Source organism: Pinus tabuliformis, chromosome 7 (genome assembly GCF_031772625.1).
Source record: "Pinus tabuliformis cultivar Carrire ecotype Pingquan chromosome 7, CPIR1, whole genome shotgun sequence".
NCBI classification, from domain to species: Eukaryota; Viridiplantae; Streptophyta; class Pinopsida; order Pinales; family Pinaceae; genus Pinus; species Pinus tabuliformis.
In genome coordinates, this window is record NC_142293.1 from 1839443263 (window position 1) to 1839587441 (window position 144179).

At 37.6% G+C, this 144179-nt stretch overlaps 1 protein-coding gene across 1 annotated transcript; it reads left to right on the plus strand.

Annotated features, from left to right (window-relative positions):
- The first annotated feature begins 11563 nt into the window (after window positions 1–11563).
- On the plus strand, window positions 11564–74797 carry LINC1 (little nuclei1). Its single transcript, XM_089460566.1, has 8 exons — window positions 11564–12232; window positions 14148–14357; window positions 17090–17343; window positions 19184–19454; window positions 19547–19630; window positions 19950–22132; window positions 22216–22501; window positions 74059–74797. Exons 1-8 carry the CDS (start codon window positions 11921–11923, stop codon window positions 74239–74241), a joined length of 3783 nt encoding a protein of 1260 aa, XP_089316692.1. The 5' UTR covers window positions 11564–11920; the 3' UTR covers window positions 74242–74797.
- Window positions 74798–144179: the final 69382 nt, after the last annotated feature.

Below are 144179 nucleotides of genomic sequence, written 5' to 3' on the forward strand. Positions count from 1 at the left end.
ATATAATAGAAATACATATAAACTCACTTAACTTTACCTTTCCGCCACCTTGCACATTTTCTAAGGCTCACTTTTTTCACGTTCATCCTCCACCGTTGATTTCACTCCATCAGATCAACGACTGTTGCGTCGTATCACCACTTAAACCCATTCATCTGCCGGAACTCAAATCACTTAACTCGCGTTGATAAACTTCTCAGGTCCGCTCTTTCCCAAGCCTTATCGGCTTCAATCTCCGTCGTTGATCTTACCATTTAATCCGACGGTTGTTGGCTCCCTCGATCGACAAAACTAATCGGTGATCCTCCACCATTGATCAAAGCACACTTGATCCAACGGTTAACATTGATATCGGACAGAGATCTTGCGCGACGTTTACCCACCCGATAAAGTGGTTTTCTCTCTCCACCGAGTGCTACGTGTCAGTCGATTAATGGAATCACTTAAAATTTCTAAAGACCGCTTACCACCTTTTCTTCACCTGATAAAGAGCTTCGCTGATAAAACTGCCTCTTTTCCTTAACTATCGCACGAGCTTATTAGCGCGCGATGACCGTTAGATCTACGGATCTGTCGATCGGACGCTCCATATCTACTCCTCCTTCCGCGAACACTTGACTTAATCTTCGTCGTTTATCTCTTTTACTTTATGTTGCGTGACTTAATCTTGGTCGCCCATCGCCTTCAACCTCGTTTGTTGATCTTATAGATCCGCCGACTTATGTGCATCGTCACTTCATTTCTTCGTCCTTCCTCTACTTCGTTTTTATGCCATTTCTTAGTGCTTCTGTGGTTTCGGGTTTTACTTCAGGGTTTTAGTATTTAGTTGTCCTACAACACAACTCCCTCTTGATTTAACTCTGCATGCTCTTAACACAGTCACTCCTGAATCTCAACTGTGATTCTTCGAATGGATTCAAGCAATCCAATACAATCCTTCATATCACTTCTTCTCTGTGTTCTGCTCGAACTCTACCTACAACCTCTGTTACACAAAATTTACTCTAGTTCACACACAGATTATAACTAAATTACTCCATACACACACATAAACTTAGAATCGAGTTGTTTGTATTAATAGACAAGTATTTACACATGAACTCTCTCCTTGGCATTATCTTCAGTATCAGTGGCCTGTGTTTTCCTAACTACCTGTAAGCTTACAATCAAACCTCTAACTCACAACCTCTACCTAGCTAACCAACTAACTATGTAACTTGACTAACTATTTTCTATGCCTTTTAGGCTTACATTTATACAAAAGGATTCTATAACCAATTCCTGGTTTAGATCCATAAATTTCTCAACAAAATCCTAAAATCTCAACTTTATCCCTAAGGATCCTCTTTAATCCACAAATCATGAAACCAACTTCTAATCTAGGATTTACAACTGATTCTCAATTCTTTCAACTATCATAAATCTCTCATGTTCTCCAACTTTCGAGAACATTTACAAATATGCCTCACAATACTTAATTAGTTCCTATTCTCATTAAAATCACTCAAAAGCCTAAGTAATTACATTAACTTTAACACTTAGGAAACCAACTTCCTTAAAACACAAGACCCCCTATGTCTACTAAAATACAATGGTTTTTCTTAAGCTGAATGCTCCTACATCATATACTTAAGCTTTGAAGGAAGTAAATATTATATTTACCATTAATTACTTATCACTATAATAAACAAATCTTTGCATAACAAATGGATAGGAATATGATGTAAATAAATATATTTGCCAAGAGTTACTTCTCACCATTATTACATGGTGCTCTACAACCCAATATGACATAGATGTTGTAAAATGTTATGTAATATAATGTTATGTTGACTCACTCAAATTATTTAAAATAAAGTTAAAATAAAAATAAGATTAAAAAATAGTTATTATTAAGATAAATTTGGGTTAGTCATTTGATGTGTCTACTTATGGTGTTTTACACGCCTATGGTATTTGTCACGATGAAACCTTTTTAAAGGCTTGAGGAAATCTATTATGGAATGCAATAGTACTAGCTTAGACGCATCTTAATTCTGTACTTGATCCCTTTTGGCACAAATCCAGATTTTTTATGGATTTAGACCGGTTTATGTTTTTCTCATCATTTATATAAAAATACAACTATAAATGTATAGACTTACTAGTGGTCATTACCCACCAAAATTTATGCAAAGTCATGTAACTAAAAAAACAATTAATTTATCCACTTCACATATCAATTTAATAATTTCTTTCTAAAACAAAACTATAAGATTTCATTTACATATTAACAAATATTAATTTAACTCATTGTAAATTATATTTTTTATACACTTTTTTCTCCTTAACCTAATTTTTTAAACTTAAATTAGAGAAACTCAACCATCTTAACACTTGTTACATATAATAATTACATACCATACACCTATTATTAAAACTATATATAATACACTATTTAATTTTCAAATAGAATTAAACACTATTTAATAATTTTTATAACTTCCCCAATCCTATATTTGTATTGGGATTCACTACCCTCTAACTAAATCCCTCCTTAATCGTAGAACATATAAAATACATTTCTCGAAATAATATCTTGGAGAATATACCCTTGGGTATTCTTAAAATATAAGTTTTATTACTTGGAGAATATACCCTTGGGTATTCTTAAAATATAAGTTTTATTGTTTCATAAGAATAATTGATGATGGAGTGCTTGACCCGTTAAAGGAAGCCGGTAATATGGTAGGTGGATGTTGGTTGTAATGTATGTGTTTTGGAAATGTTGTTGGACACTGATTTTATCAATATTTGGTTTACAGATATTGTGGATCATTTGTAATATATACAATTTATAATTTAGTGAATGAATATTATATAAATATATGGTTTAAAAGTATTTATATTATATATAATATAAAAGTAATTTAATATTATAACAAATAATTATTTGTTTATTATAAATTTGATAGAAATTTATAGTTTTAAGAAATTTACAATAACAGAAATTTATTATTTCATTAGATAACGTTTTAAGAGTTGATTTAGCTTATTAAAAATTTAATAATATATTTTTATATTTCGAAGGAAGTTTATTATAAAATTAGATAATTAATATTTATCGTGTGTAAAGAAGGATTTATATATATAAAATAAATGTTTATATTTCAATAAATTTAATATTTCTCGTGCTTGATATCTTTATGTTTAAGATGGATGTAATTTGTTTTAATGATATTGTATTTTGTTATTTTATTTTTATTTATATACTTGCTTTATTTATATATATTGTAAGGTAATTTTGTAAGAAATATTATATTTTCTGATTATAAGACTATTAAAAATGTAGCAAATGTTTTAAATATAAACATGTTTTTCTTATGATTTTAGTTGTGTGGATCACAAAACCATGTATTTGAAGTTTTTCATAAATTCTACACAAGTCTACATCATTAAAAATTTTACACAAGTTTTATAAAAAAGCTTTTAATACTATTAAAAAGCGCCTTTCAATACAACCAAGTCTTATAGTTTGCTTATTTGCATATTTAAAATTGAACTAGTAATCATAACTAAGCCTTATAGCTTGCTTATTTGCATAGTTAAAAATGAACTAATAATCTTAATTGATCTAATTCACATTTAGTTTCAATTATTTGTTTATTTTTTTAAATTCATAAAATACTTCCCCACAATTCATTAATAATAGTTTGGATAAACCATTCACCTTTTTAATGAATACCTAATTCTAAAGAGCAAGAGAGTCAAATTTATAACCTCTTCTTAAAGAGAGTCAAATTTATAACCTCCTTCTTTAAAATAAAATAAATATATTTAGCATCCAAACTAATTTAATTATTTTTTAAAGTTTCTTAACTTCAATTATTTATTTGTACCACAAAGAAATTAAATCTTACTAAATGATAACAAGTCTAATATGCAACGTTACCACTTAGTACCTGTCTCTTATGCAAAAAGTAATTGATAACATAAGTATACAAATTCACCTCATGCCCATGCATAAAGATCTTAATTTTTTTTTATTAAACTTATGATTTGCAAGGTTCCATTTGTAAGCGACATTATAATAGTTTAGATCTTCTTCAACTTTTGAATTTAGGTTTCTACTTTAGAATATTAAAACAAATAAAATTGTTAAAGTTTTTAAGTAAGGAGATTTTTATAGTTGAATTCACAAAGTTAAGATTCAGTAAGTGTTTAGTTAAAACAATGAAATTTCTATTTTGCATTAAAATCATTTATAACAAAAATTTACACAACAAATGACATCAATTGACTTTTGTTTGTTGTCTATATTCTTAAATAACTAATGCATCTACAAATGCTTATAAGTCTTTACCTTGAGAATTTGATATTTCAAGGCCTTATATGACTCCTACACAAATTGCCCATAAAATCAAGCTAACTGTTAAAGGTAGGTAAAAATGTTTGAAGGAAAAATATTTAATATCATAAAATCAAGTTAGCTATTAAAGGTAGGTAAAAATGTTTGAAAGAAAACTATTATATAATATTAAATGAACACATAATTAATTATGAAAATGCATGTTGACTTAGGGGCATACCAAAGAGCTATAAAGATTTATAATGGAGGGGACATTGTTTTTTCTTATCAATACATTATATTATTTTGAAATATGTTGTTAGTAAAGGAATAGTTAAGTTTTAGGCATTTTATATTTTTATGAAAAAACAATAGAAAAATATTTATAATTATTGAGAGACTTTAAGTTATTAATAGATTAGATAAGCAATAAATGTAAAATTGAGACTATAATATTAGTTCCAATTAGAAATCAATTTATGAAAATAAAAAGCAATTTCGATTATATATATATAATTCAGCGCAAAGGTTGATCATCTATTTAAAGAAGTTGTATTAATGTAGGAAGGGACTCAAATGTAGAAAGAGTTTAGAAGAAACTTAGATTGCATTTTCAAAAATATTTAATATAGGAAGTGATAGAAAATCACAAATGTGTTTGTTGGATTTTTTTGTAATTGTTGCAATAGTATTGGAGTCCTAGTAGTAAGACTTTAAAGAGATTTTGTTAAAGATTTCCCATTATAACTTAGGAATATTTTATTTAAGTAGTGACAAAATATGTTTTTTTTTATATTAAGTAGATTATATATGTTAATATTATATATAAAAGTGAATCTATATAAAGTAATTTCACATTATATATATATATACACACAAAAAAAATATCATAAAATCAAATGTGTGTGTGTATATATATATACATTTGATTTTATGATTTTTTTTGTGTGTATGTTTTATATATATATATATAAACACACGAAAAAATTCATAAAATCAAATGTGACTGTTAATTTTTTTTAAAAACTTGAGGAAATTTTGTAAATTATTTTCAAAAGTTACACATTGATTAAAAGTCAAACACGAGTTTGACACGTTTGTTTTTTTTTTTTTAATCAAAGAAAAAATCGAACTTTTTATAACAAAATAAAAAGTTACATAGTATATGCCGAAGCATTCAGTTTGTTGTATGATTTGAAAATCATAGAGCTCTACAGGAAGTGACTACCCATCCTGTCCAAAACCATGAGTAAAAAGATAGCCCACTGTTCTGAAAACGTGGACCTCCTCGTATCGAGGAAAACAGCCCCCGTCTCCAGCTCAAGCAAAACAGTTTATAATAGTTTTAACATAAAGTCTGAGCATCTCCATGGAAAGGTAAAAACAATGCATCTACTTCCCGGGTCTCCTCATCGAGGAAAACAACCCAAACAGGAAGTAGAAACATAAGTCAAGCAACAACTGAGAATAGTTAATATAATAAACAGCTACAAAAAGATAAACATCATGATAACAGCTGTAAACAAAATCAGGCTTTGCAGAGCTTGAAGAGTCCAAAGTGAAAATTGACTATGAGTAAGGAGGCTGATCCGACACATGGATCTCTCCTTGGTCCTCCTCCACTATTCTCCAACAGCCCATATCTTGTTGCAGACCCTCTTTAGAAAGTCTGTCTGCTGTATCATTGTGTTCCCTGTAGATGTGGCAGAGAGAAAGGACATTAAAGGAATGCTTTAACTGTTGTGTCTCTTCTAATAAAGGTAATAAGATATAGTTTTGACATCTGTTTTGCCCATTGAACCATTTAATAACATTCATAGAGTCCCCAAAGATCTGAATTGTGAAGATGTTCCTGTGAATAAGCCAACATAAAATCAATTTTAGAGCAGACAACTCAGCAAAATTATTTGTACCAGTGCCTAGACCCACAGAGGCTTTCAGGCACTGGTTTTGGTTTATATGAATAACCAACCCTGCTCCTATTCTGTTGTTCTAGGATGCCCCATCGAAGTAAGCCCATGGAATACCGTCCTTAATTTGTTCCTCACTAACTTGTCTGGCAATCTTCTCAGCAACAAGTTTGGGAATATTTGTGTAAATAGAAGTACATTGAATTGCAATAGCCTCAAAAGGGGTGTCCTTATCCAAAAAAATGCTCCTATTCCTGGCTATCTAGATGCCCCATGCGATGATGGGAGGTAAATTCCGCAAGTTCCCCTCCGGGTATAGATGCCACCAATTATGCCAAACATCTGAAAATATTTCCCCTTCCCAGACTACATTCTTCTGGATGAGCTTCCCAACCTCCTGCCACACTCTTTTAACAACAGGACAATCTATAAATAGATGCCTAATTGTTTCAGAATCATTTTTACAAAGCGGGCATCTCCCCGGTCCTGACTTATATTTGGCTTGAAGGATGTCCCATGTTGGAACATTTTGCTTGATAATACACCAGAAGAAAAGTCTGGCTTTGGCAGGACATTTTAGCTTCCACAAGTGCTTGGCCCACCATTCCGGATTCCCCCATCCTTCGTTGACATAAGGAATTTATACCCAAATTTTGGGGAATAGGACCCAGATTCTGCATGGGCCCATACTAGTTGATCCGGTCTATCTCTCAATCTCACATTTGACTTGGAAAGTTCTAAGGTATAGGCCTTCCAATCATTCCAACATTGGGGCAGAAGATCCAGCTCCTCTCCTGAAAGCCACACTTGGCCCCAGATTGTTGAGTGACTATGTTTCTCTATCTGATTGAGGAAATAAATTCCTTTGGAGTCGAGATGCCTGATAAGGTCCGAGGATAAAGCAAACGAGTTTGACACACTTATTTAGAAATGAAATTTTCATAAATATTGAGATTTGATATGTATAATGTTTTTCATAAATATTGAGATTTGATATGTATAATGTTTTTCATAAATATTGAGATTTAATGTATATACTATTATAGCACTTAGTGGCATATAATGGATTTTTATTTTTGACAAACTCTATTTATAACACCATAAAATTAGTCATTTCATCTATATGAGCTACTAAAAAATAAAAATTCAAATTTCAAAAATTAATTTTTATTTTAAAAATATTCACTTTAATAATTATTTTTTTCAAAACTTTAATTGACTTTATAAAATCTTTGTAAAATTTTGAAAACTAAATAAAAAATCAAAACATTGTGACTATAAAATGATTAGAGTATAACCTACCCTAAGTAAATATAATAAACAACATTATCTTTAACGACTTTCATTAATCTTTTTCTTTATAATCCCAAATAATTAATTATTAATTATTTCATTACCTAATAATAAATAATTATTCAAAATCTCTCACATGTTTTTAAAAGAAAATGCTTCCTCACACCATAGAGGAGTAGAGGAGTGTGCAGCACAAAAGCCCCAAATATGACCTTATTATGTAAGTCAAACTAAATTGGCACACTATCCTATCATATATCATATAATAAAATAAATGTTCATAAAACTCCACATGGCAAAAGCAGAAACTAGATAAAGTAAGGACCATTACAAAAATATGTGTGCACAAACTTCGATAAGATAAGAGTGAAGTGATTAGCACGATTAGGTTGGACCATCATGATTCTTGAGGGTGGGTCCCAATGGGTCATTCTCATCAATAACAATATTCTTCGACAACGGCTTCTTCTTCAAGTTAGTAAAGTGTATGAAATTCATTATTTCAAGATTTAGATGGTCCTGGTGTTAAACTAGCTATGCTTACAATTCTTTTTTTAAACAGTTATAATCCAATTAACATGATATGATAATGGGTCATGCTCATCCATAGTGATACTCTTTGACAATTTGACAATTTCTTGTTCTTCAAGATAACAAGGGTCCGTAAGTATAAGAAATTTGTTATTTTAAGGTTGTTGTAGGTAAAATAATTATATTTTTATAAATGGTTTTCAGGGGAAGGGCATTTCTGCTGAATAAGCAACATATACATTATATACAATCATCTGTACATTTGAATTGAGACAAACATCTGTTGCGTGCAGGCAACTCAGTAATTCGACGGAGCGGCGATACAAAATGGTACATATGCTGTAGAGCAGCGCTTGTTTTTATATTTTTGTGAATAGTAAATTATTAAATATAATGTTTAACTATGTATTGATTTTTTTTTTTTTTAAATTATATTGAATTGATAATTTTTTAGAGTAATTTGATGAAAGCTCAAGACTAAATCTAGTAGCTATTACTATAATACCAAAGAGTATATCCAACAAATTGTAAGCCAAATATACTAGGAATTTATGGCTTAGCAAGAGTTGAGACTCCACGAGGGAGACTCCTACTCCTTGAGCCTCATCACAATATGCCAAAAATGTCCTCCCTCAAAGTTTATTGAGTTTTTTTACCATCAAAATACATAATAAACAAATAATATATAACTTTTTGCCTTTGAAATTAAGTAAACCCACTTCTCAAATAAAAAAACCAATATAGCAACAACTTGTAAGGAACCAATTCTCATGAAGCAAACAACATCCTACCTAGTTATATATAATCCGTTTCATTTTACTAATGTCTTTTTTTTTTGTAAGTTTGGTAGGACTACATCTTCATCATGTCCAACATCTCACCTTGATCGGTGGGATAGCACAAGATTTGAACCCAAGACTTTTAGTTCGGTGAGACTTCATTTCCACGACCATTGTCAATTGAGCTACCCCAAGCAGACTACTAATGTCTAATTTAATGTAAATACTAATTTTCATATAATTATTAAAATATTTTTAAGATAAAATAGAATTGTTTATTCTTGTAGTTTTGGTGTCATTTTGAAATATTGGTCGAAATAATGAATGCATTTAAAAAGATTATGAAAAAATGATTCCATGCATTTACAAAGATTATGAAAAAAATGATTGCATCCATAAGTTGAGGTGAGCTCCCATATCCTTCAAATTTAGTAAGTTGAGAGGTGGTTAAGAGGTAAGATTTATACTCTTCTCTTTTAGTTTGGCACTAGTTTGGGTCCCCAATGAGGCATTTAACTTATTGTGATGATGTTAGAAGAGTAGGCATCCCCTAGGAGTGGAACCCCCGTAAGTGCATGCTACACTTGTATTTGTCACACTAGACCTTAAAGAGGACTTATTGATGCTATCTTGTTGAGATCACAACAATAGTCTAATTGCTGTTCTTTTTTGGGCAATTTATATATATATATATATATATATATATATATGAAATTTGACATGAATTTCTTGAAAACTCAGGTTTCAATGATGTAATCTACATAAATTGTGTGCCTTAGACTTTTTTCATGTGTAAAATCCATTATACAATCAAAAACACATTTTAAACAACTTAAATTCACAATCTTGCCAAAAATTGTATCACCAAATTCTAATGAAATAGGGAAAAAATTTCTAATAATTAGATTGCTTTGAGATCACATGTTATTTGCTCCAAAAAGCATAATTTTGAGCCTAACCACCCGTCTACCTAGTAAAAACATAATTAGACTCAAACGTATGTTTTTAGAGCAAATAACATGTGATTTTGACAAAATGACATCTATAAATCCCTTTTAATGCTTAAAACAACCAATAAAAATGTAATAACATCTTTCAAAATGTTTGAACTCTTACCAAATTATATAAGTTATCTCGTTAATAATAACTTATAAATTATTAATATGAATAGAAGTTTATAGGGAAAGCTCAATAATTCTAATTATAAATCATTTTCTTACTTTCATTTAAAAAAAATAATATCGAGAAAAATAACAATGAAAATGACTAGAGAATCCTAGTGTCGAGTCATTTTGAGAATTGATTTTTTTTTTCAATTTTTGTGTAAATTTTTGTACTTTTTTGTTCAATTTTTTTTTACATATAACATCTTTACAGAGAAAGAACTTTGTTGTGCTCAGGCAAAATACCAAAAAAATAAGCTATCCCAAATATCAAAACAAACTAACTGTACCAATATCCCCTGGGCATATTTTGATGGGTCGGCACAGAACACTGGATGTGGGGGTGGGGCAGTACTACACATTAATGAATTGTATTATTTCAAGCTCAAATTAGGATTAGGGAGAGGCACAAACAATTATGTTGAACTAAATTGCCTCAGATACCTTCTTATTTTTGCTCTTGAACAAAATTGCCACATAATTTAGATCTTTGGGGACTCAAAGCTTGTTATTAATTGGATCAACTCTGCATATCATTGTCACATGCACACACTCAGGGGTTTACTGGATGAAGTCATATCATTAAAATCACAATTTGATTTTATTGTATGCTCTCATATATACAGGGAAAGGAATCAGGTCGTTGATTTTCTTTCCAAAGAGGCCGCGCAACAACATAGGGGGAGTGGTTGATTCAAGAATTCCGAGATTAGGAATTCTATCAGCTTTTTCACTGGCCATATATTGAACTGAATGGGTTTATATCTGAATGATCAATCATGATCATTCATCAATTCTGCAGTATTTTTTTTTTTAAGATTTCTATGCACTATTTAAGCAACGATGATTTTTATATATATAAATATTATGTCTTTTATTGTAAATATTAAACTATATGTCACTGTACTAAATAAATAATTTACTTCATTATCAATAAATTTTACATTCTCACATGGTGATGATACAACCTGTAATTTTCTTATTCACTAATAAATAAAATTTTTGAATTTAAATACCAATACATTAAAATTTATAAATCTGACCTATACCACTCAATAATGCCTTTAAAAACACCTTTAAAAACTGCAAAGTTTGAGATGTAATTAGGTGCTTAGTAATTCCAACAAAAGAAACATTTCCATTAAAGATTGACCTTAGTATAGTAAAAAAAATCTAATCCAAAACCAAAAGAATAAAAAAACATAAGCTGTTTAAACAAGTTTTTATAAGGAGTCATTTTGAAAACCTACCAGTTCCTTTATACCTAAATAATAAAAACAAAAGAAAAAGCAATCTAAGGAATTTCCATCGTAACGACCAAAAGAAGATAATGTTATCAAAAATAAATAAAATAATCCATCTGGTGTAAAATAAAAAAATAAGCTAATTTAATCCAAACGGCCATATGCAATCCTATTATATGAGACTGTCATTTCATTTAATTTCGATGAATTTCGCCTTCATTTCATATATACGTATACGGACGGTGTCTGCTTCAACGACAGATAAATAAATAACGAGCTCCCTCCAATCCTAACACGCCACCTGGAAAAAATCAGTCAGCTGTTTTAAAGAAGCCGAGGCGGAAAAGGAGGAAGCTTTGCAGCTCACGGCTCTCGAGGGTTATGCAAAGTCAGGAACAGACAGCAAGGGTATCTTTCATTTCATTTCATTTCACTTCACTGCGCTGGGGATCGAACTCTGAACCCAAAAGACGGTCAAATTCTTGTATGCTCTGAGGAAAAAATGGCGGATTCCGCTCGCAACGCAGTAGCTACTGTCTGAGATTCTGGGTGAGACTCGAGCTCTGTACAGGCAAGAAGCGAGAAGGCGAGAGGTTTCTTAGGGTTTGCATGTGACCGTGCGGGTTTTTCGTTGTTTTGGGTACTCAGGTGGTTTTATTCTGGTTAGGATAAGATGCTGACCCCCAAGAGGAGGGGCTGGACTGGATGGTCTCCCAAGACGCCTCCTCCTCCTCCAGCCGAAGACATGGCAGGTTCGAGTCACGTCGCGACGCCCGCGGCCACAGCAGGCGGGAACAGTGGAGGTAGGGCTTTAGTGGAGGCTCCACCGCGGAATTTGCTGGACAATAATGGCGAAATCGTGGCTACACGAGGCGAGCCCGAGATCTGGAGGCGTTTCAAGGAGGCCGGATCTCTGGACGAGGAATCCCTCGAGAAAAAAGATCGGGCCGCTTTGGTTGTGCACGTTACCAAACTCGAAGCCGAGGTCGGTCTCTCTCTTTTAATTAAATCCTCTCTTGGCCTCTGCAGTGCCCTGAAACTGATTCTAACATGATATGTAAATTAAAACGTTTTATAAAAAGTAAAACCCCGCTATTTTTTTCTTCTAAAACCCTCTTTTTGATTATGCCTGAGATTTGTACATATAACTGGATATGAAATTTATCTTACAATTAACTGTAATATTGTTATGAATAGAGTCGGCGGGAGTTAAACCCATGACCTGTGAACCTCTGCAATAAACCCTCTCTTTTATAGCAAGCAACGCCTTTACTTGTATCTACTCTCTTGTAAAAATGAAATAAAGGGTTTTTTTTTCGAGTAGAGCATGTGAGAATTGAACCCACGACCTGCCAACCTCTGCAGTTAACCCTGTCTTTCATAGCAAGAAACACCATTTTTTGTGATTGACCTGCCCTTAAAATTAGAACACCGTTTTCGAGTGAAGTCCGTGGGAATTAAAACGCGACTGTACGAACTTCTGCATCAAAACCGGTCTTTCAGAGCAGGCGTCTTTTATCTCTCTAATTTCCTAGTGTTCTATCGTAGCTTGCTAAGCTACGAGAGTACTTACGCCGACACGTGTGGAATTATCTTGAAAACTTTGAAATCCCAAGAAAATGATGTTCTGATGCCCATTTGCCATATTTATGTGTGAATTCCTTCTCTGTGGTAGAGTCGACTTATTTTCGCTCGAATAAAAGGCTTACGATGCGTGTGTAACTATTTTGACAAGTTAAAATCCCAAGAAAACGATGTTATGCTGTACATTTACCATATTATGTAAATCTTTTTGTCACCCTCGTCTTTTGTTTTGGTTAAGGATATCCAAATGTAAAAGGTCCTGAGTACTAACCAGCAAGTGCTATTGTTGTAAGTTTAGGGTTCTATGTGTTTGCCTTGTAATAAGCATGTCTATCTGGATTCTGGAGTCATTGTTTCTTTTTTTATCCCCCAGAAAATGCCCGAGAAAAATCAAATTGAAATCCTGAGATAGTGCATATCAATGCTAAAGAATCCATGATGCCAAATTGGTGGCGTCCTTAAATTTATCCATGTCTTCTGGGTAGGCATATTACAAATTTACAATAATAACAGTTGGGTTGTATCTGTAGGGTTAGTTGCCATATTTTTATATCATTGTCTGATCTGTTTTTAGATTTCAAACTCTGAAATGGAAGTGAAATTGTTGTATGTAAATTAAAGCTTCATGACAGTGTACATAAATACTGCAACACAGAATTTCTTGGTTCTCACAAATAATTTACCATTTTGACTGTTTCCATGTTCTTGGGTTAGACATCGTTGAGTAATCATGTCATACCACTGAGGGAAGGTGCTATGACACTAAAATGGAAATATTTAAAAAAAACTGTTATTGTAGTTTTTCTATGTCAAGATAATATCTATGTATAGATGGCTTTAATGTTTTTGTAATGGTGGTTTTTTAGTTCACCACTTGCTTGGGCTAGTTTATTTTCAACCACTGATTCCCCTGGAGTCAAGATGACTTCTGGCAGCTATTGTGATTTGGGAGTAAACTCTCATCTCAAAAATAAGGTGGCATCTCCCTACTGATGCCTTCAAAATTTACTTGAAATTGAAGATGCAGGTTTCTTCACAATTTGCGTATTTAACTGATTTTTAGCTGGAGTAAAAATGGATATTCTAAGAGAATTTAGAACTTAGGGGCAGGTTTGGACACAGTCTTCTCAACTTTGTGTTGGTGTGGGTTACTTGTTTTAACTGGCTGAAATTAGAGGTCTCTAAAACTCTTACAACATTCTTTAAATATTTTTATTGATTTTGGAAATTATGCTGCGGAAATTGTTGTTTTATGTGTTTCCCACATGGTTTCAATTTGTTTATTATGATTTATTAATTGTTTTTTAATTGTGCAGCTTTATGACTACCAATATAACATGGGGCTTCTTCTAATTGAGCGCAAAGAATGGGCATCTAAGTATGAACAAATGAAAGTTGCCATAGCTGAAGCTAAAGAAAATTTGAAGAGAGAACAATCTGCTCACTTAATTGCTATATCAGAAGCTGAAAAACGGGAAGAAAGTTTGAAAAAGGCTTTAGGAGTCGAGAAACAATGTGTTATGGATGTAAGGATCCTATTTACCTGTATCTCATGGTTTTGTATCGGGCCTCAATTTGGTTCGATCATTACTCACACCCCTAATTTGTTCACATGTTAACCGCATTGTTATAAGAATGATGAGGTAAAAAGGTTGGGGTATTATGGTGATTTGTTACATTTCAAAACCCTAAAGTTTGATAGGAAAATATCTGTTGTAACAGGCCTTCTGACTTGTATTATAATGGTCAGGAACCTTTTTATTATACATCATTTGTAGGCTTACAGAATTATAAGTTGAAATTTTGCGGGCTTGCGAGCAATTCAGTCTTGTCATGCCTTTTTCGATGGAACACATCTGAGCAGTAGCAGTTTATTGTTGTGCACTATTTGTGAGTATCTAAAATAATGATAAGAATCTTTTGTGGCCCTTTTAGGCAAATCAATTTTCCCTCCCTTTTGTGTTGCATGTATAAGCTATAAAAGGTTACTGTTTGTTTACCATATGTTTCATGTAAGCAGTGAAATACTGTCCAGGATTATTACTACACCAGATTTAGCCCCGGTGCAACTTTTAGGACTCAGCGCTTAGTATAGCATAGTTATGTTGTTACCCATTTAATCATGGCACATGAACAACACAAAGTCAATCAACAAAGGTAATTCGGATTAAAATAATAACAAACGAGGGGATGCATAGCAAAAGATAATCTAGTCCAAACAAAGGCAATAATATGAAACACAGACTGTGAAAAGAGTCTTGCCTGCAAGCATATTTATAACGGAAATGTAATGATCTAAATTTTTATTAGAAATGAAGATGAAATTGATAATTGTTGGTAGAACCTTACACTCTACTATTATGGGATCACCTGGGGAACCTTTTGGAAGCCTAGACCCAGATCTCTAGGCATTCTCTAATACTGACGGATCTAGCTAAACTTCTCTAGGAAGTCCACAATCTATTACATATTTTCTCAAACAACTGTACTGATTGTTAATGTGTGAATCTGTTGAGCCTCATTGTTCCAGCTGTTTAGAATATGATCCCATACAATACTATGCTTACCAACTCCCTGAAACATTTCTATCATAAATGACACAGAATTTTGGACTTAATATTGAGATCAGGGAAAGGTTTACAGATGTCTGCTTTAAACATGTGAATGCTTTTATCGGGAATGATGAATTATAGGATGTAGTGAGATGTACGTAGTTGCTTATAAGGCCATCTATACTGTATGATTTGTAGAAATTTTGTCACTTGCACATGGAATGCTATAATATAGAAATTTAATTTTATGTTCCTTGGATGAGAAATACAAGGGCTCTGGTACGTGAAACAAAATCTGCTCTTTTGACTATATAAAAATATTAATACAGGACACCCTCTCCTTTTGCCCTTATATTTTAATGAGATTTTTTTTCTGGTTATTCTTGTTGCACAGCCAGAGCATAGGCAACATAAAGTTTGGAAGGTGTTGGTGTCCCCAAAAATCATGACTTCCATCTTTAAGCCTGTGCATGTCAAACTGGCTAGTTGGGGATTTCCACCTTTGGACATGATTGTGTTGTTACCTTGAGTAATTAAATCAAGCATTCCCATTTTCAAATGTACGGCTTTAACATTTTTCTTATGCATCTACCTTTTGTTCACATAATTTTTGTGTCAAATACAAAAAATTACAATTGAAATGTCATATTCCCCTAAGGTTAAATATGTTGTATGCTCATTATAAATCACGATAACATGGCAATGGCTGTGTTCTGCTCTGTTAATCTTGGAGTCGTTGATCCTTTTGTTGGCAGTAGGCTATTTGGTCATGTAGCCTTCATCTCAATAAGCATACCCTTTTAGATGAAGTCCAAAATAGTCAGAGAACACTTCACTGCTCTGTTAATCTTGGAGTCGTTGATCCTTTTGTTGGCAGTAGGCTATTTGGTCATGTAGCCTTCATCTCAATAAGCATACCCTTTTAGATGAAGTCCAAAATAGTCAGAGAACACTTCATGCAAATGTGGCCTGTGGTTTCTGTAGCATTTACATAATAAATTTGTAAGATATTGCTAATCAGTATGATGAGTGTGCAATTCCTGAAGAATTTGAAATTAACCTTTTGAACAAACAAAAACTATGACGTTAACAGTGGAAAAGCATCCCTTTGTCGGTTAAAATAGTGCGAATGTTTAAAACATGAAGTGTACCAAAAATTTGTCCACTTATGAGTTCTTCTCTAATGGCTGACCTTGGATTCATTGATTACTAAATTTGTAAGCATCATATTGTTTACCATTTTCATCATCAAATAATGTGATAAGATTTTAATGTTCAATTTGATATTCTTGTCAATGCCTAATAAATTCTTAGATAGGCTTTTGAAGAAAAACCCAGTAAAGTAAGAATTTAAGAACTTTTCTGTGGAATAGAACTAATTATAAAACTATATATAAAAGTGAACATTTCAAGAGAAAGTGGAGTGAACCAAAGTGTTTTGTGAACCAAAGTGTTTTCTTTCCCCAGCTTTACCCTAATTTCCAATGTCTTTTCCATCCTCAGTTCTTCCTTAAATTTTTATAAATGCTCGACTGAGGGAAAGATTACAATGGTAGGAAATAACTCTTAATCTGCATGTGGCCACAGATTAAGCTTTACCAAGCCTGGCAAAATAGCTAAGTAATATCTATCTATGCTCACATTGTTTAGGAGAATATATCTACTGACCAAATATGTCTACTGACCTCTATGTTCATCTGTTTCAGCTTGAAAATGCTTTACATGAGATGCGTGCAGAAATGGCTGAACTAAAGTTCACATCTGAGAATAAGTTGGCACAAGCTCGTGAGTTTGCGGCAAGTACGGAAGAAAAGGCTCTTGCAGCAGAGTCAAAGTTGCATGCAGCTGAAGCCTTGCAAGCAGAAGTTAGCCGGAAACTTGCAGAGATGGAAAGAAAAGGGCAGGATATAGAAGCACTTGAAAGGACTGTTCAAAGAGAGAGGCAATCCTTCATGTCAGAGTATGTAATAGCAGTACATTGATTGCCAATTTCTGTTAAATCATATCTCTGTAGATTTACTAATAATTTCAATATAACACTGTTGCTTTTGTCTGATCCATGTTTAGATTAGTGATGTCATAGATCAGATCTCTTGTTTTTCCTCCGGGAATGCAGTCTGTCCATGAATATATAGAGGTGGAGCGCTTTGCTGAGTAGGATCTACTCATTGCTATGTTTTTTGCTGTTCTTTTTGTTGAGAAATCTAGGGGCAGCAATATAGAATGATTTCTCTTCTTGATAACTGTTTGTGATGTATTTTTACTTAAATTAATTGGCTTCTTCTTTCTCTTGATTATTATTAGTGTTTTTTTCATCAAACAGCTACCAAACCATAAAGAACAATAAGACAAAGGAAACAAGATATAGGTGATCAACCAGGGCCAAAACCTCTCCAACTCTGAGAGGAAAACCCACAAGAATTCTTTTTCTTATAGAACCTTCAATTGACGAATTCCAAGACCTAGACCCTTGACGAAGAACTCCTCCAAGACTAGTCAACTTTGCCTCTTTCCCAATTCAAAATAGTTGCTCCTTGCTTGTCTTCAACTTTGACCTTCAAACAACTTGACTGCAACTTTGACTTGACTTTCTGCAATTTCGGCTTATCTGCAACTTCTACAACTTCTCAGTCTTTGCTTCAGAAACCCTAGGCCACATGTGAGAGAGGAAATAGAGAGATCTGCCTTATTTTCTCTTTGTTAGATCTCCTTGTTCTTCCTAGGGAACTCGGTTCTCAAAACTCCAATACTTTAACACCAATCTTTAATACTTTGATGGCACTGCAACTCGGCTTCCCTGCAACATATTGAAGCCCTAATTTTCTTCGCACGTGTGGAGAGAAGTCACCCAAAACTACTCCAAAAATCTTGACCTTCTTTTCTTCCTGCGTCCTCTTCTACTTCGCACTTTTTCTTCTTCTTGTGATCAAACTCTGATGGTGAAGTGTGTCTCCAAGAATGAGGCTGGATGCCCTATATATAGGCTTCCAGTCACTTGATATTAGGCCGACTTGTCCCCCGTCTTAGTCTGGCTTGTTTCTTGTGTAGGCCGACTTGATTGATAGCACTTGATGTGGCCTTGGAGGGTTCCTGACTTAAATAACTTCTTTTACAATATGTAACATGCCCAAAATGGGTCTTTCATACATGACAATGACTTGTAGACTCAATGACAAACCCTAAGAGCTCACAATGGGAGCTTGATCTAAAACCAAATTCCCTTGAGCCTGAAACCCATGCCTCAAGATTAACAATAATTTACTTTTCTCATTACATCAAATATAAAATTATGACTACATATGTCATTATGAAGACTGAAATTTTTGGGTTTGTTAAGATTTATCTTTGCTTCATCCACTTTTTTTAGATTTTTTTTCAGCTTGTTGAATATGTTTTTGAAACTTGGTATATCTATTTAGGATGTTTTCATGTTTTTGGGGTTGATTATTATTTAATTACCGTGAGTCTTGTCAGGTTGTTGGTTTTATATGTTTTTGCCAAGGGAAATCTTACGAAGAAACCCAAGGGATGCTTTCCCACATTATCCTAGTAATCCCAGCTACGTAGGCTAGTGCGCCTCACCTAGGGGTGATAACCTGGCACTTGCTGGCATGGAACTAGTCAAATGCCCAGTAACATTGATGATAAGTAGTTGAGCAAACCCCTTGGGCTAGTTAGTCTGTATATTTAGCAATGTTTGTACATGCCTAAAAATCATCTTGGGTTTGATGCAATTGTATATTTAGCAATTATTTAAAATGTAAACAGATGTCTAATTATATTATCCATATTTTTTTCAGACATGATGCTTTTGAATCCGAACTTTCTCTTGAGAGGCAGAATCTACTAGAATGGGAGAAAAAGATGCAGGAAGGCCAAGAAAGGTTGATAGAAGGACAGAGGTTACTGAATCAAAGGGAAGAATATATAAATAAGAGAGATGAGGCCATGAAACAGATTGAAAAGGAATTGGCTGATGCCAAAATGCAGATTGAAAAGCATCAAGCAACCTTAAAAGAGAAAGAGGCTGACATCAGTGTGAGGATGGCTGCTTTAGCTGCTAGAGAAGAGGTGTGTTTTGCAGATTTCCTATCATTCGTAACAATTAGAATTATGAACTTACACTCACTATGTCAATGGTGACTCGTTCCTCCCTTGTGCAGGATTTTGCTAAAAGAGAAACTGTTATTAAGGAGAAAGAAGAAGAGCTGCACGCCTTACAAGAAAAACTTGTCAGTATGGAGAATGTGAGTTTCTCCTAAAAAAGATCAGTGTGTTGAAATGTACTGTGTGTGGATGATTTATTAAATTGGAAATTTATTTTAAGCATTGTAACATCATGCATGTATTGTATTCTGACGTGAAATAAGATTAATAGGAGAATGCTTTAACTTGCTTACTGTTAATCAACGCAAGCACTTTGTCCAGGATCCGGCAGCTCCCATTCCTTATTCTTACTTGGTATCATGCTCTGTATTGTAATTATCTTATGATTTCACTGTTCAGATACTGTTTTCTTTTATTAATTCTTGATGGGATTCCATAATAATCTTGCTGTTATTGCAGGAGGAGATCCAAAAGCTCATTGAAGATCACAAGGCTACACTAGAAGCAAGGAAAACTGAGTTTGAAGCTGAGATTGAACAGAAGAAAATGTTAGTGGAAGAGGAGTTGGAAAAGAAAAGAAGTGACATTGAGTTGATGGAGGCTAACATCAATCGCAAGGAGGAAAAGATTAGTAAAAGGGAGCAACAACTGGAAAAGAAAGCTGAAAAGGTTAAAGAAAAGGAGAAAGAGGTTGATGCAAGGTCAAAATCTTTGAAAGAAAGAGAGAAGACTTATAAAAATGAGGAAAAACAAATTGAGACAGAGAAGAAAAAGCTGGAAGCAGAAAGAGAGGATATTAATAATGAAAAGCAAGAGCTTCAAAAGCTTAGGATCATTCTCAAAGAAGAAAAACAACAAATCCTTAATGCACAGGAAAATCTCAAGGTTACAGAAAAAGAGAGAAATGAATTGCTAAAACTTCAAACTGAATTAAAAGAAGAGATTGAAAATTACAGGTCTCGGAAGCAGCAAGTAGAAAATGAAGCAGAAGAGTTAAGACTAGAAAGGGAGAAGTTTGAGAGAGAGTGGGAAATTCTTGATGAGAAAAGAGAACAAGCAAGAAAGGAATCAGCACAGGTTGATGAAGACAGGAAGAGAATATCAAAATGGGTTCAAGATGAAGAAGAAAGATTAAAACAAGAGAAACGTGCACTTAGGGAACATATTCAGAGCGATTCAGATGCTCTTAATCTTGAAAAAGAGGCTTTTAAGAGTAGCATGGAGCATGAACGAGCTGAGTGGTTTGAGAATGTTCGGCGAGAGAGAGCAGATCTTCTTCGAGATATTGAGCTTCAAAGAAGTGAACTGGAGAACAGCATAGAGAAGAGAAAAGAAGAGATTGAGAGGTTGTTGCATGAAAAGGAGGTTGAGTTTCAGAAAGAGAAAGAAAGAGAAGTGCAGCATATTTGTGAACAACGGGAAGTAGCACGCAAAGAAATGGAAGAGATGAAGGTGGAGAGACGCAAGCTTGAGAAGGAGAGACAAGAAATTTCAGAGAGTCGGGAACATGCAGAGAAAGAGTGGACTGGGATAAAAAATGATATACAAGAGCTCCAAGTTCAAAGGGAGAAACTTAAGGAACAACGACAATCTTTATGCAAAGAAAGAGAAGAAGTTTTAAGATTGTTTGATCAGCTTAAGAAATTGAAAATGGAGTTAAATGTGACAGAAGATCATTTAAAACAAATTGCAGATAAAGATGGGAGTCATTCTCCCAGGCCTGCAGATGCTTTGGGCTTTTCTCATCAGGCACTAGGACAAAATATTTTTGGGACACCAGTAGATACATCTTTGAAGGTCAATCCTGAACCCTCTTCTGGAAGGACGGATGCAAGTTCTTCGAAAACTAGTCGTCTGTCATGGTTGCAGAAATGTGCTTCAAAGATTTTTAACCAGTCGCCTTCGCCAGGAAAAGTGGGTGATTCTACTGTTGGGAACGAAGAAACTGAGAGATCACATTCACCGGCTCTTGAAGTTGTTCTTGGTGCAGAGGTTGAAAGAATGACACACGAAAACATTGTTGGAGAAAAGGTTGAACATGGGTCTTCGGCTGATGTACAGAATGATGGTTTCACAGTTGAAGCTGCACAAGGTAACAGACAAGGGCCTGGAAAAGTTAAGCCCAGGCCTGTTGTAAACTTTGACAGTTCTTTGCCATCGCCCTCTGCTGGAAATGGGCATAAGTCGAAGGATAAAGCAAAAATTAGAGTTTTCAGAAGAACTCGTTCTATGAAGGCTGTTGTAGAGGAAGCCAAGGGGATTCTGGAAACTCCCTTAGACATGGAGAAGAATGAGTCCGAAGATGGACAAGAACAAGAACAAAATGATGCTGCAGTTACAGCGAATAGTGAGGACCTAGGGAAAGAGTCAGAAAAGGATAAAAGTGATACTGCTAAGGAAATTGACGAAAGCAAGGAGGAATCACTTGCCAGCGATAAAAAACCTTCTCAGTCTGGAAAGAAGAGGCGGCGCAAGGTTTCATCTAGAGCCACAAGTGCTCAAGATGCAGAAGATGCTGATGTTCAGTCTGAGCTCACATCTGGACAGCGCAGGAAAAAGAGGCAGCGTGACAATGCTAATGGTGCTAACTCAGGGGTAGGAACTCCTGGAGGGAAGCGGTATAATTTAAGACGCTCCACCATGTACGTATACTAAGTTGGTCTTCTCAGATTTCTTAAATATTTAAAATAAATAAATAAATATCTCTCGTTGTCTGCACGTGCAGTGCAAGTACAATTGCCGCTCAAGCAGTATCTCTGGATGATAAGGACAAGGACCTTACAACCCAAGAGGAAGAAGACTCCAGAGGGGTCCAGGAAAACCCACTTGATCATGTCACTGAGGATAACCAGGAAGCTTCTTCTGATGAACCTGCAAGGGCGCCTTCTGCTGGAGAGAGAGATACGAATATCCTCCCTGCAGAGGATCAGGATCCCCAAAGTTTCCAGGAAAATGGTTTGGGCGATGCGGGTAATGATCTGCGGGAGGTTTACTCCCATGAACTTATAAAGGTATGTTCTTTGGTCATGTATATGAATTTTGAAAGGCTTGCTGTTCTTGTCTTCTCGAGTATTTCTTAGGTTTAGTAATCCTAGCATCAAAAAGAGGATTTTTTACAAGCTCTTTGATGGGATATATCAGCTGTTCTCCCATCAAAGAGTTTTGTATGTCATTTATTCCCTGTTTTATTCTCTATGATTTATACATGATATGCATATGTACATTCATCAAGACATAAATGCAAACCATCAATATTGACTCCTACATGTTCATTATTGATGTCTTTATATTTCTATTCTCATAGAGGAACAGTAAATGCAACTTTGGATGCCAGTGAGGACTGAGTTGAAAGATGACTTAACAGCAAGGGATTGTCAAGGACATGGCCATTCAAAATATATTATTATAAATCTAGTGTAAAAAGATGACTTAAAAGTATGGATTTTTTTAAGTTATAGCATATAATTATGAACATATTTCATGGCCATTCAAAAATATATTATTATAAATCTAGTTTTGAAAGATGACTTAAAAGTATGGAATTTTTAAAGTTATAGCATATAATTATAAACATATTACTTGAGGTGCAATGGTATTTCATCCAATGTTGCATGAAGCGGGGATGTATTTTTGGCAGTGAAGTGTTGGAAGTGTGATTTTCCACAAATCTTCGGAGGTGAAGCATCTCAGAAGTGTCTAATATATATATCTATATATATCTTTTTTTGCATTTATATAAAAAAACATCCAAAATACCAATCTAGTTGCCAGAAGATATGAAAACATACATATTTTCACATAAATTGAGATAGATATGGTATCCATAGTATATCAATGATTAATTATTTGAGCATCAACTATCTAGATTCTAGCAATTACAAATAGACATCAAGATTTTAAGCATATTACAGATAATAGAAAGAAAACAGAAAATAAATGTGCCTGAAGGTATGTCTATGTGTTTGTGAGCATTTGTATGTTTGAAATTGAAATTTAATTGATTCCTACAAATGACCAATATAGGGTCAATGGGACTTGAAATTACAGATAGCATTAATAGTCAAATTGGGGGGTGGGGTGGGCTGTCGGAGAGAGAGAAATGAAACAAAATGAAATTATATTATTGTGTGCTAGTCAATTGTGACTAGAACATCTCAATAGGACTAGAAAATACAACATACCAAAATAACAAAGGGCATTTCCAAAGAGTACAATGGAAATACCTAAATCATCCTCAACCTTGGCCTTCCTTTCGCTAAACTCACCCCTAAGTCACCTTGGGCTCCACTTAAATCACAAGTTAAGAAAAAAAAAAAGTCCTGCAGAACCGTGCGCGTGCTTTTCGAAACTCTGTGGGAAGTGTGGCATAACAGTGAGGGAAGCGTGGTGGAATTTTGTTGGCATCGAGGTTCGACATGTAGAATTGCCGAAACCGTCATGGTTCCCATAGGTACATGATCTATGATTTTGCATGAGAAGCCTGGTTCCATTTGTAGTTCGGTCACAAATTTGCACGGTTAGCGGTTCCGACCTATGATTTGTGCGGGGTGGGGGGGGTTCTTGCAACAATGATTTCATATGAGCTAATGATTTGCTTAATCATTGTGTAACTAAACCTAGTTTCATGGTCTTTAATATCCACGCCAATTTCTAATTATCTATACACATAGGCTTAGACATGAGTACAAATATACTAGGATAGTCAAGTGGTTACAAAATAACAATGTTGCACCAAGTTTTCATTACACGGGGACATGAGTAAGTGGGGATTTACACCTAGTAATTCTCAAAAGATAACGCCTAAATTTAAGGCAATGGCAAGGTGTGTTGTGCTATAACATAGGGGACACACTTCATGCTTTTGTTACTTGAATAATAGAGAGTAATATTTGAATACCAAACCATTTTTTCCTCAAAAATACCATGTCAATGAGTAGCGTTGAAATCATTATTATGTCTGTGGAATGGAAGACGAGAGGGGGCATGGAGTCCATGGCTGCCAAGAGAGGGGTTAACTTCATCTTGTAAAATCTAGTGTTGCTATGGAAATGCTCCGCTCTCACAAGTAGCTTTCTCTCTGTTAGATCCCTTCATTTGATTTCATACTCTATGACCTTCCCCTGGCAAAGGTTCTTCCTTCTCACCTCTAGGATCTCCTCATTTTCAAATATTAAATTGCGATATCATGTCTTGGAGGGATCTTTGTTCGAGTATTTTGCTTTTTTTAATCTATGGCTAGCCATTAGAGTGGGGTAGACCCCTTATTTTAATCTCATTATACTCTTTGATTTGCTTGTTGCAATGGTTCTTCATTGTCACCTCAAAGATGTAGACTTCTTCCTCAATTAGATTGTAATCTCCATAGGGGTCTTTGTTTGACTATCGATTTTGTTCCCCATCTTTTTTAAAGAAGGGACATGTTAGGAATCACCTTGTGTCAGGCCAAGGAATGACTCTTGAATGAGACTTGACCAAAAAAGAGGGTCCACCAACTTCTCCAAATAGAAGCAATGCAAGAGTATGATGCACTCATAGAGAATAGAACATAGAAGTTGGTGGACCCTTCTCCCACAAGCATTCTCTGGCAAGGTGTGTTGTGCTATAACATAGGGGACACACTTCATGCTTTTGTTACTTGAATAATAGAGAGTAATATTTGAATACCAAACCATTTTTTTCTCAAAAATACCATGTCAATGAGTAGCGTTGAAATCATTATTATGTCTGTGGAATGGAAGACGAGAGGGGGCATGGAGTCCATGGCTGCCAAGAGAGGGGTTAACTTCATCTTGTAAAATCTAGTGTTGCTATGGAAATGCTCCGCTTTCACAAGTAGCTTTCTCTCTATTAGATCCCTTCATTTGATTTCATACTCTATGACCTTCCCCTGGCAAAGGTTCTTCCTTCTCACCTCCAGGATCTCCTCATTTTCAAATATTAGATTGCGATATCATGTCTTGGAGGGATCTTTGTTCGAGTATTTTGCTTTTTTTAATCTATGGCTAGCCATTAGAGTGGGGTAGACCCCTTATTTTAATCTCATTATACTCTTTGATTTGCTTGTTGCAATGGTTCTTCATTGTCACCTCAAAGATGTAGACTTCTTCCTCAATTAGATTGTAATCTCCATAGGGGTCTTTGTTTGACTATCGATTTTGTTCCCCATCTTTTTTAAAGAAGGGACATGTTAGGAATCACCTTGTGTCAGGGCAAGGAATGACTCTTGAACGAGACTTGACCAGAAAAGAGGGTCCACCAACTTCTCCAAATAGAAGCAATGCAAGAGTATGATGCACTCATAGAGAATAGAACATAGAAGTTGGTGGACCCTTCTCCCATAAGCATTCTCTGGCACGACTTGCCTTCATAAAACTGGCTCTCCAAATCCCAGTGCTTCCCTCTTCTGCACTGCTTCTGCGCTATTTTCCACACATGTGACTCGAAACTGCCTTTGATGAAGTCGTTCTGCCTCCAGCTGTTGAGGAAATTGTCTCTTCGGCCTTCTGGAACCTCTGCTTGGCATTTGGAACTAAGAATGATTTTTCTCACCAGCAAATCGATCTGACTTCCTGAAGCTACTGCACAGAGCCTCTGCGCTGCCTCTTTGGGATAACTCGGGCCTCTTGTTGTCGCCTCTTCGGATATGGAAATCTTTCCTCCAGACTCACTATCTCTACCCCTCTCACATTGCTTCGATCTCTAGCTCTCTTTTCGACCACTAACTGTTACTACTCTAGAAATCCATTTTCTCAGAAATCGAACCTCTCAAGTGCTTTCTCCATCTCCACATTGATCTTCTCTTATAATCCTCTGTTGGAGCACCAACGACCAAGATTAAAACATAATGGATCGTCTTTGGATTGATTCGTGTGAGTTTCTTGATTATTCGCACCTCGACTTAAATAATTTTGATTAATTAAACATATTCCCTTAGTTTAGACTTTAGGAAATATGTAAAAACTAGTTAATAATCTAATAAGCCATTTCTAGGTGGAATTTCCATAAATGATTTCCGAGTTTTGGAGATCTCATGTATTCTAGCATCTCCACCAAATTTCGTGGCTAGAACACATCCATTTCTACAAAAACTAACACCTCTTCCTAAAATCCTTTTCCTATCCTCCAAACTTCCTTGGGCACTAGCTTGTAAGGATTCAAGATAGTGATAATATGTATGATAAAGTGCCTTGACAAAGGTTGTGAGAGGAATTTCCATCTTAACTCTAGTGGCTTCTACGTGATGCATGATGGCTCAAATCTCTGAGGCTAGGGCCAAGGTGTCATCGTTCTTTAACTCTAGGTTGAAGAGTTTAATCATCAACTAAACTACTTCCAATTCTGAGTTTGAGTTATATAAGCCTTATAACTTCATCAATGCATCATAAGCATTTGCAATTAGAATAATATGATGAATCACCTCTTCACTTACAAAGGCAACAATCAATGCATAAGATTTGTTGTCCTTATTCTCCCAAATGGTTAGATCCTTATTTGAAATGTGCTTAACGGGTGCATTATCCTCTTCACCTTCACAAATCCCCTTCCATAAGTCATTAAAAATGAGGGTGTGCTTGATCTCTTTGGATCATTCTTTATAGTTCTACTTTCCAGTCAGCACATCACTTACAGAAGCTAAGTCACCGGATTCGTCCTAAACCCCCTACGAATCCCGAATCCAGTGAATCCGACACGATTCGGTTCAGATTCGTGTCCAAATCATATGACATGTCGTGTCCGTTTCCGACATGTCAAATCCAAGGTCGTGTCACGATTTTCAAAAGCATGTCGTGATTTTGGGACACATGTCCTGTTTCCAGGACTCGCTAAGCTCAGTGCGGGAAAGAAAAGGGCGTGTTTGCTCATTAATATTTTCATTTGGCAAGTGATTTGTGCTGTTGGCAAGTGATTTGTGCTGTTGCAGCAAGGAGTAGAGCATTTTGGCAGCTTCATGATCAAGTGTAGGCCCTAGTATTGATATGCTATTCATGGTAATGTTAAATTCTTAAAGTAAAAGTGACATTCTCCTTAATCTTCATTTTCATCCTTTTACTTAAGTTTTTAACATTACCATGAAATGACTCGGGATGTTTGAGAGTAGTTCCGGCCTCATTGGATTTCATATGGAGAAAGTAGAATTTTAGATTTCATTCAAAATCCAGCAGACTTATCAGTTTTTCAGGATTTTAGGATTGTGGGATTGCAATGTTTCCATTGAATTTTGTCATGTATTAGGGTATGGAACTCGTATTTAATCAAGAGCGCCAAACCAAGAGCTTCTGAATATGTCGCTCCCGCTCCTCGCTTTCGCTCCCCCTCCCCGCTTTCGCTCCCCCTCCCAAGTAACACTGTTCCTGATGATATGGGTCTGGACACCACTGTTGAGTTGGCATTGGCCAACATGGATCTCAATGATCCAGTGCTAGAGCCTGTTAGATTTGATGACTTAGAGGGGTCAACCTCCATACCAGCAAATGCAGAGGCGACTATGGATACAGGGGAGGAGGAGGATGCAGAGGAGAGCAGTGGGGACCATGATGATGGGGACAGTGATGCTGATTCTGATGTTGATTGATGCCTTGAGGCTTGTATACCTGTAGTTGTTTTATATTTTCTATTTCTATTTGCCATTGGCATTGCACCAACACTACCTATGTAACACATTTTGATTTGATGACTTAATGAGAAAACTACAATTGTCAGTGTGTTTATCTTACTATCTTGTAGTTGTAAGTTGTCTTTCAGTTATGAATTATGAATCATGATTTAAATTTTTAATAGATTTATCATTTATGTGACCAGTACCATTGACATTTATTTGAATTTTGTATGTACTATGCATGCTAATAGCTATAGATGAAGTTCTATGTTTGAAATCAATAAATTTGTATCATTAATTAAAATTTGTGTAAGAAGTATGATAATATCTAATTTTTAATATATATATATATATATATATATTTAAATATATATATATATATATATATATATATATATATATATATATATATTTAATAAAATAACATATAACGTGTCCTAACGTGTCCTGTTCCGAGGGGTCAACGTGTCCGAATCCGACACCACGAATCTCGAATCGTACATGTCAGGTGACTTAGCTTACAATGGTGATGAGAGAATGCATCTTTAAAGAAATTGTAAACTAGGTTTGAATAGGTTCAAGAATAAGACCAAGATAGTAGAGATGGTAAGAAAGGATTAACACAAACTCAATTGCATGAAGAAATAAGTCTATGATGCATTTAGCAAGGACTGAGCAAAAAGATTAACTATGGATGACAATAATGATACCAAGGAAGGAAGTGTTCAAAGGAACAATAAACAAATTTTACGGACTTATTGTCAGAGTAGTAAGCATGGTTTTTGGATCAGTCATATGCTCATTGAATAGTCATGTACTTCACTGCACAGTTATAGCCTCATATACCAAGTTTGCTGACATATTTCCCTGTCATTTTCCTTTAGGCTTGATAAAAAAGATGCGAATCACTATCAGGGTAAGTAAGCCAACTAGTTGCGTGTTCAAAGCAAAGGGGAGAGTAGAGTTGAAAGGAGAAGAAACAATAACATTTCAATGCCACTTACTCTCTTCAACTCTCACTCTCACTGTCTCAACTCTCGGGGCACTAACACTCTCAGGTTGTCTAAAAATGCTCTTGCACTTATGCTCTCTCAATAATATCAGGGTTCTATTTTCGATAGCCCCTAAAGTAGATGCAGGCGAGGTTTATAACATTTGGGAGAGCACATTTTGTACCAACAAGAGAGAGCACAAAGTGCAACATAAAGGGATGATTGAAGCAGAGTGTAGAATGAGCATTGAACAAAGGAAACTAGGGTGAAGAGTAACGCCATGGCATTGCCGAATAACGCTAGAAAATGAATAGTTGAGCATTGAGTAGAGGAAATTGGCATGGAGAGAGGAATTTTTCAAGCCAAAACATTAAATTTGATAGGTCGAGCGAATGACAGCGGTGAGTTCCACTGAGTGGGGTAGAGGTGCCTAAACTTGGCTCTGATACCATGTTAGTCCAAGGTATGATTCCTGAATGTTAATCTGCATTAATGTAAACATGATTGTATAACATGAGGAGGTGTGACATTTGGGATTCATATTCCAAGGTCTCTTTCTACTCTATCTCTTCAATTTTCCTTAATTTACATATTTATAAAATTCTCATGCAATCCCTGAGGATTAGGTGTCTAACACCTTGTTTGGAATATCTGTCATGCATCTTGTGTCAACCACTTTGTGTGCACACTTTATGACTGATGGAACTTTGTTTGAAGCTTCTGCTCAACTTTTTGATGGAGAGTTGCTTGTTTGTAGGATTACGATAGAACAAAACCCATATCCAATCACAAACTATCTTTTGGGGTAATTTTGATCAACTTGTTTTTGTGCTTTGTTTGCTGCCATGTATAGTTCTTTTATTATGTGTATAGTTCTTTTATTATGTTGAATATATTTTACATTTTTTGGATTGTGTTAGCTATTGTAGGGAACAACATTTTGAATCGCTGAATCCTTAGGGGACGTGAGATCACCGCTATATAATTTTTTAGAGGTGGTCATTCTTGTGGTAGAGTGATATTTAGTGTATATCTTGATGTTGACATATTGGCTTGGGATACTTGTTCCCTCATTGTATTTGTGTTGGGAGGTGACATTTTTGATAGAAAAGCCCCTTCCACATTTGTTGCCATTTGAAGCCTCAAGAATTCATATTTTTGAACTAAGGTCACTTGCGCCCATACATTACCTTATTTGCTTGCAATCACCAAAAGATGTTGGTTAACCCTGATATTATTGCCATCTCAAGGTTGACCACATCACGTGTTGCCACTAGTCTTCCCCTACTTCTAACTTGTTTAATGTCATATAGCATATGTTTTTTTAATTGCTAATGATCCCTTAGTATATTGCGCAAATACCTTTGTGGGGTTGGTAATGGCATCAAATCTTTGCTCATTTGTTGCCTTACTATCCCTTTTGATTGTTTCCCACATTCTGTTCATGTTTTGGGTATGTGTGTCTAGTTTGTTAGTTTTGAAAGGGACTTGCAACAAGGGTTATAGTTATCGAGTTTATTTTTTTTCATGCTTTTAGGATCTTAACTTAAACCTGAAAATTTGAAATTTGTTCACAATTTCTAATTAATTAAGCGTAAAATTTGAAGCAATTGTGAAACTTGAAATCCATAAATGAGAAATATGAATCATAAAAGAGTAACTAAAATAGTTTTTCTAATCTTTATAATCTTTTAAATATGAAACACAAAAATTTGAAAGTTGTTTCCCTACTTCCAAACATTAGAAATTGTAGAAAACGACAGAGACAAACAATTTTAACCCTAAGTAACCTCCAAATGACATAGATATGATGAATTTCTTCATGTTTTGAGTCAAATGACAGGTTGCTAAGGCACACAATTTATCTCTTCCATGAAGTTTCAATGCCTCCAAGTGTACATAATAGCAAGGACAATAACCACCAACAAAAGTTTAGGCTTTGATGCATAGTGGCAAGGACAAAAGTGTTCAACAAAGTCCATTTTGATGGTTAGGGTCCAATGTCATAGTCCAATATTGTCATTGTCTATCTTTTTTATCCACAAGCATTAGCATGATCCTTTTGTCAACAAAATGTTAGTGTCCAATAATGGGAAGTGGTCTTTACCTCAACGTCATGCATGGACATAGTTTATAAGTCTTTTAGCCTTGTAGCTAATGTAAGTGAAAAGTACAAGTCGACATCTGTGATTGTGTCTATAAAGGTTTATTTTAGGGTTTGGAGGGTTAGGCCTTTAGTGTGCTTTTATTGTTTTTGTGATTTCCTCATAAAACAACTAGATTGTTCAAAGTAAGTGTTCTCTAATGTATTGTTCCATGGAGCACCTACCCCACTGAAAGGAAGACATCATGTCTTAGTAGTTTTGGGAGCATGCATTCTACCATTGGTAATACATTCTCATGTAAAATTTCTTTTTAATCTTCAATGCCTTGCCATGATGGTATTGTAGGAGGGTTCACTTTGTAGACTTCAAGGAGATCTTTGTATTCCTCCTTTGGGGTTGTTCTCTAAAGCATTGTTCCTTGGAGCACACCCCACCTTCCCCTACCCAAACCAAAAAAAAGTACCACCAAAAGGAAGTACTTGTGTCTTAGTAGTTTTGGGACACATATTCTACCCGTGGTGATACATTCTCAAGTAACAATGCTTTTTTACCTTCAATGTCTTGCTGTGGTGGTGTTGTAGGAGGACTCACTTTGTTCCTTTAATTATCATTTAAGATGTCCACCAATTCATGGGGAGACTAGTTTTCTTCGCAACCAACCCGTGGATCTAACCCAATATTGTAGGATCCTACCCTCCCCCCCTAAAAGGATCTTGAGGCGAATTCACATCCCAAACAGATCTGCCACTGATCCTCAGGTGGAATCGCCAATTTGAAGATCAGAGTCGTGGTTCTGCCTCTTTTTTGCGGTTCATAGAAAAATGAAATTGTGGTACCTCGATCCGCGGTTTTGGAACAGATCATCCATAGATTAGCCGCAGATCGCGAGCGGATCTATAGGAGAAAGGCAGACAATTCTGTAGACTTGGTATTTTTCATTGTTTTTGGACTTGACTTGGATCGTCGACCTGCTATGTGAGGAATTATGCTTCCCAAGTACTCCCAAGGTGCCCCTTTGATGATGCTCCTGAGATGCTTCCTAGATGCTCCCTAATGGTAATGTTAAATTCTTAAAAGTAAAAGCACATTCTCTTTATCTTTCATTTTCATCCCTAAATTTTTAACATTGCCATGAAATGACTTAGGATGTTTGAGAGTGGTTCCAACCTTATCAGAGTTCATATGGAGAAAATAGAATTTCTATCCTATTCAAATTCAACAGAGGTAACAATTTTCAATATTTTAGGATCAATGGGATTGTGGCATTTCATTACATTATATCATGTATGAGGGTATGTGAGTGGCATTTAATCAAGAGCGTTGAGCCCTGTATGTACCCTAGTGTTGGTGGTGTGGATTAATGAACTCCTTTGTCATGGCCTTAGCAAAAATGTATGCTTCACTTAAGTCAAAATGATTGATCAAGCATGTTAAGTTTTCTCTACGATATTATAAGGCTTGGATTAGGCTATTTCATCAAAATTGGGCAATGTTGACTAATATCACTAGAGAATCAAAGTAGAGGCAACATTCCCTGGTATCTTTGAGAGTTATCCCAAAGACCACTAGCTTGGTCTATTCTCTCATTGACATTTTTAGAGTTCTTGGTCATTTGTGATCATTGATTTAATACTTATTGTTGGAAACACTGAGAGGGGGGGTGTTGGAAATTCTGAGAAGGGGTTGCATCAGTGTTTCTTAACAATTAGTAACTTATTAATCTTTTAAGAGCATTAGGTTAATTTTCAGTGGTGATTCACATTAAGCAATATCAATAAACAATAAACAACACCATTCAATAATGCACAGTAATAAAGGCAGTAGACATAAAGATATTTAGTTGGAAACCCTTCTGGGAGAAAAACCACTGAACGCTTTTTAATATTTGTCTTTAGAAGATTTACATCAAGTTTTCAGGTCCAACTGAAGGAGGCTCTATCCCCTTGATTTATAGGCTCCAACATGTAGGATGCTCCAACACTTTGTTTACCAATTGCAACTTGGAGGATGCTTCAATGCCATAGATCTTAGGCTCGAACTTGACAGATGCTACAACACCTTGTGTACTAGATGCAACTAGATGAACGCTCCAACTGCCTATTATGCAAGGGTACAACTTGCCCAAGCACCACCTTGCAACCCTAACAACCGACAGAGAACGTTTAACAATTTTCCGACTGGATCCACCCATTCTGTGAATCAATACAAAGAAATTGCAATATAAGAGAATTGCAACACAAACCCTGTCAATAAAATCTGCCTTTGTACATCAAACTCCAATTGTCAATATCAACCACTTCTATCTCTGCACATCGAACCCTAGATTCACAACTATAACCAACATTGCTCATCGTATGAATAAATCTGTAAATAACTCAAGCAGAGGTATGTCCAATCATTAGCACAATAATTTACACTGTATTTTCTCTGGCATCACAAACTTGTAATATTGTCATTGCTTAGATTGTTTTCTTGTGCCCACGAGCACAAACCTAGATTTTTTGAATCCGACCTATGCTCGACAGTATGTTATATCCTTTGACGAGCTTGGGAGCATAGGATGCTTAAACAATATGTTGCAACAAAACCCTAGCCGCTCAATGTCATCAACCACTGCAGCTGCTTATGATCTTAATGCTTTTATTGGTTCTTAATTTGCGTCAATAACACTGCTTCAAAAATTCATGTCAAGCCATGTAGTAAACTAAGAATTTTACAAATTGCCCAACGTCTTCTAGTTACCAATTTGGAACCAAAAAACTATATATGATCATATTTGGAACCAAAATAACTAGATATGTCATATTAATGTCCAAACACATATCTCAATAGATGGCATGGTTCGCTTCAGAGTAGTGCCTTAATTCACCATCGAAACTTTACCAATTTTCGAAGCAGAAATACCAAAAATTTTTAGAAGTAAAAGAGCCACACATGACTAGTCATTCGACTTTGCGCTATTCTTCCATGAAAACAAGTCCGAGCTTCAATTGTTTGGAAGGTTGTTTGATCTGCCAAGAATTTGTCGGAGTAATGCCCTAAGGAGGGCTGAGACAACAAATGTAATCCAAAACAAAATTAACATCAAAATCAAATTGAATTCCTGTAATGGATTCCTAGAAGGTACGAAGTTGTCAATATATTTAAGGTCACATGTAGGCTGCAAATAATAAAGAAAGAATGCCCTAGACCGCCCTGTTTGGAGACCAAAAATTATGATTGTGTTGTGCACTAAACGCAGGTATGTAGTGTGCGTTTTAAATTTTAATCACTTGTTCCTTCAAAAGGGCAACTCCTAAATGGCAAAAACTGTGCTCAAATGCTTTTGCCAAAAGGGATTGCGGCTTAACCCTAAAAAAAAACTGAAACTTCAATCTGCAAAGAATTGTGCCCAACGTAAACAAAAAGAAAATGCCATAGAATTCCCCAACAAAATCTAAACCAGAAAGGACCTTAACTTTAAATCTTCACTCTCTTAGAAGGACGAGGTCATTTTAGAACAAGTGTCACAAGATTATTGCAATTTTATGCATACATTTGGAGGAAGGTTACATGGGATTTTATATATTTCCATAGGAGTGAGAGGGGCTTCTAATAGAAGACTACTGGAGAGACTTAGGAAGGTAAATGTATTTAATTTGATTTTCTTTAAAATTTAAGGTAGGCCCACAACCCTTTTAGAATTAGCTTATAGTGTTCTTAGAAACCAAGATCTCTTGAAACAAACATAAAATAATTTTTAAGGCCCTTCAAGAGATAAGTTAATCCTTAAATTTAGGGAAGGCCCAAGGCGCTTGATGCAAATTAATGTGCTAACTATGGGAGGATTGCCAGATCAACGTCTTATGGGGTTTTTGCCCCCAAACTGTGGTCTTCAACTTCAAACACAAATATCTCACAAACCGAGAAGTCTCTCTAGATGTGCCACATACCACCAAAACCAACTCGACGAGTAGAATCCAATGGTGAGGATATCCAAGGCAAATTCAATGATCCGCTTCTTCAAAAAACCTTCAAGAAGCACAAGGTATGTTCATCACCCAATGAATCCAAACCCTTAAGCTAGCCATTCTTCAATGGGGCTTCAAACTTGATGTAATCTAAACAAATATAAGAGTGTTCATTAATGAATGTTGGTATCAATGACAATACCATTCAATGGGGGGGTGCATTAGTATTTCTTTCAATTGTTATATTATGCTAGTTAAGAATTTTCACATATAAGAAGCACTACTAATACCAAAAGAAAAACAAGCTTTATTATTGAGAATAATAGTGAGGACTCCATTACTCTTTTACAAATTCTAGCTCCAACCTCCAACCTTTACAAACACTTCAATTCTACAAGGCACCAACCTTGAACGAGGACACCAATCCTCTTAAGCAAATCCAAACACCAACTTGGTCTATGTGAGGACACCAAGCCTCTTATGCTCAAACCTTTTACAACTACTTCAAATATAGTTCAAAACACTGATTAAAACTCCCCCAAGATAGTTCCAAGGTACTGCTTCAAGGTGGCTTCAAGAACTGCTCCAAAGTGGTTTCAAGGCTACTCCAAGATGGATTCAAGAGGTTGCTCCAAAGTTAAGAATAGTGAGGACTCCTTTACTCTTTTACAAATTCTGGCTCCAACTTCCAACCTTTACAAACACTTCAATTCTACAAGGCACCAACCTTGAATGAGGACACCAATCCTTTTAAGCAAATCCAAACACCAACCTGGTCTATGTGAGGACACCAAGCCTCTTATGCTCAAACCTTTTACAACTACTTCAAATATAGTTCAAAATACTAATTAAAACCCTCCCAAGATAGTTCCAAGGTACTGCTTCAAGGTGGCTTCAAGAACTACTCCGAAGTGGTTTCAAGGCTACCCCAAGATGGATTCAAGAGGTTGCTCCAAAGTGGCTTCAGGAGGCTGCTTTAAAATGTCTCCAAGAACTGCTCCAGAGACTTCCCAAGGTAACTCAAAAATAATCTTCAAGGACTGCTCCAAACTTAACTCCAACAATGATCTCAATATTAGCTCCAAAATGGCTTTCAAGATACTTCAAAATTGATCAAAAACAATTGCAAAATAGCTTCAAGGATTGCTTCAAGATGTCTTCAAAAATGCCACATCAAAATGTTTACAAGGACAACTTCAAGTCAACTTTAGATATACATGTTAAAGTCCTCTTCAACACTCTGAGATTTGGCCGAGAGAGACTCCAATAAGGTCGAAAATATGCTCTGATCGGAGTTCAGATTCTGTGATTGTGTATATTTGAACCATGCCGAATTCTGTGCCAAGGTAAGGCCGAATCACAAGGTCAATTTCTATACCAAAAGGGGGCTGAGTTTGGAAAATTAGGCCGAATTTCAGAGTCGAATTAGGGCTAAGACTATGCAAGAATAAGCCGAAGCTCATGGTCGAATTAGGGCTAAATCTGTGCTAGAATTGGTTAAGTTCTGTCCTTCAACGATAGCTCTAAAGGTGCTCCAAACACTAATCAAAATATCCTCCAAGACACCATGGTCAAAGACAGAAATGGAAACCAAAAATGTCTTCTTTAATCTGCTTTTAGGTTCATGAGGTATGCACCATTTCTCTTGCTTCCACAGGTCCAAATATTTCTTGTGCTTGCTTGAGCGAGTTGTAGACCGAATGGAGGAGAAGGTTCATGCATTTATACAAGACGGGTCATCGACAACATGGTCGACTTGTCCTCAAGTAGGCTGACTAGACTAGGGGCAAGATAAGTGGTTTTTGTCTTGAAAATTTAATTTCTCCTTAATGGAGAGGAGTTAGGGGGCATGCAATACCTTGTTGGAAAGGGCTTAAAGTAATCTTTAAGCCTATGCCATTGTTTTCTTAAGTTGGACAACCTTAATTCATCTTTTATTAGAGACAATACCTCCCCACACTCAAACATACTCTTCTTTGTATGTCTTCATCCATGAACAAGGTCAATTAAGCTAGATTAGCTAGAGAGAATTAGCTAGCCACTAGCTTAGGCTTTGGCCATTGCTTAGAATCAATGACAACATCTCAACAATTATGTTTTTAGTGAGTGTTATAGATGGGTTTCATGCTTCTTTTCCCCTTATATTTATTTGTACTTGACTTCTTTCTTTCTTTTTAGGTTTTTCAAGTTATTAGCTTGTATTTTTGGGCCTGTTGAGGAGTCACATTTGCACTTCCTTCGCTATTATTGATGTCTAGAAATGATTGTTTTGGTCCATTTTTCCGTGTGTGACTTGTTCAACATGCTCTCAAAATTTATGGATAAAATGTCTAATAGGAAGAATATTCCTTCTTTTCTTTTGTTGTCAATGAAGAAAATTCTTTAAATTGCATAATTGTAGTAGCTAATTCTTAATGTCCTCCAACCATTCAGGGCTGCGGGGGAGCAATGCCCCCCAAATCTGCTCCCGAAGCAATCCTGGGAGTGCGATCCCGAAATTCCCTCCAGAAAATTCTTTAATGGCATAATTGTAGTAGCTAATTCTTAATATCCTCCAATCAAGGTAATTCAGGGCTGCGGGGGAGCGACCCACCCCCTCTGAATTTGCTCCTGAAGCAACGCCGAGAGTGCGCTCCCTGCCAATTCAGGAGTGATAAAGGGAACTATTGAAGATCGGAAACAAGAATTTTGGAGTGGGGCAACCTAATATTCAAGCCTATGGCCTTATTATAGATATGCAATTTATGGTAATGTTAAATTCTTAAAGTAAAGGGATGAAAATGAAAGATATCCTTTTACTTAATTTTTTAACATGACTTAAGATGTTTGAGAGTGGTTCTGACTGCATTGGATTTCATATGGAGAAAGTAGAATTTTAGATCTTGCTCAAAGTCTAATAGACTTATCAGTTTTTTAGGATTGGGGGGATTGCAATGTTTCATTGGATTTTGTCATGTACTAGCGTATGGAATTCATATTTAATCAAGAGCACCAAGCCCTCTATGTACCTTGACGTTAGTGACATTGGTTGTCGAATTCCTCTATCACGACCCTGCTAAAGATGTACCCATCACTCAAACAAAATATTGACTTGACATGCTACGTTTTTTCTATCTTATGTTAATGCTTCGAGGGTGATATTATTGACAAAGATCCCATGTTAGGCAATGATTTTAATGATATGTAGTTATTTGTTGTAGCATGATTTTTTTGGATGCTAGAGGCCATCTAGAGCCTGTTAGTTGATGTATTTTCGGTTCAGAGATGGATTTCACTTGATGGTATTTTGGTTATGTGCACCCTTGCATGCTATATAAATGAGAACTTGTAATTTGTGGACTGGTGGTTGTTGAAGATTATTACTACGAGACGAATGATGTTATACGGTTTAATCCATGTTTTTATGTTTTTTATCACTAATTCATCATTCTACATGCTTTTGTTGACATATATGCATCAATATATATAAAAAATAAATATTATATAAAATTCGCTCTCGACCCGGGAGCTTTTGAAAATGTCACTCTCTGCTCCCAATCCCAAAGCAGCCTTTGAGGTAATTAGCTTGGGGTCTTTCCTGAAGTAGGCATGGAGAAGGCCTATGGTGGATTCGACTTGGATTTTTCTTTTAGGAATTCTGCCCCATCCCTAGAGAAGAAAGAAGGAAAAAGAAAAAAACTTCAACACTATGTCCTAAGATTTAGAGGGCTGTCACAAATCACAAATCCTTTGAAACCGTTTTATAAGCTGAGGGATTTGATAGTGATCTCTTCTATTACCTTACCAGTGTATTCTAATAGTTAACTAATGAATTGGCTTTCTTGCCACACAATCTAGACATGTTAAAGAGGAATTTAGGCAACCAATTATGTTTTTTTTTCTAAAATCTAGGATAATCGGTAACTGGTGAGAGTTATCCTGAACAGACCCAGGATCATATCTAACTGGCTGCCAAGGCAACCAATTATGTTACTATCTATAATGAGTTCATCCAAAAGGACATCAATGATTGAATTGTAAATTTATCTTGGATTCTTTGATTGTTCAAAGCTCAGAATTCAGGATGCATGTGCCAAGTTCCTTCTTTATTGAGCATCATGATGATAGGTGACAAATAAGTGTTGATACTAGGGTGGATGACACAAGAAGTAGCAACTCCTAAATTATCTTTTCTATATCATTTTCTTTGGGCAAATGGATGGAATTCTAGTGTACACTAGGTGGGAAGCTATCTGGTATGAGCAAAATAGAATGATCATTCTCACCTCAGGAGGGTGGTAGTCCTTGGGGGAGATTCAAGGACAAATTGGTGTTTGGGCAAGACTAGTTGCATGTCTAGATGAATGGACTGAGAATGCGTCTCAAAAGCTTTAATGACATGGAATTGACCCACAATGGTTGAATGCCCCTTTTTAGGAAGCTTTTCCTTATGGGGTGGGGATTGGTGATCTTGAGAGAGGCGGTTGTAATTCCTTAAAAGTGTAGCTCTATCCCTTGTGCTTGAAACTTGTGTGTCACTTGCAGAAATCCATGGTGATGGTGGATAATGTTCGTAACCATTTAGCAGTCAATGCAATGTCACAACCACCCATTTCAACAGCAAACATGTGGGTTTCCAGGGAACAATCACCAGTTTGAAGTCTTGCATTTTCACAACAAATGCCAGATTTAATAGAACCTCCGTTAGCAATCATGATTTGGAAGTTGTTCACAACATAGATGTACCAGTGGGTTTCCTGGGCTACGTGTTGATGAACAAAGTTATGGGTGTTACTGTTGCTAATTAACACTATGTCTTTTTGATGTTTGACGCAGCCAATCAATTTGAGGGTTTTGAGGTTCGACATCTTGTTGATTAGACGAGGGAATGTGTTCAACAGATGAATGACGAAGGACTTATGTGGTCATATCGTCAGCTTCATCATCAGAAATGCCCTTTGAAATTATCATGAATAGCTTTTTCTTCTTATATTTATGAGCGGGTAAATATTTCTCATGAGAATTGTAGCGGAGACCTTTAAGTTGCCATTCAGAAATTTTAGCTTGGGTTAGAGGTGGAGAAGATTGAGGGGCATTTGTTGTTGTTGTCGGGGCCGGGGGGTGGGGGGGGGGGTGGTGGGGGGTGACGATGCAGAATAGTACGATGGGATGATAAATAAATGGGGTCCTTGTTATCTGAGAATTCACCACCTGTTGAGATTTCTGTGTTCTTCAAGAGGCTTCCAAACCAATTTGTAAGATGAGTGATTAAGGTCTGTGTACTATCTCTTCTTTCAGACCACTGATAAAGCTTTACTTGAAAAAAGTATCGGACAAGCTGAAAGTGCAGATTGCCAGTTGCTCAAAAGCTCAGATAAAATCTTTTTCAATTGTGCCAGATAATTCAATCTTGGTCAGTTTTCTGAAATAATGAGTGAGTGTCTGTTTCGTAGTGTAGGTAGAGGTCTAAGTCAAATTGTGTCAATGTAATATAACCACTTCTGGCATTCTTTATTAGCAAAATAGAAGATTCAGAGCAAAAAATGACTGAATGTAGCAAGTTTTGAAGCAGAAATAGGCAATCATGGTAGAACCAGGATACCGCAAATAGCAGTATCTTTAGTGATTAATGCAATTTTGAGTTGCCTCTTCATGGGGGCAACTTCTCATTGAGCAGCGTTCGAATCACAATACACTAGACAAGATGTCCGATTAACTTGCTTCTACTTCATTTTGTAGTTTCTATCTAACCTTCTAAGAACTTTCTAGCATGTGGAACATTCAAGTGAACCTTATTACAATTTATTGTTTTCACACTATATCTAGTACATGTGTCTTATTTAATCGAGATGACCTCAATACATAGCAACCTTCTTATCTACTCAAGAGGGGAGGGTTGGATCCTAACAGATTTGACAATGATCTCTTTTGTTTGCTATATAATATATTTTAGCAGTCAACTATAAATTGGTTATTTCGCTCCACATTCTAAAGATGTTTGAGGAATTTAGGTGACCAATTATGTAGCTGTTGGTAAGTAGTTTTTTACATATGACAGCTTATTGGTGTGTGAAATGACGATGAATGAAGCTATGATTTTGGTGCAAGCTTTGTTGATCTATTGTAAGTCCTGAAGGTGGTGTGCAAGATTATGTAAGACTCAAGATTTTGTTTGTCCAGTTTGGGCATGAATTAGCAATTGTCATTGCAAATAGAATTAAAATGCTAGAAGAAGAAGGGGGAGTAGGCTATGTTGGAGTTCTCCTCTTTGCCAGGCTTGTTAGTTCCTGTAGCATCGGAGGTGTTCTAGTCTTGAAACTTTGTGGAGAGGCTAAAACACAAGAGTTCTCCATAACCCAGAAATCGTTTCTGGAAATTCCATTTAGAAGTGTCTCAATTAGATTATTAGTTTATTTTTAAATATTTCCCAAGTCTAAAATTAGGAAAATGGGTTAATTAATCAATATTAATAGAGAAAAATGCGAATTATCTAGAAACTCATACAGATCGACTAGGAAATAATCTTAGCCCTTGATTAAGTTTTAATCTTGGCTGTTGGAGTCCCAACAGAAGATTATAAGAGGGTAGATGAAGAACACACACTAGAGATCAATTTCCTTGGGCAGTTTGATTTCTATAGAGAGCAACAGCAGTTTCCAGAAGAGTTCGAACCAGAGAAGCGAAGCAAAGACAGAGGGGCATAGACAGTGAGGGTGAAGGAAGTTTTTCTAGGTCTGGTGAGTACTTTGCAGAGGGGCAAAGATCGCCACAGAGAGGTTGCTCAAGGGCTGCACAGGAGCCTCTAGGAGGCAGTTCGATTTTTCTAGAGAGAAGCTGGTTTTCAGTTCCAGAGGACAGTGGAATTTTCCAATATGCTGGAGAGACAGTTTCCCAGTCAGCAGTAGGTAAGAGTCCGTAAGACCACTTGTTTGGCAGCTGATTCAGGCAGAGCGTGGAAGGGACTGCCCTAGGATGACGGAGGCCTGCGCATAGATGGTTGGACGACTAGTTATTCAGTAGCAGTCATAGCCCAAATTGCTTGTGGCGTGAGGAAAAATTTATTTCTAGATTCTTGGCATTATTTTCTCTCCCAGATTGGCAGTTTTCGGCACTAACATTGTACTGAGATTATTTCACTGTTCCTTAATAATTAAAACTGGTTTTCCCAAGTTTAGTCTTTTCAGGGACATTTGTCCAAAAATAGCTGTGTCAAATTTATTGTGTGTGAGCTAGTATTTCTCAGATTCCAGTTTATCTTCCACATAATTTAATTTGGTGAAAATTGCAGTTGTTAATTATTCGTTGTTTGTGTGGGCAAATAAACTTTTAATTAATTCACAGTTAGAAGAATAATTTCTAGTTGCTGCAATAGAGTTGAAATTTTCACAAGGCCTGCCAATTAAATGACTGCTATCCTTTCCTGCAGTAGGTCAAGAAAAATTTAAATGTCTGGTGGCTTGCTCAACTTGGCCTTTGAATCTAACAGGTTGCCTTTCTGTGTTCTGATCCATTCTTTTGATTGAGACCGACTTGTCTAGTCAGTTTCAATGTTCATTGCAGAGCTATGATGGTGTGACTCCACACACAGTCCAGGCCTGAGAGGCAAGAATGTCCCTTAAGGTGCTTTTCTTCCATTAGTCTTTCGAGACTTTTTTCCCTTTGTAATTAGTGGACATTAATAGATAATTTTATTCACCTAAACTTTAGTTCGTATCTTGTAGATGCTCCATGCATTCAGAATAAGATAAAAGAGTTTGGCTAACATTTTCTCTGGCTACTTGTGGCCTTCCAAGAAGGGACATGCGAAGGTATATGAGGCATGTGCCTCGATAATGATTCATTGTCCCTATGATATGGGAAATTTAAGATTATGCATCCTGCATGGCTTTCAACTATAAAGAAAGTTGAAAGGCATTAGCATATCTTTTTGTCTTCACATAGCAGTTAGAGAAGTATTCTATTCTTCAATTACTTTAATAATGATTTGCATTGAGCTATTTCTAATTTTGTAGTAACTGCCCTATAGCAATAGCCTTTAGAGGTATATTGGCCTCGAAGCTTTACAATTATAGCTTGGCCAAAGGTGGTGTCCCTATGTATAGAAGGTTGACAAAGTAGAATGGAGATGTCCATCCACTGATCCTTGGAAAAGGTAGAAGCCTAAAACATCAATGATTTTTTTTTGTCTATCTGTGGACATTAGTAAATCATCTATCTATCTATCTATCTATCTAGCATCAGGGCTTGCTTGAGATTTAGGGTATTACTTAAATAAGGATGAAGCTTATTGGTATGATTCTTTGTCTGGTCTTTCATGGTTTGGCAGATTGAATCAATTTCTTTGATGCCTTGGCTTCGAGGATCAGGCTAAGATTTTTGAACAAGTGTTGAAAATTGGCAGCTAAGGGATGAATTTCCTTGAATAAAATTTCATTTCCGACTATTCTAGAGTGACTTTCTAAATATAGAAAGTCATGTCTATCTTTGCAACGGTCAACCATGACTTTCCAAAATTAGTAAGTTAGCTTGCCTCAATTGATAATCATTTATAGATGTTGTAAAATCACTTAACTTATTCTTAATTAATATAAATTGTTTAATTTTAAATTTAATCATCAATATTATTATTATTATCACGTATGATACTATAATATTATCTAAAGAGGACTTACATGTCGCCTCTCCTACTTGGCACTCAATCATGCACTTCTTATCTCTCTCCTTGATGGCAAATCGAACTCTCTCATTCAATGATACATTACTGATTACTCTCTCTCTTTCTCTCTTAATAGATTCATTCCTCTCTCTATTTAATGTTCTTATGCACCTCTTACAATCTCTTTCACACTTTAATGACTTGCAATAAAAAGATTTCTCTTAGACCTCTTTAATGCATACGTTACACTTCTTAATGGCTCAAATTACTAAGGCATGCATTCTCCTTTATGGCACAAGTCACTAAGGCATGCATTCTCCTTCTTTATGGCACAAGTCACTAAGGCATGCATACTCCCTGTTGATGGCATGAGTTACTAAAGCAAGCATAGCTCCTTTATGGCATAAGGTACTCTCCTATTTTGATATATGTAACTTCTCCTCAAGGCATGGGAGTTACTCCATGAATTCGACCTCTTTGCTATTCCTATATATTTGTGCCTCTCATCCTCTCTACTACTCACTTGTGCATTTTGAGAAAGGAGAGTACGAACTTGAGAAAGAGAGAACTAGAGAGACTAGAGAAGAATTGAGAGTGAGAGAGAGAGAGAGAGAGAGAGTCTTGAAGAGTAAGAGCAAAACTTCATGAGCCAAAGTAATTCAGTGTTTGTATCAGCTACTGCTATCAGAGATCCTTTTCAGATTTGGGCGAACTTTTTCCTCATATTAAATTCTGTATCTCTGCTGAACATTTGATTTCTAAAAAAGAAGAATCTGGTTGGGTTTTCCCCTGTGGGTTTTGCCATGGTCATTGGACCTAAACTCACTGTGTCTTATTGAGTTCTTGGCTGTCTTCTATTGTGTATGGTTTATGTTCTATCTACAATTGCTTAACTAATATTGCAGATTAAATAAGTTATTGGATCAAGTAATTGTAACAGCATAGAACATCAGAATTTCAACAAGAAGAAATCAGGGCTAAGAATTTCCTCAACCCAACGGCTTTGAGGTAAGTTCAAGTCCACTGGCAATGGGTAAGTCAAAAGGAAAATTTCATATGTGAGCTTTAGCACACAGCTTCAGTGTAAAGCTCAAACTTGAGTGAGATGGAACTGTCAATTGCCCTGTACTTTGTCCCGTCTGTGTAGCAGTGGAGGATGATTTTGACTTGGAGCTGTCTTTGGGCAAATTCAAATGGTTCTCTTTTCTAGAATGTTTTGATTTAAATATGTTAGTGATTGATTTTATTGGCAGAAGACTTTAAGTAGGGGATTCCCCTGTTCACAAAGTTAGGAGAACATGAAAGTCTGGTTGTATGGTAATTGTACGCTAATCATTTATGCTGAAATATGCCACCTTTCTTTTTTCATGATCAATTCCTTAGTGTACACAGTTTGGTAGGTAAGAAATATAGCCTACTTCCAGTCTATCGCTATCTTTTCACGTAGAGAAAAGAGAGTGTGAGTAAAGGCAAAGAGATCTGTTAATTTTGGGAGAGTGCCAATCTTTTTAACCGAGGTCTTTACCCAATGTTTCTATGTGGATTATTTTTTAGCATAGTCTGTATGGATGTGGTACAAGTTCCTATAAATGGGCTCTACCTAATAGGAGGCTTTCCCACAAATACAATAATTGCTCCCTTTACCAGCATGGGGTCCCATGTCAAGTATGGGAGGATATCTCTTAATTTGGCCTCGTCAGATGAATTGAAAGAACTAATTGCAGAGTTTCCTATCACAGCTGAGTTGGAGCCATAAAACAATTATGTAGTGATCTAGTCATCTAGTCCCAACTAAATTATATTGGATTGTTTTCTTAATGAATTGAAAAGAGTCACGACTCACAAAGATCTATACAGTATTGTATCTGTAACTACTACAGTGGTAATATAAAAATTGTTCAAGAGAGAAACCATTCTGCTTGGACCTGGAACATAGGTCACTCAGGTTTATGGCCTGAATTCTCTTATGGTGGATATCAGAGTATTCCTGGGACTAGGTGAGACTTCAGAGTTTCTCATTGTTCAGATATGGATAATTTGAATAGAAATAAGTATTTATAAGGGAAAGTGCTGGATGATTATATGATGGGTTGATGAATTGAATCTTCTTCCTGTGGTTGGATGGATGTGGATTCATATCAGAGAAATTCTGTGGAAAGACGAAAGATCTGGATGAGGAAGTAGGGCATGTTACCAAATGCCTGGGCATGAAATGTTCTCAGTTATTGAACTCAACTTCAATCAGAAGGCGGTTTCACATGTGGGATGCAAAGACAAAGAGTATCTACTCAGTTTTGACCAGGCAGTCTGGCTTTGGGCCCTCGGAATTTTAATTGAACACTAGTTTCAGAGAACAGCCTTCAAAGTTGTTATAGACATGCCTTTCCTTCGCCTGCCTTGATGGTAAGTCAATTCTTTAGTATGTCTGTAAATTATCGAAGTTTATAGTCGGGTAGTTTTAAATTCGAAGGATATTTCTTTTCCCAGACAACGAAATAAAGATTAACAAGTTTTAATGATGCACAAATAGAAGCTCTTTTGACATCAGGGTTTTTGTAATATTTTTCATCTTTAAGTGTCAAGAGAAAAATTTCAATGGAAGGGATAGGGAGACAATTGCAATTGCATCTTGCTATAATTTAAAGCCCTCAGCTGCTATGGAGCTGCTGGATGGCATCATCATCTGTTCCCCTTGTATGTGCAGGGATTGGATGTAATTGTTTAGGATTCCTTTGGGACAACTTCTGGTCATCTCTCATTAACTCTGGATGGAAACAGATTGTAGCACTTATATATATGAACTGATAATAATTATTTTTGAATAAGATGAATGAATGGATTAACACTAGTTTCAGAGAACAGCCTTCAAAGTTGTTATAGACATGCCTTTCTTTCGCCTGCCTTGATGGTAAGTCAATTCTTTAGTATGTCTGTAAATTATCGAAGTTTATAGTCGGGTAGTTTTAAATTCGAAGGATATTTCTTTTCCCAGACAACGAAATAAAGATTAACAAGTTTTAATGATGCACAAATAGAAGCTCTTTTGACATCAGGGTTTTCGTAATATTTTTCATCTTCAAGTGTCAAGAGAAAAATTTCAATGGAAGGGATAGGGAGACAATTGCAATTGCATCTTGCTATAATTTAAAGCCCTCAGCTGCTATGGAGCTGCTGGATGGCATCATCATCTCTTCCCCTTGCATGTGCAGGGATTGGATGTAATCGTTTAGGATTCCTTTGGGACAACTTCTGGTCATCTCTCATTAACTCTGGATGGAAACAGATTGTAGCACTTATATATATGAACTGATAATAATTATTTTTGAATAAGATGAATGAATGAATTAAAAAGTCACTTCGAGTGTATGCTATATAGAAGTGACTGGTCATGAGTGGGGGGTTTGCTATGCACCCTCTATTAACAAATTATTTATGATTTTTATTTGTAACATTGCCACCCCCTTTTAAATTTCTTTGTGCTCATAACAACTGTGATGCGTGTATTGTTGGGGATTTTTATTTTTATTTTATTTTTTTCTCCATGACGAATCTTCATCTCTAAGTTTCCTCCATTTGATAAGATATTCTTTGGTGATTCTGGAACGTAATACTTTTTCCTTGGTAGCAAGAACACCTCTTGGTTCTAAAATAATTCTTCCTTCATCATCAAACTGGAGAAATTTTGTTTAACAGGTTGGGTTTGTCTCAACACCTTCTTGAGGCAAGACATATGGAAGATATTATGGATGCAATAGTTGTTGTTGGATGGTGTTGTCATTGATGTCAACCCACAGGTTTGACTGGGTTTGACATTGACTAAAACACTAGTCATTGATGTCAAATGAACAATGAACACTTCTTATAATTGTCTAGATTACATCAAGTTAAGGCTACATTGTTGGATGGTTGAAAAACCAGGTCCTAGGGTTTGGGTTCATTGCACTGAGGATGTACCTCGACCTTGTCCAGGGTTTTTAAAGGGTCAATACACTGCGTTTGACTTGGAGATCCATGTCATGGATTCTCCTTGACGTGATCTTTTTGTTGATATATGGTATGCCACACAAGTCCTCTTGGTTTGAGAAATATTCACATTTGAAGTTGAAGACCCAACTTTGTGGGCTAAAACTCCAAAGGGTTGTGACATGTCACCTTATCACTAAAATTTAGTTCACATACGGTTGTCAATATTTGACAATAATTCTTTTCACAATCTCATTGTGTATAAGTTGAACTTCAAGAACCAAAGGAAATAAACCAATCATTGACTTCACAACTAGGTAGGACCATATGCACTAAGCCAATCATTGACCTGAAAGTTTTGTAGAGGTCAAGAAAAATATGTTATAATAATAATAATTAAGTATTCCAAAATAATTAAAGATCCTAAAGTTTCCTCCAACGTTCATTTGTGAAGCTCTTCTTTAGCACACACATAGGCCTATAAAATAATGGCTTATACCTCACCTCAATACACAACTTCAATGAATAATCTCAAGACAATCCTTTCTGAAAATTTCGGTGATTTGAGGTAGAAGAGATTCAGACTAGAGCAATATCTCAACTTCAAGGTAAGTCCTTTTTAATGTATTTATGTTTCGTACTAGTTAGGACTCACGACTAGGGCTAGGCCGCATGCTTATTCTTTTGTGCAAGACTAGCGAAGGCCAGTTAGGTTTGAAGTCTATCCTTTTTGGCATCATAATTTTTGTGTTTTGATATTTGGTATCACATGTTTTTAGATAGAAGTAGGTTTACTGTTATATGCATTCACCCTCAACTAGGGCACAAAATCTAGGCCAGTGAAGTTCTAAATTCAGCCCTCTTTCTTGAAGAATATATATTCATTATTTGTGCAATGGATATTGTTGTTGCACAAAGTGTCTAGGCACTGCGACAACGCTCAAAGTAAGGGCTGACGTGAGTAGGGATTAGAGTGACAACCCTTACTCTGAGCGTTGTCGCGGTGCCTGGACACTTTGTACGACAACATATTCCATTTGTTATGTAGATCAAGGACTTAGTTTGCAACCATAGCACCATTGGAAGATCACATCAGGTCAAGCGAAAACTATTACTTTAGTCAAGCTTAGAAAAAAAATAGTCATTAAGAGCTTTGTCTCATAGTACTTGGAACCTCTATTTTGGTCTTACTACAACATCATTACATGAGTAGAAGGTTGGCATCCCAAGCATCGGTTGAAGTCTCAAGAACAATCCTTAAGCCATTCAAAGTTAATAATAATAATCTAAGACTTGGCAAGAACCCTAATTACTTGCTCTATGAATAGAACTCTCTCAAGATTTAACAACTAATCTATTACAAGAGAATACGAAGTTCGATGTTGAAATAACTCGGTGACAATGTTCAAATTTTCCTGAATCCTATAAGCAGTGAAGTTTTAAGACCACATTTCAAAGTTAAAGGTACAATTACACTTCATTAAACAAAAATTGCAATTGTTAAGTGTTATGAAGAAAGAGAGTAAGGGTTTCTTGAGTGAGCAACAATATTGTTATAATCATTGTTAAATGAAAATCTATAGTGTGGAAGTTTACCTTTGGAAACTAAACAAAAAAGAGATATCACTAGGATTGACCCATTACCTACAACAAAATACTCTTGGTACCATCTTTACTAGCAATTTTGTAATGCTTATTGAAGGAAACACTTTGGAAGGAAGGACATTTGCAATGGCTATGATCAACATTCGCTACAGGTGGATCAAGTGCAGTGGCATACCATTAAAACAATCATTGTTGCCTTCAACAACGGTAAAACTAGACAATGAGACAAAGAGCAGTTAGAATATTCTTAGACATTATCCTACAGGTAGTTTGACAAGGACTTTAGCAGTAACTTGAGAGTATGATGATAGTGATATGACTATATGTGATGCGGCTACAAGTGACACATTGACATTGATATAATATTTTGACCTTGACTTGACATATTAGTAAGATAATTACATGACTTTGACATGATCTATAGACTTTACCCATATATTGGAACAATGAGTTTACACTTAGAGTTGACAAGTGTCTTGACTTTGATTTTGCTTGATTGTGACACGATATGATAGTGATGCATTACTATGGACTTTACATATTGAAGGGACTTATTGATATGACACTTTTAACGTAGAAAATACCTTGAATTGATTGCACTTATCCTTATGATAAGCTAACAACACTTGATGTTAGTAGTAACATTAAATATAAAATATCTCGGTGACTTTTCTAGGAAAACAAGTGACATACAAGTACTGCAGTAGTACCATCATTTGATGTGACTATAGTTCTTGAAGACTTGACCTTAGATATGACATGATGATTTAACTTTGACTTGACATACATTGTGATGACCTAGGATGCAGGCTAAGTGTCTTGTAGTGATGACCTAAAGGATTGTACAATATTAGTTGTAGAATAACACAATGGCAATATGTATTTGAATGCAATATCATCTTGATGTACAACATATTGACGTAAAGATGGATAGTAGGGTTTGACCAACTGAGCAACAATGTTTAGACATATGTTGGTAGCTCTTTGTGGACAGAGTTTGAGAGCATTAAAGGCAGGTCATAGGGATGACTCGATGCACTTGAGTTTATGCCATCATTTGATAACAGTGCTAGAAGATCGCAACAATATGAGCAGTTTGGTACAGTGAAGCGAAGTGATGTTGATTGCTTATGATCTCTTGATGCTTATTCATTTAGAAGCAGTATAGTGCAGTAAGAATGATGTGTAGTTGAGCAGTGACAGTGGTGTGCAGGTGAGCAGTGGCGGTGTTCTGCAGTGGTCAGTGATGTGCAGTGATTGTTTAGTGGGTTGATTTGGCAATGGTCAGTTGAGAAGTTTTGTACAAGAAGATTTGACATGATATTTGTATTGAGCATAGAAGCGTAGTCTTCTATACAACTTTCGTATATTGATTTAGAGCACATAGGGATCGAGTTTGAAAATTGTGAAACGTGGTTCACCGACTCTTCAGTGTGGTAGGGTGGTGCATAACAAGTGATTGGAGTCACCTTCAGGTTCTGGCTTGAGAGCACTTTAGCGTGGCAAGGTGGTGCTAGGGCAGGTTGTAGCCTGCATAGGGAGTTGTGGTGTCCTTTCAGTTGGGGCTGATAAATTACAGGGTGAGGAAGCATCCTTCTGACAACAATTGGTAAATAGAGTGTTGGGGCACTTGTCAGGTTGTTTGGCTCGACTCATAGGGCGTTGGGGTGTCCTTCTGGTTACAACAAGTTATTAGGGTTTAGTAGCGTCCTTCAAGTTGTAGCTTGTCAAGCATCCTCTTTTAGTTGCGGCTGAAAATTTGATGTAATTACTTTTCTTTTAAAGAGGCGAAGAAGACAATTACTAATGAAGCGTTCTGTGGTTTTTGACCCGAAGGGGGTTTTCCACCTAAAAATCTGTGTCTTATTTTATATTTCTACATTGTTATATGGTGTTGCCTACTGTTGATTATTGTTTATGATTATTTGAAGAAGAACAACAATAATAACTGAAGATTAACTAATGGTCTGAAAAGGATTAATAAAGTATTATTGTAAGAAAGACTAATTCCCTTCCCCTCTCAGTATTTCCAACAATTGTCTGGTAACTTCAATCCATAGGCCACTTCACTAATTTCTTTGTTGATTTGAAAAAGGCCCATAGAATTTTGGAGCCAATTTGTTACTTATTACTTGAGGGATATTGATTTGTAAGGTTGGAGCTTACAAACACTGAATAACCATCTTCAAAGTTTCTTTCTGATCTGTGAATGGTCAACTTCTTGTTTCATTCTATCACAAGTTGTAGCCATATTTTCTTTTAATATTGGGATGATCTTTTGCTCTTCGTCGAGTTGATTCTTTACTGCTTGGACCTAAGTGTTAATGAGTGTAAATTCCTTCCATTTGGGTGGTTCATAACCATACAAAGCCTAGAAGAGAGTCATTTTGGCGGATGTGTGGCAGGTAGACTTATACCACCATTTAGCTAAATGCAACCATTGGGATCACTTGTTTTGTCTTTCTGTCACAAAACAACAGAGGTAAGTTTCCAAGCATTTATTTACAATTTCTATTTGGTCATCTGTTTGCAGATGGTAAACTGAACTCATATCAAAGATTCAGGATCTTTGGTATATTCAACTCGAATTTCATCTAACCAATTAGAAATCACCACTATTGTTGCACATGATATTTCATCATCCCTCTGTGAGAACACATCGACAATTACGTTGTCCTTCCCTTTGTTTGTGTTGTATTTCCATATCAAAAGTGGAATCTTTTTCCATCCATTTTTGTTGTTGATATTTTGTGTAGTATTGAGAGGTATTCTCATATGCTAATGGATGTCCAAGGTTTGGGTTTGGAAATATCAAAAGATAAAATTTTTATTTGTTGTGGGTTCATGTAGGCCCCAAATTGACAAGTCGACCCCAATGTAAGGGGTGTGACCCTTATTCAAAAAGGGCACCCATTTGATAACTATAAATAAATATCAAGACAACCATTTTGATCATCCATCCATGAACCAATGATCTGATTTGAAGCAGCGTAATGTGGGAACAAGAAGGAAGGTCGAGTTTACCAAAGTTGACCGAAATTTGATCTTTGAAGGAGTTTTGACTAGCATTGACCTTGGTTGAGTTTGACCTTTGACTGTAGGAGGCTGAGTTAACTGTAGACTCTAGCCACAAGTTTGAATGTTGACAGTTGTCCTTATTCTGCCAATTTGACTACCACTGATCATTGCTGACTTTTTTGTTTTTCAAGGTTTTGAACAATTGATCAGTTTTGAATTCTTAACTAGGTTTGACTGGTATCTGGACTTGGTTATGACACAAATTTCTAGATCTTTCTTGGAATTATAAATTTTGTTGAAGAACATATTCTCCTATAGAAGAAATGTTGCTAGGTTTTTCCCCCAAGTGGGTTTTCCCAAGGTAAAATATGCTTTGTTTCTATTGTGCTTAGCTGTCTCTTATTGATCCTACTGACATTATTGCATTGTTGTTGAGTTTTTTGTGTAATTACTTACTGATACATGTAACATGGAAGTAATTTTCAAGATTAGAAAATAATATTCTACTATATACGTAGAAATTTCAACAATTTGGTGGATAATGTCTTTTGTTGTAATAAAAATTGAAAACTGTTGTGATATGTGTGTACTGAGAATTTACTTCCTAAGAGGTATTGTAGCCACATGCTAGTGCAAGGATAATAGTGAGCATCTCTTTATCATGTGGTGATCACTTTAAACTTTCCCTTTTGTTGAGTTTTCGACTCTCAAAAGCTATTGGGTGGTTGTTTTGCATTAATATTGCACCTATTCCAACCCTAAAACATCATTTTCGACCACAGAGGGTTGTGTGAAATCCCATGTTGCTAACACAAGTTTAGAGACCATAACCTTTTTCAATACCTCAAAACATTCTTCTGCTTGGTTATACCATTGGAAGGAATTTTTCTTCAACAAGTTTGATACTCTTGTTGCTATTTGAGCATAATTCTTCATGACCCTTCTGTAATAACCTGTTAATCATAGGAATCCTCTTAGTTTTGACATGTTATTTGGTCTTGTCCATTACATGATTGCTTTGATTTTGCTGGAATCCACCGTAACTCCTTACTTGGGATATGACAAGGCTAAGGTATTTTGCTTCTTCCTTACCAAAAGTTGATTTTGACATTTGTTGAAATGTGTAGCTTGGGAGATACTTTTACAACGCCTAGGGTATTGGGTTTGTAAGGAGTTGACCCAAAAATATGTGGTTTTGTGGGCAATGTACGCAAGCAGTAGGTTTTGTACCCAAACTTGTCGGCACAAGACCAAGGTGAAAAATGATAGCTTAATCATTGGATGCATGAGGGGCACCCTTGATGGACTATGGAGCCCCTGGTATTTGGAGTGGCGAATGATGAATGAAAGGAATTTTTGTCTCATGATTGTCTAAGTTTGAAATGGAAGGCTGAGTTTAGCCCAGGAAAGAGGACACTGCCTCTATGATACTCGACCCTCAAGTAGGTTTGTTCAGCGCATGTTTTTGAGGTCTCTTCGGTGCCAAGTTCGTGCCTTAGTTAGGGCTATTTCTGTGGATACTCAACCCATGTGTTTTTGTCTTGATTTCTGTGTCAATTGAGCTTTGGTTCTGTTTTGAAGTGAAGGGTCGAGACCTTGAAAGAAGTGACTATATTGAAATGCGTCTCTGTGATTGGGGTCGTTGGTTTGTACACAAGATTTGTGCACGTTTTGAACACTAGTGAGGCCAAAATTTGTCTTGAGAGTGAGCAGAAGTGTGAGTGGTTGGACAAAGAAGAGGGGTGATGTGATTTGTAGATAGGGGGGTGAACGAGGAGTAGGGATCAAGGAGAAGAAAGAAGTGTTATGTTGGATTGGTTGAAGTCTGTTGAGTTGCCCTAGTTGAGTCATCCTATAAGATTTTAAGAGATTGTGTGAGGGTTGTGCAAGAAGCCCCAAGTACAGTGATATAGGAGTGTCTTGACATTGTTGGAGGGAATGTTTGGTGCCCTAAGCATTGTCAATTTGGAATGGCAAAAGGGCAGTTAGAGGGCTGCTTTTAGATGCCCTAGCTTCATAGTTTCTGGAGCAGCAAGAAGTCTGCAAGTGGGCAGCTTGAGAAGACCCTATGAACAATGTTTAAGGAGCAACTAGACATTGTTAGAGGGCAACCTAAGTTCAATGTCATTGGAGTAGTAGTGCCATTGATAGAGTTAGCTTGGTCAACTGAAGATCAAAGCAATTATGGAGTAGCAAAAGTATTTCTGAGCAATAATACAGGGTAGAAAAGGAACTGCCAGGTGTTCAAGGTACGTGGACTGAAAGGGCTGGTGTGAATGTTCATTTTGAAGTAAGTTAAGTGTGTTTTGTTCAAGGGAAGTTTGATAGTCATAAGTTGTTGGCATCAAGCCCTAGTTTTTTTCTTGATCCCTGGTATGAGAGCGTTATGTTTGTTGTATCAAAGTTGTAATATAACAAGTTTTGGGTTGTGAAAAATGATTGTGTATTACATTGATTCTCTGTTGTACATTTTCTGATGTGCAAAGTGCTTGGTGTTGTGGCATTTTAGTGTGTTTGTGATTATGTTTTAGACATAGACTTGAGTTTGAAGTGCCAAGGAAAAATTAGCAATATTTTTGCAATATAACTTATTTTCCTTTAGGAGCAAAAGTACTTGCTCCAAATTCTTAAAGTGTTCCTTCCATGTATTGCCTTAGATAGGGATGTCATGAAAAAAGACCCCTACAAACTTTCTTAGGTACGGTTTAAATAGTTCATTCATACTTGCCTGGAAGGGGTAGGGCCATTGGTTAACTTGAACGACATTGGCTTGATTTTGTAGTGACTTTTGTGAGTTAGAAGTTAGCCTTTGTCACATCTTCTAGCCTTACTTGGATGATACACTGACTTGAGATGAGAAATATTTTACTTTGTGGAGTACGTTCAACATTTCATCTATAAATGGAACATGGAACTTATTTTTTATAGTTATCTTGGTTAGGCCATGATAATCTATTCATAGTCTGAAAGATTCATTGTTTATTTTTTCTTTTGTTGGAACCAACACTACTAGGGTTGCATATGCCTTTTTGTAATAACTCCACATCATAATAGATCTTGAATTAATCTTTCTATTTTTGTTTTATGGTGCTGAGGATATTGATATGGTTTGATATTCACCAGCGTTGAGTCTGGTTTAACCTTAATTATATGTTCTATGATCTATTGTTCTTTTCGGAGGCAACTTCATAGGTAAGTCTTGGAATACTTTGTTAGATTATGGATTAATGCTTTAATCTTTGGATGTTGAGAATGTGATATTTTTGGTGCTACTATCTCCATTTGATGGCACTGTATGATGTAAACTAGTGCCCCCTTTTTGAATTAATTTCTTGATTTGTTGCGATGATACAATTTGATTTTGTGGTGGTTGGAATCAAAACAATTTATACTCTTCCTTCCCATTAGAATTTATAAATTGTTTATGTTGATTTGCATAGTAGTTCCCTAGTGTGTGCATCCATTGAATTCCCAACACGATGTCTACTCTCCAAACGGAAATGTGTTGAGTCTTGTTAGGATATTGCAACACATAGGAAATAATTAAGTATAACTTGGTCTAGTGTAGAGTTAGGTAAAGTGTGTTTTTTTACTATGTACTTTTGTAACTTACAATTCGACGGTCATGATATGTTCTAGACATGAAGTGATCTGATGGTTCATTCTCTCCTCGGTATTACCGACACTTGATCCGTGGCTCAACACCCGATTGGTCCATGGTCTCTATTTAAAGAGTATGGAGGATCATTTGTAGGGTAACTGTTTATTAGAGAAGCTTATGTAAATTTTCATTCTTTTATTAATAAATTTTCGGAAGTGGCCACGTTGGCTCAGGCCGTGTACTGTTTCCCTTTTTGAGGGTTTTAACCATGTCAAGAATACTGGTGTATTGATCTGTGATCTGTTTGTGAGCGATGTCCTTTGGTGTTTTGTCTGCGGAACTTACCTTGTAAATTCCTACATGTTATCAGAGCTATGTGAGGGCCGCATTTGTTGGTGATCTAAATTTGGAGCCAGTACAACTGCATCTGACTGTCGTTTCCTAGATCTACTATTTCTGACTGCTTTTGGGCCGAGAGGAATGCTCTATTCTTTTAGGAGCATCTGTTATAGTGAGGAACCCCTTTTGTTTCATGCGAGAAGGTTTTCGGTAGGCCTAGCTACGTCATTTTTAAGATCTGGAGGTATACAGTCTTTATTTACAGTTCTAGGTATTCAACTCTCCGTTTTTTTAGTACCGGATCTATACCTTTCATTTCTGCGTATGCTCTTTGCCTTGCGACTTTGTGCGCTCTGGGCAAATCAGAAACAGGAAGGAAGGATTTTTCTTGGAAAATTAGAAACATTGAGGAAAATATTTAGTTTCCGGTCAAAGCTAACTTCAAGCCGTAAGTTTTCTTTTTGTATGTCTGTGTTGGGTTTTGTGGTTTTTGTTTTGTAGGCAAAAAAGAGCTTTTTCCAGTAAGCACGCACTCCAAAGCTTTAGTGACTAAAAAAACCCCCACCCCCCCTTCTTCTTTTCCAAAAATTACTAACATTTTAAACTAGCTCACTTGGTCCAAAGTTACTTTATGAGAATAGAGGTCTTGAGTTCAAGTCTTTCTTTCTGTTGAGTTACTTTTTCAAAAAGCACATGTAACTTATGTTTTAAAGTTACTTTATGTAAAAATGTTCTCACTCATTATAAAAAGTGAGTCACTTATAATTCTAAAGTCTCTTCATTTTTTATTTAAGTTACAATTTAGTGGGTAGCTCATAAAGTACCATTGTAAAGTGACTTTCACTTATTTATAAAAGTGAGTCACATAAAATCTTTTTTTTTTTTTTTAATAAGTGAGCTAATTAGATTAAGTTTGGAAAGGGGGTGGGGGTTTTTTTTTAAATATAAAATTATCATTCATTTCCGCACATTCACACACTTCGTCCACATCTTCAACAACTTTTCTTCAAAAAACACAACTTTTTCATTCGGACGCTGTTTTTAGAGCCTTTTTTTTGAATCAGCCAAATTTTTCGAGATCTTTACATTGGAACACTTAGTTTCAGCATCTACAACTTCAGTTTCGGTTAAAATGGAAAGTCCATGCCAAGTTATTCTTGACAGCGCCAACTACTTCCAATGGTGGTCCTACATTGTGGATTTACTTAGAAGTAAAGGTCTTTACAGAATAGCCTCAGGGTAAGAAACCAAACCTCAAGATGAAGATAAGGTAGCCAAATGGGAAAATAGGGAAGATCAAGCACGTGGGTTGATAGAGATGTCTATTTCTCCATATTTTCTTCGAAGTAAAGGTCTTAATAGAATAGCCTTGGGCCAAGAAACCAAACCTCAAGATGAAGATAAGGCAGCCAAATGGGAAAAGAGGGAAGATCAAGCATGTGGGTTGATAGGGATGTCTATTTCTCTAGACATTAGATTCCATATCGCAAAACTTGATACTCCTAATGAAGCAGTGAAACAACTCACTAAAGTTTTTCGAATTAAAAATGAAATTAAAGCCCATAATCTCGAAAATGAGTTGCTTACATTGGACCCTAATAATTTTTCTTTCATTGAAGATTTTTTGTCCAAGTTCAAGACCCTTAGACTTCTCTTGGAAGGTGTTAAGGTTAAGAAAGAAGATGGTAGCTTTATCTATTCCATTCTTACTATGTTGGGACCAGCCTACTCTGTGTTTGTTTCCACCTTCCATTCTACTAGAGAAGCCTTTATTTCTCAAGGACAAGACTACAAGTCCCCCTCTTTTGATGCCTTTTGTGATTCTTTAGTAAGAGAACAAGAAAAACTCTTATATCTTGGTCTTCTTAATCTTGGAAACTCTTCTAAAAAAGCCTTAGCCGCTCAACAACCACCAAATTCAAAGAATTCTAAGAAGCTCTGTACTAAAAAGAATGGTCCTAAACCAAACAGGGGTCCTAAGCCATTTCTGTCTCGAAATGAAAAATCATTTCAACGAAATGATACAACAAATAAAAACAAAGGGAAGAATACTGATAGACATTGCCACTTTTGTAATCGAGATGGCCACTTAGAATCCAAATGCTTTAACAAGATGGAAACCTTGGAAGCAACAATGAAGAAGCATAACATCCATTTGGAACACTCTTCAACTTCAACTTCAACTTCAGGAATAACACTTTCAGCATGTGGTTGTCAAGTATCTCGATCTGGTTATGCACTAAATGTATCTTCTTCTTCTCATTGTCATGAGTGGCTCATTGATTCTGGAGCTGCTTGTCACATGGCCAAAAACAAAGCCATGTTTTCTTCTTTAAATGATTGTAACACCAAAAATATATATGTTGGTGATGATAGATCTCTTAATGTTGTAGGCACTAGCACTGTTCATCTAGACAATGGTCAATTTAATGATGTATTATGTGTTTTAACCTTATCTTGCAACCTTCTATCTGTATATCAGATAACTCATTCAAGTGAAGGTAAAATCGTTGAATTTTCACATCACGATGTTGTAATTAAGGACCTCAGAGATCCTTGACAGATCTTAGCTACTGGTATTGCTGATGATTCTACAAGGTTGTATAAGTTTAATAACTTTGGGTCATCAAATCTTCCCTCGTTATTTGTTGCTCATAATGATGAAGTGAGTAAACTTTGGCATGAGCGATTTGGTCACTTAAACCATCGCTCCCTTCATAATCTATGTAAAGAAAATATGTTGACAGGTCTTTCAATGGTATCTCACAGAGATGGTGTTTGTTCCGAATGTGTACTCGAAAAACATCATCGAGATAGTTTTGAAAAATGTGCCTCTTGGCACGCCTCAACCCCTTTACAGCATGTGCATAGTGGTTTATGTGGCCGACTTCCCGTTGTTTCATTCTCTGGCTACAAGTATTTCTTAACTTTCATTGATGATTTCTCTAGGCGCACTTGGGTATACTTCTTAAAACTCAAGAGTGAAGTAGTTACATGTTCTTGGCCTTTAAGGCCTTTGTTGAAAAACAATCTGGCAGAGAATATGTTAACAACAAATTCATCAACTTTTGCCTTGAGAATGGAATTCAAATGCAACATACTGTTCCATATACTCCACAACAAAATGGTGTCGCTGAAAGAAAGAATCACACCTTAAAGGAAATGGCGAATTGTATGCTTCAATCTAAAGGACTTAATCTTAATTTTTTGGCAGCAACAATTAACTGTGCAAATTACATAGTAAATCGCACTTTACTAAGGTTTTAAAGAATATCACTCCAGAAGAAGCATGGAGCTCAATTAAGCCAGATGTAAGTCACTCTCGTGTTTTTGGAAGTGAAGCATGGGCCCATATTCCAGATGAGAAACATAAAGCTTTAGAACCTAAGATTGAAAAATGTATTTTTGTTGGATATTCTGAAGATGTCAAAGGATATAGACTTATTCCACTTAAGTCCAAAAATGTTATCATTAGAAGAGATGTAAATTTTGCTGAAAATATATCATCCTACGAGCCTAGTTTGGCGGATGTACCACCTCTCTCTATCCCTTTTACTTCTGAAAATATTTCTTCTTCAGATGATGATAACGAGGATGACAATCCTCCCCCACTTTATTAGGATCCTCCTTCAGCTCCTTAGCTTCCAAAATGGGTCCGTGCTACTTGGGATGCTGCAGGTGCTCTTGTCGGTGATCCTACAGATCAGCGACGTACACGTTCTCAGTTCGATAGAGCCTCTTCTTTACTGGCTCAACCTTCAGCGAATTATGACCTTGACACCTTTGCAGAAGCTTCAGGCCATCCAGATTGGGGCGCAGCTATGAATGAAGAATATCGTTCATTACTGGCAAATGATACATGTTCCTCTTCCAAAGGGACGAAAGCTTGTTAGATGCAAATGGGTTTACAGAACCAAGTATGGACCAGATGGGAAAGTTGATAAACATAAAGCTCGTCTTGTTGCTAAGGGTTTTTCACAAGTTGAGGGCATTAACTATACTAAAACCTTCTCTCCTGTTGCCAAAATGAACTCTATCCACCTTGTTCTTTCCCTCGCTGCCTCTTTCAAATGGGAAGTCCAATCAGATGGACGTTAAATCTGCCTTCTTGCATGGGGACTTGCATGAATCAATCTATATGGAACAACCTACTGTCTTTATACAAACAGACTCCAGCCTTGTATGTCGGCTTAAGAAATCCCTTTATGGTCTCAAGCAAGCCCCTCAGGGTTGGTATGCCAAAATGGATAGTTTTTTTTTAGAAACTGGCTTTTTTAGGTGTCATTCTGACAAAACTGTCTACACCAAGAAAGTGGGCAAGTCTCTTATCATTCTTGTTCTTTATGTTGATGATCTTATCCTTACTGGTAGTGATCCCAACCTTATAAACCATGTGAAGTCCAACCTTAAAAAGAAGTTTTAAATGACAAACTTAGCACACTTGCATTATTTTCTTGTTCTTCAAGTCTTGCAATCCAAGGAAGGTATTTCCCTTTCCCAGTCCAAGTAAGCCAGTGCCTTCTCCCTTTTAGTCTGGAGCCAAACTTTCAATGACTTGTACTTCCCTTGAAGTTGATGCTACCTTATACCGTCAACTTGTAGGAAAACTTTTGTATTTGACTCATAGTCGTCCTGGTCTTTCCTTTGCTGTTGGCCTTATTGCTTGGTTTATGCAAAACCCACATGAAAGTCATTGGAAATGAGTTAAAAGAATACTTCGTTATGTTTGAGGTACAGTTCAGTTTGGGATTCATTACAGTGCAGAAGCATCTCCTCTATTGGTTGGTTTCAGTGATTTTGATTGGGCTGGAGACCGTGATGATCAAAAGTCTATTGCAGGTTATGTGTTCACTCTTGGTTCAGGACCTATTACATGGGCTTGCAAGAAACAAAGTGCCATTTCTCTTTCTTGAGTAGAAGTAGAGTATCATGGTGCAGTAGAAGCTAATAAGGAAACCCTGTGGCTTCGTCAGATCCTATCAGAGTTTGGCTTTCAGCAACAATATCGGACTACACTTTGGTGTGATAATCAAAGTGCCATTCAACTATGCAAAGATCTAGTTCGACATCAACACAACTAACACATTGAACTGCACATGCACTTCATCAGAAAGCTCATTCATGACCATGCTCTTGCAGTGCAATATTGTTCAACAGATGATCAAGTTGCAGACATCTTTACAAAGGCTTTCATAGAGGCGAAGTTTACTAAACTTCAATTTATGGTTGGAGTTCAGGAAGTTGTCACTAAGGGGGGATAGGCTCTAATGCCTCCTTCCTTCTCCTATTGTGTTATATTTGTACATCTTTCAATACTATCCCAAGTTGTTCTCAAGGGGGGATGTTAGGATATTGTGACACAAGGAAATAGTTAAGTATAACTTTGTCTAGTGTAGAGTTAGGTAAAGTGTGTTTCTTTACTATGTACTTTTGTAACTTACAATCCGACGGTCATGATATGTTCTAGACATGAAGTGATCCGACGGTTCAATCTCTCATCGGTTTTATTGACACTTGATCCGTGGCTTAACACCCGATTGGTCCATGATCTTTATTTAAGGAGCATGGAGGGTCATTTGTAGGGTAACCGTTCATAAGAGAAGCTTATGTAAAATTTCATTTTTTATTAATAAATTGCTTGCAGTGGCTGCTTTGGCTCAGGTCGTGGATTGTTTTCCTCTTTGAGGGTTTTAACCACATCAAGAATACTGGTGTATTGTTTTGTGTTCTGTTTGTGAGTGGTGTCTTTTGGTGTTTTGTCCGAGGAACTTACCCTGTAAATTCCTACAAATCTTGATTCGAATTCGTAATCTTTTAATTGTAGCTTGACTTTGTGACCTTTCTGAACTACAATTGTTTTGCCATTTGTGATCATCACTGTTATATTTCTGGCAACATACACATAGATTTGGTCTTTTTTCAACATTTATATCTATGAAGTGATGGGTGATTCCTGTATCTATAAATATTTCGATGCCTATTTCTATTGTTGAAACTAGAGATATTTTGGGCATGGCATTCCTAATCTACTGTATTTGGAATATTGTCTTCCTCCTAACATTCTCCTTCAAGTCACTGCTAGATGAGCTAGGTTCCATTTGAGCATCGCATGTATATAGTTTTTTATTATTGTGTATGTTCCTGGGTACTTATTTGTCTCCACTATATTTGCATTTGTTTACCCATTTCTTGTTCAAATTTGGGTACCAGAGGACAAGTGGTTTCCTAAGGCTTTGATCTTTGGCCTAGGCATAAGTGTCCAAATTTATTTATACTTTTCTCCTAAAGTGACTTTATAAGTGGTAAAGTCAATTTAATTTAAAAGTGACCTTATAAGTGGTAGTTACATTCTAATTTAAAAGTGACTTTATAGGCGGTAAAATTACATTCTAATTTAAAGGTGACTATTAAATTCAATGAAGAATTAGAAAGTGAAAAAGTGACTATGAAAATAAAATGCTAAGTGGGTCTTTATTTAAGTGGGTGGGCTAAAAAATAAAAAGTGAGAATTTAATGCACATTTATTCTCATTCTTAGATCTAAATGAATCTTAGCCATTAGATCCTTAGGGTAACCCAAAAGGTCATTTAGAGAGTAAAAGGAGAAAAGAAGTGAAGAGATCAATTCATTCTTTCATGAGCATTTGAGAGAAAGAGAAGAGACAACGAGGAGAAAATTTTTGAGCAGTGGGGAAGTGAGCGGGTAAAATGCATTTCAACAAATCTGGGCAACAACATATATTGGCATGCATCCCAAGTCAAAATCGTACAGCAAGAGAGAAGCACAAAAATCGAGGAAGAGGGATAACACAGAAATCGAGGAAGAGAGACATCAATAAGGGCACACATTTCGAGGCAGATTTGGGGAATTTTGAGACAACCATACTGCTGAAATCTGTACGGTCCGTACAACGCATACACTTTTTTGGCATGTTTTTCGAGGCATATAGTACAACATTTATCGTTGTTTTAGCTGGAATTTTTTTGCTTTGGTTGTTTGCTGATTGGCACAATTTTCGAGGCGGAGTGCAAGCACAAAAATCGAGATAAGTTATAATTTGTGGTTGCTGGAATTTTTACTGTGTATTTCAGTTTCTCTGTAAAAGCATTTTCAGAAATAAAGAAGAGCTCTCAAATTGGTTTTCCCCAAGAGTTGTAGGGTGTTTTTCCAGGGTCACATTGACCAAAAATCACTGTGTTATTTTTTTTGTGTGGCTATCATAATTTTGCTATGTTTCATTTCTGCAATTTCAACAGTTGTGAAATTTCTAAATTTGTGTTTTCAGAAAAATATTGTCATTTCCAGATTTTAGAATTTTTATCATGCTTGTATTTAAAACTAAATACTTGGAGTGATCAGGAAAATTGATAACCGAAGTGGGGGTTGAAATTTCTTCATGGTATCAGAGGTTGGTTCACTGAAAAGTGAAAATTACAACAAACTGATTTTTACACAGAAAACAAAAACCTTTACCACAGATTTGAAAATTTTAGTTTGGTAGGAGAGTGAGAGATGTCTTTGAGTTTGAGAGTGAAACAACTACAGTGCATGGAAGGAGAGAATCCAGAGTAACTTTGAGGAAGTAGAAGTCTGAGGCAGTATGGTAAATACCACACAGAACCCAGTGGTAGTACTTGCTGACCCTGTACAGGTTGCAGAGTTTAACAAAAAGAATGCCAAGGAAAAAAGATTGATTCTGGAAGGTATCAAAGACCATGGCATTCCTCATGTGAGAGGAAAGACTTATGCACATGAGATGTGGACAGCGTTGACCAGTGTTTACCAGAGCTCAAATGAAAATAGAAAAATGGTCCTAAAGGAGAAATTGAAGGCCATTAAAATGGCTAAGACTGATAGTGCTACAACATACCTCACAAAGATCACTTCAGTGAGAGATGAGTTGGCAACCGTAGGTGAGATCATTGCACACATTGAGTTGGTGAGGATTGCTTTGAATGGTCTTCCCAAGACTTGGGAGAATTTTGTGGATGGCATTGTTGCACGGGAAAACCTTCCTGATTGGGAGAGTTTGTGGGATGATTGCATTCAAAATGAGATTTAAAAAAAAAAAAAACTATCTCAAGGCAGCCAAACAGGTGGAGGAGGATGACAATGTGGCATTGTTAGCAAGAGGCAAGAAGAGTAGAGCAAAGAAGCAAGCTTCCAACAGTGGAGGCAAAGGCAAAGGTAAAGGCAAGCAACAAAACAAGCAGAAAGACTATTCCAAAGTCAAATGTTCCTTGTCAAAAGTTGACACTATGCTGTTGTGTGTCTGGAGAAGAAGAACAAGAAAGGGAAATACAAACCCATGGCAACTTCTGCAGAGATAGAGAGCTTCTCTGGGAGCTTTGATTGAGAGTTTGGGTTTATAGCTGGTGAGCCACTAGTGTAGGATCACCTGCCATACAGGTTCAAAGGGAGTGTGCATCCACCGCTACTGGCAGAGTATCTTCTAGCATTTGGTATGTTGACAATGGCGCTTCCCACCACATGACAGGAGTTAAAAAGTACTTCTCTGAGCTTTCAAAGGGTGATACTGATATGATATGAAGGTATTACTTGGTGATGACAACATTGTTAGAGCAGTCGGTGTGGGGACATTGACATTAGATAGGGGACCCAAACCTCCTTTGAAAGTGTTAGATGTTCTATATGTGCCTGGAATGAAGAAGAACTTGATAACCGTCTCAGCACTTGAGGACATAGGGTATGATGTGTTGTTCAGGAGAGGGCGGGTGCTTATATATCCTAGGGGAACTCCAGCTTCTTTAGCTAGAGATATTGGTGTGCGCTATGCCAAGGTGTACAAGTTCTCATTCCAACCCTTGATGGCATTGAGTAGCAGCACCCGAGATAGGAACGATAACAGATCTAGCAGTTCAGAGTTGTGTGAGATTTGGCACTGCAGGATGGGGCACTTGTATCATGGGGCCTTGAGCACATTGCGGGAGATCACCACTGGTGTGCAAGATTTCAGTTCTGATCACCTTGATGTATGCAGAGGCTGTGCTATGGGGAAGTTTGCCAGATCCCCTTTTCCTAGCAGTGACAGCAGAGCGACCGAGATCCTTCACTTGATTCATACTGATGTGAGTGGTCGGATGTCTCATGTACCCTTCAGTGGCTATGAGTACTATGTTTTATTCATTTATGACCACTCCAAGAAGACCTGGATTTATTTCTTGAAGACAGAGTGAGGTCTTCAAGCGGTTTCAAGAGTTTGAAGCTCTTGTGGAGACCTAGACAGGTAGGAAGATCAAGGTGCTCATGTTGGACAATGGAGGGGAGTATACCCTTGGTGAGTTTGTTGACTTTTGTGATGACGCAGGCATTAGGAGGGAGTTCATAGTTCCTTAAAACCCCCAGCAGAATGGGGTTGCATAGAGGAAGAACAAATCCATTGTAGGGGCTGCCAAAGACATGCTTCATGATCAGGGGTTACCTTTATTTTTGTGGGCAGAGGCCTGCAACATTGCTGTGTACTTGTAGAACACGAGTCCACATCGTGCCTTGGGGAACGTGACTCCGAAGGAGGTTTTTTCTGGGAAGAAGCCTGATGTTGGACACTTTCGTATCTTTGGGTGCCTTACATATTCCTATGTTCCCAAGGAGAACATGACCAAGCTAGAGCCCACTGAAGACAAGGGCATCTTTGTGGGTTATATCGAGACCTCAAAAACTTATCGGATTTATATTCCTGCGCAGAGGAAAGTGGTTGTCAGGTGGGATGTGAAGTTCGAGGAGGAGAGAGCTTTCATGAGGTCAAGAGAGTTAGAGTATCCAGAGTCACTAGACCCTTAGGAGCAACTGAAGCAGTCACATGGATCAAGAGGTACATCAATTATAGTGTCAGGTCCATCAGTGAACAGTGGCCCTTAGAGTCAGGTGGGTGGTTCTTCGGGCAACATGTAGGGCAGTCTGTAGGGCAGTTCATAGGGTAGTCCACTAATGGACAGTTCGCATGGTACTTCGGCATCTACAGGCAAAGATTCAGGCATGAAGTCAGTTGGCAAGCCTTCAGGAGTTCAGGGTTCTGATGATGATGAGGAGTCTTTCACTCCGGTGGGAGAAGTATGCTCAGGGAAGAGGAAGGCCACATCAGTTGCTGGGCCAAAGAGAGAGGTTAGAGAGAGTAAACCACCTGAGCGGTTCTGTAGTTACACGGCATTGGTAACAAGCATTGTTGATTCAGAGCCTTCTAGTTATGAGGAGGCAACCAACCAACAGGTCTGGAGAGAGGCCATGATGGAGGAGTATTCTTCTATTATGAAAAACAATGTTTGGGAGGTAGTGCCGAGGCTTGAAGGAAAATCAGTTGTTACTTCCAGATGGCTCTACAAGATAAAGCATGCTGTAGATGGCAACATCGAGAAGTTCAAGGCCTAAATTGTGGCGAGAGGGTTCTCATAGGTAGAGGGAGTTGACTATGAGGAGACCTTCGTTCCCATAGCTTGGTATACATCTATTCTCTCCATTATATCGATTGCAGCAGAGATGGGTTGGAAGATCCACTAGATGGATTTGAAGACCACATTTCTCAATGGCTTCATTTAAGAGGAGGTTTATATTGAGCAGCCGTAGGGCTTTGAGGTGCATGGGAAGGAGTCCCATGTATACAGATTGAAAAAATGCACTCTATGGCCTGAAGCAAGCTCCTAGAGCTTGGTACTCGAGAATTGATACATACTTGCAATAGTTGGGTTTCACAAAGAGTGAGGCTGATCCGAACCTATACTTCATTGTGGTGGGTGAGGAGCCACTCATTCTGGTGTTGTATGTTGATGACTTGATTATCACTGCTGCAAAGAGACTCATTGAGGGCTGCAAGAGAGATCTTGCTTCAGAGTTTGAGATGAAGGATATTGGCTTGATGCATTATTTTTTGGGATTGGAGGTGTGGCAAGAGGAGGGGCATTTCTACATGGGACAAGGGAAGTACATTGTGGATATTCTTAGCAGATTTCACATGGAGCACTGCAAACCCATATCTACACCTATGATCACTAATTGGAAGAAGATTCACGCTTTTGATTCCGAGTTGGTGGATCCTACTCTATACAGACATTTGATTGGTTGTTTGATGTATTTGGTTAACACTCGACCAGATATATGTTTTGCAGTTAACACTATGAGTCAGTTCATGTGTGAGCCCAGGAGTGTGCACTCGGTGGTTGCAAAACACATTCTTCGTTACTTGCAAGGGACTGTGGATTTTGGTCTGGATTATAGACATGGTGATGGAATGAGGCTGGCAGGGTACATGGATTCAGATTTGGCAGGTTGTGCTTCAGATAGGAAGAGTATTTCCAGGTGCTGTTTTGGGTTGGGTTTGGCAGTTTGTCGTGGATCAACTGAAAACAATAGCCAATTGCATTGAACTCAGCTGGGGCAAAGTATATGGTTGCTAGTTTGGCTAGTTGTGAAGCCATATGTCTTCATAAGATTTTGTTTGGTCTATTTGGTCAAGGCATTGAGACCTTCAGTAACACGGAGAATCTAGTTTTTCATGATAGGTCAAAGCATATTGAGATCAAGTATCACTTCATTAGAGACTATGTCCAAAAGGGAGATGTCAAGCTTGAGTATAGGTAGCAGACATTTTTACCAAAGCCTTACCACGGGGCAAACATGTCTACTTTAGAGACAAGATGAGAGTGGTGAGGAACACTTTCCTCGGTAAGAGGGAGTGTTAAAATTTCGGTACCCGAGGACAAGTGGTTCTCTAAGGCTTTGATCTTTGGCCTAGGGAAAAATGTCCAAATTTATTTTTACTTTTCTCTTAAAGTAACTTTATAAGTGGTAAAGTCAATTTAATTTAAAAGTGGCTTTATAAGTGGTAAAGTTACATTCTAATTTAAAAGTGACTTTATAAGTGGTAAAGTTATATTCTAATATAAATGTGACTTTATTAAAGTCAATGAAAAATTAGAAAGTGAAAAAGTGACTATGGAAATAAAAGGCTAAGTGGGTCTTTATTTAAGTGGGTGAGTTAAAAAATAGAAAGTGAGAATTAAATGCACATTTATTCTCATCCCTAGATCTAAATGAATCTCAACGATTAGATAGATCTTAGGGTAACCCAAAAGGTCATTTAGAGAGTAAAAGGAGAAGAGAAGTGAAGAGATCAATTCATTCTTTCATGAGCATTTGAGAGAAAGAGAAGAGAGAGCAAGGAGAAAATTTTTGAGCAGTGAGGAAGTGAAGGAGAGCAGGAAGAAGACATTTCAGCAAATCTGGGCAGCAACATTTTTTGGCTCGCATCCCAAGTCAAAACCGTACAACATGAGAAAGAAACAAAAATTGAGGAAGAGGGACAACAACAAGGTCACACATTTCGAGGCAGATTTGGGCACAAAATTCGAGACAACGATACTGCCGAAATTGGTACGGTTTGTATAGTCTGTACAAGTTTTGGTCACGTTTTTCGATGCAGGCTGTACAACATTTAATGCTGCTTTATTGCCGGAAAAGTTTTGTTTTGGTTGTTTGCTGATTGGCACGATTTTCGAGATGGGGTGCAAGCACAAAAATCGAGATAAGTTGTAATTTGTGGTTGCTGGACTTTTCACTGTGTATTTCCGTTTCTTTGTAAAAGCATTTTCAGAAGTAAAGAAGAGCTCTCAAACTGGTTTTCCCCAAGAGGATTTGGGGGTTTTTCCAGGGTCACATTGACAAAAAATCAATGTTATTTTTTGTGTGTGGCTGTCATAAATTTGCTGTGTTTTATTTTATGCAATTTCAGCAGTTGTGAAATCTCTAAATTTGTGCTTTCAGAAAAATATTGTCATTTTGAGATTGTCATTTCGAGATTTTAGAATTTTTATCATGCTTGGATTTAAAACTAAATGCATGGAGTGATAAGGAAAACTGATAACTGTAGTGGGGGTTGAAATTTCTTCATTTCTTTTTTGAGACTTGGTGCTCTTAAGGGGGGGAGCTATATACTTGTCAGACTTGTTTGTGGAATATTTTTTTGACCTGTGGCTCGCTTGTGGAATTTGTATTTTTTTTGTTTTTCAATTGTATTAGGATTCAATAGCTTTACTTCACTACTGATATAGTCCTTTAGTCCTCTAATGTTCATTTTTAACAATTGTCCATTTGGGAATTTTTTCTCCCTAGTTGCAAAATCTTCCCATTTCTGTGTATAATCATTTATGTTTCCTTTCTATTTAATACTTACATATTTGTTGTATAGTTCATTGTCTTCTTCGTCATGAAACCTTTTTATTTTTTTTAATCCGAAGAGAAAATTGTAATTTTATTCACCAGAAAATTGGGACAAAATTACATTTTACAGATGCCCGAGGGAATTACAGTCACGCCAGCCAAAAGGCCTAGCAAAATGAAGAACACAAAGCTCCATATTTAACATTCCTCCAACCGAAGGTCCATGAAACATGTTTTAAAAACTGGGCATAGGCCGCCCAAAGAGCCCCCAAAAAATCCCCAAAATACCCTAGAGGAATCAAACCCTAGGACAAATACTGAGGAAAACTTAGAGGCCAAGCACACAGGGCCGCCAAAACCATAATGACCAACAAAGAAATCCTTAAATCTCCATCGAAAGAAACCTGGGCATTGACTGGTCCGCAAGCCCAAGAAAACCCCACAGAAACTGTGGCAGAAACACTTGGCAGACGACAACAACAACAATGGCGATGACATCAACAAACCATGAAATAGACTTGGTCAAGATGGCTTCACCATGAACCCCACACCTGCAATGCCCACTTCCACTGCAACAGAAAAAAGAGGCACAATACTGGGGATAAGACGACTATGACCATCTTACCCCAGCCCCCTCAATTCCCATTGCAAGGTCAACAGAAAGGCTTGAAACCGGAAATGATGACAATAGAGCCACCACACCACAACCCCCTCAACTCCCCCTCAACCCCCTTTGTAAAATCAAGGCCAGCAACAGAAAAAATGTCACAGAATGAAGATGGTGGTGAAAGATGACCAGGTGACTGGCATAGCATCACAACGGTGTCGATTCAGAGCAGCAACGACTACGTTTGAACCAAATCAGGGAAGAAGAAAGAATACAGAGTGCTGTGACGTCAAGGGTTCTGCCGGTGAGCCATTTGTTCACCTAACGTTATGAAACCTTTTTAGAAAGGGAGTCATGAAAATTTTCCCATGAAAGGAACAAACATCATATATTCTAGTTTACCATAGGAACCAATCTTAAGCTTTTTCTTCTAAGTTGTTGGAAACTATCATTTTTTTTTCTCTTTCATTAACACGGGTTTTGATTCAAAAATCCCTTTCATTTTTGTTGACCTAGACGACTACTCTATGGTCTTTACCATCACACTTCGGTAATCCCTTCTTAATTCGTTGACAATCTCTATCTAGAACTCGTGTGATATTGATTGCTTAAAAAAATCATTTCAAGTGTTCCTTGATTTCCTTGCTCATTTGTATTTTGTGATTGTGGATTTGAACGAAGTTATAGCTACTTCTGAGGGTTCTGCTAATATTGCATCTACCTTCTCGGTTAGCTGGTAAATTTGCATGCCAAGTAGTTAAGTTTCCATGCAGTTTCATCCGTGTCATGGGCCCTCGTTCTTAATGTAATTTTTCATCAGTTCTCAGATTCTTCTATTAAATTATCAATTCTTTCGCCCTTTCCTATTATTTTATTATTTTTCTCTATTATCTCTTCTTGTGCTTACCGCAACTTTACCTGTGCTGTGCCTTTTCGAGGTTGTCGAGATGCTATTAACCTCATCTCTTTATTGATTAACTTCTGCGAGTATTTATTCGTTGCAAACCATCTTGTATTTATTTATTTTTAAAATAATTTTTAGTATATTATATAATATTTTTTAAGTAAATATTTATATAGTTACTTTTTATCACTGATTTCTTTTAGCACTTTGGAATTTTTTTTTGGAAGTAATGACATGTACAGTTGTATTTGTACGAACCTTGGGTTGTGTGGGTCAACACAAAGATCTCATGGTGGGTGGTGGTGATAAGATTGGGGTGGATGAATCGTGACACAGAAAATGCAATGAAGGTGGGAGGCAACAATGCGTTGCAGAAGTGGCTACAACTATGTTCATTTGGACCGAAAGACTGCTTGAAGGGAACAGGGCAATGACAGACATGGACGATGGAGCTGGGAACTGGATGAACGACAATTGACAGGGTCTTCGATCAGAGACAGCGATGGAGATGCACAAAGATCTGATGGTGGGTGGTGGTGATAAGATTGGGGTGGATGAATCGCGACAGAGGACATGCAATGAAGGTGGGAGGCAATGATGTGTGGCAGAAGTGGCTACAACTTCGTTCATTTGGACCGAAAGACGGCGTGAAGGGAACAGGGCAATGACAGATAGGGACGATGGAGCTGGGAACTGGAGGAATGACAATTGACAGGGCCTTCGATCAGAGACAGGGTTATTGGCAGCGATGGAGATGTTCAACAGTGGCAGTTGATAGGGAGAGTGCAGTGAAATGACTGACATATATGTTTTAGATTGATATACATGATTTGCTCACAAATCTCTAATACCAATGTAACAGTAACAAGAACACTTGTATATACATGAACTGATAATAATTATTATTGAATAAAATGAATGAATGAATGAAGAATATGCTATATAGCATTGACTAATCACGAGTATGGTATGCACCCTTTACTAACTAATTTATTATTATTTTTATTTGTAACACGGATCATTATATGTCACGATTTGATAGGATTTGTTAGGTGTGTCACCTTCATGAGCCAAAGACAGAGATGCCCCTTATCTTTTGGTGTTCCCTGTACCATGAGATCAGAGGATGCTATCATTGTCTCTGTAGGGATTCAAAGGGCTGCCTCTCTACTTTCTTCCGGTACCACGAGGAGATCTCTTGCCACATATGTCAGCTCTTGCACACCATTCCCCGCCCTAGGATGACTAGATTGATAATTTGATCACCTTCTACTTCCCTGTTGAGCTGTCATGTTAGAGCAACAAATGACAGGTAGAGTTTCTTAAGCGTGGCAGATAATAGAATGGTGAGGCCCTGGGTTTCTCCTTAGCCCCCCCTTCTGGGAGGCCTATCAATATTTTTGAGATTGGATCAACAGTATTGATTTGTGCATCAGGCCACACGTTCTGTGTTATAGAGATAAGCTCCAGGGTCCAAATGATTTCAAAGTAGAGCACCTCTTGCATCTCCGACTACTTTCCAGAACTAGAGGAGCAGCTAGATATCCATTAACCCCCCCAGGTTATACAGGCAGACCTCCTGATGTTTCCAAAGGACTTTGACAACAAGCCAATGTCCTATTCGTCTCCTTCACTCTCTGCCATCAAACTCAAGAGTCCTTGACATAATCGGTCTCATTGTCTTATCTCTTTTTTCATTCAATCTCTCTTGACAGGTTGTTGAGTTGTCCAGACTTAGTGTTTTGTATCATCATACCTTTGTCATGGTCTTATACATTTGTTAGGATGTTACTCTTATGTAAGTTTCTTTCTTTATATTATTTTTGGCATTTTCAGGAGTTGCATTTACACTTCCACATTGTATTCATACTGTTTGTACTCCTCAGTTCTATTGATCTACGTTTGTGGTCATTCGTTATACATTAGTATAGTTATGTTATCTTATTTGAAGATGCAAGTGCTCTTAAGTAAGACAGTCTGCAGTAGTGTTTGATATTGAATGTGCGAAATACATATTCACTGCAGACTGGGTTTTTGAGGTATGTGGCAGTGCTGCCCGGAGTACTTCCGGGCATGCCCCGCCTGGAAATGTGCTACAAGCAGGATTGTCCAGGAAGTGCCCTTGGGGGTGTAATCTGGATGAATTTAAGATGCTCACTGCCCTTTTGGGAGTGTGGTGCTTCCTAGGACACTTCTGGAGCCAAGGAGCATGCTTTCTGGACATCCACCAAGTGCTCTGTATTAGTCTGGTGTCTGGTGTGAGTAGGTTTGACAAAAAATGTTGGCAATTAATGGTATTGATAAAGACTAGAAAATACGCAAAGGATGAAGGATGATCCTAATGATGAGGATCCCAATATAAGTGATGGTGGAACATTGCTTGTCATTTAAATGTTCTTGCTTGTTTATTCATAATCTTTTTTTCAAAATTCCATTATTATGTACTATGGATGGCATTTCTAACTCCATAGTAATATAGTATGAATCTACAAGTAGCAGAAATGTGCATGTTTTCATATATTCTGCATGTTTTCTTTGAATATAAATGCTATATATAAAAGAATTGCCTGGGATATTCTTCTTATGAGATGCTTTGGAAAATGATGTTTCTGATGTACCCCCTCCGCTCTGTGTTCTGTAAACCTTGGTATGTGGAAAAGAAAAATGATGATGAAATGGTTCATATTATTTTATAGTAAGATAAACTTCTGCTAATGTTGGATATATTATGACATTCAAATTTAAGCACGATTTTCTCATGTTCAATGATTAATTTCTGTTTCCAATAGTTGCTACAAAATTTGATCATCAAGCTTGTTTGCCAAATCCTTACTTTTCTGTAAATCCTCCGTGAATGCTGTGAGTAAATCTTTAATTTTTATCTCCGTTTAGACGCTTATTGATTTTGTCAGTTGTTTCTAGAGAATGTTTGCAGAGCTATAAAATATGTTTTACTGCCTTTATCTTTTGTACCTGCTCATATTCAGAATATATGTCAATGGCAGGATTTGCATGTCGTGTCTATAACTACATTCCAGTCATAATAGTGGAGTTTATTGATTTTTATGTCTGTATTGTTTCAGTCTGAAACAGCGGAGTTTTATGCTGAGAGTGAAGATGAAGGTGGCAATGGGGTGGATATTGAAGAGTTGGATGAGACAGAAGATGGTGAAGAAATTGAAGAGGTCGATGAAGATGGGAATAATGATGCAGAGGATCAGAAATCATCCCTAAGAAAGAAGTTGTGGAATTTTTTAACAACTTAATTTCTCAGCCAGCCGAATCATCTGCTAGGCAGGGGAAAAGGTTTCTGTCAGCAGTTGGTAAGAAAGTACTATTAGCTAAGGTCAGCCCCTTCTTTGTTGTTCAGTCTTCACAGTAATTATTATTGAATCTCTCGATATATGTAATGTTTGTTTTGGATAGCACATGCCTGTCCTGGTTTGCTGACTTCATATCAAAGAACTTCCAAGCGTGGAGATATCCATCATGTTACCATTTGTAATTCTGCCCTGTATTAATTAGATTTGCAACTAACTCTGACACATTTTTTGAAAACATTTTCGTGTAAGATTAAAGAACCTGTTTACTCGCTAAACTAGCCCTAGGTAGTAGTAGTCATATGATGTTTAATCTTGTGACATTATTAATATTTTTGAATGCTTAGTATTCTCTAACCAGTCTGACTCTTGGGGACAAGATACACTCAACATTGTACCTGTAGTTGATTCTTACCAAAGTGTGTCCCTAATTGCTGCTTTCATTATATTTATGAAGGCAGAGAATGAAAACTATTTGACAGTTGTTGCAGTTTGAAAGATATCTGGGGTTTGCTTTTTGTAATTTTTTACATAATAGATGTCATGTCACGTGGCTTTTTCTTTGGTAGTGTATCGTTATATATTCAGTTTGATTCCATGGGAACACTACTGGGTTTCTCTTCCGGGGTGCGTTGAATGTTTCACTGTCAAAATTTGTAGCCAAACCACCAATAACTCGCTTGCATGTTTTAATAACTTCCACTGAATAATCTTTCTTTCATCTCATCGGTATTACAATTCAACAGTTAGTGCAGTCTTGATGGGCTCAGTAGGACAGAAGGCAGCTCTGCGAGAACTGCTTCAGCAAGAATACAGGTTATTTAACTGATGCAAAAGCTTCTTCCGTGGAAATGTTGTACTTTTTTTCGAAGATTGGCATGAAATACTAGAAGCTGATTGTGGATTTAATAATGGTACGTTATTGAGCTCAAAGCAATGGTTCAATAAATTTATGCTAGCAGGTTCTTCAACATATTTTTACCATACTGTTCTTCCTCCCTTTATTGAATCATTGAATTGTATTATCGAGCAAGTGTTCTGATTTCAGGTAATGTAAGTATTGATTATGCACTTAGATTACTGATGGGGTTTGGTCATTGGAAGATGCATGCACACTATTGACTGTAGTTGTGCTGAATATTTTTGGAAAGTAATGACATTGAAAATTTTATTTTATTTTTTGTACTTTTTCCGTTTTTTTTTTGGGCGTGTAAACCTATACTGGATGAACGATTCAATGCCCGAAGTTTTTGTTTGAGCTAGATATATGCGTGAAGAGTCCCAAGAGAAGCAATTATTTAAATGTAAATATGGTAGTTTTTGATTTTGTTCTAACGGTATAATAATGGGAAAGTGTGATGCACTTCTAAATTTACATATTGTCTTCATTACTAGAAATCGATATAATGAATTCCACATTTGCTCCTGATTCACGAGAGTGAGAAGTAATAAGCTAAATATTGGCTGGTTCCAATGAAAATATATAAATATTGGCTGGTTCAAGGAAAAATATATAACTGGTTTAGGGAACGCGTGGATCGAAGACTCTATATTAAAGTTGGATTTTAAACATGTGCCATATTTCTCCTTTGATTTGGAACAAAGAACCGGGGGATCCATAATGTGATTATACTGCGCAATAACAAATAACCGACCTCCGACTAAATTAAGAAGATGGTGTCTTATGATTTGATCACTGGTATAATCACACGAGTTATCAGTATAAACGCTTTGTATCTTTGAATTTAAACTTAGTAAGGGTTAAACAATTTGATGCTCACTTCAGTGTATTTGAATTTCAATGTATTTGATGGGATGGAATTTGAATTTCAATGTACTTGATGGGATGGAATTTGAATTTCAATGTATTTGATGGGATGGAATATTTATTTTTGCACTTTGAATTTGGGAATATTTTTAGATTTGGGGTTATAGGATGAATCTAAAATAGTGACATAAATATTTTTAGATTTGGGGTTTAGATGAATCTAAAATAGTGATAAAATTCATAAAATTCTTTATTAGTGTTGTTATTTTTTATTTGAGTTTAAGATGGATTTAAATAGGAAAAACTATACATTATTATTTCTAACTGCACCATTAGATTTGGGTATAAATGTTAAAAAATTATATATCTATTTTTGGTTATAAATTCTAACATTATTATGATCAGTCAAGGCCAAGGTTCTAATCAAGGTTTGTTTTGGAGTATTTAATAACATATAAATAAGGTTTAATTGAAGTTTACAGCGTTTAATTTTTAATTGAAACTTTTGGTGTTTAATCAAGATTTGCTTGGATCACTAAATAAGATTAATATAATTAAAAATCTTATTTGATATTAATAAGATATATTATGATATAATGAATGTTTTTGCCATATTTGTCGGGTGTTTTCCATATAAATATGGATAATTTTTGAAATTGAATATGTAAACCATCATTAAAAGCTTGCAAAGGCTTAGCGGCATTGTGAATGTTATAAACCCAAAAAATTTGAGGAATCCACATTGCGAAAACTTTCGAACCACATATGTGCAAGCGTGTAGTCAAGTCACTTTTTCAAGTATTTCGATTTACCTTTGGTCACTCACGACTTGAATATACGTAGATCTTTCAAATCATGTTTGAGCAACAAAATTACAGGTGGAATTAAATCCATCACCTCCGTATAGGTGCCCTTACATTTCACCAAAGATTGTCAATTCACTCATGGAATTAAACTGATCACCTCCGTATAGGTGCCCTTATTTTACTCGTGATATATTTAATGAAATTAATATTATTATATGCGCTGATTAGGTCCTAACGTCTCCTGCCGTGAATTGGACTGAAAAGGGTTGCATAATATCAAATATAAATTGATATATATGTGTGGATTAACAGTTCAAATATTTTGATTAGACTGCATAATTTGTCAATAAAAATCTTCTACGGAACACAACAGACCACACGCTTGAGTTAATTCATTCCCCCGGGTTTTACAGTTATTTAGTATACTTCGAACGTCCGAAACATTGAATTATGTTATTTGTTTCTACGTTAGGTATCATTATTTCAATTTCAAAACATCAGAACTCTTTTAAGAAGGGAGAAACGTTTTCATTAATATTAAGTTACACTGAATTTATGTTTCTGATAATTACAGATTCATTTAAGATCATCAATTTGTTGTGGGTTTCATGCTCAAATTCTGGATTACGAATTTAATTTGTTGTGGGTTTCATGCCCAAATTCTGGATTACGAATTTAAAGGTCTCCAGAATTTAAAGGTCATTTGATAAAGAGTAATATTAATTTTAAATATATTTAAGTTAGAAAATAAATTTCATTATAACTAAATTCATATAGTAAACATTTATTTTAAATATATTTTATTAAGTTTTTTTTAATATATATATATATATATATATATATTTTTGTTTCCCAACTCTTTTTTGGGCGATCAAATTTGTGTTTTTTTTTGCATTTTTAAATTATTCGAAAGTTCTTGCAAATAAAGTCGGAAATGGATGGTTTCCACATGCATCCTACACCCTATTTGTTTTGTAAATACTTTAATTTTCAATTTAATCCACCAATTTTTTTACAAAATAAAAATATTTCAATTTAATCCACCAATTTTTTTACAAAATAAAAATGTTTTTTTTACAAAATAAAAATATTTTTATGATAATATATATATATATAGGATTTCAGATAGTTGATATATAGAGAATGAATTAAGACTACTCTTAGACGTCTGATGTGCAGCCGTGCTGCTGCCTCTGGTGCAGAAAGAAAGTTATTGACAAGTGAAGTTATTCAAGAATATAGGGTCTAAATCACTTCAAAATTTTAATTTCAAATCAATATAACAATGAATAGATTTTTTTATTAAAATTATATATATATATATATATTTTTTTTCAGAAAAAATGGTGGGCAGCTATCCGTATAATTTAATTTAAAACCACATAAAATTTGCTATGACCAATTAGAACAAAACAATTTATATCTAAGACTTTTTTTGTTTTTGTTTAAATCAAAATATTCAGTGTAATATTTATTTTTTCAGAATTTGAATAAACTTCATAAATTTCTTTAAAATTTTTAAAACTAATTAGAAGTTAATTCTTTTTGACCAAAATAAAAACATTATATATTGCCCTAGGCAGGTATACAAAAGGAAAACAAATAAGTTGGAGAGAGCATGTTAATACAATGAAATCCTAATTTTATTTATTAGTGAGAGAATAAAACAATGTAAAATGCATAGAAATACAAACTTACTACCATGGTGATGGCTTAACCATGAAGAAAGCTAATGGTTACACTCATTTGAAAAATAAAATTATATTAATTTATAATAAATTTAATAGGCATTTAACTTAAACCCCAACTCATATAAATGAAGAAATAAGAAAATAAAATTATATTAATTTACAATAAATTTAATAGATATTTAACTTAAACCCCAACTCATATAAATGACAATAGATTGTTAAATTTCTTTACCCTTTTTCTTAAATTAAATTTTTACTTGGTATCTTTAAATATTTTTTGTGAAAAAATAGAAATAGTCTCTTTATGTTTAAACCCATTAAAAATTATCTATATGGTTTTTGGTTTCGGCTTTAAGATTTGTGCATATCATATTTCATAAATAATTCTAATTTTATTTTTATATAGATATTTGTGATAAAATGCTTTAATTTGGTTTCAAATTGGCATAACAAGGCAAAAAGATTCTTGATATTAAAAAAATAAAAAATATTATATTTTCAATCACATAGTTAATATTATAAAGAACTTTTTTAAGTAAGGGATATTATTGTAATTTTTATTTACTTAAACAGAAATCACTATTTTTTTAAAGATGTAAATGAAACAATATATAGTTAATATTATAAAGAACTTTTTTAAGTAAGGGATATTATTGTAATTTTTATTTATTTAAAAAGAAATCACTTTTTTTAAAGATGTAAATGAAACAATATATAATTGTAATTGTAATTTCTATGAACATTTACTAATTAACATAAATATATATATTAAATGGTAGGTAAATATGAATAGGCAAACACTTCTATCTGGGGATTTTATCCCACTTGTCCACACTAGCCTTTAGCGTCGCTGAAATGACCTTTATACCATTCCTACTGAGTTTCAAACCAATGACCTTTATACCATAGTGCCTTAAAAGAATACCCTATCACCGTCTACTATACCCTTATGAGCAAACAAAATACATATTTTATATAACAAACAAATTAATAAAATATTTTTGGAACATTGTTGTGCTTTGTTAATGAACACTTACAAACTAGTAAACATCTGAAACATTTTATGCAAGGTCGCATCAATGTGATTGAGCTCCATTCATCGACATGGACATCAAGGAATTTACAAACTTCTTTTTTGAGTGCAAAACTTGAGGAAAGACACATCGAGAGATTTGATCTCTCGGGACATGGACATCAAGGGATTTACAAACTTCTTTTTTGAGTGCAAAACTTGAGGAAAGACACAGGAACTTGATAGATCTGCGTTTAAGAAGGGTCTAGGTTGGTTTAATCATTAATAATTATAATTATTTGCATTAAGGCTTATGTGATCCATAAGTTGAATAATGAGAAAACTTTAAGTGAAAATCACATCATAAGAGCTATGTCAATGTTTTATTTTTAAATTTAATTCTTCTATGTAATTTTAGTGTTAAAATGTTTTTATAAATAGTTACAAGTAACATTTTATTTTATTTTATTTTTTTTAATGTAATTTGATTGGGTCAAAATGTTTGGATAACATAACATAACAAGATTACAACATCTATTCCATACTGGAGGGATACTATATTTTTTTTATTTTATAAAATGCTTTGATTGTGAAATAAAAGATGGTTTTTGGGAAGGTCTTATTGATGATTTACAAGTTAATAATATCCATTGTAAAATGTAGTAAAAGTCTTGTTATATAACGAAATTTAAATATGGTTACAAAATTATTATTTTAATTTATATGGTAAAATTGATTTTAATTATACTACTATTTATATCTTTTATATTTTAATGTGATAGAGGGTTTAGATATATCTCAAACATTTAATTAAAAAAATGTACTAATATTATATTTGGGCATGTGGTATTGGTGAACATGGTGTTGGCCCATGGTATTGTAACAAAGCAGATTTACAAGTTAATAATTGTTGAGAAATGACAACAAGAAATTCTAGTTTAATTTGTCCTTGAATTAAACTTAGAATTAAAATTGAATTCTATTCTCATAGAAACTTGTAAATAGTTAATTAAGTTTCATTAACTTAATTAGCTTAGGAATTTCGAGTTAGAAGAGTTTTTAGTCATGTATATGTTCTCCCTAAATTTTAGGGGTTTAATATGAGTTTAAATTGAGTTGGAAATTAGATCACTTAGTTTACTGAGTTAAGTTCAGTTAAATTAGTTCTATTTTGTTTTTGGAACTAATAGAGGACTAACAGTTAGTTGGTGCACTAATGCATCCACTAGCGCTACTCCAGTGAACTGAAGATTCCCTTATGAGAAACTCATGCATATTAGTTCAGGGAAAGACCCAATTGAGACTAGAGTGCAGGGACAATGTACTATCATTGGTATTATTTATTGGAGTGTAAATATCATGCATGCGTCAGAGATTGATTCTATGTTTGGACTGCACAGTTTTGGAAGCATGAATTTCCTTTAAATATAAGATATTCATTCTAGGAATTATGCAAGAGATTGGGGGCTTGGAGAGCTGCAAAATTGGCTAAGTGTTGGCCAAGAGCTAGCTTGTGAGCTGAGAGAGTTGAGCATACTTGTGGGGAATTCTTGTAGTGAGAACAATCCTTGTATCTTCACTCATATTTTTGATATATGCAATACAAATATTGGGGTTTTGAGCAATGGCTTTCCCCATATATAGCTTGTGTTATGTGCCATTGATTTATCTTCTTCTTCTTCATATTGTTTTCATCGATCTATTGGCTTCCACTAGTTAGATTCTTGTCCTGTGCTTTAGTACATTGCATGAGCTTGTGAATTTACATGTTTTTTCTACAATAATATCTATGGTTAAGTGGGTGTGAATATCCATGGCTAAAAATATTGCTATATTGTAATTTTATTGTGACTATTAAACTTTTTATGTGCCTATTAATTAAATTTAAATAGGGTTATAAAATCATTATTTCAATTTTATAAGATAACATGGATCTTAATTTTTTTTTTCAACTATGGTTCACAATCACTGAGTAGTCGCTACATCCACGGGTAATAATTTGGGAAGATCCACCTAAAGGGATCTACCCGCCAGCGATCTGGTTGAGCCTAACCCCAAGGGCGTTGAAGAGATTTGACCTCGTGACCTCCTAATTGGCAAGGTACTTAACAACGGGAACTCAACCAATTGAGCTATCCTTTGGGGATTACATGGATCTTAACTTCTATATTTAAATGGGATATGTATATTATGATTTTCTTTATCTAGAAAACTGTTTGCAATTTTATTTAAAAAAAAATGTGTATTTTCTATTAAATAAGTTGGAATCTCGCCATAACCAATACATTCAACAAAAATTTCATTTCTAAATTCCTCCAAAATAGCTCTAACCAAAGACCAAGCTATTTCAGAGATATCTATCTCAGCTTTCTTACAACATTTGGCTTATATGCACACCAAAAAAAAACCATTAAACAATACATATTTGTAAACCATAAAAAAACTATAAATATAAACTAACCACTGCATATAAAAACTAACTGGCATCTTTGTTTGGAGCTTGTTCCGCTTCCTCCATCTCTGTCGCTACAACGTCCTCTTGCCGGCCTACTTCCTCAGGATCACTCAAAAATGCCACTTGATGAATTTCTGGAGAGGGAGCTCCGAGGTTGCCTCCAACTTGCTTATTAACGCAACATTCCCCTACACCAAACACTTGTTTCAAAATAGACACTACCATAATTTCAACTTTCTCCTTTGAGCTCTCCACCTTTCGGTCGAAGTTCTCAATCTTCGTCACTATTACCTGCGAAGTTGCCTGAACGATCGCCATGATCTTTCACAGGCCTTCCAACTGGGCCATCACTAGGGGAAATGAGACATAGCTTCATTTAATATTTGTCCTCCAATCCGAGAAATCATCGCTTCTACATCATTCATGAAATCACTAGAACTCTTTTGGGAGTCACCTACTCCATTCCCAAAAGGAGAAGACATTGCCTTGTTGCAAAGAGGATGAGCAGTTAACCACAATGTGTATGCTTTCACTAGCCACCACATTATAACTAGGAAGGATCATTTCCAAATTGACGACGTTGGAGGCTTCTTCTGAATCAATTTTCTACATAAATGCTCTTCTTGTAGGCAAATTTAATTCCATTGCTTCTCGCTTCATGAAATTTTTCCACACGAACATACTGCTACGAATCTCCTCGATCTCACAAGGCGCCCTTCCCTCACGACTTCTTTGCATTAAAACTCTGTCGACAACCTTCTAGCTATCCTTGGTCCTGTCAAACTTGTTCATTAATAACCATCTATAGGATGATGGATCCAACATATCCCCGACTCTATAGGATGATGGATCCAACATATCCCCGACCCTTCCTCCGCAGAATAAATGTACATGAGGGTTCATATTGCATTTAATCATTCTGTCAGTTAGTTCGCTCTTCTCCAGGCTCATCCTGCGGACCGAGTATCTCCAAATAAATGGATTAAAGGGATTTGACATTTAGATAGTGCGCTATCATTCACCTATTGACATTTTTTATCCAAGCTCAACGTACGCGCCAAACACACAAGATAATATTGCACCTTGTGATTCTCCTGCCACATTCAATTCATTTCAAGCGTGTGTTTTTTAGAATAAATTCAAGTTGTATAATACAATAAGAAGAATGAAGTTAACTTAAAGCATTGATTTCAGTCAACGCATCGTCAATCGGGAAGGTGTTAACTTTGGAATCATGATAAATTTGGTGACACCTATGCATGAGGTGCTCCAACCATGGTGAAAGGTCTTGTGATGTATTACATGACGCCACCACCCATGCAAATGGCACCCCACTTTGTTGCTCATCAAACACCATGAGTGTGTACAAATGATATTATCACATTCAAAAAACATATGAAGTCAACTTTAGCTCATTAATCATTATCAATCACTATACATCAAATTATTGTCCTAGATAAATCATTATTAATACACTCACCCCATATTTATTTGTGTTGAACGTTGAATCCATGGCTATTAAGCTATTATTAGGCAACTTGACCATGGTATCCAACGTCCACTTCATTTGAATTCCAACTATAAAAGGGATCTCCCCATTATTGGGCTTTTGGTAAAAGAAAAAATTATCCATGTGTTTTTTATACTAAAAGTTCACACTCATTTCATCCTTCTTATGAAACTAATACCTTCCTTTCATTAGATGATTATAAATATTAACATCTTTCCTACACAAAAAGAAATCCCTATTTCATGCTATGGCATTCATGTCAACATATTTTTTAACATGCATTTTACAAACTGAGTCAATCGACACTTCAAAGTAGAAACAACTATCTACATAGGAAACAATGTCCCTTGATAAATTTGGTTGATGTAGGGACCTAACATCACCTGAAGTGTTACGCTGGCCATGAAAAGGCCATCCTTGGCTATCTTCATTTTCATACACGTTATATGTTATTATCGATATGTTAGAGATTTGAACTGTAACTTTTACAATGAAATGGCATTGACACCCCCTCTTTTTCACAAATAAGGATCTTTGTTTCATTTCATTTTCTCCTCTTTTGTCCTCAGGGCCATATGAACAAGCATAACTGCATAAAAATGTTTGAAAGGTGAATACATATGACAAATGATAATGCATTGTAAATACCATCATCTAAACAATGCATCTCTAAAAACTTACACTTCATATCGCAAGGAAGTAGTAGGCCTTGAGCTTGGGCATTTATTTTGTACAAGAAAATGGAGCATCTGGGTTCATTTCCTCTCCTCTAATAAAGTCGGGAATTCTATGTGAAGGGATTTTTGCAATCCGATCAATCTCCATGTTATTTCCATGTACTTCAAACCAATCTAAATCCTTTCTAGAAAAAATTATCTTTTGTTTAGGGTCTTGCACTAGAAGGGCAATGATAGTTTCCCATTTTCCTTGCTTTACCATTTTGTGACCCACAAAGCTACTGCAACGACAACCCAACAAGTTTCTACAATGGTGACCCACAAAGTTGCTGCAATAGTGACCCAACAAGTTCCCACAATAGTGACAACGATTTTCCACAACAGTGAACCAATGAGTTGCAACAATGTTCAACCAACGAGTTGCCGTAGTGGTGAACCAATGAGTTTTTGCAATGGTAAAACAACGAATTACCGTAGCAGTGAAACAGTTTGTTGCTGAAACAATGATTTTTGGCAATCAAGTTTGGTGCTCTCCTAACCCTTGACAAGCAACAACTAGTTGTGTGCTTGACAATGGAGCACCAATTCTTAATTGATATGGAATCTAATGCTTGAAAATCCAATGCTTGAAAACTTTATATTTTGTAAGGATCTCCTCTTTCTGCGAGGGAACTCGTCAAACACTACAATATTGTTTGCATAAAGTAAAAAAAACAACCTAAAACAACATTTCATTTCCAAAACAGTAAGATGTGTTTTCCTTTCACACATAATTGAGTGCATAAATTAAAAAAGCAACCCATTGTTGACATTTCCTTTCCAAAATCGTTAGATGCGTTTTCGTAAAAAATATTTCACAGTTCATGTATATTTTGACAAAAAATGTTGCTTGATGGATATGTACCTTAGACAAAATTGTAGTACATGCATACGATTGTACTTATGAATTCTAGACTAAATTCTGATATACAACAAGGCCACTGATACAATTGTTAGAAACAAATAAATTAGATGATTATATTTGTAGCAAATTAAAAGCATGATCAACCATTGTATTTCTTTATGGTTCAATATTAATTTCAGAGAAATCTATCTTTTTAATACATGCATGACATACATATATGCAATAGGCTAATTATATATTAGTTATACTTGCATACATGATAATGTGTGTTTAAGCACAAATATATATACCAAGATTTATTAAGGAAATCTAGATTAGCAATGTGGAAGATGAACCTAAATAGTTGATATTAATAATAAGGTAAATCTCCCTTTGTTAAATTCTTGCTAAAAAATGCGAGAAAATATGATTTGATGAGAACTACTATGAGTTCCTATAGGTGGAAGGGTTAATAAAATTGTGTGAGAAAACATTGAATAGAGTAAGAGTAAGAAATTTTTTCAAAGTTTCCTATAATGACCAAATAATAATGACTATCTTACAATAAATAATGGGAATCAATATGGAGTGAAACAACATTATGTTTATAACCAAAGCTAGAACTGAAGTAGGTAGAATTAAAAAGGATGATAACTACACATTAACTACAAGTTTATGAGCCTATAAAAGCCATAGCTCAATAAAATAAAATAAAATGGTGCACCAATTGGGAGATTAGTTTAAGTCTTCTAAAGAAATTTAAATATAATTAGGAAAGACAAAACTTATAAACAATAATCTGATCCAACACATGAACAAGAAATTTTATATTTGTAATTATGTACAGTAAAAAGATACTATATAAACCAGAGTGTTAAGTAGACCAAAATAGGAACACTATATAAAGATTAGTCAAAAGATACTTGAACTGTGGAATATTTGTCAAAATATACATGAACAGACAACACAAACACCAGAAAAAATTTGAAGTTACTATTGCACTTCAATGTGGGCGACATCGAAAAATGACTCAACTGTAGAAATTCGATTTTGTCTGAGGGTGTAGGGGATTTGAAAATGAAAACAACAAATGACAAATGCCAAAGAATGATGCTTCTCGAGAAAAGAACGACGTTGTAGGGATTTCATATTAGGGTACAGCGTGCAGGGGCTTGAGAATTTTTTGTTGTTGAGAATATGGAATTCAAAGAAGAGGTGGTGGGAAGGATCACTAGTATAGTCTAGAAATTCCCATTACTTCACCATTGAAATTTTCTACGTGTAGTAGGCAAGGCGCCGCGTCATTTGTCGTGTGGTAGCCTGGTACAAAAATGGTAACTGGAGGGTGTAGATAGAACCGAAAGCATGGAGGCGGTAACTGTGATGAACACGAGAGACAAACATCTGCTCGACGTAAACGGGGCCCGCGAGGGTGGAGGAGTCTGCTGGAGGGGTCTAGCCAGTAATGAGTGGACGTGAAACCCAAAGGGTGTTTTTTTGACTTATTAGATTAGTCCTGTAAATATATGACGCTCAATTATTCATTAAGTGTGGCCTTACAATAATTTATTCCAAAAACTGTAACGATAAAACTATATAATTTGTGTATTAAAAAACACTGGTTACAATTGAAAAAACATAATATTGCTTTCTAGTTTTATAGTGGTCCCAGGCATTGTCAACCGAGACCACAATTTTGTTCGGAAATCTATTTTTTTTGAGAATCAGACATTTTTTTCTTCAAAAAGTATAACCATAGGAGTGTTTAAATTGTTTTTTATGGTGGAAATGGATTTATCACCATAAAAAATTCCCAGATCACCCAAAATCCCAAATCTTGAAAACTATAGCCTAGATTTCCCAAAATTGTTGTAGAATTTTGGTCAAAATCTTGTTGGAATTTCCACTATTTTCTGGGAAAATTTGTGGCCTCCTTAGACTACTCTTTTTGTCCAATAGTTCAACTCAAATCTATCTCTCTTTTCCTTATAAACTATACTTGAAGGGTTTTGTCTAAGGAGGCCATAATTTCGTTCAGTATCGGATTCACTGTTTTTAATTTTAATTTTTATTTTTAAATATCACTGTGGGAGTGTTTAAATCGGTTTTTGTCATGGAAGAAATGGATTCAGCGCCATCAAGAACACCAAGAGCACTAGAAATCTTGAAGTTTAACAACTATAACCAAAAATTTCAAAAATTCCTGCCTGATTTTCTCGAAATCTTGTAGGAATTCCTATTGTTTTCAGGGAAAATTTGCGACCGCTTCAGACATATTAACTTGTCCTTGTTCAGTGACTCTTTTAGAAGCTAGTCCCAAGTACACTTGTAACAACGATTTAGTTTTTTGGGGTTTACCCCGGGAAGAATTTTCAATAAATCTTCACTTGCACAAAATTTCATCCACGAGATAAAAAAAGAAGCCTCCTCTAGATTGAAAGCTTCGTGGTTGGATTGTGTGTCCTTAGTTTCATGTTATTGTGATATTTCTGGAGCTGATTATAAATATATGGATTAATTGGATGAGCAGGAGAATACAATGTTGTAAATGTTGAAATCTAATTTCAACTGCAATAAACTTTTTTTTTACCTTTGCGATGCGATGAGATCGCAGATCGCATATCGCATATCGCATGTGTGCTTGGATCCTCCATTTTCTTCACTTGATTTCCCTGATTGCGATGGTGCGATGCGATCCGATCGTACCATATGTGTGTGGTCCATTTTTGTGTTCTGCCAAAAGCCATTTCTGCAATGCGATCTAAATGAAGTCAACGATTGAGTACAAGGCTGCAACATGAATTTTACGTGAAGTGAAAGTTACATTCATTGACCACCAGTAAATGTCAGTAAAACAGTAAATGGAATTTATTGTGGGTTGGTAAGTTTTGATGAAATTTTTAATTTTGTTTCAGGGGGAGTATGGGCACACGTATAGGCTGGTAAAAACATTTAATTCTTTTTTACGGAAGCATGGCAAGTGAAAACGTATGTAAGTCCTTTTGTTGTCATATATATTGTGTAATGTTTTTTTTTGGGTAAGTAGAGAGTGAAGAGGGGAGACGCAGCAGCGCCCATGTAAGAGTATTGTAATGCACAACAGTGCGAAGAAGTGAAAATATAGAACGTAGCGGCGCGTGAATGAAAAAGAAAGGCAGCAGCAGCAAAATAGAATATACAGCAGACGCAGCAGTCTGAGTCTTTTGTTTTTTTTGTAAATCCTTCTGTGAGAGAGGAAGAACCATAGTTTGTAACAACAGTTTTTATTAATGAATAGAAATTTGTGGTGTGTGTGAAAACTCTGTCTGCTGCGAATAATTTCTTTTGGTTTCCGCTGTGTTAAAGATCCTGTGTGAAAAACAGAGCATTGTCTCTGTGTTCTGTGATTTTGTTTTTGGGATTTTGACAGAAAAATCCCCAACAGTGGTATCAGAGCCAATCGAGGCTCTTTGAAGGTGACAAAGAAGCTGAAGGAAGGAGTTTATTTGCTGCAACAACTTCTCCAGCAGAGAGAAGACTCAGTCAAGGTATTTCTCAAAGATTTTTTTTCTTTATTACTGTTGAAGAAACAATCAGTTATTTTAATACACAGTCAAGCATTTTAAAGCATAGTCAAGTAGTGCAAAAATGGCTGGCACCAGCACCAGCAATAGCATGGGTATGCAGCTGCCATTATTTGATGGTAAAAACTATGACTATTGGGCAATAACAATGAAAGCCTTGTTTGCTTCCCAAGACTTATGGGAAATAGTTGAGGATGGTTTTGAACAACCAGCAGATGAAAATGAGTTTAATGCATTAACTCAGGGAGAGAAGGATCTGTTAAAGAGCCACAAGAAGAAGGACTCAAAAGCCCTCTTCTTCTTGTATCAGGCAGTGCATGGAAGCGTGTTTCCAAGGTTAGCAGCAGCTAAGACATCCAAAGAAGCATGGAAAACTCTTAAAACGACCTATCAAGGCATGGAGAAAGTGAAGACAACAAAGCTACAATTGCTGAGGAAAGATTTTGAGAATCTGAACATGAAAGAGTCAGACAATATTGACTCATTCTTCACTCAAGTAATTGGCCTGGTCACACAAATAAGATCTCATGGAGAAATACTTGAAGAAAGGAGGATTGTGGAGAAACTATTGAGGTGCCTATCCTCAAGGTTCCATGTGATTGTCACCACCATAGAAGAGACAAAGGATCTCTCAAACTTTTCAGTTGATGAGCTTCATGCATCACTGATCACACATGAGCAGAGGTTGAGTAGAAATGAAAACTCATCTCTAGAGCAAGCCTTCAAGACCCAGATGTCCTTTGGAAGAGGAAGAGGTCAAGGCAGAGGAAACAAGAGAGGAAGAGGTAGAAGCCAGAACAGAGGTGGAAGGAACAGTCCTGCAAATGCTCAAGGAAGAAGCAGCGATCCAAATCAGAATCAAGGCCAAGGCAGCAGCCAACAAAGTGGACAACATCATGCTCAAGGACAAAGGTATGAAAAATCCAATGTCCAATGTTATTATTGTAAAAAATATGGGCATTATGCCAGTGAATGTAGAAAGAAGCAGCATGATGTGAGTAATAACTCTAGTGCAAATATTACTAGAGAAAATGTCAGCCAAGATAATGTATTGTTAGCTTGTAACATGGCTGAAACAAATAGTGAAGATATATGGTTTCTAGACTCTGGTTGCAGCAACCATATGACAGGAAACATAGCTTTGTTTTCTGCTTTAGATCAAAGTGTGAAGTCACAAGTCACACTTGGGACTGATAGCAAAATTTCTGTTATGGGTAAAGGAGAAGTTAAAATATTTACAAAGCAAGGTGAAAGGAAAACCATAGTAGATGTCTATTATGTCCCTGGAATGAGATGTAACCTTTTGAGTATTGGACAACTTGTTCAAAAGGGTTACAATGTTTTCTTTGAGAATGATGTATGCACCATCATGGATATTGCACCCAGCAAGCGATGCATTGCTGAAGTGAGGATGACGAGGAACAGGATGTTCCCTCTTAGAATAAGAGCAGAAATGAAAAACAAAGAAGTAATTGCAGCAGTTTCCCAAGAGGCTCTCCAAAGTGTGCCAAAGGATGAAAATTGGTTGTGGCACTTGAGATTTGGACATCTCAACTTTGGAGGTCTTAACCTGTTGAGCAGAAAAGGAATGGTAAGAGGATTACCATTGATAGAGAAACTGGACAGCCTTTGTGAAGGTTGCATTTTGGGGAAACAACACAGAGAAAGTTTTCCAAGCGGGAAAAGCATAAGGGCAAAAGCACCCTTAGAAATTGTCCACTCAGATTTATGTGGACCAATGCAAACCCCATCTTTAGTAGGCAGCCAATATTTTCTAACATTCATTGACGATTTTACAAGAAAGACTTGGGTTTATTTCTTGAAGAACAAATCGGAAGTGTTTGAAAAATTCCGAAATTTCAAAGCACTTGTGGAAAATCAAAGTGGGCTGCATATTAAAGTCTTGAGAACAGACAGAGGAGGTGAGTATATCTCCAAAGAATTTTTATGTTTTTGCAGAGAAAATGGAATACATAAGCAGTTTACAGCAAGGTACACCCCACAACAAAATGGAGTTGCTGAAAGGAAGAATAGAACCATCATGGATATGGCGAGGAGCATGCTGAAGGCAAAGCATTTGCCTAATGATTATTGGGCTGAAGCCGTAAACTGTGCAATATATATCTTGAATAGGTGTCCTACAAAAGCTGTGATGAACAAAGTGCCGGAAGAGGCATGGAGTGGGAGAAAGCAAGGAGTCACCCACATGAAATTTTTTGAATGTGTGGCCTATGCACACATTCCAGATCAGCTAAGGAGGAAGTTGGACAGCAAAGGGGAGAAATGCATCTTCATTGGATACAGTGAGGAATCCAAAGCTTACAGGCTGTATATCCCATCTACCAAGAAGTTCTTTGTGAGCAGAGATGTTCAGTTCATTGAAGAGGAAGCTTGGGATGGAAGCATAGAGAAAACAGTGAATGTGAAAAACTGTTTGTCTCATGATGAAGATGATGAGGAGATGGTAGAAATACATCCCCAAACAACAACGCCAACACAAAGACAGCAAGGAACACCCTTGAGGAGAAATGAGAGTGCTTCTCCAAGCACACCACAAGGAGGAAATTCAAGTGCATCTTCAAGCACTTGCGCACCAAGTGAAAGAGGTAAGAAATTCAGAAATTTAAGTGACATTTATAACGAAGGAATGAATTCCTTATTTGCCTTGTATTGTCATATTGATGATCCTATTCATTTCGAAGATGCTATTAAAGATAAGAAATGGATAGAAGCTATGGATGAGGAGATGAAAGCCATAGAAAGAAACAAGACATGGGATTTGGTTGAACTACCAAAAGGTAAAGAAGTTATTGGAGTCAAATGGGTCTATAAGACCAAGTGCAATGCTGAAGGCAAAATTGAAAGGCACAAGGCAAGACTTGTTGTCAAAGGATACAAGCAGCAGTATGGGAGAGATTATGAAGAGACTTTCGCACCGGTTGCAAGAATGGAAACTGTGAGAGCAGTGCTGTCCATGGCAGCACAAAACAAATGGAAAGTCTACCAAATGGATGTGAAGTCGGCATTCCTAAATGGAGTGTTAAAGGAAGAGGTTTATATTGAGCAGCCTCTAGGCTATGAGAAGAAAGGCCAAGAGCACAAAGTGTGCAGATTGAAGAAAGCTCTTTATGGGCTGAAGCAAGCTCCAAGAGCGTGGTACAGTAGGATAGATTCCTATCTACTGGAAAATGAATTTGACAAATGTGAGGGAGAACCCACAGTCTACATCAAAGAAAAGGATGGCAAGATTTTAATTGTTGTCTTGTATGTTGATGATGTTATTTTTACAGGTAATGATGACTACCTCATTGAAAACTTCAAATCAGTCATGAAAGAGGAATTTGAGATGACTGACATGGGTTTGCTGAGATACTTCTTAGGAATAGAAGTAGATCAAAATGAAAATGGAATTTTTATCTCTCAAGCAAGATATGTAAATGAAGTATTGAGCAGATTTAATATGCAAGAATGCAAAGCAGCAAACACTCCCACGGTAATGGGATTAAAACTCAGCAAAGAGGACAACAGCAAGGATTTTGATCCTAGCTTGTACAAGAGCATAGTTGGCAGCCTTATGTATTTAACTGCAACTAGGCCTGACATAATGTTTGCTGTTAGTTTGATTTCCAGATTCATGGAGAGGCCAAAAGAGGCACATTGGCAGGCAGCAAAAAGAATTCTGAGGTATGTCAAAGGTACAAAAAGATTTGGCATTTTGTATACTTTTTCAGAAAGTTCAGATTTAGTTGGCTACACTGATAGTGATTGGGCTGGAAGTGTAGATGATCGGAAAAGCACTTCCGGTTATGTTTTTCATATGGGTTCAGGAGCCATTTCATGGGCTTCCAAGAAACAGCCAATTGTGGCATTGTCTATAGCAGAAGCAGAATACGTGGCAGCTACAGCAGCAGCATGTCAAGCAGTGTGGATGAGAAGAATGTTGAGGAGCTTAGGCCAAGAGCAGGCAAAAGCAACAGTTATTTTCTGTGACAATAGCTCAGCTATTGCGTTGTCCAAGAATTCTGTGTTTCACAAGCGAACGAAACACATTGATACAAGGTTCCATTACATCAGAGAATTGGTGAACAATGTAGAAATCGTTTTGCAACATTGCAGCACTCAGGAACAGGTTGCGGATATTCTGACCAAGCCACTGGATCATAAGAACTTTGAATCTTTAAGGAAGCGTCTGGGTATGATTGATAACCCAGCAGTTGAAATTAAAGGGGAGTGTTGAAATATAATTTCAATTGCAATAAACTTTTTTTTACCTTTGCGTTGCGATGAGATCGCAGATCGCATATCGCATGTGTGCTTGGATCCTCCATTTTCTTCACTTGATTTCCCTGATTGCGATGGTGCGATGCGATCCGATCGCATATCGCAGATCGCACCATATGTGTGTGGTCCATTTTTGTGTTCTGCCAAAAGCCATTTCTGCGATGCGATCTAAATGAAGTCAACGATTGAGTACAGGGCTGCAGCATGAATTTTACGTGAAGTGAAAGTTACATTTATTGACCACCAGTAAATGTCAGTAAAACAGTAAATGGAATTTATTGTGGGTTGGTAAGTTTTGATGAAATTTTTAATTTTATTTCAGCGGGAGTATGGGCACACGTAAAGGCTGGTAAAAACATTTAATTCTTTTTTACGGAAGCATGGCAAGTGAAAACGTATGTAAGTCCTTTTGTTGTCATATATATTGTGTAATGTTTTTTTTTTGGGTAAGTAGAGAGTGAAGAGGGGAGACGCAGCAGTGCCCATGTAAGAGTATTGTAATGCACAACAGTGCGAAGAAGTGAAAATATAGAACGCAACAGCGCGTGAATGAAAAAGAAAGGCAGCAACAGCAAAATAGAATATACAGCAGACACAGCAGTCTGAGTCTTTTGTTTTTTTTGTAAATCCCTCTGTGAGAGAGGAAGAACCATAGTTTGTAACAACAGTTTTTATTAATGAATAGAAATTTGTGGTGTGTGTGAAAACTCTGTCTGCTGCAAATAATTTTTTTTGGTTTCCGCTGTGTTAAAGATCCTGTGTGAAAAACAGAGCATTGTCTCTGTGTTCTGTGATTTTGTTTTTGGGATTTTGACAGAAAAATCCCCAACAGTAAATGCTACAATTTTGTGGCTTCTAAAACTAGCAAAATAAAGAATGTATCTCACATAGATGAGGTCTGATTTGCTTTCATCTGGGAAAATAATATGATCAACACTTAAGCTTTCAGCCCTATGAATTGTCTGCTGATAGCAACGATTTATGGTTGAATTTTAAACTTTATCTCGTGCATTAAATTTTGATTGATAGGGGACCCTCCCTTCCTACTTACACTCGAGCAAATTTTCAAGTGTGATATTGGCAGAAACCCCCTATTAAAATTTAGCTGTTAATGGCTCATGAAAATGATACACAATATTGGCTTCGATAACTTGTGGGCATGTTGTTCCAAGTCATGGAGACTATTCATTTTCTTCTCCTATTTTTGTCACCTGCTTGGTTTTAAAATATGCGACCTACAAATAATACAAACCGTTGATCTACACAGTTAAGGTGTGATTCTCCCTTTCCCCATCCAATAAAAATATATTGTAGAGTATAATGAACATATCGAGCTAGCTCGATTTATTGCTCTATGCATGTTTTGTCAAAATCAGACATGTATTTCTCATAGGAGTTTTTAAGAAACCCGTCAGATTAAAAACCATGACAAAGTTTGGTTACTTACTATCATCTATGGTTAAAACTAAGAATTTTGTAAGCTTCCAACTTGTGCTTCAAATCTTCTAGCTGTTTTTCTTGAGGATTCTCTTAATGATTTGGGAGCTGTTCATATTTTGACACGTTCTAAGATATTTTTCTTTTTTCCCATCACTGACGAAGTTTCACTTAGAATGATCGTTAGAAGCAAGGTCATTGGGCATGAGTTCAAGACCCATAACTAGATTTACTTAAGTACCTACCACAATGGGTAAGCAATTTCCGTTAGAAACCTTGTCAAATTCACAACTTTCCATCCGAAATGCTGTTAGGATATTCCGACACATAGAAAATAGTTAAGTATAACTTAGTCTAGTGTAGGGTTAGGTAAAGTGTGTTTCTTCACTATGTACTTTTGTAACTTACAATCTGACAGTCACGATATGTTCTAGATATGAGGTAATTCGACAATTCATTCTCTCCTTGGTATTACCAACACTTGATCCGTGGCTTAACACCCGATTGGTCCATGATCTCTATTTAAAGAGCATGGAAGGTCATTTGTAAGGTGATCGTTCATGAGAGAAGCTTATGTAAATTTTCTTTCTTTTATTAATAAATTGTCTGAAGTGGACGCGTTGGCTCAGGCCGTGCGCTGTTTCCCTCTTTGAGGGTTTTAACCACGTCAAGAATACTGGTGTATTGCTATGTGATCTGTTTGTGAGCGGTGTCCTTTGGTGTTCTACTTGAGGAACTTACCCTTGTAAATTCCTACATGGTATCAGAGCTATTTGAGGGCCACATCTGTTGATGATCCAAATCCGAAGCCGATACAACTGCATCCGATTATCGTTTCCTATATCTAATGTTTCTGACCGCTTTCGGACCGAGAGGATTGCACTATTGTGTTAGGAGCATTTGTTCCAGGGAGGAACCCCTTTCATTTCATGTGAAAAGGTTTCTGGTAGCCCTAACTACGTCATTTTTAAGATCTAGAGGTATACAGTCTTTATTTGTAGTTTTAGTTATTCATCTCTCTGTTTATTTTAGTTTATTTAGCTCTCTATTTTTTTATTACCGGATCTATACCTTTCACTTCTGTGTATGCTTTTTGCCCTGCGACTCTGTGCGATCTGGGAAAATCAGAAACAGAAATGAAGTATTTTTCTCATGCGTATGCTCTTTTCTGCGCGCCTTAGTGTGATATCGGAAAATTAGAAACATTGAGGAAAATATCTAGTTTCCGACGAAAGCTAACTTCAAGCCATAAGGTTTAGTTTTTTTGCATGTCTGTGTTGGGTTGTGCGTTTTTTTGTTTTGTAGGCAAAAATGGCTTTTGCAAATAAACACGCACTCCAAAGCTTCAATGACTAAAAAAAAAGCACCCTCTTCCTCTTTTCCAAAAATTATCAACCTTTTAAACTAACTCACTTGGTCCAAAGTTACTTTATGAGAATAGAGGTCTTGGGTTCAAGTCTTTATTTTTGTTGAGTTACTTTTTCAAAAAGCACATGTAACTTATGTTTTAAAGTTACTTTATGTAAAAATGTTCTCACCCATTATAAAAAGTGAGTCACTTATAATTCTAAAGTCTCTTTATATTTTATTTAAGTTACAATTTAGTGGGTAGCTCATAAAATACCATTGCAAAAGTGACTTTCACTTATTCATAAAAGTGGGTCACATATTTTTTTTAAAGTGAGCTAATTAGATTAATTCTGGAAAGGGGGAAGATTTTTTTAAAATATAACATTATCGTTTACTTCCGCACATTCACGTACTTCGTTGGCATCTTCAACAACTTTTCTTCAAAAAGACGTAACTTCTTCATCCGAAAGCCATTTTTAGAGCTGTTTTTTTTAATTAGCCTAATTTTTCGAGCTCTTTCCATTGGAACACTTAGTTTCAACATCTGTAGCTTCAATTTATGTTAAAATGGAAATTCCATGCCAAGTTATTCGTGACAGCACCAATTACTTCCAATGGTTATCCTACATTGTGGATTTACTTAGAAGTAAAGGACTTTATAGAATAGCCTCAGGCCAAGAATCTAAACCTAAAGATAAAGATAAGGCATCCAAATGGGAAAATAGGCAAGATCAAGCACGTGGGTTGATAGGGATGTCTATTTCTCCAGACCTTAGAATCCATATCGCAGAACTTGATATGTTGATGAAGCAATGAAACAACTTAATAATTTTTTTGGAATTAAAAATGAAATTAGAGCTCATCAACTCGAAACTGAGTTGCTTACGTTGGACTCCAATAATTTTTCTTCCATTGAAGATTTTTTGTCCAAGTTCAAGACCCTTAGAATTCTCTTAGAAGGTGTTAAGGTTAAGAAAGAAGATGGTAGCCTTATCTATTCCATTCTTACAAAGTTAGGACCAACCTACTCTGTTTGTTTTCACCTTCCATTATACTAGAGAAGCCTTTATTTCTCAAGGACAAGCTTACAAGTCCCCCTCTTTTGATGCCTTTTGTGATTCTTTAATAAGAGAACAAGAAAAACTCTTACATCTTGGCCTTACTCTTCTAAGAAAGCCTTATACGCCCAAAAACAACTAAGTTCAAAGAACCCTAAGAAGAAACATCCTAAAAGGAATGATCCTAAGCCATCCAAGGGGCCTAAGCACTTTCAGTCTCAAAATGAAAAATCAATTCAACAAAATGATAAGGAAAATAAAAACAAAGGGAAGAAGTCTGATAAACATTGAAACTTTTGCAATCCAGATGACCACTTAGAATCCAAATTCTTTAAGAAGATGGACGCCTTGAAAGCAGAAATGAAGAAGCATAACATTCATTTGGAGCACTCTTCAACTTCAACTTCATCTTAAGGAATAACACTTTCTGCATGTGGTTGTCAAGCATCTCGGTCTGGTTATGCACTAAATGTATCTTCTTCTTCTCATTGTCATGAATGGCTCATTGATTTTGGAGCTTCTTATCACATGGCCAAAAACAAAGCCATGTTTTCTTCTTTAAATGATTGTAACACCAAAAATATATATGTTGGTGATGATATATCTCTTAGTGTTATAGGGACTGGAACTATTCATTTAGACAATGGTTAATTTAATGATGTATTATGTGTTCCTACCGCATGCTGCAACCTTCTATCTGTATATCAGATAACTCATTCAGGTGAAAGTAAAATAATTGAATTTTGACCTCATGATGTTGTAATTAAGGACCTAAGAGATCCTAGACAGATTTTAGCTATTGGCATTGCTGATAATTCTACAAGGTTGTATAAGTTTAACAACTTTGGGTCATCAACTCTTCCCTCGGTATTTGTTGCTCATAATGATGAAGTGAGAAAATTTTGGCATGAACGATTTTGTTACTTAAACTATTTCTCCCTTCAAAATCTATGTAAAGAAAATATGGTGACAGGTCTTCCTATGGTATCTTGCAGAGATGGTGTTTGTTCCGGATGTGTACTTGGAAAACATCATCACGATAGTTTTGAAAAACATGACTCTTAGCACGCCTTAGCCCCTTTACAGCTTGTGCAAAGTGATTTATGTGGTCCACTTCTAGTTGTTTCAGTCTCTAGCTATAAGTATTTCTTAACTTTCATTGATGATTTCTCCAGATGCATTTGGGTGTACTTCTTAAAACTCAAACGTGAAGTATTTAACATGTTCTTGGCCGTTAAGGCCTTTGTTGAGAAACAATATGGACATCAAAATCTTAAGCTAATATCTGATAATGACCGAGAATATGTTAACAACAAATTCATCAACTTTTGCATTGAGCATGGAATTCAAATGCAACATACTGTTCCATATACTCCACAACAAAATGGTGTAGTTGAAAGGAAGAATCACACCTTAAAGGAAATGGCTAATCGTATGCTTCAATCTAAAGGACTTAGTCTTAATTTTTGGGCAAAAACAATTAACTGTGCAAATTACATAGTAAATCACACTCCTACTAAGGTTTTAAAGAATATCACTCTAGAAGAAGCATGGAGCTCAATTAAACGAGATGTAAGTCACGTTGGTGTTTTTGGAAGTGAAGCATGGGCCCATATTCCCGATGAGAAACATAAAGCCTTAGAACCTAAGAGTGAAAAATGTATTTTTTTTGGATATTCTGAAGATGTCAAAGGATATAGACTTCTTTCACCTAAATCCAAAAATGTTATCATTAGAAGAGATGTAAAGTTTGCTGAAAATATATCAGCCTACGAGCCTAGTTTGGCGGATCTGCCACCTCTCTCTATCCCTTCTACTTCTGAAAATATTTCTTCTTCAGATGATGACAATCCTCCCCCACCTTCTCAGGATCCTCCTTCAGCTCCTCAGCTTCCAAAATGGGTCCGTGCTACTTGGGATGCAACGAGTTCTCTTACAGGTGATCCTATAGATCATCGATGTACATGTTCTCAGTTCGATAGAGCCTCTTCTTTACTGGCTCAAGCTTCAACGAATTATGATCTTGACACCTTTGTAGAAGCTTCAGGCCATTTAGATTGGGACACAACTATGAATGAAGAATATCGTTCATTATTGGCAAATGATACATGGGATCTGTCGAGAATGCAACAAGATGATGGAGCTTAGTGGAAATAAGTCACCTTCACTAAGTGGGCCCGCAGGGTATTTTTGGCGTAAAGTCTATTTTTAGACATATGGATCATGGTCTATGAGTTGCAGGATGCTGTTTATGGATGATTGGTCATGTTGGGAAAAATAGATGGACTTCTATTTTTGGTTCACAACGGAGTGATTAGAGTCTATTTTTAGACTGCCAGGCTAAAAATAGAAAAGTCAAATATTATTGTCTCATAATAATATTTAAACTATAAACATTATCTTATCCTCTTGGAGCACTTCAGTTTGAGCTACAGATGTGGCACATGCAGCTGTCAGAGGGAAATATGCTTTTCTTGTGGGTTAGTTGAGCTATTGCATGCAGGACATCAGTTAGAACTCATGTGGTTGAGTTTGGTGGAGTTGATGGAGTTGTGTTCAGTTTGACTTTGTTAAACTAGTTGTAATTAGTCTAACTACAAATAGACTAGTGATGAGAGATGTGAATTAATTGATTAAATTAATCCACTAATTAATTCACTAATTATTAACTCATAATGCAACTAAAGAATACATCAATTAACTCAGTGCATGTACAGTTCAGTGGAGACAGGTGTTAGAGGTTGAGATTGCTATCAGTTGTGACTATAGTTGTGCATGAGATCTTGCACAATCAATGGATTGAGTATGCCCATGAGGATTGCGCAGTATATGCCCAGTGAAATAGCCTGTGCTCACGTGATTTTCAATGTGGGTGATTTTCCCTTGGTATTGTGCAATAGAGGCAGACAAAGCAGTGGAGAAGATTTGAACCTGTGACTTGTTCGGATCTGAGCTAGTTTTGTGTGTAACAGGTGGAGATAGTACTGAGTACTTGTGAGGAGTATTGTACTATGTATTGTTACATGTTCTCAATCATTAATATACAGATAGTGTGGGGTTTTCAGCTGTAAGCTTTCCCCGGGTTACATACTATGTTAATGTGTGCATGCGATTGATGTTTCATTGTTTTTGATGCTGCTAAATTGATGATCAACGTAGAGGAGGTTATGTATTATGCATGTATTTTGCAATAGTGTATAATCGGGATAATCTCTTTGAATAAGTGTTTATTATTCAAAATTTCTACATGGTATTAGAGCTGTTGATCATCAAATCTACTATTCAGAAAGTGTTTACATCTTATTTCTTCAGGCAGAGTTTGTAATCAGGCCAGGTAGCCTCTAGATTCATCCTTCCTTTGGAAGGTGAGATATCCGGTAAAAGCCCATACAGTCAATCTTTGTATGAGAAATACTTTGTTCTCACGAATCTTAGATCAGAGGCGGTTGAGTTTGGAGCTGGTGGAATTCGAATTTGCAGCAGTGTTTTCTTGGTATCAACGTGGCAATGTCTTTCAACGGATTGCGATTGGAGTATGCTCTTGAGGGCAGCTCGAACTATATTGCATGGAAGGACATGATGGAGGCAGTGTTGGATGATAATGGGCTGAAGGATTTCATAGAGGCTAATGTCCCAAAGCCTACTGATGCTGCGCAGGTTGATGCTTGGCAAAAGAAGACAACAAAGTGTCGAAGGATTCCGTTGTAGGGCGTGAAGAATCACATTGTGTCCAGCCTGCATGGTAAGACTTCTCCATACTTGATGTGGAAAGAATTGATAGATCTATTCCAAAGCAAGAGCGATCAGAGGAAGCTGGCGCTCAAGGATAAAATCAGAAACATCAAATGTGAGAAGGGAGACAGTATGCCCAAGTATCTCATGAAGTTCACTCAGTGCAGAGATAAGCTGGGAAGTGTGGGGGTGACTGTCGATGATGAGGACTTGGTGAGCTTGGCTCTCCTTGGTCTTCCGAAGAGTTGGCATTCCTATCAGGACTTTGTCAATGGTCGGGAGGAATTGCCAAGATGGGAGAGACTTTGGTTAGATCTTGTGCAGGAGGAGATCAGGCAGAATACCAGGGACGGATCTTCATCAAAGGGACCTGATGAAGAAAATTGCGCTTTGGTTGCCAAAGCAAAGAAGGGGAAGAACAAGAAAGCTTCTCAGTCTGGTGCGAAAGGCAAGAAGCAGGACATGTCCAAGGTGAAGTGCTTTCACTGTCACCATCACGGACACTATGCCACTAATCGTCCGTAGAAGAAGAAGAACAAGCAAGCTGCAAGATCTGCAGCAGGAGAGGCTCTAGCCTCGCAGTTTGAGCTTGATTTTTCATTGATCTCATGCTTGGTTTCAAGTGTGATGGGATCAGTGTGGTTCTTGTACAGTGGTGCGTCTTTTCACATGACAGGAGATTGAGATTTGTTTTCTGATCTGGAGGACAAAGATCTTGGAGTGCACATCGAGATGGGCGATGATGGTAGATACAGTGCAATCGGTATCGGTACCATTTCCTTTGAGAGTGAGTCTGGTAAACCCTTCGTATTGAAGGAAGTGATGCATGTTCCAGGATTGAAGAAGAATCTTATCTCTGTGGAAATGTTAGAAGACAAGGGATATGATGTTGTTTTCAGCGAGGGAAAGGCTTTCCTGCGCAGCAAGACAACTGGAGAAACTCGAAAGATAGGGGTTCGAGTGAGGAACCTTTATCAGTTGCATGTAGATGGATGCACAACAATGGCATGCAAGGAAGAAGGATTGGTGAGCCGGGATGATGGTGAGTTGTGGCATAGGAGATTGGGTCACCTTCACCATGGAGCCTTGAAGATACTACAGCAGATCACTACAGGGCTTCCTAAAGGCACTCTTGCGCAGTCAGATCAGTGCAAGGGGTGTACTTTAGGAAAGTTTGTGAAAGCCACCTTTCACGAGAAGGATAGTCGTGCCACGACGATCCTTGAGAGAATTCACACAGACGTGTGTGGACCTTTCTCAGTAGCTTCGATAGAAAAACACAGGTATTATGTGATCTTTGTTGATGATTTCTCTCGTAAGTGCTAGATCTTCTTCATGTAGAAGAAGAGCGAGACATACTCAAAGTTCTGTGAGTTCAAAGCACTGGTCGAGAAGGAGTCGGGGAAGAAGGTGAAGGCTCTTAGGAGCGATAATGGTGGTGAATACATCTCTGGCGAGTTCAAGGACTTTTGCAGTGTAGAAGGGATTCAAAGAGAGCGCATAAATCCCCATAACCCACAACAGAACGGGGTTGCTGAGTAGAAGAACAGAACGATCGTGGGTGCTGCACGGGCGATGTTGCATGATCAGGGCCTACCCCTTCACTTGTGGGCGAAAGCATGCAATACTGCAGTATATGTGCAGAACCGTTGTCCTCACAGGATACTTGGCATGAGTACACTCGAGGAGGCTTATTCTGGTAAGAAGCATGATCTTTCTCATTTGAGGATTTTTGGTGCTAACATTTACATGCATGTGACGAAGGATGCCAGGAAGAAGTTGGAGCCGACCGTAGAGGTTGGGATATTTGTGGGGTACACTGATACGCCCCACAACTATCGTGTGTATTTGCTAGACAGTGGTAAGACTGTTGTGTGACGAGATATAAAATTTCAGGAGGATAAAGCCATGAAGTGTTTGCTTGAGAGGGAGCTACACTTGCATGCAGATGAGGAGCTATTAGTTCCTAAAGATGAGCTTCAGGATGTGGATCAACCACAGGATGAGGTTCATGGAGTGGAAGAGACCACTCATGCAGCGCTAACCATCAGAGGGCGAAAGTGATTGACAGAAGCTGAGCGACTGGCTCCAGATGCAGAGAAAGTTGTAGGACCACCTACAACCCAACGTAGGCAGAGATAGTCACCTGATCGGTACACTGGATACATGGCTCTCATGAGCAAATGTGTTGTGACTGAGCCATCCTCTTTCGAGGAAGCTGTGGAGGATCTTGCATGGGTAGATGCCATGGTGGAAGAGTATGATTCGATTTTCAGAAACAATGCATGGGAGATTGTTCCTAGACTGGAAGGGAAATCAGTGGTGGGTTCGAAATGGATCTACAAAGTTAAGCAGGCAGCTGACGGGAGTGTGGAGAAGTACAAGGCAAGATTTGTTGCCCGAGGCTTTTCACAGATAGAGGGGATCGATTATGAGGAGACCTTTGCACCTGTCGCAAGGTATTTTCCCATACGGACGATTCTTTCTCTCTCAGCGCAGATAGGATTGCACATTCATCAGATGGATGTGAAGACTATGTTCCTCAATGGAGTCATTGAGGAGGAGGTGTACATAGAGCAACCCGAAGGTTTTGAGATCTTCAATAGCGAGTCGCATGTGTGCAGGCTCAAGAGAGCGCTGTATGGGTTGAAATAAACACCACGTGCTTGGTACACATGGATAGACAACTATTTCACCGGACTTGGATTCTCCAAGAGTGAGGCAGATCCTAACCTATACCAGATTGTGGTGGAGGGTAAGTTGCTTATCATTGTACTTTATGTAAATAATTTGATTCTAACGGGTGATGAGTTGTTGATACTTTCATGCAAGGATGATCTTGCTAAGGAGTTTGAGATGAAGGACTTGGGCCTCCTTTATTATTTCCTGGGATTGGAAATTTGGCAGCGTAGCGATGGACTATTTGTTTCTCAGGGTAAGTATGCTCGGGAGATACTGGAGAAGTTTAAAATGCATTGCTGCAAGCCTGTTGATACTCCTCTTCCTGGAGGTTGGAGGAAGGAGGATGCCACTTTGGTAGAAGAAGTGGATGCCACTGTTTATCGATAGTTGGTGGGGTCGCTTATGTATTTGGTCAATACACGACCCGATATATGCTATGCTGTTAACCAGCTTTCACAAGCTATGGTTAAGCCTACCAAGCTCTTCTGGAAGGCAGGCAAGCATGTATTGCGTTATTTGAGAGGCACATCGGGATATGGTTTGTGGTACAGACAGGAGGATGAGGTGAAGCTATGTGGCTTCATGGATGCAGATTGGGCAGGGATCCCAACGGACAGAAAGAGCACATCAGGAGGGGTCTACAGTATCGGGTCGATAGAAGTTTCTTGGTACAACAGGAAGCAGAGATTCGTGGTACTCAGTTCAGCAGAGGCCGAGTATATGGTAGCAAGTTTGGTTGCATGCGAGGCTATATGGATGAGGAAGATTCTGGTCGGTTTGTTCGGTTCTTACTTGGAGCCTACTATGATTTACTGTGATAACCAGAGTTGCATTAAACTCTCGGCTAATCCTGTATTTCATGATAGATCTAAGCACATTGACATCAGGTACCATCATATCAAAGATTGTGTGTAGCGGAGAATCATGTTACTTTCATACATTCCAACGGAGGATCAGGATGCTGATATCTTGACGAAGGCGCTCACCAGGAGCAAATTTGAATACCATCGAGGCAGGATAGGGGTTGCTGATAATCCATATCTTGTTGAGAGGGAGTGTTGAGAATGCAGCAAGATGATGGAGCTTAGTGGAAAGAAGTCGCCTTCACTAAGTGGGCCCGCAGGGTATTTTTGGCGCAAAGTCTATTTTTAGACATATGGATCATGGTATATGAGTTGCAGGATGCTGTTTATGGATGATTGGTCATGTTGGGAAAAATAGATGGACTTCTATTTTTGGTTCACAGCGGAGTGATCAGAGTCTATTTTTAGACTGCCAGGCTAAAAATAGAAAAGTCAAATATTATTGTCTCATAATAATACTTAGACTATAAACATTATCTTATCCTCTTGGAGCACTTCAGTTTGAGCTATAGATGTGGCACATGCAGCTGTCAGAAGGAAATACGCTTTTCTTGTGGGTTAGTTGAGCTATTGCATGCAGGACATCAGTTAGAACTCATGTGGTTGGTGGAGTTGGATGTGGAGTTGATGGAGTTGTGTTCAATTTGACTTTGTTAAACTAGTTGTAATTAGTCTAACTGCAAATATACTAGTGATGAGTGATGAGAATTAATTGATTAAATTAATTCACTGATTATTAACTCATAATGCAACTGAAGAATACATCAGTTAACTCAGTGCATGTACAGTTCAGTGGAGACAGGTGTTATAGGTTGAGATTGCTATCAGTTGTGACTATAGTTGTGCATGAGATCTTGCACAATCAATGGATTGACTATGCCCATGAGGATTTCACAGCATATGCCCAGTGAAATAGCCTATGCTCACGTGATTTTCAGTGTGGGTGATTTTCCCTTGGTATTGTGCAATAGAGGCAGGTAAAGCAGTGGAGAATATTTGAACCCATGACTTGTTCGGATCTGAGCTAGTTTTGTGTGTAACAGGTGGAGATAGTACTGAGTACTTGTGAGGAGTATTGTAATATGTATTGTTACATGTTCTCAATCATTAATATACAGATAATGTGGGGTTTTCAGCTGTAAGCTTTCCCCGGGTTACATACTGTGTTAATGTGTGCATGCGATTGATGTTTCATTGTTTTGGATGCTGCTAAATTGATGATCAACGTAGAGGAGGTTATGTGTTATGCATGTATTCCACCATAGTGTATAATTGAGATAATCTCTGTGAATAAGTGTTTATTATTCAAAATTTCTACAGGATCTTGTTCCTCTTCCAAAGGAAAGAAAACTTGTTAGATGTAAATGGGTTTATAGAACCAAGTTTGGACTAGATGGAAAAGTTGATAAACATAAAGCTCGTCTTGTTGCTAAGGGATTTTCACAAGTTGAAGGCATTGACTATATTGAAATTTTATCCCTTGTTTCCAAAATGAACTCTGTCTGCCTTGTTATTTTCCTTGCTGCCTCTTTCAAATGGGAAGTCCATCATATGGATGTTAAATCTACTTTCTTGCTTGGGGACTTGCATGAATAAATCTATATGGAACAATGTCCTAGATTTATACAAACAGACTCCAGCCTTGTATGTCGGCAGAAGAAATCCATTTATGGTCTCAAGCAAGCCCCTCAGGCTTGGTATGCCAAAATGGATAGCTTTCTTTTAGACACTAGCTTTTCTAGGTGTCATTCTGACAATACTGTCTACGCCAAGAAAGTGGGTAAGTCTCTTATAATTCTTTTTCTTTATGTTGATGATCTTATCCTTACTGGTGGTGATCCCAACCTTATAAGCCATGTGAAGTCCAACCTTAAAAAGCAGTTTGAAATGACAGACTTAGGACACTTGCATTGTTTTCTTGTTCTTCAAGTCTTATAATCCAAGGAAGGTATTTCCCTTTCCCAGTCCAAGTATGCTTGTGATCTTCTACGCCACTTTCACATGGAAGAATGTAAGCCAACCCATTCTCCCTTTCAGTTTGGAGCCAAAAATTCAGTCACTTGTACTTCCCCTGAATTTGATGCCACCTTATCCCATCAGCTTGTAGGAAAACTTTTGTATCTGACCCATACCCGTCCTAAAATTTCACGTTGCTGTTGGCCTTATTGCTCGGTTTATGAAAAACCCACATGACAGTCATTGGGAAGCAGTTAAAATAATACTTCATTATGTTCGAGGTACAATTCAGTTTGGGATTCATTACAATGCAGAAGCATCTCCTCTATTGGTTGGTTTCACTGATTCTGATTGGGTTGGTGACCCTGATGATCGGAAGTCTACTACAAGTTATGTCTTCACTCTTGGTTCTGGACCTATTACATTTGCTTGCAAGAAACAAAGTGCCATTTCTCTTTCTTTAGTAGAAGCAGAGTATCGTGGCACTATAGAAGCTAGTAAGGAAGCCCTGTGGCTTTGTTAGATCCTGTCAAAGTTTGGCTTTCAGTAGCAACATTTGGCTACACTTTGGTGTGATAATCAAAGTGCCATTCAACTATGTAAAGATCCAGTCGAACATCATCGCAACAAACACATTGAACTACACATGCACTTCATCAGAAATCTCATTCATGACCATGTTCTTGAAGTGAAATATTGTTCAACCGATGATCAAGTTGCAGACATCTTTATAAAGGCTCTCACAGAGGCAAAGTTTACTGAACTTTGATTTATGTTTGGAGTTCAGGAAGTTGTCACTAAGGTGGGATATGATCTAATGCCTCCTTCCTTCTCCTATTGTGTCATATTTGTACATCCTTCAATCATATCCCAATTTGTTCTTAAGGGGGGATGTTAGGATATTCCGACGCATAGGAAATAGTTAAGTATAACTTGGTCTAGTGTAGAGTTAGGTAAAGTGTGTTTCTTTACTACGTACTTTTGTAACTTACAATTCAACGGTCACAATATGTTCTAGACATGAAGTGATCTGATGGTTCATTCTCTCCTTAGTATTACCGACACTTGATTCGTGGCTTAACACCCAATTGGTCCATGATCTCTATTTAAAGAGCATGGAGGGTCATTTGTAAGGTGACTGTCATGAGAGAGCCTTATGTAAATTTTCTTTCTTTTATTAATAAATTGCCTGAAGTGGCCACGTTGGCTCAGGCCGTGGACTGTTTCCCTCTTTGAGGATTTTAACCACATCAAAAATACTAGTGTATTGATCTATGATCTATTTGTGAGCGATGTCCTCTGGTGTTCTATTTGAGGAACTTAGCCTGTAAATTCCTACAAATGCTTCCAAATCTAGGAACATTATGGTTTCCATTCCAAAATTGGCTGTCCTAGTGGTTGCTTTTATAGCACAAAGATTCAAAGGAGCATAAAAAATAAGCATGCATGTAGGTTTCTAGGCCACAACTGATAAGGTATTGCTAGTAGATGCAAGGAGGTGGTTCTGGCATTGTTGTAGGAGGTTCTGACATCGTTGGGTAGAGAAGTAGCAATGCCAGACATAGCAATGTGAATGTGAATGTCACCACTCATGCTAACTCCTGATACCACCTTTATTGCGGGTTCCTCCCATCACTTACGTAAAGGGCCCAAGCAAAGCAGTAGAAGTGTTAGGAATAATACTGTTAGTGTCAGAGCACTCACCGATGAAATGGCCATTTAAAAAATCACTTTTTTTTTTTCATTTTAAAATGATTTGTGCACTAACAAATACAAAAATAAAATGCACTCCACGAGGGCTACTATGTCTCACCAAAGTGCATGAGGCGAATTAAAACATGAGAAACACATTTTTAGAAAATTAGAAAATTGTTTAATAATTAAAAAAATTGTATATAAAAAAAATCCTGAAAGCTTTGGTTATGTGGATGAATGAGGTTGGAATTAATAGAGGTCATTGGGCTTTGACCGCAAGGCGATTGCTAATAGTCCTTGACAAAGGTGGGGACTAAAAATCTCGGTTCATCTAAAGTGGTGCTAAAAGTGAATGATAGAAGGGAAACTTCTATAGAACTATGAGGCATATAGTGGAAAGCATGTGTAGAAATTATTTTCACTTACAGTATGAAAATAAATCAAATGAATTCAAGGATAAATTTGTATTTAAACTCATGAAACATATTCAAATCAATGGTCAATAAGATCTATGAGACTTGCAATAGAAAAATTGTAAATGAAAAAAAAATCATTTATAAAGTATCATGGCTAGACGATTTTTTGTTTGTTTGTTTTTCTTTTCTATAATATATATTTATTAGTTTAAATATTACTGAATTAATAGCTTCTATATTTACGTCCGTATAATCTTTAATCAATTTTGTATTGTGCCTTTCATTTTTAATGAGCTTAAGAAATTCAAAGACACTAACGAAATTCTATTTGAAACATGCTAGTAGGAGTGTCTAAGAAAGTATATACATAGATGGTGAAAGAAATAAGAATAATTGGATTGCAAGAGGAGTTATACAAACAACAACGTACATCAAACATATGTAATCATTTATTTATTTTTTCTAATGTTTAATTAGAAAGTTTATTTATCATATGAAATATATTTTTTCAAATTGTTTTGTCAATACAAAAATGAAACAAAATGGAACATATTCAACACATCTGATGAGACAATAAGGTAAAAAATGGTTGATCACAAATTTTATGCACACTTACCCTTTCCTTCACATTTAATATTTGTACCACCATGTATATTGTATTAATTATAATTTCCTGTAACAACCCCTGGTTGATTTTCCATGTAAAGATAAGACCAAGGTCACGAGACATGTATTCCAAGTTGAATATTGGGAAAAACATAGTGATGGGTATCACTTGTGATTTATTAATGGTTATGGAAATTGACAAAGGCATTGGCAAATGCAAAGAGGCAATAATTGAGATTTATTTATGAAAATAAAGGAAAATAGGAGAAAAGGAAAGGTGAAGAGACACAAAATTGCATGAGAGGGAAATTGAAGGAAAATGAAGAAAATATCGACATCAATGATAAAAAGACTTCAGAGAAACCATTGCTAGATTTTTGATAGTTTTTGGGTTGATCTCTCTTCCATTCTCTCATTCTCTTATACTCTTGCATACTCAAAGAAATCTTGGAAAATTATTGGAGCATGCTTGGAGAACTTTAGCATTCACTTGGATTGGAGAAATAAGGAAAAGGAAAGCATGAAAGCGCAAAGGAACAATTGGAACAACAACTACAACTAGATTACTTTGCAGGTGTCATGTTACATGTGTGATTTACTTGTTGATTTCGGGATGCATGGTATATGCATGTGAGTTTTTGGTTATGTGCTGTCATTGGCATGGAGATTTTCCCAGATTGATAGTGGTTTTAGCCTTGCCTTTGCATTTCCTGGATAGCCATGGTGTTGTGGGTTTCCACTTGTTATTTTTCTGATTGATGCTCATGTTCCTTATGGATATGGGTTGGAACAAATGCTCTAGATTCCTTGGAACAACTTGGTTTGAGTTACTAGTCCTGGAGCCTAGGTTGGGACAAATGGTTTGGAGCCCTTGGTGGGTTGAGCTACTAGTCCCTGGAGCTGGGTTGGAAAAACACTCTGGAGCTCTAGAAGGATGTGGGTTGAGTTACTAGTTCCTGGAGCCCTAAACAACTTGGGTAGATACCGATCTGGTTGATGTTAGTGATGTCCGACCATAGAGGTGGAATCACTGTGTATGATAGTTGAGGTGGTTTGGCCTCTTGAAGCCCTGATTTGGTTTTGTTTTGGTTATTTCCATGAGATCACACATTCATGATTGGAATATGGCACGGGGGTAATTGGATGAAAGAGAGATTTCATTCAACCCAATCTATGGTGAGGTGGTACGTGGAAGTCCTTGACTTGGTTGATATTTTCATATGTTAATATGATACACTTTCCTATTGTGATGTATGAGCATTTGTAGTGATTATGTTGGTGATATTATGGCTGAGTTGCCATGGTTTCTATGCCGGTTATTTTCTAGTTATATGTTGTTTATATGATGTGTACCATCTATGGCTCTTGACATGAATTGTTTATTTATTGATGGTTAATTAATATATTGACTAATAAGTTTTGTTGTAGCTATGTGGTGTGGTAATAGAGCCTTCTTCGTGATTATAAGATGAATCTCAAACTATTATGATTAGATATGCATTCATGACATGTAGCTTACATGTTTTCCATGTGTTTGACGAAATGTCTGTTACGGATTAGGAATCTTTGGGTCAATTTCTTGCTTGAGTTTTGAGTGACTAGCATTATTAGTACCTTTGATTGCATTCTAGAAAGTCTCAGGAAATTTTGGGTAGTGGTTTGGAGGCTAGCCTTAAAAGGTGGCACAAATCCTGGGACCACATGCTCAAAACTGAAGAGTTTAGGTCATAACCACATGGAGGAAATCCTGTGAGTGTGTTTATAGCCTCATAACCACATGGAAGGAGTGTCAAGTCTACGCTTGTTAGTCTAGGTCAGAGAAACAAGGTTAAAACTCAGGGATTGACCACCTGGGGTGTTTCTTCAGCTCTTGGGTGATCTATAGTCCATGTAGGATGTCAGTTGTGGTCAGTTTGTTGGCTCCACTTTTTTAACTGGAACTAGGAGGTCGGGTCATGTCATAGTGAAACTCATGTCATGTTTACCCTAGTAGGCTTGTGAAATTAGGTAAATGTGGGAGGGGTGGTTACAGATTGGTATCAAAGCTTCTAGGTTCAAAAACTTGAACTAGATGGGCTAGGTGTGATTGTTATGCATGCATTGTCATGGTCATTATTATGGCCTTATGACATCATGAAGTTGATGTTGATATGATTGATATGTTGATGTTATATATATATCACACTAATATGGACTAATTTGTGTAGATTAGATAACCTCCCCTGAACTTCACTAAGGTATGTTTGATTATGTTTGTATTTGGTTTATCTAACATGGTATGTTTGATTATGTTTTTATTTGGTTTATCTAACATGGCATGTTTGTAGGGAGTATAAGATCAGATATGACAAGCAAGATGGTGGATTACAGTTCACATGATTCTCCTTATGGATCAGATGAGCAACAAAGATATGAGTACTCTCTTAACATAACAGGTGGATTACAATTCACATGATTCTCGTTATAGATCAAATGAGCAACAAAGAGATGAGTACTCTCCTGACATAGTAGATACCTTGAGAAGTATGAAGGTAGAGATCATAAGTTGTAAGGAAGATAATGAAAGGATAATTTAGTCACAAGAAAGACTTGCCAGAGATTAGGAGAAGAAAGAAGAGGCCAATTCAATGATCCTTCAAAGTTTATCATATTTGTAGAGACAAGGACAACCACGAGTCAATTATGGACAGGAGGAAAGGACAAATAGGGCATATGGTAGCAGGTCTCATAGAGGACACAAGTCATATGGGGATGACATAGTTAGAGGTGGCAGATGGATGGATACACCTGACAGGAGATGTAGTGGATAAAAATTCTATTCTAGTTCTGGATTAGAGAGACAGCATGGTCATCATCACTATCATCCTTAAAGGAGGAGTGAGAAACAATACTTGCTGGATGAGTTCAAGAAAGCCAAGTATCCTACCTTTGATGGAGAGTTTAAGAAACTGAAAGATGCAAAAGCATGGTTTCTTGGGATGAAGAATTTCTTTGAGATACATGATTATTCAGAGAATATAAAGGCCATGATTTCTATTTTCAATCTCAAGGGAAAAGTGAAAATCTGGTGGGAAGACGTGAAGCATGTCAGAGGCATCAGGATAGAGGAGTTGAGTTGGCATGAGTTTAAGAGACTTTTAAGAAAGAAGTATTTTTTAGAGAGATACTATGACAGTAAAGCTAAGGAGTTCTACGAGTTGAAGATGGGATCTATGATAGATTAAGAGTGTATGACTAAGTTTCTAGAGTTATTGAGGTATGTACCATATCTTAAGGATGAGAATATGAAGGTTCAAAGATTAATTAGTGTGTTTCCATTAGAATTTAAAGATTGGTTTGAGTATGTTGAGCCTCAGACATTAGAGGAAGTAATTTGGAAGTTGAAGCATTGTTATGAGCAGTATAAGTGTAATTTAGAGCCTAATTAGGGTTGGAAAGGTAATGAAAAGACTAAAGAAAAGTTGGATAAGAAGTGAAGAAGACCTCAGGATGTAGGTAATAAGGAGAATACAACACTGCACAAGAAATTCAATGCAATTGACAGAGGACAAAGATTTCAGTTTAAGGAGTAAAACAAGGGAGAGGGAAGGAAGCCTTTGCAGTGTTGAGCTTGTGGCAAGGATCATCGTAGGAGATATTGTCCACAAAATTAGGGTGGAAGTCCTCAGATTTACAATGCTCAGGAGGCACAAATAGTTTGGGATTTTGGACAGAGTATTCCATGGATTTATGTAGAATTTTATAATAGGAATGCTGATCATCAAGAATATATTATCGGGATGGAAAGCAAGCTTTGTGATCAAGTTGTTTCTATTTTGATTGAACCTAGATCTAACTATAGTTATATCAGTCATGAGTTGGTGGATAAGTGTGGCTTGAGAAAATAAGTGCATGTAGAATTTTGGTTGGTGTAGTTGGCTACAAGTACCAAGCAAAGAGTTCATCATTGGGTGAGATATTGTGCATTTGAGCTGAATAGTATGTCTAAATCAAAACATCTAAACGTGCTTCCATTGGGATCATATGGTATGCTATTGGGCATGGATTGGTTGTATGTTCACAGGACCAAGGTAGATTACTATGATAGGGCTATTGAGTTCTTGGATGATGATGGAGAGAGGAGCATATTGCATGGTAAGTGTTGAAAATAGAAACAAGAAATGCTAAATATAGAAGTGCTAAAAATAGCACTGCCATAAATTGCATTTCGGGATACCTTCCTATTTTAGTTAGTCCCTGAACTAAAATATAGAAGTAAAATTCGAATTTGATCTTAGCAGCTATTTGTAAAATAATTAATTAATTCATATTGACTTAATTAGTTGTAGAAAATCAAACATGAAGTCTATGTGAGGACATGCAATAGTTATCCCATTAATTGAGGAATTTATCCTTAGTTAAAGAGATAAGGATGAGTTGTAATTTGAGTTGTAATTAGTTAACTCAGTTAACTGAGTTAAGTCCAGTTAGATTAGTTCAAATAGTTTGTTGAACTGATTGTGAGTTCAGTTAGTTAATGCATGCATGCATGTAACTGCTACACTTCAGATAACTGAATATTCTCTCATAAATAACTCATGCATGTCAGTTCAGACAGAGACCCAGTTGAGATCATATGATGGGACAATGTACTATCAGTTGCAGGAATATTCCATGGAGGATATCTCTTACATGTAGAAGGAATTCATTCCTTGGAGATTGCACAGTTACTTTTGGGTTTGGTGAGTGTGTGATGAGGCCAATTCACACAGGTGGTAGCATTGGACCCCAAGGAAAAATGCGCAAGGAAATAGGAGGCTTGGAGGGCTGAGGGAAGGCATATCTTGTGTCTATTCAGTCTGTGAGCTGTATTGTTCGATTGCAGAGAGAGCAGGATAGCTTGTGAGCTGATTCTTTGTGTAATCTAAACATATTTCCACTTGTATGATAATATAGAGATCAAGGTTTTTAGCTGAGGCTTTCCCCAGAGTATTCTTCTGTGTTCATGTGTGATTGATTTCTCTTCATCTATTATATGTGTTCTATTTGATCTTGCTCATATTTGATTAAGCTTCCACAAGTTTGTTGTAGAAGTAGATCTTGTATTTTGCTTTAGTATATTGCATAATCTGTTGATCTACAGTGGGAATTTCTATATGGTATTAGAGCAAAGGTGATCAAAGGAGAGAACAATATACAAGAAGGGAGAAGTTTGAAGTTTGAGGTTCCTGAATATAGAAATCGAGTTCTTATCACATCTCAATTTCACCAATGGCATTCAACGGTTTAATACTCGAGTATGCCCTTGATGGCAACTTGAATTATATAGCCTGGAAGGATCGCATGGAAGCATTATTAGAGGATAACAGTCTAAAGGACTTCATTGATTAAGAAGTCCTCAAGCCCCCAACAGCTAATGCTGTAGAATTGGCGGAATGGAAGAAATGTGTGGCTAGAGTAAGGAGAATCCTTCTGGAGGGAGTTCGAGACCACATAGTCTCGAGTCTCCATGGGAAGGAGACACCGTTTTTGATGTGGAAAAAATTGAAAGACCTATATTAGAACAACATTGATCAGAGGAAGCCGACGTTGAAAGGCAAGCTTCGGAAAATCAAGTGTGAAAAGGGCGACACGATCTTTACATATCTGAACAAGCTCACCACCTGCAGGGATGAACTTGGAAGTGTAGGGATCATGACAGCCGATGATGACATGGTGAGTCTTGCACTCCTCGGTTTTCCTAAGAGCTGGCATAGCTATCAAGACTCGGTAAATGGAAGAGAAAAACTGCCACCTTGGGAATGACTTTGGTTGGATTTGATGCAGGAGGAGATAAGAAGAAGCACTAGAGATGGATCCTCATCAAAGCAAGATGATGAGGAAAATCTAGCCTAGCGAGTAAGGTGAGGAAGGGGAAAGGGAAGGCACCCAATTCCAAATATAGTTCTTCCCATGGTTGGAAGAATTTTGACAAATCGAAAGTGCGATGCTTTCATTGTCATGAAGTGGGCCATTATGCTACGAATTTTCCACAGAAGAAATCCAAGAAGGGATCTGATGGTGAGGCACTGGCCTCAAAGTTTGAGTTGGATTTCTCTCTTATCGCATGCATGGTTTCATCCATGGTGGGATGTGTTTGGTACCTAGATAGTGGAGCTTCATTCCACATGTCAAGTGATAAGAATATTTTCAGTACCTTGGAGGAGAAGGATCTCCAAATGCGGATTGAGATGGGCGATGATGGAAAGTACCGTATTTCAGGTGAAGGTACGGTTGTGTTTCAGAGGGAGCATGGAGCTCCCCTCACCCTGACTGATGTAAAGTATGTACTAGGTTTGAAGAAGAATCTTGTGTCCGTCGCTATGCTAGAAGATAAAGGCTATGATGTAGTCTTTAGTAAAGGAAAGGTATCCTTGAGGCATATCGACATTGGACAGACCAAAAGGATCGGGATTCGAGTAAAGAATCTCTACAAGCTAGAGGTAGACGACTGTGCTACATTGAGTTCCAAAGATGAGATGGTGCAAAGCCAAGATGTTGGCAAGCTATGGCATAGAAGATTAGGTCACTTGCAGTATGGAGCCCTGAAGATCATGCAACAGATTTCTACCGAACTTCCCAAGGGAAAACTGGAGCAGACGAATACATGCAAAGTTTGTACCTTAGGTAAGTATGCGAAATATTACTTTTCGGATCGAGACAGTAGAGCTGGAGCAATCCTGGAGAGAGTTCACTCAAATGTTTGTGGATCATTCTCTACAGCCTCCACCGCTAAACAAAGGTACTATGTTATTTTTATTGATGATTTTTCTCGTAGATGCTGGATCTACTTTATGCAAAAGAAGGATCAGACCTTCTTGAGGTTTTGTGAGTTTAAAGCCTTGGCAGAGAAAGAATCTGGAAGGAAAATAAAAGCCTTGCGTAGATACAATGGTGGAGATTATGTCTCCCAACATTTTAAGGAATTTTGAGCTACAAAAGGAATGAAATGGGAGTGGATGACACCCCATAACCCACATCAGAATGGGGTGGCCAAAAGGAAGAACAGATCGATTATGGGAGCAGCTCGAGTGATGTTGCATGACCAAAGCCTAGCACTGCATTTGTGGGCTGAGGCATGCAATACAACAGTATACTTGCAGAACAGAAGCCCGCATCGTATACTGGGAATGAAGACACCTATGGAGGCCTTTTCCAAGAAGTGACCATATGTGAGTCACTTTCGAATCATTGGATCATCGGTTTACTGCCATGTGACCAAAGATGCCCAGAAGAAGCTAGATCCAACATCTGAGTTGGGAATACTTGTGGGGTACACAGATACACCCCACAACTATCGGGTGTTTCTGCCTACCAGTCAGAGGACAGTGGTACATAGAGATCTGAAGTTTCGACCGAGGAACAAGATGTAGATATTTTGACGAAGGCATTGTCTAAATGCAAGTTCGAGTTCCATAGAGACAGGATTGGGGTTACTGATAATCCATTGCTTGTTGAGAAGGAGTGTTGAAAATAGCAACAAGAAATTCTAAATATAGAAGTGCTAAAAATACCACTCCCATAAATAGCATTTCGGGACACCTTCCTATTTTAGTTAGTCCCTGAACTAAAATAGAGAAGTAAAATTCGAATTTGATCTTAGGAGCTATTTGTAAAATAATCAATTAATTCATCTTGAGTTAATTAGTTGTAGAAAATAAAACATGAAGTCTATGTGAGGACATGCAACAATTATCCCATTAATTGAGGAATTTGTCCCTTAGTTAAAGAGAAAAGGATGAGTTGTAATTAGTTAGCTCAGTTAACTGAGTTAAGTCCAGTTAGATTAGTTCAAATAGTTTGTTGAACTGATTGTGAGTTCAGTTAGTTAATGCATGCATGCATGTAACTGCTACACTTCAGATAACTGAATTTCTCTCATAAATAACTCATGCATGTTAGTTCAGACAGAGACCTAGTTGAGATCAGATGATGGGACAATGTACTATCAGTTGCAGGAATATTCCATGGAGGATATCTCTTGCATGCAGAAGGAATTCATTCCTTGGAGATTGCACAGTTACTTTTGGGTTTGGTGAGTGTGTGATGAGGCCAATTCACACATGTGGCAACATTGGACTCCAAGGAAAACTGCGCAAGGAAATAGCAGGCTTGGAGGGCTGAGGGAAGGAATATCTTGTGTCTATTCAATCTGTGAACTGTATTATTCGATTACAGAGAGAGCATGATAGCTTGTGAGTTGATTTTGTGTAATCTGAACATATTTCCACTTGTATGATAATACAGAGATTGGGGTTTTTAGCTAAGGCTTCCCCAGAGTACTCTTCTGTGTTCATGTGGGATTGATTTCTCTTCATCTATTATATGTGTTCTATTTGATCTTGCTCATATTTGATTAAGCTTCCGCAATTTTGTTGTAGAAATAGATCTTGTATTTTTCTTTAGTATATTGCATAATCTGTTGATCTATAGTGGGAATTTCTACAGTAAGAAGAAGCCTACATCAGTGAGAATGGTTACAACTATGTAGGAAAAATGTAGCAGTAGGAAAGGGCGTGTATGGTTTGTAGTTCATATTTGACGTCTTGAAGAGGTATATGGTTTTGCAGCAGTTTCAGGATGTGTTTCCAACAAAGATTTTAGAGTTACCGCCTTATAGGAAAGTGGACTTTTCTATTGAGTTGATGCTGGGAGCAACACCAACATCAAAGGTACCTTATAGGATGAGCACTCCAAAGTTTGTGGAATTGAAGTTGCAGCTTAAGGAAATGCTTGATAAGGGATAAATTAGGCCAAGTGTGTCACCTTGGGGTGCACCAATATTATTTGTGAAGAAGAAGGATGGTACTCTTAGGTTGTGTATTGATTACAGGAAGTTGAACAAGGTGACAATCAAGAACAAGTATTCTTTGTCGCAGATTGATGATTTGTTTGATCAATTGAAGGGAGCAGCAATGTTCTCAAAGATTGATTTGAGATCGGGATATCATCATGTACACATCAAACAAGAGGACATCTACAAAACCAAATTCCATACCAAGTATGGGAATTATGAGTTTGTAGTAGTTCCTTTGGGTCTTACTAACGCCCCGACTACTTTCATGTATTTGACGAATAATGTGTTGTGTCCTTATCTAGACAAGTTTGTGATAGTATTCATTGATGACATAATGGTTATACTCTAGGAATGAGGAAGAGCATGCAGAGAACCTAGCCAGTAGTGTTAATATTGTCGAGAGAGAATTAGTTGTATGCCAAGCTTAGTAGGTGTATTTTCTTTCAGAAAAAATTTCATTACTTGGGACTTGTTGTTTCCAAGGAATATATAACAGTGGACCTAGAAAAGATTAAAGCTATCGTGGAATGGGAAAATCCTAAGAATGTGAATGAGGGTAAAACATTCATAAGATTAGCATGTTACTATAGGTGGTCCATCAAGCAATTCTCATGGATTTCCTATCATATTACATCTTTGTAGCGAAAAGGGAGGAAGTTTGAATAGACTGAGGAGTGCGTAACTAGTTTTGAGCAATTGAAGCATTTGCATACAAATGCTCTAGTCTTGAACATTACAGATCCTGACAAAGAGTTTGTGGTATGTGCAAATTATTGCAAGAGAGGACTTGGTGGAAACCTAATGTAAGATGGATAGGTAGTATGCTATGAGTCAAGGAAGTTGAATGAGCACGGGAAAAACTATGTGACTCACGATCTTGAGTTGGAAACTATGATTCATGCATTGAAAATGTGGAGATATTATCTTCTTGGCAAGAGGTTTGTCTTGATGAGTGATCATAGTGGACTGAGGTACTGGTTTGATCAACCTAATCTAAATATGAGACAAACTAGATGATTGGCTACTCTCAGTGAGTTTGATTTCAAGATCAGGTACGTCAAGGGAAAGGAGAACATGGTTGTAGATGTTCTTAGTAGAAGAGTGCAGGTGAATCACTATCCGATAGTGAGTTCTTATTGGACAAATTTGTAGGAGTAGATCTTGCAGGAAGGACAACATGATGACATGTATCATTAGTTGAGGCACAAGTTATAACAGTGGTGTGAAGGCAATAGGGATGAGGAGTATCATCTCATGATAGATGGATTGATCAGATTCAGGAACAAGATTTATGTACCTGATGATAGTGATCTTAGGAAGCTTATCTTGAGGGAGTTTCATGTCAAGCCATATTCATGTCACCCGAGATATTATAATACATTGACAACAATCAAAAAGTTCTACCATTGGTCGAACTTGAAGAAAAAGGTGGTTGAGTTTGTTGTGAGATGTTTAGACTATCAATAGGTAAAAGTAGAGTGTAAGCATCTAGGTGGTCTATTGCAACAGATTTCGATTCCAAAGTGGAAATGTGAGATCATTTCCATGGACTTCATTACAAGTTTTCCGAGGACATCGAGACAACATGATTCCATCATGGTTATGGTTGACAGGTAAGTAAGGTAGCTCACTTCATTGCAGTTAAGTCTACTAATTCAACCAGTGAGGTAACTCAAATTTTCATCAAGGAGATAGTGAGGTTGCATTGTGTTCCTAAGAAGATCATATCAGATAAAGATGCCAAGCTCACTTTCGAGCTTTAGAAGGATTTATTTACAGGTTTAGGTACAAATTTAGTTTTCAGTACAACTTATCATCCACATAACTATGGACATATAGAGAGGGTTAACAAGATTCTTGAGGATATGTTGAGGATGTATGCCATGCATCAATATCAGAAGAAGGAGGACTATCTTCCAGTGGTAGATTTTACATATAATAATGGGTATCAGGCATCCTTGAAGGTGAGTCCATTTCAAGCACTTTATGGGCAGAGTTGTAATATTCCTATCAGTTGGAGTGATCAAGTGAACAAAGTTTTGATTGGACTGGACATGTTGGTAGAGATGGAACAATAAATGTAGGTTATTTAAAGGAATCTAAAGGCAACACAAGACAAGTAGAAGAGTTAGGCAGATCAACACAGAGTATTTAAGGAGTTCCAGGTTGGGGAGCATGTGTAATTTCACATCAAGCCCAAGAGGAACTCCTTGAGGATTGGATCATGTGCCACGCTGACACCTTCGTATTTCGGGCCTTTTGAGATCCTTGTGAGGATTGGACCAGTAGCCTACTAACTTGCACTGCCTTTGACAATGAAAGTCCATGATATTTTCCATGTTTCATTGCTTAAGAAGTATATCCAAGATGTTGATCATGTGATTGAATGGTCTATATTACAGGTGGAACCAGAGGGATATTTCCATCTAGAACCACAATGCACATTGCAGCAGAAACAACTCATGCTTCAGAACAGAGCAATCGAGAAGGTTAAAGTGCAATGGAGGCACTTTGGGCCCAATTAATCTACATGGGATATGGCTGATTGGATGCAAGATTTATATCCTTCATTATTTGTTGGTTCAAGCAAATGCATTTTCGGTATATGTATATGTATATAAATGTTGTTGTAGATACCACAATGAGTGGTATTATAAAGATCCAATAAGAGGTATGATTGTCATGTTTGTCATGTTGGTCATGATTTGCAGTAGCTTTTCATTGTAAATATTGCATCGAGCTATGTTATAAAGCTCCATGGGAAGTATGTTTTGTTTTCAGTGGTTTGCTGGTAATAGGTGTCATTGAACACTGAGGCCAATGTTCCCCCAAGGGGAAGGGGTTTGTAATAGGCCCTGATTAGTTTTCCATGTAAATAAAATAATACCAAGGTCATGGGACACGTATTCCTTTATGATAGTTGTGGAAAACATAGTAATGGGTATCACTTGTGATTAATTAATGGCTATGGAAATTGGCAAAGGAAAAGAGGCAATACTTGACATTTATTTATGAAAATAAAGGAAAATAAGAGAGAAGGAAGGTCAAGAGACACAAAATTGCGTGGGAGGGAAATTGAAGGAAAGATGAAGGATAATGAAGAAAACAGAGACATCAATGATAAAAATATTTCAAAGAAACAATTGCTAAAATTTTGACAGTTTTTGGGTTGAGCTCTTTTCCATTCTCTCTTTCTGTCATACTCTTGCACACCTAGAGAAAACTTGGAGCATTCTTGGAGCATGCTTGGAGCACTTTAAAATTCACTTGGATTGGAGAAAGAATGTAAAGGAAAGCATGAAAGCATAAGGGAACAGTTGGATGAGTAGCTACAACTGGATTACTTGGCATGTAACAGGTTGCATGTGTGATTTCCTTGCTGATTTCTGGATGCATGGTATCTGCATGTGAGTTTCTGGTTATGTGCTATCATTAACATAGAGACTTTCATGGATTGACAATGGTTTTAGCCTTGCCTTTCCATTTCTTGGATAGCCATGGTGTTGTGGGTTTCCATTTGTTGTTTTTCTGGTTAGTTCTCATGTTCCTTATGGCTATGGTTGGAAAAAACGCTCTGAAAGCCCTGGAACAACTTGGATTGAGTTACTAGTCTTGGAGACTAGGTTTAGATAAACACTTTGAAGCCCTTGGTCGTTTGAGTTACTAGTCCATGGAGCCAGGTTGGATAAATAATATGGAGCCTTGGAAAGTTGTGGGTTGAGTTACTAGTTCCTAGAGCCTTGGACAACTTGGGTAGAGATCGATCTGGTTGATGTTAGTGATGCTCGACTGTAGAGGTGGAATCACTATGGATGAGGGTTGAGGTGGTTTGGCCTCTTGAAGCTCTGGTTTGGTTTTATTTTTGCTATTTCCATGAGATCCCACATTCATGCTTGGAATATGGCACAAGGGTGATTAGCTGAAATAGAGATTTGGTTCAACCCAATTTATTGTCAGGTGGTACGTGGAAGTCCCTGACTTGGTTGAAATTTTCATATGTTAATATGAGACATTTTCCTGTTGTGATGTATGAGCATCTGTAGTGATTATGTTGGTGACATTATGGATGAGTTGCCATGGTTTCTATGTTGGTTATTTTCTAGTTATATGATAGTTATATGATGTGTGCCATCTATGGCTCTTGTCATGAATTGTTTAGTTATTGATGTTTGATGAATATATGGACTAATAAGTGTTGTTGCAGCTATGTGGAGAGGGCATAAAGCCTTCAGAGGGCATAAAGCCTTCTTAGTGATTCTCATATGAATCTTAAACTATTACGATCATATATGCATTTATGACCTATAGCTTACATGTTTTCCATGTGTTTGAAAAAATGCCTGTTATGAATTAGGCATCTTTGGGTCAAGTTCTTGCTTGATTTTTGATTGAATAGCATTGTTAGTACCTTTGATTACAGTCTAGAAAATATTAGGCAATTCTGGGCAGTGGTCTGGAGGATGGCTTGAAAAGGTGGCATAAATCCCGGGACTACATGCTCAGAACTGAAGAGTTTAGGCCATAATTGCATGGATTAAATCTCGTGAGTGCATTTATAGCCTCATAACCGCATGGAAGCAGTGTCAAGGGTGCAGTTGTGGGTATAGGTCAGAGAAACAAAGTTACAACTTAGGGATTGACCACTTGGGGTATTTATTTAACTCTTGGGTTATCTGTAGTCCTTGTAGGACCTAGTTAAATAGAACTGGGAGGCTGAGTCATATCATAGTGACACTTGTCTCATGTTTACCCGATAGGCTTGTGAAATTGGGTAAATGTGGGAGGGGTGGTTACATTGCCCATGGATGTTTTTCTACCAAGTGTCATTGTACAAAGAAGAGCCATTTTGAAATTTGTTTGATATTGGATTCTTTATGGTTCATGAGTGTATGTTGGAGCATTAAGGGTTAATTATACAATTTGTAAGTAACTATGTTGTTTTACATTACTTATTTTATAATTAATAGTGTAACATGAAGCTTTTACTTATCATTTATACTTTATCATGGTGTATATAACTCATAGGAAACAAAGTGGGAGTGGAGACACCATAAAGTACTTTAAGAGATAACATGAAGAGAAACAATGTGTATAATTTATTAGAACTTGGTGCTATGGTACATTTTTTGATTTACAAAATCACTTATAATATGATATAAATGTAGATATACTTATGTCACATTATTCTTTATATGTATATGGAACATGAATAGGTACAACAAAATCAAGATAATCAACTAGATACTACAATATCCCAAGTACAATATTCCTTGCAAGTGATGAATAAATAATTATGCATTCAACCAGTTTGCACAATGAAAACAATTTGACTATGAATGATGATCAATATAGATGAGTGTTACAAACTTTATATTTTGGAATGTTTTTAGGCAAATATCATACATATTGTTTAATGTGGACATCTCATTCCAATTGGTATGACATTGTGTTACCAATAATTGTAACAATGATTTACTACATTTTTTATTATCTTTGACATTTATGTTGTCTCATTCTATATGAAGAATGGTCTCTTATATGTATATAGTAAAATGGGTTTCTTATTCTATTACAATCTTCAATGTTGTAAAATGTTACATTGCTGGTAAAGTGTATGGATGATTTACATTATTACAATGAATAGAGGTGTATTTATCTCATGCAGTTGTTTAAACAATAATGATTATATCTAAACAAATTAATTAAAATATACAAATCAATGTTATTAATAAAAAAATATATTTCATTTCCGATGATTAATTTAAATTTTATAAAAAAAATGCTACAATTGCATACCCACAACATGCAATAAATTTAGTGATGAAACATATCATTGTATTGTATTCATTTGAACTTAACAATGCATTTTATACCTTTTCTTTCTAGAGTAAAATTTTGGGCATTGGAGGTCACTCGAGGTTCTGTCAATTACACATATATTACACATTTCAAGAGCTTAACACATCACAAGATTTAAACCTAGAATGGAGAATAATAACTCCCCCCCCAAATACACAAGAAGTGAAGAGAATGATATCCAACGCCGGATCAATCAAATGATTCACCTACAACAGACATGGGATGAGGTATTTCAGAACACCTCTAAGCTTCATGAGAGGATAAAGAGAATCTATGACCGAAAAACAAAGGAAGATGATTTCAAAATTGGAGATGTGGTGCTTCGTTGGGATGCTAGAAATGAAGACAAGGGTAAGCATGGTAAATTTGAAAATTTGTGGAAAGGCCCTTATCAGATTTCAACTTTCCGAGGACAAAATTCTTTCTTGTTGGATGAGATGAATGGAGAACCATGCTTAGGAGGACCAGTCAATGGTAGGATCCTTAAGCACTATCTTTTATGAATTGTCCTGGTTTCATTGTACATAACAATTTAATTTTCTGCAAGTGTGAAGTAGAGAATCACTGGAGTTGGGAGCCTGAAGTGAAGCCCATGGAGCTTCATTGATTTTATGCCATTTTCAATGTTCAGTCGTTAGTTAAATAAGTCAGTTTTGAGTCAATGTGCGCTATTTGAGTCGTCAGAATTCAGTCATGCCTTTTATTATAAGTTTTTGACCATATTGGCCCACATAGTTAGGCACTTGGTCTACAGTGTTCTTGACACTTCCAAGGAGCTGCCATCCCCAAATAAGGCCGATGTTAGAGTCAGTATTTGCATACTGCCATCAGTGATCAAAACTCCTCTTTTATATCATATTAGGGTCCCATTTTGAATTTTTTTTCATTCCACCTAGGTCCTCATTTAAAAATTTACTCATTAATGGTATCCCTATGTCAAAACCCCTTCTCTCTCTCAAAAATCAATATTTGCTGGCCCACCTTCATGTGTCTTACTGAGCATACATTGACTATAAAGGCTCGTTTCGTCATGTTTTGTGTCAGTCAAGTCCAGCTGGAGTCTTCTCATTCAAGGTCCCATTAGTTCTTTAGGTTCCATTTTTTTCAAGGTCCAATAAAACATCATTTCACTAAATAATGTCAGCAAAAGTATGAGAGTGAACAAAATAATATTACTTTTTAGTTAAAAAGGATTTGCATGCATGTAGCCATGGTTTCCAAAGCTCTAATTTTGATTTCAAGTAAGAATTTCATTCTAGTTTGTAATTTTATTCCAAAAACAGAGATGTAATCCTATTTTTTATATTTATGTAATTTTATGTCATTATATGTAATAAGTAACCTTTCCCAAGATGTCAATTCAATTCCAAAATGCCAAAGGATCAAAAGTCAAAGTATTCCCAATGTATATCAAGTGATAAATTTGTCAAAGAAAATTCAAGTGTCAAGGTATAGGTTCCAAGAGTAAAGTGAATGATAAAAGGAAGAAAGTGGGTCCCAAGGCCCAAACATCAATTTCATGAAGTATAAAAGCCACCAAGACATCAAAAGCAAATCCATTTTCACTCTCAAAGGTCGAGCTCACACTCCCTTGGCTCAAAAAGTCAATTTTGCAGGTTCAAAGGCGAAAATTTTCTTGGCACTGCGCTTAGGAAGAAGGCGTTGTGCTTAGAAGAGAGGCGTTGTGCTTAGAGCTTTAGGCACTACATTTTTTAACAATGGCGCGACGCTTCTTGGCAAGGCACTGCACTTTTTCCCAGTGAGCCTCCAAAGTGCCAAAACACCTCCAAATCCTCTCAAAATCTCAACAAGGATTTGTTTATTCCTCTACCAAGTAAGCAACCCTATTTTGCACCCATTTGCACTTCCAAACAACATTTCTTTTTAGTGTTTTGATTCTTAAGAAAAATTGGCCCTTGGGCAAGAGGAAAATCCCTAAATTCATCCTTATCCTAAAATTTTCTGCCCATAGACCCTACAAGAGCTCCCCACATCACTATTAAACTCATCCCTACCCATACATTATCATTTCCTAGTCCTTAAACACTTTTCCCGTAAAACCCTAAGACCTATGTTTCTAAAATCCCTAGGCAGCCTCTACCATAAACCTGTAAATTAATTTTCATTCCCAATTCCCTTCACATTTTCACCTCCTATCACCTCCCATAGTTCCATAATCCACCACCTCATCTCCCCAAATTTTTATAGCCCTATCCCTATTCCCTAGACCTATTTCCACTTCCCATTCCCACCTACCTTATCACTAGGGTCTCTTGAACAAACACTATGGAGGAAGACAAAGACTACATGGAAGAGGAGGATACACAAGAAGAAGAGGACAAAGAACAGAGGAGGCCACATAAAGGAGGTAGAATCCTAAGGCTGGATCCCACTAACACAAATGAACTCATGGCTTCACCAATGGCAGTCTCATGTTTTCAGTATGTGGGTTGCTTTGATTTTTGAAAAATGATTGAAAGAGTTCAACATCACCCTGTTTTGACCATACTCTTTGCATCAAACCTTAAAGTTATCAAGTATCCCTAGCAGGAGTGATCTTCACTTTGTCTACTTCTATCATTCAACTGTCATAGGGATTCCAAACATGGTGTTGGGTTGTGTTATATTCTTTCCACGACTAGCTCCTCTATATAACTGAGGGGTTAGAGTGGGGGAGGAGCCCCCCCTTTGTTGTGCCGATTGCATAGTAGGGGGTTTGAGGGGTCCTCTACGAGATTTGGGACAATGCCCCGAGAATTTTTTTTTGGACCCTATATTAGGTGGGTGGACCTACCTATGGCTTTGTGCATGGTTTTCACACATGATTTTGGGCATGATGGTTTTCGGTCCATGGTATTGGATGCTTCGACATGTATATATATGTATTGTAACATTGAAAGGAACATAATGAAAAATCAATTTGGTAGTCCCAGTTTTGGGATCCAGGGGAAAATCTCTGTGTATATTTGTTTTATGTGTTATGTTCTTACTTTTGTTTATTTTCTGTGTTTTAGAATTTGTATGCAGGTAATTTTTGTACGGGGTTAAAGCCTACATTTTGGTATCAGAGCTGTTTTGGCTTCAAGGGAACGTCTTTTTTGTTGAGGGGTTTCACTCGGGCTTGTGGTAGACCCTGTTCAGTGGGAGATCTGCGGGATCGATTCTACTGGTGAAAGAAGATGGCGAGTAGTGGAAAGATAGAGATCGAGAAATTTAATGGTCAGCATTTTGAGTTGTGGAAAATCAAGACGGAGGATCTGTTGGTGGATAAAGATTAGTGGATCGTGGTAGATCTGGGTATTAAACCAACGAGAGTGTTCGATGAAGAATGGAAGAAGTTGGATCAGAAGGCAAAGAGCACAATACGGTTGTGTGTTTTAGATTCAGTATTGCTAAATGTATTAGGGGAAGCTACAACTAAGGCTTTGTGGGACAAGTTAGGGATTTTGTACCAATCTAAGTCTCCAGTGAATAAACTATTCCTACAGAAAATGCTGTATAACCTGAGGATGAAAGATGGAGACTCGGTGACAGAGAATATGAATGCATTTAATACTGTGGTAAGTCAGTTATTATCCGTTGATATTAAAATTTCAGATGAAGATAAGTGCATCAGTTTGTTGTGTTATCTACCAGATTCGTGGGATAGTCTGGTTATTGCAATAGGTAGCAATGCAACTACCTTACAGTTTGATGAAATAGTCTCATCCTTGCTGACGAAGGAGATGAGATGGAAAAATATGGAGAGCCAGAATGGTGATGCCTTGTCTATATGAGGACGATCCTAGAAAAGAAACAAAAGTAAGTCATCGAGTGGGAGATCTAAATCTAGAGGGAGATCTAAATTTCCAGGAAATCCCGTAAAGGTGTGTTGGAAATGCAAAAAGGAAGGGCACTACAAAAGGGACTGTAAATATAAAGCGCCTGACAAAGGAAAGGGATCTGATGATGCTCCTTCTGCAGAGGTGAAAACCATCTCAGATGAAGGTGGGGATGTGTACTTGGCTTCTTCAAGTACACATGTAGAACATGAGGCATGGTTGATTGACTCAAGTGCATCCTTTCACTTCACTCCCCATAGAAAGTGGTTCTGCAAGTATGAGAAATATGATGGTGGTGATGTCTTCTTGGGGGATGACAAGAAGGCTAAAAATCATTGGTCACGGAAAATTTAAGTTGAATTTTCAAGGTGGAAGGATTATAGCACTTCCAGGTGTTTTTCATATTCCTGCATTGGCCAGAAATTTGATTTCTGTAAGCAACCTGGATGATGCAGGTGTAAAAACAGTGTTCGAGAAAGATACCTGCAAGATGGTTCGGGGAGCACTAGTATTGATGCGGGGAGTTTGGATTGGAACTCTGTACAAGCTGCAAGGTAGCACTGTTGTTGATGGGTACAATAGCTCTGTGGTTCCTGAAAGTGGAGCAGAAAATATAGTGGTTTCTGGAGAAAAGACCATGCTATGGCATCAAAGGCTTGGACATATTGGAGATAAGGGCCTTCGAATATTTCATGGTAAAGGTATGGTAGAAGGTATGACTAGTAGCTCTCTGGATTTTGATTTCTGTGAAAATTGTGTATATGGGAAGCAAAATTGAGTGAGTTTCCCCTCTGATGGTAAGAGGATGAAACAAATATTAGAGTTTGTGCACAGTGATGTGTTTGGACCTGTGAAGGTTCCATCACTAGGTAAGTCTATGTACTATGTATCATTTATAGATGAATTCTTAAGGAATACATGGATATATTTCCTTAAGATGAAATCTAAAGTCTTTGACAGTTTTAAGGAATTTAAGGCTCTGGTGGAAAACCAGACAGAGAAGAAGATAAAGGTGCTAAGGATAGATAATGGTGGAGAGTTTTGCAAGAAGGAACTTTAAGAATTCTGTAAGAAGTGTGGTGTAGCATGGAAAAGTACTACTCCATACACACCTGAGCAAAATGGAGTTGCAGAAAGAATGAACAAGACATTGATGGAAAGGGCAAGAAACATGCTCAGTGGTGCCGGGTTAGGATAGGAATTCTGGGTAGAGGCGGTGGAGACAACATGTTACCTGGTCAACAAATCACCTTCATCAGTGTTGGAGGATAAGACTGCAAAAGAGGTATTGTTAGGAATGGGATCCCCCAAGGAGAGTTTTGGGGCTAAAAGCCCATGTTTTGGGTCAAATTTCATAATAAACTTGTAAATACTCCTCATTTTGTGGTTACAGAGCGTGAAGGTGTCATGAGTCATAAAGGGTTGTCTGCCCTTATTTTTGTAAAGTAAATTCGGCTGTAAGGGATCTACCCATGGTTCGCGGACCATGGGATTGTATAAAAAGAGCTAAGCTCTAAGTAGTTTAAAAGAGAGTGATGAATAAGATAGTAATAGCTTTGAAGTAAGAAGTCTCAGTTGGGTCGTAGCATAGGTAAAGGCTTTGTAGCTGAGTGCGTAGAGGCCTAGGGTAGAAGTCCGCAGCTAAGTGCACGGACCCCTGCAGCTGTGTTCGCAGGGCGGATAGAGTCTGTAATTACTTGAAAATATCAATAAAGGAAAGTATTCTACAATGCTGTGCCTTTGTTTCCAGTTACTCATCTTGACATGTTATGTATGAATTTCATTTATAATACTTATGTGATGTGCGAATGTATGTAATTACGTTGGTAAAGTGAATGCAAGTAAGAACATCTGTTTACGCGGTGCTAACTATTATTGTTTAATGCGATAAGTAAGACACTTAGACTAGTTTGGGAATCTGCACCGTACACTGCCATAGCAGCACGAAAGTACTTGAGCCGCAGGCTAGGGCTGCACGAAGGCCAATCGTACCTTTTCACGGAGGTATTGAAGGGCGGAATAAAGGGCTAGGCAAGCCCTAGAGCTAAGTGACCTGCATGTAGGTAGAAATAGAAGGAATAAACCGACATCACAACCATCTCAGGGTGCAGAAACTTGGTTCCAGCATCCTCCCATACTGCTTCGGGTGAGACTTTGGTCTGTGCTCCATGGGCTGATGCCGAAAGGGCTAGTAGTGTAGGGATTTGTTTCACTAATTAACGTTGAACCTGGGTCAGACCCCCACAAGCCAACAAATGGTTCCGTTGTCGAGAATGAAATCTGCGTAAGAGATGTGTGATGTCGTATCACTGGAATCCAACTAAGAAAGAGATCAAAGACTGGTTGGATAGGAAGATCCATGAAATCGCGGCGCAGGAAAACAAAAACCCGTGACTGACAAAGGAACAGTGGCTGGATAGGTACCTATATACAAATATCCATAAGATCTTCTTTTGTTCCTTTCTGGTTGAGCTATATGAGTGGATCACGAAGCTAGCAGATAGCTAAAGGAGGTGGAGACTTGACGGTCCTAATGATTGGACCCCAGAGTTGGTACAAAAGTTGGAAGCATCTGAGGATAAGACCTCCCGCGCTGTTGATCATTGGCTCGATCACATCGAAGGAGGATTTGTGACAGAATTCACAGTGGACACTTCAATCAAATACAATGAGGCGGAGCGACGCATTTTCAAAGGTCCACGAGGTAAGTACTTGAAATCTTTGAATACCTGGATTAAAATTATATTGTGCGAAAAACGAGTTATGCAACTACCTTGATGTTTGGAGCTACGTGAAGCAGAAAAATTTACAGGAACGAAGGAAGAAAGGGTCCTGAATATAGCCCATTGATTTCACCTTTGCGAGGTGACAAAGAGGGGATAACGCAGGCTTCTCCACGAAATGCTATTCAGTTGATAAGACAAGGATTCCTGCGACTGCCACCTCCACCCACACCACCTCCAAATTCACCACCATCGCCTGTGACTTCACCTGTACCACCTCCGCCTCCACCACAATTTAGTATGGCAAACTCAGTAAAGCTGCCTTTGTTTAAAGGATTCTGAAATAAGGACCCAGACTAGTTATGGTTCATTGTGAAAGCCATATGGCAAGCTCAGGGTGTTATAGATGATCACATGAAGAAGGCGACATTGGTTAGTGCTCTACAGGATTGCACACTAACCTGGTATATCAAGTACTCAAATGATAACCTAAATGCTGGAGTGGCAGACATCCAAACAACACTGAATAGAGAATTCAATAGGCCTAGGTCTGAGGCATAGTCGATTGTGGGGTTCAAGGAAATCGCGATGCAACCAGGCAAGACACCTCGGGACTTAGATCAGAGGTTGAAGTGTAAGATCTGTGAAGCTAACATGAACTTAACATATGGAAAACATCGCAAATGGTTTATGGCTTTGCTCCTGCCACAACTAAGGGTTGCGCTGTTGCAACAAAAGATAACAACTCAGGCAGAGGCCTTAGAGATTGCAATGAGACTGTATGAAACACTGATGCAAGATCCAAATTTGGGGGTTAAACAGATCCATGTGAAATTGAAAACTCTTTGCCTAGAGATGCAAATTTTTAAGGAGGACAGAACAGTTCGACCAGAGGTGTGCGAAGAGGTATGGTGCCTGAAATACAGTGGTCAGGGGCATGACAAAAACCATTTCTTGGTCTTTGCGAACCATATTGCAGGAGGAGGACCGATGCCTTTGAGGCCAGAAGCTCAAGCAGGACCAAGAGCGGGACATGCATTGTGGTGCGCTATATGTCAGGTAGCAGGAAAACATGCCATGGATAACTACCATTTGCTGCAGAAGTTTGTACAGACACCGCAACAACTGTTCTGCAACTTCTGTAGGTCGGTAAGGCATGATGAGTGTAATTGCAGAAGTTATGAGTTGATGATGGATAGAACTGCCACTTATAGGGTTCAGGCAGAAACGAGGCCCCCTGACTAGAGTGAGGGGATGGCGCGGACAGGCTTTCAGGGGTGCGGACGAGGACGAGGCAGAGGAGGACCTAATAGAGGTCGGGGACAGTTGATCAACTACAATTATGGAGGACCAGGAAACTATGCCCACGATTGCACTAACCCAACACGTCCATCATGCAAATATTGCACTCTGTTTGATCATGAAACAGAAGATTTTCCTACGCTGATAGCAAGGATATGTGACAAATGGGTGCTACCACCTCAACTGACTCAGAACCTGCAAATGTTGAGGTCTGAGCTGGGTGAAGAGGATCCAAACGTGAATATAGTGCTCTGAAGTGGAATCACAACAGGAGATGACAAGGGGAAACAGCCCGAAGATAGTACATGGGTTCGTAAAGCTCTGGTGAAGGAGGCTAAGTTCGATTTGGAGTGCGCATGTGAAACATTCATGGAAGCTAAGAAGAGATTCGCTGAGGCTTCCACCTCAGGGAACAAGGATAAGCCTAATCAAGAGATGGACCCTTATATGCTTACAACTTTCCTGGAGACCTGTACGAAGTTACTATGTGATAGTAAGGCTTTGAAGGGGCTATAGGAGCTCATAAATACGTGCAGTAAAAATGCTCTGGGTGAGTTGCGCATAGTATTAAAGATTGGTAAGCATAAAAAAAGGACAAGATGGGAGATGAGGCTGACTGCGCAGATAGGAGAATACGAAATGGATCAGGTTATTTTGGACCTGGGGTCAGATGCGAATGTCCTACCAAATAAGACTTGGGAATGGATGGGGTGACCCACGCTGCAATGGTCTTCAATTTAGCTAAGGATGGTGAACCAGAAAAATATCATCCCCATGGGGTGGCTGCAGGGAATGACTGTAGATATTGAAGGTGCGAGCGCACTGGCTGACTTTGAAGTAATATAAATTATGGATGACAACAACCCCTATCCTGCACTCTTGGGAATTCACTAGGCTACTGATGTGAACAGGGTAATCAACCTAAAGAAGTGAAAGATGATATTTGAGAAGAAATCGCTACGCATAATAGTACCCCTAGATCCTACTGAAGGATCATGCTATATTGAACCAGTCCACGATTATGAGAGCGATGATGATCTAGATTGTGTCTATAAGATAACAACGCGAGACCAAGATTGGGTGAATTCAACAGTGGATGGACGAATTACATGGGATTGCGAGAGTTCCTGCACCTCAGACTCTGATGAAAAGTTAGAGCACTGGAAGAATTAGTTACATGAGGTGACTGCACTGAGTTGCAACATGATGACCCGGTCACTGCACTATGTGTCGTCGGAGGTAAGGAATCTTCCCACTTATGATGGCCTAAATGAAGTAGATATCTTTTTGGATGCATTTGAAAGGGAGGTACAAGAAAATTAGCGCTTCCAGGCGTTGGACTGGGCATTGCGCACTACGCCCCCAAGATGGTGGGGTACACATAAGGGAAGCTTTTATGATTGATGCAAATGTAGGAGGATGATGAGAACATGATTTGGGAAACCGAAGGTGTGAATGACAGACAAGTATGATGGGCAGGATGATCCGCACGTGCATTTGGCCAAATGGGCTCAGGCTTATGGATAGAAGCCCCAACCTGAATGGGTGCACTTGTTCTGTCACACCTTGGACGTTGTCTCGATGAACTGGTACGTAGAAAAAGAGCTTCGCCATGGTACAGGTGAATGGGATATTCTACGTGAAGGGTTCATAATGACATTCAGTTTTGAAGATGGGTTTGACTGAAATGATGATGTGCTATAGGAGGTGAAAGCAACAATCTTTAGGATACTGCAGGATCCTTTAGACCTGATTCAGCCTGAGTGGTCTACTCAGTTGAGTCACGCGCTGGAATGCTATAATGTAACTGTTGAAGAAGAAGATGAGGATCCACGAAAGATTAACATCCCTGAAATAGAAGGTCACCATGAAGTTGAAGGACCGCAGACTGATAATCCTAATATAACTGCGCCTGAAAACAAAACAAGTAAACATTGGTACGGAGGCATAACCCAAATTCGCGAAGATTGGAGATTACTAGGATGAAATGACGATGGATAAGGTTGTTGAATTGCTCCGTGAATACCAGGATTTATTCCCTACCAAGTTTACTGATATGAAGGGGATAATCGGGGACCTAGGTGTTATGAAGATCACTTTGAAGCCCGACATCAAAATAGTTAAGCAAATACCTTACCATCTCAATCTGAAGTATAAGGAGAAGGTCTACTTAGAGCTAGACAAGATGCTCGCAGCAGGCATCATTGAGCCTGTGGAAGAATCTGACTGGGTAAGACCAATGGTGGTACAAGAGAAGAAGCAGAAGGATGAAATAAGGATATGCGTGGATCTCAGGAAGTTGAATGACCCCTGTGTACATGATCCTTTCCCGAATCTGTTCATGGATGAAGTGTTGGACAATGTATGTGGCCAGGAAGCATATTCCTTCATTGATGGGTTCTCTGGGTACCATCAAATCAAAATCACATCGAAGGATAGGAGTAAGACAACCTTTGCTACTGAGTGGGGTTGTTTTTAGTACACTGTCATGCCTTTTGGATTGAAGAATGCGCTTGCGATTTTCTCACGTGTAGCTGTTGTCGTGCTCAAGGAATTTATTAATAAGTTCCTGGAAGTATACTTTGATGACTAGACTGTGTTTGGGCTGGTGAAACGCCATGTCGCCAGTTTATGCCTGATGCTAGATACTTGTCGAAGATACTAGATCGCGCTCAATCTGAAGAAGTGTCTATTTTGTGTTCCTTTTAGGACCCTGCTGGGTCATGTGGTTTGTAGACAGGGATTGATGGTAGGTCCTGCGAAGATAGCGGTGATACTAAATTTGGAAGTGCCAAAGAGTGTGAAACAGCTGCGCACTACCCTAGGAAACACAAGATATTACATAAAGTTTATCAAAGTTTATGCCCATATCACCATGCCTATGTAAGAAGAGCTTGGATGTATTGAAAGAAAAGATCGTCATCGTGCCGATTCTAGTCTTCCTGGATTGGAAGAAGGAGTTTCATGTACATGTTGATGCGTCATGTATAGCGCTGGGAGTAGTATTGACACAGACTGACAGAGGAGGCCTGGACCATCCTATTTCAGTTGCAAGCAGAAGGTTATCCAAGGTGGAGAAGAACTATTCCACTATCGAGCGCGAAGGGTTAGCCATGGTATATGCGCTCCACAAGTTTAGACATTACTTGTTGGGTGGACATTTTAAGATGTATACAAACCACTCCATGCTAAAATACCTGGTCAATAAGCCTGTGTTGTGGGGGAGAATTTGCAGATGGCTATTATTGTTCCAAGAGTATGATTTTGAAGTTATTGTGAGGCCTAGATGACTAAACGCGGGACCAAACCATATGTCACGCATCGAAACAGGGGAAGAGCCCACTAATTTGGAAGAAGGATTACCTGACATGTAGCTATTTGCAGTGCATGTTGCGGATGGTAATTTTGAGGATATAATACACTTCCTAACGACAGGAATTGCCCTGGAAGAATACATTGTCTAGGAAAAGAAGGAATTAGTGTTGCGTGCGACATATTTCTCTGTCATTTCTGGGCATCTGTACAAAAAGGGGTCTGATGAGACATTGCGACAATATGTACCTAAGTTTGAAAGAAGCAGCATACTTGCGAATGCTTATGGGGGTGCCGTGGGAGGAAATTACGCAGGGAGAGCGACCATGTAGAAGATTCTACGCGCATTGTTGTGGTGGCCAACCCTCCATCAGGACTCAAAAGAGTATTGCAAGGCATGTGATGTGTGTCAAAGGACTGATAGGCCATTGTGGAGGTATGAGATGCCTCTGAATCCACAGATGAAATTACAACCCTTTGAGAAATGGGCGATAGATTTTGTGGGACCCATCCAACCCCAAGGAAAAACGGGAGTGAGGTACATTATTACCGTGACGGAGTATTTGACTCATTCGGCGGAGGCACAACCTGTAAAGGATTGCACATGCGTGACTGCTGCAAAGTTCCTATTTGAGTATGTACTGATGCGATTTGGCTGTCCAAAGATTTTGATGAGTGATCGTGGTACGCACTTTCTGAATGAGACGATTAGTGCGCTAACGGAGGAATTTCAGGTATATCACCAGAAGAGCATGCCTTATCACTCGCAGGCTAATGAGACGGTGGAAGCATTCAATAAAGTGTTGGAGAACGCGCTGACCAAGGTTTTCAATGCTCAGTGAAGTGATTGGGACCTACGCATACCTGCAGTACTATGGGCTTATTGAACAACATGCGAGAAGTTGATTGGACAAACTCCCTTTAGGCTTGTCTATGGTGTTGAAGCGGTAATGCTTATGGAATATATTATGCCTAGTCTACGCATAGCGGCGCTCATAGGTATGACGGATCGCAAAGCCCTCGAGGAAAGGCTCGTACAGCTAGATGAGCTTGAGGAAGAAAGATTTCTAGCTGGATTTCACCAACAGGTCCAAAAGCAGCGCGAAAAGGCATGGCATGATCGACACATTAAGCTGCACACATTTAAGGTAAATGACCTGGTTTTGTTATATGACAGAAAGTTTGATAAATTTCCAGGGAAGTTCAAGATGCATTGGTTAGGGCCCTATGTCATTAAGGAGATTCCTGATAGAGGAGTGGTACGTCAAATTGAATGGAGAACCATTCCCAGGAAAGGTGAATGGCAGTTGCTTGAAGCCATACATCAGTGGTTCGGCCATGTGACTAGATGAAGGTAGCATAGTCTTAGCGCTCCAGGCAACTGAAAGGAGGTGCGGGAATATAAACTACATTGCCCGAGTTGGGGAGCTATGCGATTAGAGGTTTGTGCGAAGTAAGGAAGTGTCATAGGGTTTGCGGAAGCACGCAGGGAGCTGCGCTACCCATGGGGAAATCACGCAGGTCAGCCGGAAAGTGACCGTTAAAGTCATTGTTCATGATTTGATGGTAGAAGTGTGGCCAAATGGAATAGGCAACCAACATTTAAGACAAAATTTATGGCTAAGATCCTTGAAAATATGTCGCCAATTCGACATTAATTAACCGAATTTGGGGGGAACGGTCGGATTTGAATTCAAAAGGCCCTATAAATTACAAGTGGATGTCCAGGGAAAAACACTTGGCATTTTGAGAATTGACTTTTTGAGCTCTCAGACACCCATGAACCGAGAATTATTTGAGGCTTTGAAAGAGACTCCAGCATTTGCAAACTTTCCAGAGACGTTGCGAGCATTGTTGGAAAGCATTATGTTGGCATCCACATAAGCTAGAGATACTGAAGTAGAAGAGTCGGTTCCAGAAGTTGAGATGGAGGCAGAAGTAGCTACTCTAGAGGTCTCCGAGGTGCTAGCGGAAATCCCTAAACCATCTAGAACACCGAGACCAAAGACGACTCCAACCAGAGAGACCGTGAAGGATAAAAAGGGCAAGCAGCTTGCCATACCGGTGCACGCATCGCCAAGGAGAAACCCACCAAAACCCATCACACAGGAGAAAGGCAAGGCCATAAATTTGGAGTCGGAGGAGGAAGACATTGAAGACATCCCAATGGACGATGAGGATGTGGGAGTTAAAGTGGAGGAGGTTGAAGCCTAGGGTGCGGACCATATTACTCGGTTGCCTGGGTATGTCCCTTTGTGCAAGCCCAAGACCAAGGTGCCGAAGGACATCGATGAGAGCAAGACCCCCCTGCAAACCCCTCTGCTGCCGAATGAGATTGTTTTTGATGGACCACGCTTGGCACGGGTGCCGCTGCTGAAACTTGAGGACTAGTACTTGGATGATCACAAGAAGTTCCCACACCTGGTGACTGAGCAGTTGATGCGGCCCATGATTGATACAAACACCAGAATGACCGCATTGGAGCCACGAAGATGGATGAAAGGAGTAGACAAGGCAGGGTTGCTCACCCTGCTTGGGTGCCGCACTACAACCGCACCCCGGTGACAGTATTGGTCATCAAGCAGCCGCTGTGATTGGTGCATGATGGGTGTCTGTGGCTGGAGGAGCCAATACCCATCATGGATAGATTGATTCACCAGATAACGCGATTGCCTTACACAAGGGAGAATCTGACCATGATATTTGGGAGAAAAGGTGGTGAGAAGGCCCACGCGAAGTCTATGAAGGAAAAGTTTAAACCGGTGAAGAAGCCGTGTGGATATGCTATATCCAACATCTAATATATCCAACATTTGCGACCCTTCTGTGAAGGTAGCCACATAGATCTTAGTAGGGATGGTGATGAGGAAGTGTCGCGCTGATGAGGTGCTGATGCCTGTTGTTGCGCTAACAACCCATTGCGCTGAAGGAGTCCAGTTCAACTGGTCGGACTGCCTTCGCGGAGATTTCCTGGTGAACTGCCACGAAGCACATGAGCTCAACAAGACATTTCACTACGCATGGCTCTTGTTGTCAATTATGCTGGTAGCATGGGAGCTGCCAGAGGACAGGCAGTTCCCTTTGGTCATGCCAGACCTCCCAGAAGCATCGAAGTATGCTTCGCTATGGGTGACCAAGGACGTGAAACGAGTCAGGGACAACAAGATCTTTTGGATCTTGATGGAGATGAACATCTACAGGGCCATCAATCACAAACTGTGATTGTTGCCTACGGTGTACGCCAACTTGCAGGGCTACGCCGAATTTAAAGTAGACTTCCATCGTGTGTTCATCAGGGCGTGGAAGGACCCTACACAAAAATGGTACGACTTGCCTTATCTGGCACATGATGATGCCATTGATGCGGTACTTGGTCAATGGCCGGTAGAGTGGTGCGTTACCACAGACTTGGCGGTGGGCAGGAGCAAGTCCGCTGCGCAGAAGAAGGAGGAGGCCAATCTAAAGATGACACAATTGGCCAAAAAGAGGAAAAAGGAGGCTGTTGATAAGGCCCAGGGAGATCGCGAGGCTGACAGTGAAGCATATAGGTGGGATAGATCGGGGCTCAGATAAAGGTGCGAGGTTGCCTTCACCTGAGACAGAGGAGGAGACAAAACAACACAACGCAGACCCTCAAGAGACATCCGCCTGCATCAAGCGCCCAAGGGAGTAGGAGAAAGGAGGGTCCAGAAAGAAATCAAATGCTACCAAGATATCACTGGACCCTATTACGCTAACAGAAGACGACTTGCATAATATCGATGACACAGTGAGGGATGTCACTGCGGAGGCCCTGCAATAATTTGAGAAGTGGTAGCAGATCATCCTGGGGGCTATCCAGATAGGGTTGCATGAGCTGCAGACCTGCGCATCACAGGCTGACACAGTGTCTACCAGCCTGGCTATCGGCAATTCTGAGGCTGCCGTGATGCTGCGCGTGAAGGCCTCTAGTGCGATAGTGCTACCTGATGGAGCACTAGCCACAAAGAATGAGGCTGACAGGTCCACTGTCAGTGCCCTAAAGGGAGTAGTGTTGAATCTAGTAGCGCTCCCGCGTGAAGCGCTCCACCTCTTATAGGATGGAGGGATTGCAGAGCTGAGGGACCATGAGCACCGCGCCCTCCAGGTGATCAGTGAATAGCGGATCAACAATGAGCAGATGGCACTACAATGAGATTCTGCCATTGCCGCTGAGACTGAGGCAACCAATCAGAGTAAGAGAATTATGCAGGTTGTTAAGGAGGCATGCCGAATGGTCCCAGAGTTGGCCATTCCTGAGGAGGAGCCAGTCGAGGTGCGCATCCGCAAGTTGGCCACAGGGGTGCACGACACTCATACTGAGATGGTGAGGCTTCAGTTGGAGTTGAACCTGCAAATAACAGAATTACAGTTGAAGGCCTAGCCTTCAACTCTTGCAGAAGTGAAGGAACAGCGGGCGACCACTGTCACATAAGAAGTAGCGGTGGTGGATAGTGTAGTAGCAGTCTGCATGCAACTTTTTGAGTAGTCGTTTGAGGTACTAACAAGCTTGCAGGAGGACCCCAATGTCTAGTGGCTAGAGACGGAAGCGCACACGCTACAATAGCGCTATGACGAGGTTAAGGGCACAACGCGAACCATCGTGCTGACACAAAGACTAGCAAAGCTACAAGAGGCCAAGCAGCAGAAGGAACAGGTGGATGTAGCGCTGCAAAAGGAAGCACTGCTGAAGGCAAGACTGAAGTCCTAGCTGGATGAGACTTACACAATGACAGGATTTATCGAAGGCAAGCTTGTGACTCTACAAGCAACCCAGCAAAAGCTTCAAGTCGAAAGTTCCAGAGTAGTGCCCAAGCAGATGGTCGAAGATGCGAAGCGGGTGTCCGCACAGTGCACAACTGAGGTTGCAGTCATACGAGTCGAACTGGAAGGTCTTCTTGCAAAGATCTCCATGCATGTTGAGTGACTCGAGGGTGAGTCATGATGTTTGTGTTGGGGGCCTGTTGGGAACGTGATCCCCCAAGGAGAGTTTTGGGGCCAAAAGCCCATGTTTTGGGTCAAATTTCGTAATAAACTTGTAAAGACTCCACATTTTGTGGTCATGGAGCCCGAAGGTGTCATGAGTCATAAAGGGTTGTCCACCCTTATTTTTGTAAAATAAAGTCGGCTGTAAGAGATCTACCCATGGTCCACGGACCATGGGATTGTATAAAAAGAGCTAAGCTCTAAGTAGTTTAAAAGAGAGTGATGAATAAGATAGTAATGACTCTGAAGTAAGAAGTCTAAGTTGGGTCGTAGCGTAGGTAAAGGCTCTGCAGCTAAGCGCGTAGAGGCCTAGGGTGGAAGTCTGCAGTTAAGTGCATGGACCCCTGCCGCTGTGTGCGCAGGGCGGATAGAGTCTGTAATTACTTGAAAATATCAATAAAGGAAAGTATTCTGCAACCATGTCTTTGTTTTTGGTTACTACATCTTGACATGTTATGTATGAATTTAATTTGTAATACTTATGTGATGAGCGAATGTATGTAATTACGTTGGTAAAGTGTACACAAGTAAGAACATTTGTTTACGCGGTGCTAAATATGATTGTTTAATGCGATAAGTAAGACACTTAGACTAGTTTGGGAATCTGCATGGTATGCTGCTATAGGTTTTAACCCCGTACAAAAATTACCTGCATACGAATTCTAAAATATAGAAAATAAACAATGCGAGAGCATAACACATAAAACACATATACACAGAGATTATCCCTTGGATCCCAAAACCGGGACTACCAGCTTAATTTTTCATTATGTTCCTTTCAATGTTACAATACATATTTATACATGCCAAAGCATCGATTACCATGGAATGAAAACCATCGTGTTCAAAACCATGGACTGAAAAACCATCGCATCCAAAACCATGTGTGAAAATCATGCACAAAACCATAGGTAGATCTGCCAAACCTAACATAGGGTCCAAAACCAAAATTTTTCGGGGCGCTGCCCCAGACCCCATAAAGTCGGGTTACCTGCACCCCTAAAACCCCCTGTGATTCCCCTCGCTACATAATTGGTGCAACGAAAACCCCCCGGTTAACTATGTGGGCTAGTCGTGGAAAGAATATAACACAACCCAACATTCTCCCACTTGTTGTTTTCTTTCCACACTGGGCCACAAGAGAGCTTAGTCATTTATCCAGCCCTATAATGCCCATTTTTTTTCTACACCAAGAGAACTTCTCAAAGCTCACAAATTTTGTCAATGCATCTATGGTATTATTCAAAGTGTCCACCTTTACCAGCAACACCTTTTTGTATTCTATCATATCCCTCACAAAGTGATACTGAACATCAATGTGCTTTGTCTTTGAATGATATGCAAAGTTCTTTGCCAAGAAAATTACACTTTGGCTGTCACAGCCTATCCTTATAGCTCCTTGTACTAACCCCATATTTGAACACAATCTCTGCAACCAAACTGCTTCCTTGCTTGCATGAGTGGCTGCCATGTATTCTGCCTCTGTAGTTGATAGTGCCACTATAGATTGTTTCTTACTCATCCAACTGACTGCACCTCCAAATAGGTTAAACATATACCCACTTGTAGATCTTCTCTGATCCAGATCTCCAGCCCAATCTGCATCAACAAAGCCATGAATATCCAACACTCTCTCCAATCCTGGTCTTCCTTGGTAGCACACACCATAATCACTAGTGCCACACAAATACCTGAAAACCCGCTTCACTGCTGTCTAATGCTCCTTTCTTGGTTTTGACATCAACCTGCTCAATGCTCCCACTACATGTGCAATGTATGGTCTAGTATAGACCATTGCATACATCAGGCTACCGACTGCACTTGCATATGGAACATGGGACATGTCCTCTTCCTATTCTTGTGTCTTGGGACACTGTTCAATAGATAACTTTACACCTACAGGAATAGGAACCTTCAACAATTTACTATCTTGAATATTAAATCTCTGCAATATTGTCTCGACATACTTCCTCTGGTTTAACCAGAGCTTCCTCTTTGCCCGATCTCTTTTAATTTCCATGCCCAAAATATAGTTTGCAGCACCAAGATATTTCATGTCAAATTTGGAGGACAATTGGGTCTTTGAATCCTGGATAATTTCTTTGTCATTTCCAACCAACAAAATATCATCCACATATAGGACCAAATAAATAACATGGTCACCAATTAATTTAAAATACACACAATGATATGCTTTGCTTATGGTGAAGCCAAGTCCCCATATAAATGTATTAAATTTCTGATACCACATCCTTGGTGACTGTTTTAACCCATACAACGACTTCTTTAACTTGCATACCAATTCTTTCTTACCCTTCACTGCAAAGCCTTCAGGTTGCTTCATGTAGATTTCCTCTTCCAGATCCCCGTGAAGAAATGTTGTCTTCACATACATCTGTTCTACCTCAAAATCAAAAGCAACAAAAACAGATAAAAGTAATCTAATAGAAGTTACCTTGGCAATAGGAGAAAAAATATCACCAAAATCAATTCCTGGCACCTGGGAATAACCTTTTTCTACCAACCAAGCTTTTTATTTCTCCACCTTTCCTTCTGCATTTGTCTTCTTCTTGAACACCCATTTGCTGCCAATGGGTTTCCTTTCAACCGACAACTCTACCAGATCCCAAGCCTCATTTTTGTGCAAAGATGCCATTTCATCAACCATGGCCTCTTTCCAGATTTTTCCATCCTCTGAATCTACTGCTTCCTTCACAGTTTTGGGATCATCATCAGTAATAGATAAATCAAAATTTGAACAAAAAGAAGATGGACTATACCTTTCTGGCTGCCTTCTTTCTCGAACTCATCTTCTCACACCCGGAGTTTGTGGCTCTTTATTTTCTAATTCCTCCTTTGTTGTAGAGTCTGATTCTTCCTCCTTTAGCTCAAACTCTATCTTCTCAGGTTCCTTTGGTTGGACTTCATGTTTAATAACATCTTTCACCTCTCTGAACACCACATCTCAGCTGTACACAACCTTCCTTGTTACTGGGTTCCAAAGCTTATAACCCTTTAAACCATCCTTGTACCCAATAAAGATGCACTTTTTAGATTTACTATCCAACTTGGTTCGTTTCTCCTTTGGAACATGTACATATGCATCACATCCAAATACCCTCAGATGTGAAAGAGAGGGTTTCTTACCAGTCCATACCTCTTGTGGAGTTTTATCTTCCAACGCTGATGAAGGTGATCTATTGACCAGGTAACATGCTGTCTCCACCGCCTCTGCCCAGAATTCCTGTCCTAACCCGACACCACTGAGCATGCTTCTTGCCATTTCCATCAACGTCTTGTTCATTCTTTCTGCAACTCCATTTTGCTGAGGTGTATATGGAGTAGTCTTATGCCATGCTATACCACACTTCTTACATAATTCTTCAAATTCCTTACTGCAAAACTCTCCACCGTTATCTGTCCTCAACACCTTTATCTTCTTCTCTATCTAGTTTTCCACTAGAGCCTTGAATTCTTTAAACCTATCAAAGACTTCAGATTTCTTCTTAAGGAAATATATCCATGTATTCCTTGAGAAGTCATCTATAAATGATACATAGTACACAGACTTACCCAGTGATGGAACCTTCACAAGTCCAAACACATCACTATGCACAAGCTCTAATATATGTTTTGCCCTCTGACCACCAGAAGGGAAACTCACCCGATTTTGCTTCCCATATACACAATTTTCACAGAAATCAAAATGCAAAAATCTATTACTCATACCTTCTACCATACCTTTACCATGAAGTATTTGAAGGCCATTCTCTCCAATATGTCCAAGCCTTTGATGCCACAACATGGCCTTCTCTCTAGAGACCACTAGATTTTCTTCTCCACTTTCAGGAACCACAGAACTGTTGTACCCATCAATAACCGTGATACCTTGCAGCTTGTACAGAGTTCCAATCCGAACTCCTCGCATTAATACCAGTGCTCCCCGAACCATCTTGTAGGTATCCTTCTCGAACACTGTTTTTACACATGCATCATCATACTTGCTTACAAAAATAATATTTCTAGCCAATGCAGGAATATGCAGAACACCCGGAAGTGTTCTAACCCTTCCACCTTACAACTTCAACTTTACTTTTCCACGACCAACATAAATCAAATTGATCAATCACTCCCATCTGGAGACCTAAAGTGTAATTTCAGCTATATTAACTAGGCCATTTCCGGACTTTTGGATTCTAGCCTTCCTATCATCCCCTAAGAAGAAAACACCACCATCCTATTTCTCATACTCACAGAACCACTCTCTATGGGGAGTGAAGTGAAAGGATGCATCTGAGTCAATCAACTAGCCTCATGATCTACATGTGTACTTGAAGAAGCCAAGTACACATCCCCACCTTCATCTGAGGTGGTTTTCGCCTCTGTAGAAGGAGCATCATTAGATACCTTTCCTTTATCAGGAGCTTTATATTTACAGTCCCTTTTCTAGTGCCCTTCCTTTCTGCATTTCCAGCACACCACCTTTACAGGCTTTCTTGGAGATTTAGATCTCCCACTCGATGACTTATTTTTGTTTCTGTTATGAGACCGTCCTTGTACAAACAAGGCATCACCATGCTGGCTCTACATATTTTTCCGTCTCATCT

Bases quoted from the DNA above. Each gene is read 5' to 3' on its own strand.
- LINC1 (XM_089460566.1), top strand. From the start codon at position 11,921: ATGCTGACCCCCAAGAGGAGGGGCTGGACTGGATGGTCTCCCAAGACG. The intron at 22,133-22,215 runs GTACGTATACTA...CTGCACGTGCAG, and splicing joins AATTTAAGACGCTCCACCAT to TGCAAGTACAATTGCCGCTC. The intron at 22,502-74,058 runs GTATGTTCTTTG...GTATTGTTTCAG, and splicing joins ACTCCCATGAACTTATAAAG to TCTGAAACAGCGGAGTTTTA.